A 144,179-nucleotide genomic window follows, 5' to 3' on the forward strand; every position below is an offset into this window, starting at 1 on the left:
CTGGTTCCTATCACCACCACTGTGAACAGTTCTGACTCTGTAAGTTTCTCTAGAACAGAGCTTTTCACACCAAACCACTCTGAGCGACTCTGTTTACATCTTAATCATTTAATTATGCAGAAACTTTGAAAAATCAGTGGAGTTGCCCTTTAATGTTGGTCTTCTTTCTTCAACAGCTTTCTGAACGTGAACTAGTAAAACAGGCCACACACCGTCTGCACACAAGCCACACAGATGCAGCAGTAATCTTCCCGGCTTCGCCTGTTTATGTTATTCTTGTTTTTCTTCTTTTTTCTATTTACGTGTCTCATGAATGTGCAATACCTTCTCTGGGCCAATGTCAATAAGACTGATACCAACACCAGCATCTGGCTCTGATTAAAAACAAAAACCCGCCCCCCACCCCTCGCTTAGATCCCCCCCTGTCGACACACACTCCCTCCTCTCCTTTCCTTCTCCAGCATCCCTCCCTCCGTCCCTCCTCCCCCACAGCCACTCACTCTCTCTCTTCTCCTCTGTTCTGTGGCAGCTGAGTGGAGAAAATGGAGAAGTTCAGCTGGACGTTCTGTTTGGGGCTCCTTCTGCTGCTGGCTTTCGACCGGACGCTCGGCCAGACGACCAACTACACCAGGTGGGGTAGGGGCGTGCGTGCATGCGTGTTTGATTTTGTGTATTTTCAGGACTTTGTTGTAAAACCAGAGAATGTGGAACTTATCACAGTGCTGAGAGAATCTCAGAGACTTTCATGTGTTTGATTTCCAGTTAAGCAGCCAAAAGTTATTATTTCTGAGAAGATTAGGTGTCTAAACTGGTGTTCAAAAGCTACAGAGAAAATGGGGCTCCTGGAAGACCTGGTAGACTCCAAAACTGCCCCCATCAGATAAACAGCACTTAAAGCTTTCATCTCTGAGAGAGAGGAGAAAATCAAACTGCTTCAGATCTGAAAACATCCACAGGTGTTTCTGTCCATCCTTCCACTGTGAGAAGACGACTCAGCGCTGTGGGTCTGAAAGGATGTGTAGCTGATCAAGAAGAACCTCACTGAGAAAAGGAGACGGACACATCAAACAAAGAAGCTGAACAATGGACTGACCACCCCAGAGTCCAGACCTCAGCATCACTGAATGGGTTTGATTACTGCAGAAAATGATCAACCAGCTTCTAAGACTGAACTTTGGAGGTGAGTCTGCAGAGAAACTGAAAGTGAGTCTCCTGAAAAGAATGGAAGCAGGAATAAATGGAAAGAGTGACTCACTGAACACTGAACAGCTGATATTCCTGATGCTGGAAAGTGAATAACTTGTACTTAATGGCTGTTTTGACTGGAGATTAAATAAATGAAGGGATCTCTGACTTTTGCAGATTATGTATACAGTATAATATATATGGGACACTTTCAAGCATATAAAAACTTAAAAAACATATCCAATCCAATTTCCTATGTTGTGTCCAGAATGATGAAACTTATTAAGAAATAACTTATTAAGAAATTACTACTAATAATTATTTACAGTGTATCATTGCTCATTTATTAACTTTGCTTTTGTCAGAAAAAAATATACTTCATATATACATAAAACATCTTAAAATACATATCTTACAGTATTTTATTCTACACTGTATAAGTAAAAATTAAATAAAAAAACAGCCTAATAATGTTTTAATATTTATAATAATAATAATGGAGTAATCTAGCATTAATATTGATGATTAATTGATTATTCCTATACATGCTATTCATAATAGTACATGAAAAATGTCACTACAAACATATATGTGCCTATGAGAGATCCTGCTGGTGTGGGTTTCCTCCCTTTCAGTGATTCACTTATGGCTCATTTATGCTCCCTTTACGTACGAAAAAGGACACGTCCGTTTCAAACGATGTAACCATCACTGCCCACATACTTTCATGCGTCCTTTATGTTGGCATGGATGTTAAGCAATACATTCACTAGAGGGCAGTCCAGAGTTAATATTTTCTTTGGAGGAGGTCCTAATAATGTACCAACTAAAAAAGAGACGGAAGAGGCAGTGCTGTAGACGGTGGTGTCTGTGAGGTCATTAAATACTTTGCAACATGTGGAAAGAGAATTATTTTCACTTTATATTACCGATGAGAGAAATCGGCATTGTGTTTCACATGAACTATTGGCTACACTGCCCCCCCGTGTCTTCCGGTGGTACTGCGCCATTTTGTCCGCATCCGTAAGCTTTCAGAGAACATGCACAAATACGGACGAAATAAATGCAGAGTACGGACAGAATATTTGTATCTGTGTTTAACATTGGGCATAAATGAGCCTTTAAAGCGATTTGAGCGCTAATAGCTCCCCCTTGTGGAGAATCAGCTAAAGACGGCCTACGGAAACCCCGTTTATCACTGAAATTGCAAACTAATAACTAAGCTGATTCACAGTGAACATACATTTTAATTGCTTAAATATGTAATTATGGCAGCCAGTTTTTTTGTCTGCAGTACACAAATGCTTATTCATCTACTGTATGTCATTGCACTTTGTTACAGCTGTGGAGACTGTAAATGTGATTTAAGATGTTTTTTTTGTTTTATTGGGGGTGTTTGGCTGAGTCTGTCTCCTATGCTCCCTCAGTGAGTCTATTTCTCGTTACTGAAGGGAGCAGAGGGACATTTTCTCTTTCTTCTTGGAGACTCGGCTCAAATTGAGTGATCACGCTGGCCGACGGACTGCTGGGCAAGAGCTGTGGAAAACTTCTTTGAGTGTGTTTAGAGAGCTGGAGTTCACCCACTGTTCATCCCAGTGTACACTATTTTATGAGCTTTTGAAGGAAAACTTCAGCTTATTTCAACCTAATTCTCCAGCTGCCACATCTACATTGTACCATCTGTTACCAAGTACAGTAATTTCAGTGCGTTTTGTTTACTAAGGTAAGGACAGAAAACGTTTTGCCTCAAAACTCAAGTATAATATAAGTCAGTGGGCAGTTTGCACGATTAAAGGGTTCTTTGTACCATGAAAAGGTTCTTCAGATTATTGGAAAATGTGTATGAATGTGTTATAAATGGTTCTATATAGAACCTTTTTGAAACCAAAACCCCAAAAGGGTTCTTCTGTTGTTACAAGCATGACATCATCACAATAGAAGAACTGTTTTGGGTTCCTCCAGGGTATTTTAGTGAAGAAAATTGTACTATATAGAACCATGAACACTCCAAGAACCCATGATTAAAGCTCTGTGCATGATGAAAAGGTTCTTTAGATTGATGGAAAATGTGCATGAATGTGCTATAGATTGTTGTATATTGAACCTTTTTGAAAAGGGTTCTATATAGCACCCAAAAGGGTTCTTCTATTGTTACAAGCTTGGCATTTGCATGCTTAAATGTTTCTTTGCATGGTGAAATAGTTCTTCAGATTGATGGAGAATGTGTTGTATATGGTTCTATATAGAACCTTTTTGAAAAGGGTTCTATATAGAACCAAAAAGGACTCAAGCTTGCAACAATAGAAGAACCTTTTTGGTGCTATATAAAACCAAACTGCTGTACTCTAACCTTCACCTGTGACAGTAAACAGTCACTGCACCGGTTCTTGGAGTACACACTTAAAAATGATGGTTCTTCAAGTCTTCTTAGTAAAGAAAGTGGTTCTATACAGAACCATGGACACTCAAAGAACCCTTTGCATGATTAAATGTTTCTTTGCATGGTGAAATGGTTCTTCAGATTGATGGAGAATGTGTTGTATATGGTTCTATATAGAACTTCTTCGAAAAAGGGGTCTATTTAGAACCAAAAAGGACTTATAACAACAGAAGAACCTTTTTGGTGCTAGATACACTCTAACCTTCACGTGTTACAGTAAATAGTCACTGCACCGGCTCTTGGAGTACACACTTGGTAAAAATGATGGTTCTTCAAGGGTTCTTTAGTAAAGAAAATGGTTCTATACACAACCATGGACACTCAGAGAACGCTTTGCATGATTGAAGGGTTCTTTGCATGGTGAAATGGTTTTTCAGATTGATGGAGAATGTGCTGTAGATGGCTCTACATAGAAGAACCTTTTTAAAAGGGTTCTATATGGCACTAAAAGGTTTTTCTATTATGACAAGCTTGATGTAACAATAGAAGAACTCTATTTGGTGCTGTATAGAACCATGCACAACAGGTTCTCCATCAATCTGAAGAACAATTTCACCTTCAGAGAACATTTAAGTCTGACGTGTTTCTTTGAGTGTTCATGGGTCTATATAGAACAATTGTTTTTACTAAAGAACCCTTGAAGAACCGTCTTTTTTAAGTGTGTACTGATGTGTGATATAGATGTGGCAGCTGGAGACAAATACACTAAATCCTTTAAAGATATTTTATGTTTAATATTCAGTCTACTTGACTGTAAAGTAGCCTTTATTGGTGTTTACTGAATGTGGTAATGGTGTAACATATATTAGGTCACCTCCAGCCTTTTTTCCAGGGAGCTGCAGTGTCAGTCCAGATAGAGGCCAAAGGAATTTCAGCTTCCAGTTCAGTTTCCACTTTGTTTGTCTCCCTGCAGTTCATCCAGTCTATTAGCCAGTGGCTGTATTTCACTCTATAAAGGTATGCTGGCAGAAACGAACCTGCTAAAATGAGGGAAGCAGAGTTTTTTTAATGTCATGCGGTTTAAATGCTTTAGCAGTGCTGTGGGAGGATAGAGAAACAGAAAAGAATGAACCTCTCCATGATTTTAACAGGAGAGCCTAATGAGAACAGACTCAGTTTATACCACAATACCTACATTTAGAGTCAGTTATTCATTCAGCCTAATGAGAAACTGTAGAACAGACTCAGTTTATATCACAATACCTACATTTAGAGTCGGTTATTCATTCAGCCTAATGAGAAACTGTAGAACATGATGCAGTATTTGTCCAAATACGTACATTTGGAGTGCATCAATGTGGCTTTGGTGAAAAAGGCCATGACCAAGAAGCTTTGTTGATCAATACTTTTGCTCTTTACTGGCAACACATTCTTACAGCACATTACTGAACGCTTGGTGGTTAGCCACAGAACTGGGCAAGCTAAGCCTGCTGGACTTCCACTGAAGGTAGACACAAACACCAAATAACATGCCTGTACACCACATACCAACATGGAGAACCACAGAACATGCATTTTTTTCTTTTTTTTGTTGCAACTCTAACATTAACTATAAAAAACAAGGGCATTAAGTTACCAGAATAATAGGCAGCTAACAGGAGCTCGTGGCTACACAAAGTAACAGCTAAAATAGCCAGGCACAATAACTACACGCTTAGAAAATGATGGTTCTTCACGGGTTCTTTACTAAAGAAAATGGTTTTGTATAGAACCGTGAACACTCAAAGAACCCTTTGCATGATTAAAGGATTCTTTGCATCACGAAAAGGTTTTTCAGATTGGTGGAAAATGTGCATGAATGGGCTATAGCTGGTTCTATGTAGAACCTTTTTGAAATGGGTTCTATATAGCACCAAAAGGGTTCTTCTATTGTTACAAGCTTGACATCATAACAATAGAAGAATCATTTTGGGTTCTTCAAGGGTTCTTTAGTAAAGAAAATCATTCTATATAGGTTCTATAGATTGATAGAGAATGTGTTTTATATGGTTCTATATAGAACCTTTTTGAAAAGGTTCGTCTATTGTTACAGGCTTGACATTGTAACAACAGAAGAACTATTTTTGGTGCTACATAGAACTCTTTAGAATCATCTACAGCCCATTCTCAATCAATCTGATGAACTTTTAATGATGCAAAGAACCCTTTAATCATGCAAAGGGTTCTTTGAGTCTTCACGGTTCTATCTAGAACCATTTCCTTTGCTAAAGAACCCTTAAAGAACCATCATTTTTGAGAGTGTGTAAAAGTGAATCGAATACAACGCGTCTCAAAGTTCAGCACCTCCACAGACTGTAAAAGAAGTTCTAGAAAAAGGTTCTCTGAGGGTTCTCTGTGATGTAAGTGTGGTAAAAACATTCAATGCTCTCAGTTGAGCATCTGGTATTAAAGGTTGATGTCACTCACAAACAGAAACAAAAGACCTCTGTATGTCTGAGAGAGAGACAGAGAGAGAGAGAGAGAAAGAGAGAGAGAGAGAGAGGGAGAGAGGAGAGAGAGGGGGGGGAGGGAGAGAGGAGAGAGAGAGAGAGAGAGAGAGAGAGAGAGAGGGAGAGAGAGTCTCCATCCTGTGTTCTGTGTACTCTCTCCCCTTCAGAGAAAACCGTTAGCTGTCACATCGTCTGAAGTTGATCCATCCAACACATGAGTCACACAGTGTGTTTTGAATCTGTGAGTGAAATGTTGATAAAAACATGCACTTCTTATTTTTTCCCTTTATTAATTCATGCATCCCTGTACAGCACTGTGCACACAGAGAGCTCCCTTCATTTATTTAAGTTCCAGTCAAAACAGCCATTAAGTACAAGCTCTTCACTTTCCAGCATCGGGAATATCAGCTGTGTTCAGTGCGTCACTCTTTCCCTTCATTCCAGCTCCCACTCTTTTCAGGAGCCTCACTTTCAGTTCCTCAAAGAATCTGCAGACTCACCTCCAAAGTTCAGTCTTAGAAGCTGGTTGATCATTTTCTGCAGTAATCAAACACATTCAGTGGTGCTGAGGTCTGGACTCTGGGGTGGTCAGTCCATCGTTCAGCTTCTTTGTTTGATGTGTCCGTCTCCTTTTCTCAGTGAGGTTCTTCTTGATCAGCTACACATCCTTTCAGACCCACAGCGCTGAGTCGTCTTCTCACAGTGGAAGGATGGACAGAAACACCTGTGGATGTTTTCAGATCTGAAGCAGCTTGATTTTCTCCTCTCTCTCAGAGATGAAAGTGCTGTTTATCTGATGGGGGCAGTTTTGGGGTCTGCTGGGTCTTCCAGTCTTTTCCTTCTTTATGCAAGCGGATTATCTTATATCTAATCTCCTTAGAATTATCGCCTGAGAAAAATGTATAATCTGTGTTTTATGTCCATTTTGACTGAAAAGTAAATAACTTTTGATGGTATTATACATAGTCTGCGAACTCTGTTGTCTCAGCTTCGCACTGTCTGAATGTTTTCTCCTCTCTAACTATATGTGTTGTGTCCTCAGGCCAGTGTTTCACTGTGGTGGTAATTTGGAGGGAGACTCAGGCTTCGTGGGCAGTGAGGGTTTTCCTTCCTTCTACAAACCGGACAGCAAATGCACCTGGTACATCACAGTGAGTGGAGCTGTCATGTCCAAATTTTCCAAAGACAGTGACTGTAAGAGCTGCACTGTCTAAACATTCTGCCAAAAATCAGGTTACATAATTCTAGGATGACTTGCACTCTGTGAACTTTGCTGTACAAGATGTATTGCTACTACAGAGCACTGCAAAGCTAACTTACACACTGTTAGCTGATACTGTGACTCATTTCATTGTGCTGTAGAAGTATGTATAATGAGAATAAACTGGAATTGAACTATTTTCTCCCCTCTTACCGCAAATATAGTCAATCAGCTAAGACATGTTTGGTGTCTGTAATTTGATTTTTAGTTTTAGCACTGAAGCTGTGAGGCTAATGTATCTAACAAGTAAAGGAAACTTATGGTACACCATAGATATACATGCCTGGATGCCTGGATGCCGCGTTGTCTGTTGTTCTCTATCTGAGGCAATACGTCTGGGCGTCCGCCATGTTGGAGAGGTCAAGATCCGCTTGTGAACAGATTCACTTGTATTGAGAGACGATGAGTCTCAGGATTAAATCAGCCACAACTTCCTTATTACTCAACTGATCTTCACCAAATCTGTTTTGTTATAATCCTCAGACACAGATTAATCCAGGCTGCACGGATCTGCTCTCGGTATGCTTTTATTTCTTTAATAACTGATGGTGATAATTAGCCGTCCAGACCAGCAGGAAAGTATTCAGTCTGCACCTGACGTTAAAAACAGAGTTTAGCGCAAGAAACACAAACATACACATCAGCAAATCCATCAATGTGTGAATCACTTCTAATCTTAATCCACATAACAATAAAATAAACCCCCAAAACACAGTAAGAAGGACGAAGCTTAAGTTCCTATTTGCCAGCTTCTTGTTTGAGTTTTCACGTTGCACCTTAAATGGTGCAGCAGTCACTTTCTGGTGCCTGAAGCTGCACCATTTAAGGTGGAACGGGAAAATTCGAGCAAGAAGCTGGCAAATAAGAAGCTAACTTCAGGTTCATGTAAGAAGGTGCTAATGTTAATCTGTTATGAACATCTACACGGAATAAGGAATGCTGTAACTTACCCAGCTGCAAAGCTTTAACCATCACTGTAAATAAATAACTACTACATAAAGTTAAGACCCCCTGAATAGACTATTAAATGAAATAAGCTTAATATAAAACCAGTGGAAAAACAATCACATCAACAGCTTCTCTGTTCTTCACCAACCACACGACCATATCTACACATAAACATCACACATACAATACACATCACACAAACATGAGTGTGGATCGCTGCGTTCCCTCCGTTATATAATCCTATCCCACTTTCTGAGTGTAATATTCCTGAAACAGTGTAATTTTGGACAGTATCTTTCTTAAACTGCCGCTCTGTAATGGTACTGAATGCAGTCCAGCAGTGATGTTGGCCTCCCCAAAATGGTGGCACTGTTGACGTGCCTGGCTAGACCCAACGTGGTCATCACTCGTTTGTCTAAAACCATGAGGACAAGTTAAATAATCTCTAATAGACTTCTTCATGTGTTTCCTGACACTGTATGAAATCTTTAAACATGGACTAAAGTACAGACTAAATTCAAGCTTCGTGATGGCTGCTACTGTTTTTAGCAGTAGCAACAGACTTTTATACAGTGACAGAAACCTAATGTAGCTGACAATTAATGTTAGCTTATACACCACCAACTGTATAGACTGCACTATTACATAACTCATACCCCACCAACCTTAATATTGTTTTCTGACACTGTATGACTTTTTGTTATATGTAAGTGGACAACAATTCATGCACTACTACTGTTTTAGCTATGCTAATGTGCTTTAGTCCATGTTTATAGACAACAGTGTGTCATACAGTGTCAGAAACCACATAATCAGGTCTATTAGAGAAACTGAACAACTCCACACAGTTTGTGATGATTTAGACATTCACTCAGCATCACACTAATTGGTGGGTTATAAGCCAGTGTTACTTGTTAGCTACCTTCTCTACTAAAAACAGTGCAGACGCATAGATGACCATGCTGGGGTGACCAGCTAAACCAGTATCAGCTCAGCATAAACCAGCATAGTTTAAACCAGCATGAAACACTTGGTAGTCTGCGCTGTTTTCAGGCAAATTAGTGATGGTTTAGGCACGCAGATAGCACCATGCTAACTAATTAGCTTCCATTTCTTGTTAACTACATTAGCTTCATAGCTCCAGTGCTGAAACTGAAGAAACACACCAAATGTGTCTTGACTGATTGGCTACATTTGGAGAAATTAGACTTTTCTCTACTTCTTTAATACTGTGTTATTACTTTATTCTTATATTATGACAAAGAAGCGAAAACATTGTTGAGACGGGTATATTTTGCAGTGCTGGGCTGTTTTGGAAAACATCAGGCCATATGGGGGCGATGTTGCGCTATATGACATCTGTTAAAAATCACTCAGCTTCCTTAATGCGTTAGATTTTATTTAAATTAATATTTAATTCCAACAAACAAAACCATGCAGTGTGATATAAAACCATTTCATGCTGGTCTGTGCTGGCTTATTCAGCAGGGTTAGGCTCGTAGATTCAGTATAAAACTAAAGAAGTAAACGTCATTTTTGGCTAAATTATCACTTTAATCTCTCTCTTTGTCTTTCAGGTCCCTGAAGGTAACGTGGTCATGCTCTCCTTCAGGATCTTTGACCTGGAGGCTGACCCTTTGTGCCGATATGACTACGTGGATGTGTATAACGGTCACTCTAACACGGTGCAGAAGTTGGGGCGTTTCTGCGGGACGTTTCGGCCGGGAGCACTGATCTCCACCTCCAACACCATGATGCTGGAGATGGTGTCGGACTCCGGCACCGGGGGCAGAGGCTTCCTGGCCTACTTTAACGGAGGGAAACCACATGTGGATGGTAGGGCTTCTGCTGTCACACAAGGTTTAGCAGAGCAACATGAAGATCATGAACATGAAATTTGCAATTTGAAATGCAATATGAAATTTTTTATTTAAAAAGCAGTCTGACACTGAAATATGAAGTGAAATGTAAAATTGCAATGTAAAAATTTAAATAGGAAACAAAATATGAAGTTTTCAATTTGAAAACTGCAACATGAAATGCTATAGAAAATTTTCAACAATATGCGATTTTAAATGCTATATAAAATTTGCAATATCAATTGCAATATTAAATTCACAAAATGACATCAAATATGAATTTTGCAATGAAATGCAATGTAGTATTTGCAGTATGAAAGCTGCAGGATGAAATTTGAAATATAAAGGTTGCAATAGAAAATGCAATATGAAATTTGCAAAATGAAATCTGTAGCATGAAATCTGCAATATAAAGTTTGCTATATGAAAACTTCAATATGAAATTCAGTTAGAAGTTTTCCAGGATGAAATACAATAGGAAACCTGCAAGATGACAAACAATATGAAATCTTAAATATTTTAAAACATTTTTAAAAACATTGATTTGCTGTATTATTAACATAGTCTTTTCGGGCGTCTCAGTCATTCTATTGTAGAATCTGTTACATTTTCATTATTGCCATTAGGAATCTAGAATTTCTGCCATTTATTGCTGTATCACTGGTGCAGTTGTCTGATAATCAGTGTTCATTTTCGCCTCGTTCTGTTTCAGAGCATCAGTTTTGTGGTGGAAAAATGACAAAACCGCAGGGCTCCATCAAAACCCCCAACTGGCCGGAGAAGAATTACCCACCAGGCATCAGCTGCTCGTGGCTCATCACTGTGGATCCAAGCATGGTCAGAACCAACAATAACCTCAGATACTTACAAATCAGTCTCAGGAGAGCGAACTGTAAAGTTCTAGAGGAGGAACTCATTACTCTAGTTTATCAGATTATTTCTCTCCTTCTTAAAATCAGGCTCAGTTTTCCTTCGAGCTGTTTTTTAGTGTGAAAGCCTTCATGATGGGTCTCTGCTGATATTATCAGGATAATCTTAAAAATATGCAAGGCCTTTTAAGCAAGAGGGGGTGGCTAAACTTCTTCCAAATGCGCAACCTTAAGCAACCTTCCACGAGCATTCTTACTACTGCTGGAACAATGTTTCATAACAAGTGGAGCAATACAAACGTCACAAAATTATTTAATTTAAAATCTGGTTATATAACACGTCCAGATGTTATGGTAAGAAACATTTTATCTTCTAATGTAGTTACCGTTTTGGAGATATGAGGTTTTCTTTGTAAAAAGTTGTGCATGTTGTGATCAGAAACACTCTCGTTTCAGGTTATTGAAGTGAAGTTTGATAAGTTTGATGTTGAGCCGGACACTTACTGCCGCTTCGACTACGTGGCGTTCTTTAATGGAGGGGAAAAGGACGATTCACGACGTCTCGGCAAATACTGTGGAGACGTGGCCCCTGAGTGAGTGCAGAGAGTGACCTTTAATCCCACTGACCTTTCCCAGATCAAGACTATATAACTGGCCACTTTATTGGAAACACCTATCTTGTGCGTCCACTCACTGGCCACTTTATTGGAAACACCTTCCTTGCGCTTCCGTTGACTGGCCCCTTTATTAGAAACACCGACCTTGTGCTGCCACTAACTGGCCACTTTATTGGAAACACTTACTCTGTGCTTCCACTCACTGGCCACTATATTGGAAACACCTACCTTGTGCTTCCACTTACTGGTCACTTTATTGGAAACACCTACCTTGTGCTTCCACTAACTGGCCACTTTATTAGAAACACCTGCCTTGTGCTTCCACTAACCGGCCACTTTATTGGAAACACCGACCTTGTGCTTCCACTAACTGGCCACTATATTAGAAACACCTATCTTGTGCGTCCACTCACTGGCCACTTTATTGGAAACACCTTCCTTGCGCTTCCGTTGACTGGCCCCTTTATTAGAAACACCGACCTTGTGCTGCCACTAACTGGCCACTTTATTGGAAACACTTACTCTGTGCTTCCACTCACTGGCCACTTTATTAGAAACACCTACTTTGTGCTTCCCCTCACTGGTCACTTTATTGGAAACACCCACACTGTTAAAAAAGATATGTCTTCAATGGTTCTTTAGTAAAGGGAATGATTCTGTTTAGAACCATGAGTCCTATGCAGAACCATTTGCCAGCTGAAATGGTTGTTGCATGGTGAAATGTTCAGATTGATGGAGAATGTGTTGTGTGTGGTTCTACAAAGAACCTTTTGGAAAATGGTTCCATATAGCACCTCTGTTTCTATATATGGATCTATAGATGTGACCTCTGTTGTTACGATGTCAAGCTTGTAACAGTGGAACCATATATAACACATTCTCCATCAGTCTGAAGAGCTGTTTCACCAGGAAAAGAACCATTCAAGCATGACATGGTTCTATCTAAAACTCGTGGTTCTTAATAGAACCATTCCCTTTACTAAGGAACCCTTGAAGAACCATCTTATTAAGTATTTACTTTGTTATTCCACTCTCTGTAGTGGTGTTTATTTATCAGTAGATCAGTTAATGGCCAAAGGAACCAATACTGAGCACAATGTCTGTTGATGATTTGCTGCTCTGATACAGAACTCGGTTGATGTGTGCGGTCACGTGTGTGTATACTGAGCATTTTGCAATGGCTTTGGTGCTTCGGCCAGTTAGAACTGGATCTGTCTGTTTTATAACAGCTGTTTTAGGGCACATATAAAAGCAGGCTGAGGCTCCAGTACTGATAATAAGAAACACTGGTATGAATACAGTATGTTTGACTGCTAATGCTTGAACAAGCTCTAATCATTCACCTTGGTTCCTTCTCTCTGTCTGCAGCACCATCGTGACCAACAGTAACGTCCTCCTGGTCCAGTTTGTGTCTGACCTCAGCGTGACCTTTGATGGTTTCATGGCCTCGTACTCCAGCATCCCGCGCGGCTCTCGGGCCCCCACCGCAGGCTCCAGCCAATCAGGAGGCCGCATCCATTCTGTACCCGCGAATCGCCGCCCAGCCCAGCCCCGGAAACCCGTCACCACGACAACTACACAGCCTCCAACTACAACCACGACTACCACCACCACTAAAGCTCCACTTAGACGCTTCCCAGTCAAGCCCGTCCGACCTGTCAGACCACCGGTCCACAAACCAGAACCAAGCCAGCGCAGACCGGCCCGTCCAGGTCAGAGAGGGCTCTTTACTAACTATGACATTTAGAAATACAAAAGTTTTTAAAAACACACAGTTTTTCACAATATTTTTAATGCAAATGAGCAGATTTTTATATTTTTAGATAAATAAACTGATATCCTGCATTTTTGTGGTTTTATGTAACAAAATAACTGAACATGACTATTTTCCAACCTCTCTCCATCTCTCGGAATTATACCGGCTGTTTTTGTTACTGTGCCGTTAAGACTGACATATGTGCGAATGGGCGGGGAATAGGTGGACATATGTAAATATGTTGTTTTTGTGACATCATAAAAACTGTGGATTAAAAAGGGGCTGTTTTTTTAACATTTTGGCACAACCCCAATTGTTTGTTCAAAATATGCCAAAACTACAACGGAAAAAAATAGGCACTGAATACTTGAACGATTCAAAAATAATTTTAAATAAAAACAAATAGTTTTATATAAAACAATAGACTGCATTTGCTGCTATAACTGTTTAACCTCTTTAAATGACCCCAGTGTACAGCAGGTTTTGAAAACTGCCCATTTGCTTGAACTGGATACCTGGTATCTTTTTTTTTTTTTGTGGTGCTGTCGCCTAGATTATGTTGCAGCGCATGCTGGGAACTGTAGTGCAGTTCATGGTGAAATGGGCTAATATTAGAAAATGTAGTATTTTGCGGGCTGAACAGGATTGTGCCTGACTTGGCCCGCTGGCCTTGTGTTTGATACAGGGGTTTTAAAGCGTAACAGGTTGAATTAGAGGGGAATATCACACATGTACACACTTGTGTTTGCTGAGTGTTGAAATAAATATACACAAAAGATCAGCACAGAGCTGCTTTATGACCAACAGACTTTTTTTTAGGAATATTTTCTTCCTTCACTGAAAAGTTCATTATTAATCTCACATTCTGCATTTTCACTTTTCCTTGATTTTCTTGTGATTTCCATTTTCAGTGAACCCGCTGTGCCCCAAGGCCTGTAAGAGGGACGGGCCCATAAAGGCCAGCTTCTGTGCCAGTGAATTTGGTGAGTATGTGCCTGAGTGTCAGAGTGGTCAGTCAGCGTCAGAGGTGCCATGTGCAAAAGTTTCAGCTTTAATTACACTGCATAAAATAGCACCTTGTCAAGTAAAATGATTGTAAATCTAGTCGATAAATCCAATATTTCTCCTGTTATGATTGTTGTAACTTTTTCCAGACATTTTTTACTTTTTTGAGTGATTTTATTAAGTAAAATTATCTCATTATATTAGTAGATTAGTAGATTAATTTTACTTAATAAAATTACTTAAAACAGGTAAAAAAATCTACTCTTTTTAAACAAGTACCACTTTTTTTTAGATATGGATTTAATAATCCGATAAAACAAAGCTTACTAAGTAGAGATACAACTTCTGAGGCCCCTCAGTGCCCCACTGTGGCCACGGCCGAGCTGCTGACCTACAGAACTTCATTAAAGTCAACCGATGGTTAAAATGGTTAAAGTGTCCAAATACTTTTTGCCGCCTCCGTATGTTCAGTGCTGGAGGGAATCTACTTTTGTACGAGCCCCTTTTGTCTTTTTTTCCATTGTTTATCATTGTTGTTTATCCTTTCCTCATTTTTCGTGGAAACAAATGAAAAGCTCTGCTGTTTTGTTGTGTGTGCAGTGATCACAGGCACCGTGACGGCTCTTTCGGCCGGCCCTCAGGGCAGCCTGTACGTCACAGTGTCCATCATTAAAACCTACAAGGCCGGCAGACTGACCATCACTCAGGTTGGAGAGACCATGTCTGTTAAACTGGTGCTGCCCTGCAAGACCTGTCCACTGCTGCGTAGAGGTACAAACACATTCAGTTAATGCACATACACTGACTGGCCGGTTTATTGGAAACCCCCACTTTGTGGCTACAACTCTTGCTTGTGTATATTTTTGTGCTTTACCTCTTCTTAAACTCATCAATACAAGTACAACTCACCCTTCAGAAGCTGAATCATGCAGTCATGTGGTCTCCAGTGGTCGCTTGAATAAAACATTGTAGATTGGTAGATCAAAATGATTTTGAAGCTATTATTATAAGAAAATTAAATTAAAGCCATAATTCACTTAAGATGTCTAATGCAAGTGACCACTGGACACTGGAGCACACTGGGTATCACACTCAGAGATGTGTAGAGCATCGTAAACCCATCGTTGACGCAAAGCATCGTTCCTGCAGTGATATAATGACTGTAAAAGCACCTAAAAAAACATAGAGGTACACAAGTTGCAGCTCAAGAAGTAAAAATCTACTTAAGTACTGAGTAACTTAAACTGCAGTAGAACTTCTTAGAACATCCATCATCTATCAGCCCAGGAACTGAAGTTTGCATGGCTCTATCCTTCTTTCTTTTTTTTTGGTCTAAAATAAAACACTAAAGCTCCAAAGAGGAGCTGAACCAACACAACACAGTGAAATTAAACCCAGAAAGTAAATGTAAATGATTAAAAACAGAACTGAGGAAAAAGTAGATTACTTTACTCACAAATCTACTTGAGTAGAAGCACAAACACATTTGAAAATCATCAAAATGTTACCTAATTACATGGAACTGAGTAGATACACAGCAAAAAAATGGTCTCTTGTTGAGTGCAATGATCTTAAATCCAGCTGATATAGCTAATATTTCTCATTTGGAGATTAATATAAGATTATTTGACTTACTTTTAGACATTTTGCACTTGTTGTGAGAGATTTTAGTCTAATTATCTGACTATGTTGGTTTCAAACTGATTACAATAAGCAATATATCTGCCATTGTGTAGTGAGCTAATCTGACTTACTAAAATCACTAAAACCAAGTAAAAAAATCCTAACAATAGTAAGATAATCGTATAATAAGCTTGCTAAACACTCAAAAATGAGAACTATTGGATTGTGTAATGATCTTAAATTGGAGATTTAGGATCATTACACTTGAAAAGCTGACATTTTTGCAGTGTATAATTAGATACTATGATCCACATAATATCTAAGATACTATGATTATTTCTTAATACGTATTTATGTCTGTGAGTGTAAGAGGCATGTTGATTCACATATCACCAAAACTGAGAGTATATGAGATAAACAGCCTGTAAAGTTTGTTAATAGTCAAAACCCATCAGGAATTATATGTTGATATTGTATCATTTAGAATCAAACAGCTTTAACAAGATCTGCTTGTGTGTGAGATTGTATTGATCCACACATCACCAGAACTAATATAAACAGAAATACATAAACGGCCACTTTATCAGAAACATCTGCTCCATCTTGCTGGTGGACAGTTACACTGCAAAAATGGTGTCTTGTCAAGTAAAATTATCTTAAATCTAGCCGATATATCTAATATTTCTCCTGTTGAGATTGTTGTAAGCTTATTTTAAGATTATCTAACTTATTTCTAGACATTTTTACTTGTTTTAGGTAATTTTAAAATTATCTCACTATATTGGCAGATAAATTTGCTTGTTTTAAGAAATGAGCTTGAAACCAGCAAAACTATCTGCCAGTACAGTAAGATAAATTTGACTTAAATAGATTTTACTTAATAAAATGACCTAAAACAGGTAAAAAATGTCTAGAAATAAGGTAAATAACCTTAGAATGAGTGCACAACCATCTCAAAATAAGAAATATAAGATATGCTGACTGGAATTAAGATAATTTCAATTGACAAGATACTGTTTTTGCAGTGTAGAGTGTTTGTTGACGCACAATCTTCTACCCCCGATCTCCAAATCCAGACTTTGAATCCAGTTTCTGGCCCTGTTGTTTGGTGAGACAGAAGGTGGGCCATCAGTTATATCAACAGGCCAATTGACAAAGCAATTACAAAGTCCAGGACCTCTCCTCAGTGGTCATCAGTAATCAGTTTCTGACCACTGTGCTTCTCTTGGCTGGATATTTTTGGGCAGTGGACCACTCTCAACCACCGACGTGTGCACAAATACCAGAAAGACCAGTCTAACCGACTTTTGTAACCTTTAACGGATCTTCTTTTTTCCTCCTTCAGGTCAGAACTTCATCCTGATGGGTCAGGTGGATGAAGAAGGTCGTGGCACTGTGGCTCCAGGAACCTTCATCGCTCCTTACAAAGCTCCACACCACAAAATCCTCAACAACCTCAACAACCAGCCGTGCTGATGAGCCATCTCAGGCCAAAAACACGCCACCCTGACCGCAGCAGGCCGGAGCTCGGGCCACACGTAATCCAGCATAGAGCCCATAAAAAGAAATGAACTGTATTGTTTTGTATGTTCAGGCAGCAGATCTCTCTCAGACTGTTTGTGAAACTTGACTGCAATTTCATTCGAATCTGGAGCAGCTGCTCACTCTGCAAACGGGAATGATCAACTTGGCAGCATATAAAGGGACTATATTTCACTTTATTCATTTTATACACACGAAAAAAGATGTCATATTGGTAATTTATGATGATGTCATCTAATAAAGGTTTTATATCACACCAAATGGTTTTGTTTGTTGGATTTAAATATGAATTTACATAAAACTCATTAAGGAAGCTGAGTGCCTTTCAACAGATGTCCTATAGCGCAACATCGCCCCCATATGGCCTGATGTTTTCCAAAACAGCCCAGTACTGCAAAATATACCCATCTCAACAATGTATTTGCTTCTTTGTCATAATATAAGAATAAAGTAATAACACAGTATTAAAGAAGTAGAGAAAAGTCTAATTTCCCCAAATGTAGCCAATCAGTCAAGACACATTTGGTGTGCTTCTTCAGTTTTATCACTGGAGCTACAAAGCTAATGTAGCTAACAAGAAATGGAAGCTTATGGTGTGCCAGTTAGTATGGTGCTAACTGCATACCTAAACCATCACTCATTTGCCTCATTTGCACCAAACCACTCTGAACTGCGTGGACATTTTGAAAAATCGGTGGTATTTCCCTTTAAAAAGTGAGTGAGTCCAAAAGGCCACAACACCCGCAACACATTTTTTTAGTTGAATAACATGGGTTACAAATGTAGTTCACACCTTAAATGTAGTCAATCAGCCAAGACATAATATTTGGTGCCTGAAGTCTGCTTCTTCAGTTTTAGCACTGGAGCTATGAAGCTAATGTCGCTAACATGTACTGGAAGATTATGGTCTGCCAGTTAGCATAGTGCTAACTGCTTATATAAACCATCCCTCATTTGCCTGAAAACTGTGGAGGTGTTCAGTTTCTCTAACAGACTTGTAGTTGTAGTTATGTGGTTTCTGACACTGTATGATTCACTGTTCCCTGCAGGAAAAAACGGCACAGACTAGCAAGGGTTTCATGCTGGTCTAAGCTGGTCTATGCTGGTTTATGCTGGTCTGGTTCTGGTTTATCTGGTCAGCCCAGCATGTTCATGCTGGTTGACCAGCATACCAGCATCAAAACACAACATATGCTGGTTTTGCTGGTGACCAGCCATGCTGGTCTATGCTGGTTTATCTAGCAGGGTTATCTAGGCTAATGTACTTTAGTCCACAGTTATAGGTAACCATTGGAGAATACTGAACAACTCTGCCAATTAGCATCATGCAGACTTCACCTACTGTTATATAAATGGACCAACCCTGATAGCGAGCATATATCGGTCCACTGGCTTGATAAGGTCGGCACCCCACTGATTGTTTGCCACTGCTGGTCCACCCTCGGACCACCCAGATTACTGTCATGCATACAAGTTTTAACTATTTTTTAATCTCCCCAAACAGATTTTAAATGCACACAGACTTTTATTTTGGAAAATAAACTTACAAATATTACAAAGAAATGAGAAAGAAAAAAATCATGACTAGGCCTGATATAAAAGGATTTTATAGAAAATGTTGTTTTCTGACACTGAGCTGGATTAAAATTATTTACTAAACTAATTTACAAAGAAAGGAATGAAGGAAAAATCAGTAAATTGGACTGTGAGTGGAAAATGAGTGATGATAAGTGGAATTTTGTCTAATACTCTGCTTAAACACTGGTAGACCGCCTAGAAAACACTGAGCAAAACGCCATTGGACCACCAGATTTGCCATTAGTGGGCCGACAGTGGTCCACTATCCTCTTGCTATCAGGGAAAGTGTGTTAGCATAGCAGTGGCAGCAGCAAAGTAGAGGCCTGGTGTTTTTTCTGTACTTTAATCCATGTTTATAGACAACAGTGAGTCATACAGTGTCAGAAACCACATAATCAAGACTATCAGAGATACTGAACACCTCCTCATGATTTATGGGGAGGGTGTGATGCTTTATGCATGCCGTTAGCATCATGCTAATGAGTGGCTATATGCTTACATTACTTGTTAGCAACATGTTGTCAAGAATGTTCTTCCCAAGAATGCAAGTCTGTCGAGTTCTTGGTTTAGAACAACACCCTTCGTAAACACTGTAAAGGGTTTGTATATTTGCATAACCTATAAATACTCATATTAAACTTTCAGTCATGTTGATCAGGATGAGGCCTGTTTTTCGGTATTTGGAAAGAAACCATTTGCAATCGGATAAAACACTGAGTCAAGTGTGATTTTATCTGATGCTCATTCATTGTGCAAATAACTCATAACTGGTATTTCAAAATAAAAATTTAGCGAGTAGATTTGATCAGAAATCCTAGTTACCTTCACATAGTTTTGCTTGACTAATTTTCCATATCTGTGAGTGCATTAAACAATCTGACCCACACATCACCAGAACTGAGAGCAGAGTGTAGAAGAATGAAAGGAAGAATAAACCAAATGAAGGGCAAAATGGGTTTATTTATCAATAATAAACCATTAGGACATACAGTCATATCAATTTAGTAACATCGTTAGGAAATGTTTTAACAAAAACGAGTTTGTAAATTTTTTTGTTTGTTTTGGTTTTTGTTTGTTTGGTATTTACAGCTGCTGATCTGTTACGTCTACATTATTTTGTAGATTTACTATACAGGCCATCCAGTTATCACTCTGACAGCTACAGCGCTAACTGTCCTGAGCCTGAAGAGCAAAAGAATGTTTTTATAAATTATTTATTTATTTCCTTACCCAATTATCTCCCCAATTCCAAAGCACTGACTCTATCAGTCAACTACTTCATACTCCCAATTACTTTCTAGCCTCTAGTTACTCATATATCGAGTTATTGAACTATTATAAACTATTTTATTACTGACTAAAATAACAGTCAAATACAGATTATTAATATGATTAGTGATTCCAAACTTTTGATTGGCAGGAACACTCGTGTTTTCTTGGTTTCCCAACCAAAGTTAGCTTCAGAATCTTGTCTGGATTTGAATTATGATCCCAGTGATGGGATTCTGAACGTTTACAAACCAAAATATTTCACAGTAACAAAGAAACTGCACTGGCAGTCAGGCTGTGTTCCTCATACCTGGATTATCTGTGTCAAACTCTTTAAACGGAGAACCTGAATTAGCTCTTAGCATCAAATAGACAGTTTTACACCAGTAGGGCCACACAATATGGACCGTGACTGCATTGCTACATCCTGCAGTTGTGATATGCCTTGATTGTGATATTGCTCTGCATTATTTGAACCAAAATAACTGACTTCTGTTAGCCTAGTGAAGCTGCGATTGGTCAAGTTGCTCACAGCGCACTGTAAACACTGTGATTGGACAAAGATTGTGACAAGGATTAACAAATGATATGTACTGTGCTTCCCTTATGTTCAGTCACACCAAATATGTGTTGACCTTAAAGGGGAATTCCACCAAACTTTGAAAATTTCTGTTTAATTCAGTGGTTGAGATGTAAACAAAGTCATTCAGAGTTGTCTGGAGTGAAAATGGTTCATTGTAGAGACTCATATTATTTTTTCAGTTTTCTTTGGTGGCTATTTTGCCTTAGAGCGCCCTGTATGTACCCCTCCACCACAAATGTGTTAAACAAAATAAGTTGTGCTTTAAACCAAAATATCAAAAACTATCATACAACAATGTGTCTCAGTCATCAGGCAGTGAATTCATAACCATTTCATTTAATAACTTTCTGTGAGGGAGCTTTTAGAGATGGACGCCTGGTTCCTATCACAACCACTGTGAACAATTCTGACTCGGTAAGTTTATCTAGAACAGAGCGTTTCACACCAAACCACTCTGAACGACTCTGTTTACATCTTAACCATTTAATTATGGAAAATTTTTGAAAAATCAGTGGAATTTCCCTATAACTGGATGCACAGACGTGTTAAAAAGTGACATGCTACATGTTGTTTTTAACACAAACTGCAGTATCTTGCCAAGATATGAGGAACAGGACGACAAAAACAGCAACATATACGATGCAGGTTATATATGTAAACAATTTCTGTTTTTTTTTTTATGATAGAGTCTGAAACAATCTGTCCGCCCTCTGTGGTCACCGGCCTAACCATGCATAATCAGTCCAGGTCCGGCAGAAAGGATCCAGCTGGCCTTAATTACAGTAACCGAAGAAACAAAGTTCTGGGGGGAGGAAACACACCGCTGTGTTACTGCAACTCCTTTTCACTCCCACGTTAAATTCCATCGTCCTCTCCTTCCTCCTCCTCCTCCTGACCACAGAGAGGACCGAACACACTGGAAGAAGTGCTGCATTCAACTGACTTTCAAATGTGTGCATCATTACTACATGAATAAAATATCATCGCTGTTTAAAGAAAAATAAGTAGTAACTTTACAGGAGAGATCAAAAATGCTCTTCAGTTTGAATGGAAGTTTATGTAAAGATATTTAATTCCAAACAATTTTACAGCATTTCTGTTGATTAAATCATCATGAAATTTTCACACAATGTGAAGGGAAGCTGCTGTGCTCTGATGATATAGATATATTTTTTTTTTTGGACAGCGATGATATATTACACTATTATTGCCAAAAATAAGATAAACTGAAAGGCAACAATTGTGACATGGACAAAGAAAAGATGGACACATTTGAATCGAGCCAATTCAATGCATCTATTCTCAGTGTGGGGAATTCTGGGAAATGTGCCCATAGGTCAGCAGGTGGCGTCGATGATGTTTCCGTCCATCTGGTGCCGATAGGTGACCCGGGCCTTGTGTGAAAAGTAAACAGGCCGTGTTCTGCCTCCCTCACCGTCGCACGCCCATGGGATGGAGGGAGGGAAGACAGGCTGTACCTCACCGGGGGGAACTGAGAGACAAACGAGTGAAAGAACGAGAAAAACGTGAGTGGCTTGAAGGGGAACTTCACTGATTTTTCAAAATTTCTGCATAATTAAATCATTCAGATGTGAAGTCATTCAGAGTGGTTTGATGCACAAGAGTCAAAAGTCAGAGTCCGAGTTGTTCACAGTGGTGGGGATAGGAACCAGACGTCCACCTCTAAAAGCTCCCTCATAGAAAGCTGTTACACGAAATGGTTATGAATACGATGTCTGAACTTTTGGCCTAAATAGTATTTAAAAAATCCATTAATGGTGGAGGGATACATAATTATGCAGGGCGCTGTGAGGCAAAATAGTCCCCGAAGAAAACTTATTTCAGATTTTCCACTATTTTTCCATCATCAACATTCCATATAAACTCAGAAGACTCGTGTAGGTTCACTGGTGGTTCTGGATAGTAAATAAAATGTGTATATTTGTGTTGTAGTCATGGGGACCCCTGGTTCCTATCACCACCACTGTAAAGACATCTGAACCATTTCACACCAAACCACTCTGAATCTCTCTGTTTACATAGATTATAGATTTGCTTCTTTAGTTTTAGCAGTGGAGCTAAGAGGCTAATGTAGCTAACAAGTAAAAGAAGCTTATGGTACACTAATTAGCATGGTGCTAAATGCATGTCTAAACCATCACCCATTTCTCTAAAACCAACTGGATTGGTTAAATAATTTCTAATAGACCTGTTTATATGGTTTCTGATACTGTATGAAACGCTGTTATCTATAAACATAAAGTACAGACTATATTCAAGCTTCATGATGGCTGCTACTGTTTTTAGCAATAGCAACAGTCTGTTATTATATATTATTATTATTATTATATATTAGAAATTATACAACAGTTAGTTCCGGCCACGCAAGCTGATTGGTTGAGAAGGTTCTAACTGTGCTGTTATTTCACCGTAATATCACAGGTTTTTCACAAACACTGTATCACTCTGCTGAGACGCTGTTGCTAAGCAACAACTTTGACAGCTGTAGGAGACGCTCAAGACATTTGAACGTTTTTACTTCTTACTTTGCCTCAAACAGAAAATGGACACTTTTAAGATCACATTTGACTGACAGCCGATTTGGTCAGACTCTGAAGATGAGACGACACTAAATTCCCAAACTGTCGGTTGGTCTGTGTGGAGCTGGAGAACGAACTGCCGGCTGTGCAGCGAGTGGGCGGAGCTCGTTACTCTGACGTAGCAACAAGCTGCTCATTAAGGAACTATAATTTGGTGAAGGAACTGCGAACATTAAAACATATTAAACGGCGCGTTCACGGCCCAGTTTATTAATTTATTACTGTATTTATTTAACTGTTGTATTAAAGCAATAGAACACTCGAGGAGTGTGTTATCGCCAATAACATCATGGCTGTGATGATCTACAGCGACCAAATCACAGCTGTGATGTTATTTTGTGATAACACACTCCCTCTGTAGACAACTACTATTATCTACTACATTAAAAAAAGCACATTAGCATAGCGAAGAACAGTAGCAGCCATTGAAGTTTGTCTGTACTTTAGTCCATGTTTATAGATAACAGTGTGTCACACAGTGTCGGAAAACACTATAGAGATTACCTAACATCTCCACAGGGTTTGTGATTTTGTCATCCAGTTAGCCCCATGCTAATCTGTGGGGTATAAACGTCCATTACGCGTTAGCTACATTAGCCTCACAGCTCCAGGTCTAAAACTAAAGAAGCTAACATCTAAGCTAAATACATTTGCTGTAAGGGGGGACATTGCATTAATCTGTCTTTTACGAACTACTGAAAAATCTGTGAAGACTGTGCAAATATCTGAAACGCTGTAGTATAGCTGGCAATATAATATACACTGATCAGGTATAACATTATGACCACCTCCTTGTTTCTATGCTCATTGTCCATTTTATCAGCTCCACTTACTATATAGGTGCACTTTGTAGTTCTACAGTTACAGACTGTAGTCCATCTGTTTCTCTGCATACTTTGTTAGCCCCCTTTTACCCTGTTCTTCAGTGGTCAGGACCCCCATGGACCCTCACAGAGCAGGTACTATTTGGGTGGTGGGTCATTCTCAGCACTGCAGTAACACTGACATGGTCATGGTGTGTTAGTGTGTTGCGCTGGTCTGAGTGGATCAGACACAGCAGTGCTGCTGGAGTTTTTAAACACTGTGTCCATTCACTGTCCACTCTATTAGACACTCCTACCTTGTCAGTCCACCTTGTAGATGTAAAGTCAGAGACGATAGCTCATCTGCTGCTGCACAGTTTGTGTTGGTCATCGTCCAGTCCTTTATCAGTGGTCACAGGACGCTGCCCACAGGACGCTGTTGGCTGGATATTTTTGGTTGGTGGACTATTCTCAGTCCAGCAGTGACACTGAGGTGTTTAAAAAAAAACTCCGGCAGCACTGCTGTGTCTGATCCACTCAGACCAGGACAACACACACTAACACACCACCACCATGTCAGTGTTACCGCAGTGCTGAGAATGACCCACCACCCAAATAGTACCTGCACTGTGAGGGTCCATGGGGGTCCTGACCACTGAAGAACAGGGTAAAAGGGGGCTAACAAAGTATCAGAGAAACAGATGGACTACAGTCTGTAACTGTAGAACTACAAAGTGCACCTATACAGTAAGTGGAGCTGATAAAATGGTCAATGAGCGTAGAAACAAGGAGGTGGTCATAATGTTATGCCTGATCGGTGTGTATAGTTATCGTCATACATTATGTCACAATACAATACAATATGCTTTTCTAAACATATTGTGTTTATCGTCAGCACTTGCAAAACAATGACCAACTGCATGTTTCATTATAAAGAGAGCAAAACGAGTCCTGTGTGTCCACGTCAAAAGACGGTAAAAGAAGCTCCCCTCACCGGCCTGCGGTGGGCAAAGCCTGCCGGTGCCCCGGTCTTTACAGCGTTTGTACCAGGGAAAACACTGCAGCACCTTCTTCCCCATGAGCTCGGCTGCACTGCTGGATCTGGAGGGAGAAGATCAGACATTGTGATTAAACAGTGCTTTATCTCATCAGGGAGGTTCGGGGTTACTACTGTAACAGCACTTCTGCAGAAAAGTAACCGTGGTAATTGCATTACTTGCATTGTTTGGCTCAGCCTACAGAAGGACAGCCTCATTCGAAGAAAAGGATTAAGAACGAAGGTCTGTCTTTAGGTGAAGAAGCTTTTTTTAGACCTTATAGCTCATGTTTAGTGTCGGATGTTTACTCCTTTAGTTTTAGCACTGGAGCCACAAGGCTAATGTATTTTAATTAGCCATTCTATGTATTCTATTTTCATTTTTATCTTATTTTTAGTAACATTTTTATTTTCCATCTTATTGTTTTCCCTGATTATATATTTTTTGTCATGTGAAGCACTTGGAGCATGTAATTCTTTACTGAAAAGCACTTTGAGCTGCATTTCTGGTATGAAAGGTACTTTTCAAATAAAGTTTTTATTGTTATTATTAACAAGAACTGGAAGCTTATGGTGCACTAATTAGCCGAATCAACACTTATTTATGTTGAACCATTTGGTCTGGCTAATTAATCTCTAAAAGGCTTGTTTATCTGGTTTCTGACACTGTACGAAATACTTTTGTCTGTAAACATGGAGCAAAACACAGACAAAATAGTTAAAACTGATGAACCAAAAACAGTTATAATTCATTTTACAGTCATAATTCATTTTCCAGCCTCTCTTTATCCCTTAGAATTAAACAGCTTGTTTTTACTGTGTCTTTAAGACTGATATATGTACATGAGCTCTGATCTGATTGGCTGTGCCTCAGTCCAGACTGAAACACTCCTTATAACTTCAGCACAAATGGGCGGAGCTAAATTGCTGACAACTGAATAGGCAGGTATATGTTAATGTGCTGATCCAGAGGGCAATGGGTTTCCTTTTTGAGTCTTGGTTCCTCCCAGTGGTTCTACTTCAAGTCCTGAGGGAATTTCTCCATTTGAGTCTCGGTTCTTCTCAGTTGTTCTTCCCCATGCTCTTAGAGAGTAACTCCTTTTGACTCTTGGTTCTTCTTAGTGGTTCTTCTTCATATTCTTCATGAGTTTCACCTTTTGAGTCTTGGTTCCTCTCTGTGGTTCTTCACCATGCTTTTGAAGACTGTCTCGCTTTGAGTCTTAGTTCTTCTCAGCCGTTCTGCCACATGCTCTTAGAGAATTTCTCCTTTTGAGTTTTGGTTCCTCTCAGCGGTTCTTCATCAAGCTCTTCCGGAGTTTTCACCTTTTGAGTCTCGGTTCTTCTCAGTGGTTCGGCATCATGCTTTAAAAAACTTTTTCCTTTTGAGTCTCGGTTCTTCTCAGTAGTTTTTGTCTCTTTATGTTTTTCCTTTTGAATCTTGGTTCCTCTCAGTGGTTGCTCATCATGCTCTTGAGGAGTTTCTTCTTTTCAGTCTTGGTTCCTCTCAGTGTTTCTTCTTTTCTAATGGCTCACACATGACTATCAACCCACAATTACGCATAACATTAAAGATCTTGGCTGAAAATAAAACTATCTCCGGAAATCTAACATCACTCCATCCATTCCTAATACACTATAGTTACGGGCACAGCACTTCAGGGCAGCAGAGGCCGACTATGGTCCTGCATAGATGGAGTGCAGCACAGCTTGGCTGATTTTTTCTTGCCTTATCACACCTGATTCAACTCATCAGGTCACAAGCAGGTGTGCTAGAGCAGGTAAATCACCAAACCCCACCGCTTCATTCATGCCCACTTGGTTAAAGGTCGAACTGACTCGATTAAGAAATCACAGAGAGCGTCTGGGCTTCTTTGAAAAGTGTGTTACATAAAGCACTAATCCTCATTGGAGCGAAGGAAAGTAGAGCGACTGGAGGAGCTGCCAGCACAGTAAAGGGGCTTTGGCTGGATAAACATGTTGCTTAAAGTGTCCCATCACTGTACAGCAGCACAGTGACATTACATAAACACATGGTTTTCGAATTTACACAACTCTACACAACTCTACAAACACTAAGAACTGAACACATGCAAATAATACCACAGTTACTCGCTGTGTCCCAACAACTGTATGCCAAGAAGGCAAACATCCCAATTTGAAACGTTTTAATGCATAAATTAAGAACTAAAATCGAAGTTTTAATTGTCTTTTCAGTCGAATTTGCCGTTCCACCTTAAATGATTCAGTAGTAACTGCTGCACCATTTAAGGTGGAACGGAAAATTCATATCAAGTGAAATAAACAGCTTTTTAAAGCCTAAATCATCACTCAACACTGTCACTTAAGCAGTTAACACTATAAAAATAGACCTACCTGTGGATGAATCGGTGTGATTTGACGTATCCAGTTTTTTGCTCAAACTTACTCAGCCCTGGGCTATATTTCCATCCCTATCTTCATCATCATTATCACCATCATCATCACTGCCACACTGCTCGTGTGCACACCGGAGAGTGACGCTGCTGAGGCTGAGCAGCGATTCGACTCACGAATCGTCCTGTTTGAGCGACTCTTTTAAACGACTCCGAAGAATCGATTCGTTTTTTTATCGCGAACACAAAAGTAAGCACAGTCTTTATAGGCTAAAACGGCTAAAACCTGTTTCCTAAACATTTACGTAAATGTTTCTCTTAACATCTGACTGAAATGTCCATCTTCAGAGACAACGCAGATTCCTTTGATTCACGTAGTTCTAAAGAATCGAATCAGTAAAGTGAGTCATTAGCTCGTATTAAGGGCTGGATTGCGCATGCGTGGAAGGGCAGGGGAAATTTCCACAAGCTGAGCCTTTTAAAATCACTAATCCTACAAATCTCTACCTCCCTCCAGACTCTGGTACACACACACACACACACATACATATATATATATATATATATATATATATATATATAGTTGTATTTTATTTTAAGTATGATTTTTATTTTATGTCAGTCTGCTTTTACTTTTTAAAACTTCCTTTTTCACAGCACTTTGAGCAGCTACATGTCTGAAAAGTGCTATTAATGAACTCATTACTATTATTTTTATTACTATTATTACTATTATTGTTATTATTAATGTTCCAGTGTCCCAGTAACGTCTGCGAAAATCCTCTGAGAGCAGTTTGAGAACATTGTGTACCTGATTATGGGATCAGTGACAGCACGAGAGAGTTTTCCATTAATCTCATTTAGTTTAGACTGTTTTTATTCCTGCAGTGGGACCATTGCAAAGTCCAAGTCCCCATTTTGCTGCTCTGTTTAATCTGATCTGGAATCTAGCAGTTAAAATATGATTAAAGCCACATGTGGTGATGCTTTAAAGCGTTCTGACTTTCTTCTGAAGACATAAGAGCACAGGCCGTAACCTTCTGACCCCACTATGGGCAACATATTAAACTGCTTAAGCTTTGTAGCAAATATATAGCTGCTAGTGTCCCCAGTTTCTTGTTGTAACTGTAAAGATGAGGATTAGCATTTTGTGTGTGACTGAACAGACACAGTAGATCTGCATAACAATAAAAACGTTACACATTCTCATATCAAAATGGAATATATTGCAATATATATTCCAAACAATAACTAGAAGTGTAATATTTACACCAATAAGCCATTACATTAACAGTTTATACACTCACTGTCTGTTCTATCAGCTCCACTGACCATATAGTTTCACTCTGTAGTTCTACAGTTACAGACTGTAGTCCATCTGTTTCTCTGATACTTTGTTAGCCCCCTTTTACCCTGTTCTTCAGTGGTCAGACCCCCATGGACCCTCACAGTGCAGGTACTATTTGGGTGGTGGATCATTCTCAGCACTGCAGTAACACTGAAGTGGTGGTGGTGTGTTAGTGTGTGTTGTGCTGGTCTGAGTGGATCAGACACAGCAGTGCTGCTGGAGTTTTTAAACACCTCAGTGTCGCTGCTGGACTGAGAATAGTCCACCAACCAAAAATATCCAGCCAACAGCGTCCTGTGGGCAGCGTCCTGTGACCACTGATGAAGGATTAGAGGATGACCAACACAAACTGTGCAGCAGCAGATGAGCTATCGTCTCTGACTTTACATCTACAAGGTGGACTGACGAGGTAGGAGTGTCTAATAGAGTGGACAGTGAGTGAACACAGTGTTTAAAAACTCCAGCAGCACTGCTGTGTCTGATCCACTCATACCAGCGCAACACACACTAACACACCACCACCACATCAGTGTTATTGCAGTGCTGAGAATGATCCACCTCCCAAATAGTACCTGCTCTGTGAGGGTCCATGGGGGTCCTGACCACTGAAGAACAGGGTAAAAGGGGGCTAACAAAGTATGCAGAGAAACAGATGGACTACAGTCTGTAACTGTAGAACTACAAAGTGCACCTATATAGTAAGTGGAGCTGATAAAATGGACAATGAGCGTAGAAACAAGGAGGTGGTCATAATGTTATGCTATATTATATATGTTATCGATGTAAATACATACAACAAGACTATACCAGTTACTTCCATTGCATACACCTGTCTAGACCCACATCAGAAACAAAACAGTCCTAGTGTGATACATTTTGAGCTGTAATGACAAAACAGGCACTGAGTTACTGTTAAAATGTTACGTATCAAAACACTCAGTTTATTGAACGCTGAACCAAAATGCACAAACCATAACAATAATAATAAATGAGAAAGAAAAACACAAGAGAGCCAAATGAAAGTCTGTCTGTTAGGCATAGCAGAATCAAACACACACCCAGTCCAGTAACTTACAAAAACATACAGTTAGAGGAAAAGAAAGTCAGAGCCAAACGGAACAGCCACTCAAACACAAAAGCAATCAGAAAAGTAATACCTCAGCACAAGGCTGCCGACCCTCGAGGACCGGCTTTGAGAACTCCAAACACGGTTTGAGGCCTTGTTGAATTCTACTCTGATTTCATTCTCGAGGTTTTAGTGGATTTTTTAAAACTCACTGTGTAAAAAACATTCACATTTTTTGATAAGATTACCAGCATGAACAGAAAATCAACTCAGAAAATCCCACATGTAATAGCCTATCATTGATTAGCGTATGATTGATTAGCCTCTAACTGGTTAGCCTTTGATTGTTAGCTTGTGATTGGTTAGCCTCTTACTGGCTAACCTCTGATTGGTTAGCCTCTGTTTGATTAACCTCTTTTTGGCCAACCTGTGATTTTTAGCCTCTGATTGGTTAGCCTATGATGGCTTATTTTGTGATTGGTTAGCTTCTTGTTGGCTAACATGTGATTGTTGGCCTTTAATTTTAGCCTCTGACTGGTGTGATTGGTTAGCCTCTTATTGGGTTAGTCTGTCATTGGTTAGCTTGTGATTGGTTAGTCCATTGTTTAGTGACTAGTTAGCGTCTGGTGGTTAACCTTTGGTTTGTTAGTCTGTGATTGCTGGCCCTCAATTTTTAGCCTCTGATTGGTTAACCCAGCTGTTTAGCTTGTGATTGGTCAGCCTTTTATTGGCTAACCTGTGATTATTGGCCTTTGATTTCTAGCCTCTGATTGAATAGCCTATGATTATTTAGCTTGTGATTAGTTAGCCTCTGTTAGGTTAGTCTGTGATTGGTTAGCTTCTGATTGGTTAGTCCATTGTGTGGTGACTGGTTAGCGTCTGTTTGGTTAGCCTTTGATTCGTTAGCCTGTGTTTGGTTAGCTTTTGACCAGTAGTTGCCATCACTGCTACTCCCACATGCTCACGGGTCAGAATGCATTATGAGGCAGAGCAAATGAGCTAAGCTAGTGAGATAATTTGATAAGCCTCAGAAGAGATTGTGACAGAGGCGCTGAGGAGGAGCTCCCAGAAAAGAGATATTTACATTTAAAAAAAGCCACGACGGCTATTTACATAGTGTAGTGACAGTAAAAAAGTCAAGGCAGCTCTGTTTGATTCACTCTAATAAATGTCAATTTGCATTTAAATTTGGGTACATCTGTAGTAGCCCAGCAGTTTTTACTGATGAATCTTCCTCACACCCACACGCTGCCCTTCCCCTCCCTCTCCGCTGCCCCCTGCTGGCCGCAGCAGCCCCCCAGCCCCCTGTGGTGGGATGCAGGCAGGTTTTTATAGACAGCGCGGCTGTACGGGATGAAGCAGAGGCCCAGCTGGAGGTGGCGGGCCAGTCTGCAGTAAGCAGCCAAAGCCAGAACCAGCAGAGGAACCAGCAGAAGGAACCCAACCACCAGCAGAGCTACACAGGCACCATCGTTCAGCAGGTCTGAGCAGTAAACGGAGGTTCCGTGCGGCTGCACCTGGGAGACAAGAGGAATGATATGTTTACACTGTGGTCTACACCTCTAGACTGTAGCTTGGTTTAAAATGTTTCTCTGTCTTCTTTGCCACATATAAGGTGTCATTAGGAAAAAACTGAAAGCAGAGTAAGTCGTCTTAAGCTACATCAACAAAGTCAAGCAAAAACCTAGAGGCTTCGCTAGCTAGCAATATAAAATAGATAATTGTGGTCAACTTTCCATTTAAACTCGGAAACCAGTGGTTTATTTCATGAAGCAAGTGTTTTTTCCTAGCCTGCTAACTAAACTTTTTCAATGCTTAGCCAGCTAACTTTAACCTTACTTTGATGCTTAGCCAGCTAACTTTAACCTTATTTTGATGCTTAGCCAGCTAACTTTAACCTTACTTTGATGCTTAGCCAGCTAACTTTAACCTTACTTTGATACTTAGCCAGCTAACTTTAACCTTACTTTGATACTTAGCCAGCTAACTTTAACCTTACTTTGATACTTAGCCAGCTAACTTTAACCTTACTTTGATGCTTAGCCAGCTAACTTTAACCTTACTTTGATGCTTAGCTAGCTAACTTTAACCTTACTTTGATACTTAGCCAGCTAACTTTAACCTTACTTTGATACTTAGCCAGCTAACTTTAACCTTACTTTAATGCTTAGCCAGCTAACTTTAACCTTATTTTGATACTTAGCCAGCTAACTTTAAGCTTACTTTGATGCTAACTTGAAACTTATTTTGACCTAATTCTGGATTTTTAGTTTTATGACAGTAGATCACTTTTTACTGGGCTTTGTTGCTATGGCAACTTATGCTGTATGGTTTGGGGTTACGAATCATAAACAGCTATTGGACCAATCAGGGCTGAGCTTCTGCTGCAAGTCGTCAGCTATTTGTTTAATAGTACACTTAAAATCAAGCCATTAAAACAATGGCGAGGCGACCACTTAGCTACACGCTCTGCATCGATCACAGAGGAAAAAGTACATAATAACATAACATAAATATGGATAATGTAAAGCAATTATTCTGCCAATGAACTCTACTACAGTGGCAGCAGGGACAGTGTTGCTTTCTGCTGTTACAAATGCTTGACCTTGTATATATTTACACAGTATTATTTCTTTGTCCTGCTTTGTTATAAACGTCATGCTCACGCTCGAGGATTAATCACAGCCTGAGAATCTGAACCTGAGCTAACAAAGAAAGATGTTTTATTAGATTTTGTGAAGCTGAAACTTGGTCCGGCCCCAGATGACCAAACTTCACCCAGTCTCTCCAAACAACGTGAACTTCAGGTTTGCTGTTCTTTCTCCATTGATTGTATTCACAAATACAGACGTTCCACTGACATAATTAACACATAACAGACAAAATGACTGAAAAATGTGTATAAAACGTGTCAATTTGAGCTGAAGAGATCAGTTTTCGATAGGACTGAAAACAAACATCAGATTAGAGCTAAGTCTTACTGTAACATCTGAGCTTTGGGAGAGGGGTGTGTGTGTGTGCGTGTAAGATGATAGTGGACAGTGATAAGGAGGGGAGATTATATCTGAAGCTGTGTACTTTAATGTAAGGTCATCCAGGTGGTCTGTGTCAGGAATGTAGCGGAGATCTCTCACCTGTCAGTCCTAATCAGCGAGATGTGGAGATGTGCTGGATTTGAGAAGGGCTGAAGCTGAGAGCGTGAACGTGTTTTTCACACAAACAGCGCATGTTATTCTGTAGATACGCCCATTTTTCCAAATCTGATTTGTGTGTTTTCTCTGATGGCTGAGGTGGAAGAGTTCATGGGTGATGTTTGTGAGCGTCTAACAGATCAGCAGAGCTAAAACACTGAGCTCAGAGCACGTCTGAGGAATCTATGGTGGTCCTGTGTTTTAACCCCTCAAACTCCCTTTAAAATCTACTATGAATTATTCAGTAACTACCGTAAATTATTGAGGATTTACAATGAATTATTCAGTATTTATTATGAATTATTCAGTATCTACTATGAACGATTTAGTACATAATATGAATTATTCATTATCTACTGTTAATTATTTAGTATTTCATTTGGATTATTCAATATTAACTATTATTTAGTATGTAGCATTAAGTATTCAGTATGTATTATGAATTATTCAGTATCTACTTTGAACGATTTAGTAATTATTCAGTATGTAATATCAACTATTCAGTATTTATTATGAATTCAGTATCTACTGCAAATTATTTAATATTTAATATGAATTATTCAATTTGAACAATTATTTAGTATGTAATATGAACTATTAGTATAATATGAACTGCATTTAGTATGTAGTATTAAGTATTCAGTATTTATTATGGATTATTTGGTATCAATTATTCAGTATCTACTACTAATTATTTAGTATTTAATATGAATTATTCAATATTTACTATTATTTAGTATGCAATATGAATTCAGTCTACAAATAATTATTTAGTAATAACTATGAAGTATTTAGTATGTAGTATTAAGTATTCAGTATCTACTACTAATAATTCAGTGTAATAATAATTTGGCGCTATGTTCAGTCAGTTAGCTAACACACCTGCCTGTTTTTTCTAAATTCTGATGAAACAAACATTGAAGTCCATCAGGATTATAACCTACATACAATCCTGTTATCCGTGCTGTGTGTAAACATTAAAGCTCTGCTCTTACTGATGAATGGCAGAGGAAGCCGAACACCACCATGACGAGCGCCGGGGTGAGGATGAGGCCGAAGATGACTCCGGCCAGGCCTGCGTTAATGGTGGCGATGATGAGGTTCTGGGCGGTGACGAGGACGGAGCAGGCCCAACAGTCCAGAGACCCCCTGAGCTCCAGCGGCTGGTCAGCCACGGTGCTGCCCGCCACAGAGTACGGAGGGGGCACCACCACCCCCGGGGCCGGCACTGGGGACACGGCCGCTGAGGAGATGGAGTTAGCGTGATGGAGGCGGGTTAACTCTGAGTCCACCACATCAGCCGAAAGCTGCTGAGATAACGCCTTCTCCAGGGTTCCGTTCCGAGATAAAGTCATTCTGTCACTCCTTCAGACCTTTCAGGCAGAGAAATCAGGAACAGTGATGAGAAAAGGGGCAGCATTCCCAGAAAAAATCTAGAGGGTACATTAAAGGGGTCCGTATTATGGAAAACTGAATTTTCCTCACTTTAATGCTGAATAAGCTTAATAAGTTTCAAAATGTACCATTCACTCCCATATATGGAAACTGCTCTGCAAAAACAGCCTGTTTTGAATTCACTGGTTTTGTGATGTCACACAAACCATCACATTTGCATACACATTCAGCCTATAGCAGCTTGGCCCCACCCACTCACACTGGAGTCAAAAAGAGTGTTTTGACTGATTTATAGATGTGGCACAATACAGAGCAGCCAGTCAGAACACAGCTATTTGCATATATCAGTCTTAAAGGCACAGTAACAAAACATCAGTTAATAGACAGAAGTGGGAATACAGTCATGAAAAAATGAATTAGGATTGTTTTTGGAATATAAAACTAATAAATGTGATGAAAGTGGAAATAAAATGCAAGAAGAATGTAACACACAGGCCCTTTAAGGCTCCACTGGTAATTAAAGCTCAACAGCCATAAACTACAACTCAACTATCTCAAATAACGGTAATATAGAGACCACATATAGAGTCGTTAAAGCAATAAGCCACGAGAGGCTGTGCATTACTGCGATTTTATCACAGGAAGGATGTTCTTAGGCACGACGAGAAGTGGATTAGAACTCCCTTCCCTGTGATAAAATCACAGGAACACACGGCTTATTGCTTTTATAAAACGGTGGTCAACATAAAATACGGTAAAACACAATTTTTCAGAAAATTATTCAAGTTATTATTAATAAAAATGGATATGAACAAGTATTCCGCCAAGAAATGTAGTTCCTTTAGAGTACGGTATCATTGCCAAGCAACCACAGACCACTGAATGAGGAGTTCGGCAGCCCATCGCTGTACACTGCGGTCATTTCGTGAATTTTTAAACTTTTTGTCGTATAAAAGTGAACATATGATAACACGGCACTGTTTAATGCACAAACTTTCACTTTAAGTACTTTTGGTCACTAAATCACCACCGAGAGTCTTATTTAACACCAATCCAGCGGCGCCCTCTTCTCATGCTGGGGCTGAATCTCAAACAGCTCCCTGCTCCCTACATAGTGCACTACATAGGAGTTTAAATACTGGATCCTGGAGCCCAACAGAGCAAAATACAGCTAAGAAACAGTCATCTGGGACTCAGACTCATCCACACTCGATACATGATGCACTGTTTGGCTGTAGAGGCTAGAATTTCTACTCTTCCATAGCTAGAACACTATTTAGGGAGTATGGAGCCGTTTGGGATTCAGTCTGGGTTTGACGCGACTTCTGACTGAAACACGGAAATTTGAAATGTGTAAAACATTCAGGTGACATTTTTAGTCTTTTATACTGCAGTTTTACAGTTAATCACACTGTAAGTGCTTTAATTCAAGCCTGTGATATTAATGATGGAGTTGTTTACAGTCTTGTTTATCTTTTAGCCTGTTAGCTGGCTGACCAGCCTGGTTCTATATAAGAACACAAGCTGAAATCTGAACCATTTCATGCCAAACCACTCTGATTACTCTGTTTACATCTCACACACTGAACTATACAGAGATATTGGAATTAGTCCATGTAGTTGCTGAAAGAAGCCTTAGGATGCAACAGTCGGGTATTAAAGACATTCATTTACTTACTGTTAAATCACTGCTAGAAATAATTTCATAACTACACACTTAAAACGATGGTTCTTCAAGGGTTCTTTAGTAAAACAATGGTTTAGTAAAAAACATTCAGACTGATGGAGAATGTGTTATATATGGTTCTACTAAAGAACCCTTGAAGGACCATCATATTTAAGTGTGTACCATTAAAAAGATGTTAAATGTGTATACGAGGACCAGGAGGCTGGCCTGGCTGACAGCTCCTTGCGTGGTAAATGGTCAATGACCCTTTCACTGAAGCAATCTCTTAAAAAAGCAAAGCTCGCTTTTCTCAGAATCCAGTGGCACGAAGTCTGGAAGGTAAACAGAGATAACTAAGTAACTGTGAACAGCAGGAAACAGACCCCACTCCGAACCCCCCCCCCCCCCCCCCCCCGCACTGACCGGAACTCCAGGATGACTAAAAACACAAAACAATGAGCCAGGAACAGGCCTCTCAGGAAAGGCAGTGTGCTGAGCCGACTGCATATATCTCTCCAGGCAGGACATCTCCTCAAACACACGGCTTCCTGCAGCCGCACGCACAAATAAACCCAACTGACCGCCCGGCGCACACGGGCCGTGACCTCCCAGTCGAGCGATCTTGATGATGTTTGTTTTTGAAAACACTTTTCTTAGTTAAACGTAGGTGAATGTACGATGTATGTCATTGGGCCCAATTACCACTGGGGCTAATTAAGGGGGGTGGGGGGTGGTTTGTGTCTCCTCCACTATTTGAATTCATGTGAGATAATTTTGGGATGGTTGTTGAAAAAAGTGCATAGCTGAGTTACAAAAGATCTCAGGAGTCAATTATTATCCATCCATCCATCATCTAAACCGCTAATCCTTCTGGGTCGCGGTGGGGTGCTGGAGCCTATCCCAGCTGTCATTGGGCGGAAGGCAGGATATGAGTCAATTATTATATTGCTGTTAATTAGTTTTAAAGTCGAACTGAACCCAAAATGGTGGTTGTTTTGTTCAGTTATAGTCAGTAATGATGAAAATATCTGAGTGCCAGCCTGCCCTGGGATCATTCTCAGCACTTCTTGACTGTACTGTGATTGTTTGTTGAATTATGCCATTACAGTTATTAATATTCATAATTTTCTATTCTCAATTATTATCATATTGTCGCTGTCCCAAGAAAAATATCTCAATTTTTTGTGATTTTTACTTTTCTACATCATTTGAACACAACAGCTGTTCTTTATATTCATCAAATTTCATGATGAATGGACCAATAGAAATGCTCCAAAACTGCTTAGAAAAAAGTCTCTTTCCATTGACTTACATTAAAAGATAAGAACATTTTGCTCTCTCCTGTAAAGTTACTATGTTGGAGATACTTGTTTTTCTTTGCTAAAATATACACAGTTACATCCTGCTTTGCACAACTGTCCATACTCTCAGTACCGTGTACTGCCTGTGTTCTGTTTTGTATTTACTGTCTTTTGTATTTATTTACTGTACTGTATTGTCTGCACTGTGTTTATTGTATTGTCTCGCACTTGTGCTCCTGTGTTGGTCCTGGAGGAATGTTGTTTCGTTTCACTGTGTACTTATATATAGAGCTGAAATGACAATAAAGCCTCTTGAACTTGAATTGAACTTAATCAGACTGAGGAGTTTAGTGACACAATGGAAAGGAAAAATGCCTAATATATATATATATATATATATATATATATATATATATATATATATATATATATATATATCAATATGAGTGTAATTTTTGTTTACCCATATATATATATACCTTGTGTGGTTCTTTAGAGAACCATTACATTGCATGTCATAGAACCTTTTTTTCAGTACATATAAAACTCTTTTGCTAGGAGTCATATTGCAATATAACTGTTGGGGGAACATAATATTTAGATGACTACGTTTCCCTTATAAATGAAATAATATTTAATTTCTGCTTTCTTGATTTTATGTCAGCAATGTTATCAATGTGTTCATATCATTCATATTCTATCGTTCTATCGATTAGCATAAAAGACCTGTAAAACCCCTCCACAAAGATATAAATCAGGGGCTATAAGTGACTGCATATCCAAAAATGGCCATCTTTGTATATATTCATATACATATTCAGCTATATAAGTGGGTATATCTGACACACCATTGCTGTCTTATCATTATCATAATCTCAAAACTCAAATATAATTTCTCATATTTCGCATTTTTATACGATTTTAAGCCATAAGCTTTATGTTTCATGGTGAATGGAACAATAAGTCCAAAATGACAATGATAACAAATGATAACATAAAATCTTGTTACATTAACGCACATTAAGCTTGTTCTCTTATTAAGCTGCTGATATGATTCATCAGAATGACTCATTAACGTCTATATCTACTTTACTTTAGTCACATTTGGCACGTATTTATCTTGTGATCCTGAGAACGGCCACAGAGGGAGTGTCCTCCTTTCTAATAACAGGCCGTTTTTTAATCATCAGTTTGGCTCTTGGCCCGTCTTTTTATTCATGTGAGGGACGGTGCATGACATTAGCCTGCCAATTATAGAGCTGATATTATCAACATTTTGATTTAAGAATCTTTCCCACGCTGTCTGCTGCTTTAGCTAATAAACGCTTATATTAAGGATTTTATTATTTATTACTGTGGTAGTAAAAGTCTAAGAAAGTCCTATAGAAGATTCCACCTCCTATAGTCTCAGAACAAGAACAGAGGGCATTTGGTAAAGAAGAGAAGGAATTAAAGCAGAGCAGAAATCTGATAATCACCAACAGACGTGACTGACCGTCCCAATTTTATAGCACAATCCAGGAAAAGCAAACTTCCTGCCCACTGCATTAAGAGGTAACACTGAACTTGGTAAGTGCATAAATAAGTACATACAGTTTCAGGAGCTGATTAGGTTCTAATATTATCACCAACCTCCCGATACTGATTTATCATAATTATTTTGACTTTTTTAGCATAATTTGAAAGCTCCTTTAATGTTTACTGTGTTTAACCTGTTAAAATCAATCGTGTTGTATATAAAAGAGTCTATCTGAAGCATTAAAGATGCGATATAGGCAACCAAGGTATCATATTAAAGCTCAAAATCTCTACTTTTCATCCATTTTGCCATTTTATCTTTAATTACATAAGAAAAATAAATATTTTGGTCACAAAATACCTTGCCATGAAAGTTTTTATGCCAAAATATTAGTTACAGTATGAACGTTCATAGTTTTCGCAAAGGCATTCTTTGGCCAGTGTGGACATATTATACATCAAATGAACAGGCTAAATGTCAGGATTATGATGATGAAATCATCGTATTTTGATCATTACAAATTCATTTCAATATCTTTAAATGTTTTCAATTACACATTTGAAGGATTTTCAGTAACATTACAGCAGGAAGTTCCCTCTATTTTACCTACCGCTTGAGTAAAAAGCCTAAGATTTGGATGGAATTTCAGGTGGAAAGTGGAAAAAAGGGCTGGAGTGTTAAGTGGTTAAAGTTCATGAGCCAAAATTACTTGGAATTGTTAGATTAGCCTCCATTATGAGTTAATAATATTTGGAAATGTAATATTGTTCTTCTATAAAATTAGTGTTTTGGAGATATTGGGTTTTGGTCCAACAACGACAACAAAGTTCCAGCTGTTTACTGATGAAATTCATCTTGATATATGGATTTATGCTATGTATGTGCTGTCACCGTCACAGCAAAACCTTGTAATGTACATGAAATATGGCAGTTGTCATTTATATTATATGAATATTTGGTCCAAAATTACACAGAATAAAATCTTAGTCACTTTAACGCACATTTTTCATTCTACTATAAACCATTTTGGAAACACAACATTTTGTTATGATATGTTCATATAATTGCTAGAAATAATTCTCCATACAGTTCTTGTAGTTGCTCACTGCAGTTCTCACCTGTATGGATCTTCTTCAGTGAAGATGAACCCTAATAATTATTGCATTATGCAAATTTATGCCAGTTCTACCAAGTTCTTCTCACTGTACTTACTTTAGTTCCTACTTACTTACTGATGTTCCAGAACTGCGGACCTCTTAATCCTCTTCGAGACCACCTCTCTGCCGGCCGAGTATTTTCTTATGTTTCAGGTTTTAATCCTTAACTTGGCGCGCGGATCCCTTCACTTTGTCAAAACTCGACTAAATCCATGGAATTCATGCAGACAGTCCTGCTCTTTTCACCTGTTTGACTGTGTTATTTCAGATATTCTCAGGTGCGACTGGTACGTCAGCAGCCTCTGGTGAGTGATTGAGTGGTGCCACTGCTGGTCGGCCTCCTCTCTCTCCCTCTAACGGAAAACTCTGCTTTCCTCCTCTTACTCTCTCCCTCCTTTCCTGCCTTGCTCCTTCCTTCCTTTGACGATGTCCTGCTCTGGCAGGGCGTATATATCTCCCCTCCCACCTCTCTCCTGGGCTTGGGTCCACTCCTGGTTGGGTTAGATAGGGTATTTGGACATAGAGGTCCAGATGATTCCATGATAACTACAGCTCTTAGAGCCCAGAGCTCACCACTCTGCACTCTGGAATGTTCTGTCCATTCGCAGTTGCTTGATTTGGATTGTCAGTTTTTTCTCTAAACACTCTGATGTCAAATGGCAAGACCATAATGTTGGTGTTTGGTGGAATGTTTGGTGTTTGATGAAGGATGTTGGTGTTCACTGGTGGATGTTGGTGCTGGAGAATGTTGGTGTTTTTTGGAGAATGATGAGGTTTGGTGGAAAATCACAGTGGAGTAGACTCATGGTGTTTGTTGGCAAATGATGAGCCCAGAGGACGCTGACCTAATGATGTTCTCTCAAACATCAAAATTAGTATTTTTTTGGGTCTAGGATGTTCCCTTGCAGTTGTGCTGGTTCATTTGTTTTAACTGTTCTTGAATTAAAGCATAAAGCAGACTGCCAACATTAGAATGTTGGTGTTTATTGGGGCAGATTGGGTCAGTAGGCACTGGTGAAATGAATATTGTCCAGAATAATAGAGCTTATGTCTACACTACAATTCTTCAACACCATTCTCCAACACACACCATCATTATCCACCAAACGTCACCATTCTCCAACACCATCATATATAACAAACACCACCCTTTTCCAACAAATATCACCATTCTCCAACAAACACCAGCATTCCTCCAAAAGACACCATTTTCCACCAAACCTCATTTTCCCAAAAAACACCATAATTTTCTACCAAACATCGCCATTCTCCAACAAATACCACCATTCTCCAACAAACACCAGCATTCCTCCAAAAGACACCATTTTCCACCAAACCTCATTTTCCCAAAAAACACCATAATTTTCTATCAAACATCACCATTCTCCAACAAATACCACCATTCTCCAACAAACATCAGCATTCCCCCAAAAAACATATTATTTTCCACCAAACATCACCATTCTCCAACAAATACCACCATTCACCACCACACATCACCATTCCCCAACACCATCATTCTTCAACAAACATTACGATTCTCCAACAAATACCATCATTCTCCAGCAAACACCATCACTTTCAAAGAAAAACCACCATTCCCCCAAAAAACACCATTATTTTCCATCAAACATCCTACAAACACCATCATTCTCCAACGAACACCATCATTCTAATGTTTTTATTAGATGTTAGGTTGTTACAAAGAGGGAGAGTATTATTTATTATATGTTTTAAAGATGCACCAACTATCATCTAAAATTGTTTGGCCTTATTTGGGGAGGAACAGTCATGCTTCCGCCTACTGTGACATTACCTTGTCTTCTTTTTCTCCAAGGCTACTCATGGACTAGAAGTTCTCATCTTAGAAGAAGTCTAAAATAAACATGCCTAGAGGTTTAATGGTGTCAGTTGTGTTAAATTTATGTCCAATTTTTTTTTGTCTACAATGTTCCTTCCTATTTGCACTGGTTCATTTGGCTGCCTGAAGAGTATAAAGCTGACTGCTAAATAAAAACACTGGTGTTTGTTGGGGCAGGTTGGGTGAGTGAGCACTGGGGAAATGGATGTTGTCCAGTCCAGAATCTCTGAGGTGATGTCTGTATCACTCGTTTTCAACACTTCAAGCACGTGTAACAGTAGTTAGTGACAACGACATTTGCATGATAAAACAGGAAACACACATCATTTCTTTTCATTGTGTTTAATAATTGAGGTTGAAGATCAGGAAAAGTAAGCGCTCATGACTTATGAACAAAAACAACGAGAGGAAAATGAGTAATAAAGAATATCTGCAGGGTTTTCACACCTGTTCTGAGCTGGAAAGCACAGACCTCAGTACAGAAATCGCTGAGTCAGATTAGGCATTACTCAACAGGCTGCAGGAGGAGAAGTGAATCACAGGGTTAGGAGTAAAATAAAATGTTTTAACCTTTAATTTATTCAATTGCTGTACCTTATTAAATCTTTTTCCAGTTCCTCTATCTCACTAAAATATGTGAGACTCAGCCAAGTCTGCTAATTGTGTAAGACCAATCCTTACATCACTGCCAGCACATTCCCGCTCCTAACTCAGCACTGAAGAGAAGTGGAGAAGATAAGGAATCTCTATCAAAGGTGGAATCTGCAGAGAGCGGGAAGAAACAGATGAATCAAAAAGTGAAATCCAACAAAAAAATGCTGCTGACATTAAAAACACTCCCACAGGAACGAGTTTGACTCTGAGTGTTACCAAAAGCTGCTCTGATGAAAAGAACCTTAAAAGACACTTGAAGAAACCATGGGCACTTAAGCTAACTCAGCTAAAGGATTCTGCTAAGGCCCTTCCACGCCTAATGCACCATCATTCTCCAACAATCATTCTCCAACAATCATTTTCCAACAATCACTTTCCAACAAACACCATCATTCTCCAACACCATTATTCTCCAACAATCACTTTCCAACAGTCACTTTCCAACAAACACCATCATTCTCCAACACCATTATTCTCCAACAATCACTTTCCAACAATCACTTTCCAACAAACACCATCATTCTCCAACAATCACTTTCCAACAAACACCATCATTCTCCAACAATCATTTTCCAACAATCACTTTCCAACAAACACCATCATTCTCCAACACCATCATTCTCCAACAATCATTTTCCAACAAACACCATCATTCTCCACCAAACACTATAATTCAACAAATACTTTTGTTCTGCACCAAACACCACCATTCTCCAACAAACACCCATTAATCTCCAACACCATCATTCTCCAACAATCATTTTCCAACAAATGCCTATTATTCTTCACCAAAAACAATCATTCTCCAACAATCATTTTTCAACAAACACCTGCCATTATCCACTAAATGCCACCATTCTACAGCAATCATTTTCCAACAAACCCATCATTCTTCACCAAACACTGACATTCTTAACCAAACACCATCATTCGCCACCAAACACCATCATTCTCTACCAAATACCATCATTCTCCAACAATAATTTACCACAAACACCATCATTCTCCAACAATAATTAACACAAACACCATCATTCTCCAACAATAATTTACTACAAACACCATCATTCTCCAACAATAATTTACTACAAACACCATCATTCTCCAACAATAATTTACTACAAACACCATCATTCTCCAACAATAATTAAAACAAACACCATCATTCTCCAACAATAATTTACCACAAACACCATCATTCTCCAACAATAATTAAAACAAACACCATCATTCTCCAACAATAATTTACCACAAACACCATCATTCTCCAACAATAATTTACTACAAACACCATCATTCTCCAACAATAATTAACACAAACACTATCATTCTCCAACAATAATTTACTACAAACACCATCATTCTCCAACAATAATTAAAACAAACACCATCATTCTCCAACAATAATTTACTACAAACACCATCATTCTCCAACAATAATTAACACAAACACCATCATTCTCCAACAATAATTTCTCAACTACTACAAACACCATCATTCTCCAACAATAATTAACACAAACACCATCATTCTCCAACAATAATTAACACAAACACCATCATTCTCCAACAATAACTTACTACAAACACCATCATTCTCCAACAATAACTTACTACAAACACCATCATTCTCCAACAATAACTTACTACAAACACCATCATTCTCCAACAATAATTAACACAAACACCATCATTCTCCAACAATAACTTACTACAAACACCATCATTCTCCACAAAACATCATCATTCTAGTGTTGACATTTACCTTTAGGGGAATCTAAAGTCTAGACTCCCCTAAAGTCTAATGTCAACATTAGAGAACATTTTAGAAACTCACCACCAACATCTAAATTTGTTTGTTTTCTCTTTGGTGTGGGCGGGCCGAGCGTTTGTGTGCTGTGACCTTAACAACTTTGTCTTCTTCATTCTCCTAAAACCCTGAAGGAGGTTCTCTTCTGCCTGAGATCACATAGAACAAGTCTTAAATAAAAATGAATAGAAGTTTAATGAGGTTCACAAGCCACGTACAGCAGTGCAGCGGGTCAACGTGAGTTCTGACTGAGATGCTGGACCACCAGCTTGCTGAGGAACCAGGTGGTCTCCATCTGCATTCCTCGCTTTGACTTCATCCCCTTAATAACACAGAAACTTAGAGTACACTTGTAAAAGTAAAGGTGACATGAGGACTTTTTTGGAGAGATTCCATAGAAGAACCACTTTTGGTTCCCTAAAGAATCATTGAATAAATGGTTCTTTAAGGAGCCGTTAATGTAGTGTTTGCGGTTTGTAGTATCATCATAATGTTAAGGTTCCAGGTCAGGGCTGTCTGTGCGGATGTTTAATTTGGCACCGCCAGAGAGCTACCCTAACCCCACCCCCTCACCCCCACCCAACAAGAGAACAATGTATTCAACAGTTTAGGCACCCCAGCCAAATTACATTTTGTAGATTTTCTAAGTGACACAAATAACACTTCTGCACAATTCAATGCACAATCAATGTTTATTTGCTGATTTTAAAGGTTTAGGAGGATCTATTAGCAGAAATGGAATATAGTTACAAAACCATGTTCTCATTGGAGTATAATCACCTGTTACAAATGGAGGGTCAGACTTATTACTTAGTACAAGAAAAAGCAATATAGGGTGAATCCTCACCGTCAAAGAAGAGAAAACATGAAGAAGCAAAACGAAATCGAGACAGACGACGGCAGAAATGCTGACGGCCACCGTACGTTCTACTACATGCTTGGAAAGGGAGGGGTGAGGGAGGCTGCAGTCTGTAACCGCTCCACTAGATACCACTAAATTTTGCACACTGCACTTTTAATTTATTGGGAGCTCTGTTAAAGTTGTGCTCTTTTGTTATTTGTTATTATTTTTATTTTTTAGCAACCAGCTACTGTAATGAACTGTCCCAGCAGGTCAGCGTAGCTGGTCAGTCTAAAGGCCGTGTGAGGTTTAGTTTTAATGTGACTCTAATGAGCTGAAATGTCTTATATTGGGACAAAGAAGAAAAAGAAAAGATGGATGAATGAAATGAATGTTTATGTTGTAATTAAGAGCCCATTAATTCAAATGTTATGTATTTACTTACCTTTAAAGCTTAATATGTATGAAATGTAAGACAGTAAGATTTTTTAAAGAGCTGTAAGACGACAGGCAGAGTTTCACCAACATGTTTTCATGTTTCATAAAGTTTTATAAACTTTTCCTGAAGTCACTGAGCAGAGCAGCGACACGACAGAGAAGCAGAATCTGATTGGTCCTGGTGTGTGTATTCGAAGTGCTGATTGGCTCACAGATAGAACCTTACAGAACTAAGTTAGAGTTTGACTTTGGAGATAGAACCTGTTTGTTTTCTAGATAAAGAGTCCAAAAATCCAGACAACTTAAAAAAAACCTAAGATAATTTCAAAAAGTCACAGAATAAGAATGTGAATAACTCAATTTTGACCAAAATGTCAGATAGAACCTCGTAATTCCAAGGGAACAGTTTAATTCATTTTTGTAGACACATATCGTTACTGAAAAAAGTTGGCTGCACTATATATAAACTAAAAGTTTCTCCTTGAACTGTACTTCAAAGCCAAGAAGCACTTAGGAGCTTTTATTTTTAGCAGTGTAAGATTTCACCCAGAAGAACCATAAAATGGATTGCTTTTTAAAAAAGTGGGAGTCGGCCTTCATTCGGAGCTCGGGAACGGTGAAGGCAGGAACAAGAGAACGTTAAGGGGGAAATCCTGAGAGTCATGAAGGAGGAAGACCTGATTTCCTGTCCTTGGAACCAGGATATCCGCCGGCCCGTCTGCAGAGGGCGCCAAGGTGTCACCCCAGAGTTATTCTCTCTCTGTCTCATGACCCCTGCGGTGACCCCTACAGGAGCCACAGCTGGCAGAGGAAACCTCTTGTTTTCTGCGTAAAAATAACTTGCGGAAAAGAAGTATGGGGAACAACCGAGCTGTGAATTTATCAAAATGTTTTTTATTTCTTTTTTTTTTTTTGTCATAGTTATTATTATATCAATTATGACACACAAAATCACACGAGTGTTTAAGACAGGTCTGGCTCAGTTCATCATTTTCAATTTTCTTTCTTTTTTTTTCTTTCTTTCTTCCTTTATACAGTAAAGAAGTCATAAAACTCAAAAATGGAATAAACCTGACAAACACACTCAGAGAGGAGTGGACAGAAAAAACCAACCACAGCTCGTCGAAATCTGCAGGTTATAATCATAAAAGGATCGTACGGAACAGCAAGTATGATAGTCGTCATCCACACGTATCACAACATCTCGTATTTTCATGTAATGTAACGTAAAAACAAAACTCTTTTTTTCAATCTGTAGGATACAGTACAAAGACATTCAGGGCATAAAGGTGTACAGACTCTGTTCTAAGCACCAAGCTGTGAGATTAATGTTATATTCATGTACGTAACTTCTCTAGATCATATACACTGAGCGGCAGGCCGGGCGAGGGGGATCGAGCACCATTTAGAATCAGACGTCCCCCTCCTGGACCTCGGCGCTGCCCAAACGATAGCACGATTTTTATTTTTTTTTTAAAAAAAAAAAGGAACAGAAACAAAAACATTTACAAAATCTGGACTTCCCTCGTTTAGGAGGAGCACCATGTATCTTCAATAAATACGCCAGAAGCAGTCGAATAAATAAAACCACAAGATTTCAGGAATTCAGTTCTGAGAACAAACAAAAAAAAGGAGAATCAAGAAGAATAAAATCATTCGAAAGATGAAAGAATGGAAACGATAGGAATGATTTTTTTTGTTTTCAGATAATGATAATAATAATAATATTAATGATCATAATACAAAAAATAAAAAACTCCACTGAAACACTCACGGTTTTCTAGACAAATGCGAATACGTCTCTGGATTCAACCCGTATTTTTGGAGAGATTTGTGACGTGTACTTTATTGTTTAGCTAATATGCTTAATGCTCTGAGAAATATGCAAATTTTCTGCCTTTATTTATTTATTTGTATTTTTTTTGTCGTCTAAATACAAGTCACAAGGCCAAAACGGTGTAGCTGTAGGCTGTTAAAAAAATTTTTAATATTTTTTTTTTTTTTAGTTGAATACCTTTGTAAATTTTTGAAAAGAGAACAAAATAGCACCCGGATAAATATGCAAAACAGCATTTACAAAGATTAGAGTCGTAGTAAATATGACAGCACAACGAAAACAACAATGACGACAACAAAACAACGATAAAAATGAATTAAAAAAAACACCCGAAATAATGCCACTGTCGTAATTAGCATTAGCTCCTTCAGCGGAGAGCTGCTGTTTCGTGTCGTATCAAAGCACCACTTGTTCAGCAAAATCCGAGACACCGAATAACCAGACGGGGAAAAAAAAACCTCCGCAGATTTGCATAAATGTAAACTACAATAGTACCTGAATTAATTCACGTGTTGACTCCGCCTACTTTCTATTCTTTTTTTTTTTTCCTTTAAATATTGACAAAACAAAAATCACAGCAGTTTCCTCTGTGGAACGTTTTTCTTAAACACAGTTCACATTACGAGTCCAGTGTGCACCGGGTTCGAGTCTGTGGCACCTCGCGAGTCATTCTGAAGACTCTGTGACGCTGAGCGTCCCGTCAGTAGAGCTGGTGGAGGAAGACAACCGAGCCGGAGACCTTCTGCTGATGCGCTGTCTGTAAACAGTACTGAGTAAACAGCTTTGCTGATTGGTAACGCAGAGAGAGTTTGCAGTAGTGGTTGTGGAAAAATAAATACAACAACAAACAAAAACAAACCAAAAAAAAAAAAACCAGAGAACTGAAAGTTGGCACTGCTGCGGACGAGCAGGGATTTGGTTATGGCTGTGACATCACACGTCGGCTTCACTTAGGACACGGCGAGGGAGCCTGAAAGAGAGAGAGACAGTAATAGTGGGCGGCGTGGCCGGGAAGGATTACAGTCGTGTGCAAAAGTTTGGGCGCCCCGGTCAAATTCCATGTTTTTTTGTTGACGTTAAATAATACATAAATATTAAAATAGTTAACACGACCTCTACAGAAAACACACTTTAATGCCCAATTGCTGCATATTTGCCGAACACAGCACACGTAAAATGTGGCCTGTGCAAAAGTCATGGCACTGCTACATTTTAGGTTTTGATAAACGCAGCAAATGAATTTTAATTGAGCCCTAATATTTTTTGTCATGTTTAAGTTCCTGTAGAGGATGTGTTAACATATTTTCATGGTTAAAAAAAATATTTTGACCAGGGTGGGGGGTGTTGGGGGTTGTTTTGGTATTCAAAGTTTTGCATACGACTGTAAAAAACAGTTTAATTCCGTTTTTTTTCGGCGGTTTCGGTGCATCAAGGGATTGTGTATTTATGTTTTTTTGGATGCTTCATTAAACCTGTTTTTGTATATTAACAGCAGCGTATTACTCTATGACTTCCCTTCACTTTTAATAAGAACCACGATTAACTGAAGAACATCTACAACATTTTTATTGTGAAAAACAAAGTGAACAATGCATAGACTGATGTCAATATTGCTCTTAATGCCTAAGGAGATAAAGGCCATTAGTGGCTTCTCTAGGTCAGCAAAACTGGTGCTAAATATTGTTGCCTGAATTATCTATGAGCATCAGATGCTTCTGTAATTTGGTAAATATTACAAGCCATTCAGGCTATCTATATTTCCTCCCTCTGATTTAAGACGTTTGATAAGTATTAAGCTATTTAAAAAATGTGCTAAAAATCTGCCAACATAGCGTTTAACTCTATTACCTGTTTTGCATCCTTGTTTTGTGTTTGTGTTTTATTGATTTTGTTTAACATGTTTTATAACTAAGCACTTTTTAATGTTGCCCTGTTGGTGTTTTTGCCTTTGTGAGATCGACTTCCTGCCCAGGGACAGCAGATTTGGCCAAATCTGGCACATTTACTGTATGCTATAATGATGTTGGGTCATGCGTACCGTCCCTGCTAAACAAAGGAAAAGTGTTAGCCGAGAAGCTGCGGAGCCTCTCAGCTCATTTCCAACTGGAATAACTTACCTCTGCAACTCACTACACAGATGGTGAGAGTGTGTGTTTTGCACTAGGTAAACAAAACTCATACCTTAAGAAGAAATTCAATCTGTATACTGGACGAACTACCGGATGAGCCGGTATATCGTCCACTACTAAGAGAAAAAGCATGTTTTAGCATGTCAGAGATTTATGGGTTTGTTTTTTTTATGAGTTTAGCTAAGACCCTGTTCACACCTGGTATTAACATCCAGCTTGAACTATATATATATATATATATATATATATATATATATATATATATATATATATATATATATATAGGGGGTTTTGTTCTGACAGCAGCGATATATATATATATACATATATATCGCTGCTGTCAGAAGAAAACCTCGTATCTCCAAAATGGTAACTTTACAGGAGAAGGAAAAAACATTTTATTTTTAATGTAAGTCAATGGAACCAGTGGAACCAATGGAACTTATTTCCAAGTAATTTTGGGCCGTTTCTTTTGGTCCAACAGGCATTTTCAAATGTCAAAAACTGAAAAATGATAAAAATGGTGATGGTTTTCTTCCGACAGCAGCGACATGTATATATATATATATACAGGGTGATTCAAAAAGATTCATCTGATTTCAAAACGATGTATTTTATTTATTTTAAGTCATTACAGAACAACGCAGTAAATTGTAAACGGTTTAACACTTTCTGCTCAGGGGTCTCATCTCCTCTCAGACTGAAGGGAGCCATCTTCTGGTGTCAGTCAGAAACTCTATGACCCCCTCTTTCAGTTGGTATGTGATTGGTTCCTATGCGCCTCTCGGTTGTAAAAATATGGTGCTTTGAAATTTGATTTTTGAATCACCCTACATATATATATACTATATATATATATATAGTGATGACATCACTTCTTTATACACCACAATATGAAGCCATTTTGTTGCCATATTGGTGCCCCTTCACTGCTCAGTTTTCACACTGTGTGCTGTGGCAAGACATTTAATTTCCTTTAATTTTATGACAAACCTACACACTTACAAAAAGATGGTTCATCAAGGGTTTCTTTAGAAGAGAAAATGGTTCTGTATAGAACAAAGAACTCTTTGTGTGATTAAAGCGTTCTTTGCATCATGGAAGAGTTTTTCAGATTGATGGAGAATGTGCTGTAGATGGTTCTATACAGCACCTTCCATTGTTACAAGCTTGACATCAAACAAACAGATGCCTTTTGGTGCTATATAGAATCCTTTCCAAAACAGTTCTATCTAGAACCATCTACAGCACATTCTCCATCAATCATGATGCAAGGAATTCTTTTAATCACACAAACGGTTCTTTGAGTGTTCATGATTCTATATAGAGCCATTTTCTTTACTAAAGAAGCTTTGATGAACCGTCTTCTTTAAGAGTGTAGGCTATCCGAGCCATTATTTATAGAGATGGATGTAGCAATTTGAATATATGGATATCCGAACTCATCAGTGTTCATACAGACTAGTTGGGGTATCTAAAAAAAGCATGTGTTGTTTAGAATCAAAATGAATAAATAAACTGTGCATAAACTTTGCACAGTAATTATGAAATGTTTACATTAAGACAGCAACTTAGAACTGCAGTAAGCGCATAAATGCCCATAACTTGTTTGCAGTCACAAGCTGCATATATATGAAGGAAAATGTCTGCAAACATACTAAATATAACCTTTGTAAGAGTGTAGTTCAGATTTTAAGTTGAAATATTTTCTGACAAACTCACAAAACTAAGAATTAGTAACATGTATGTCTTGCCAGCTCCTTATTTACGTAGTGGATTTGACGTAAATAGTGCTAAATCCAGTGCAGAGAAGTGAAAGCACACTCCTGCTGCTAACGTTACGCACTGACTCCAATAGAGGCGCTAGCGAAAATGAGCTTTATTGTAATGGTAGATGACTTCAAAGTGCATTAGATTGTGAAAGAAAACCAAGACGTTATAAATCAATGCAGGTCTATAGGGAGCACTTTCTTTCAGAGTATGTGCTGCATAAGCGGCGGCTTCAGTAGCGGCCCTCTGTAAGCAGTCTAGATATACACCGACCGTCCACTTCATTAAGTCCACCTCCTTGTTTCTACACTCACTGTCCATTTTATCAGCTCCACTGACCATAGAGGAGCACTTGGTAATTCTACAGCTACAGACTTTAGTCCATCTGTTTCTCTGCATACTTTGTTGGGGCATGGTAGAAGTGTCTAATAGAGTGGACAGTGAGTGGACACAGTGTTTAAAAACTCCAGCAGCACTGCTGTGTCTGATCCACTTGCACCAGTGCAACACACCACCATCACGTCAGTGTTACTGTGGTGCTGAGAATGATCCACCACCCAAATAGTACCTGCTCTGTGGGAGTCCATAGGGGTCCTGACCACTGAAGAACAGGGTAACAAAGTATGCAGAGAAACAGATGGACTACAGTCTGTAACTGTAGAACTACAGAGTGAAACTATATGGTCAGTGGAGCTGATAGAATAGACAGTGAGTGTAGACACAACGAGGTGGACTTAATGAAGTGAATCGTCGGTGTATATATCTTTGTTCTCAAGTGATCTGATCATAAGTGGACAACACTTATGTTTACACCTGGCATTTCCATGTGTCTCAAATGCGCCTAAATTAGATTTAATCTCCTGCTGTGCTTGTTGTTAGAAAAAAAGTCCTGTAAGTCCTTTTTCAAGTAAAAGTGTATAGACCGCACGGACTGCTAGCATATAAAGCGTTCACTCAGTGTGCATTTAGAATTCACACGAATGAAAGTTTTGTGGCCTTGATGGCCTCTGAAGACACACCGGACTCTGTTTACACCTGTATTTAGCGCTGTTTACCCAGGCTGGCTATCATTATAAAATTTTGGATATGAATACTAATACTCTGATTTCAGTATCATTTCTTGAGCAATACTTATTCTATATGTTCTTGTAACCTTTTTTCAAAGCAGCCATAATATGCAAATTTTGAACCTCACTTATTTTTTTCTTAAATAATGTTGGAAATGCATATGATTTACAAAACCGGAAGTGAACTGGATTTTCGTTTTCGTATGTCAGTCAACATTTTATAAAAGTGTTCTTATTTTATTTAAATGCCATTTTTTATTTTGCCCTCTGTTAAGGACTGTTTGATATGAACAAAGCTGCACTTTTATTTTGGCATGGCTGTCTTAGTGGAGAGGTGTGAATTGTTTTTCACAGCAGGGGGTTCTCACCCCTCCCTTTCGCCCCTCATTGCTCACTAGCAGCTCAACAACATTTCATACACTGAGAAACAACAGCATCATCCATCTGATCGGAGAATTATGAGGAAAAAATATTTTATTTGATTATATTAATTACACATATTTGTGTTTATTTACATCCTGTTAGTTAACAGACTGGATGTGGGTGTGGCTTGAACTAGAAACGAGTGAGAAGTGCTGGAAGTGGGTTTATCTACTTACTGAAACAGGTTGCTGAGCGGTCAAGAATCACTGATGTTAATAACGTGTTTACAGAACGTAATTTAGACAGCCAATCAGCAGTCAGGATTTTGGAACAAGCATGCTGATTGACGCTGGCAAGACTGACTACTTAGGCACTGAAATTTGGTATTGAGTGACAGAATTTCTCTATATTTTTGGTGCTATTTAAGTAATTCGATCGGAACAATCGGACACCTACCCCCCACTGTCCACTTATGAACAGATCACCCAAGACACATGTTAATGCCAGGTATGAATTGGGCCCAATTATGAAATACATTTTTAGGTTAAACAGACAAAATATTATTTCCATTGTCGACTGTCTGACCAAACTGATGTTAGTGGAAGCGCTCAGAAGTTCATTATTGGCCACTTTATCAGAAACCCCTCTCTTGTAGCTTCACCTTGCTGCTGTACAGACTTAATATGATGATTCTTCAAGGGTTCTTTAGTAAAGAAACCAGTTCCATATAGAACCATGAACACTCAAAGAACCCTTTGCATGATTAAAGGTTCTTTGCATCGTGAAAGGATTCATCAGATTGGTGTAGAATGTGCTGTAAATGGTTCTATATGGAACCTATATAGCACCAAAAAAGGTTCTATTGTGACAAGCTTGACATCGTACCAGTAGAAGAACCCTTTTTGGTACTATATAGAACAATTTTCAAAAAGAACCATCTATAGCACATTCTCCATTTGTCTAAGGAACACTTTCATGATGTGAAGAACCATGCCAAGGTTCTTTGAGTGATCAAAGTTCTATATAGAACCATTGGTACCACTTTAAAATAAGACTACCTTCATAAGTTCATGGATGGTTTAAAATGGGTTTATTAATGGTTATAAATCCTTAAAATCATTAATAAGCATTTATAACACTTAAATAAAAAGGGCAACAGTGACCTGTTTGTTTGCCTAGTAGTGAAACCTTCATTTATACAGTTAAACCTCCGATTTAATGTTTACCGCTCTTCATCTTCTTCATCAGTCAGCATTAAATGTCAGCTTCACCTCATTTTCATATTAATCAGTTATAACAGCTCACTTTTGCCCTTTTTATTAATGTTATAACTGCTTATTAATGATTAATAAAGTGTTATGACGTAACTAATAACCATTACCAAACTATTATTAAAACATTCATAAACCCTTTCTAAGCATGGTCTTATTTTCCTTTGTTACCAAGGAAACCCTGAAGAACCATCATTTTTAAGTGTGTACAGTTAGAGATTGTAGCTCATCTGTTGATGCACAATTTGCATCTTCTAGCCCTTCCTTAACGGTCATTTTCTGACCTGCTGGATATTTTTAGGGCTGACACACTGTCCAGCAGCAGATGGGCTCCAGTCTGTAACCGTACACCTACAACATGCACCTATATGGTACGTGTTTCCGATAAAATGGCCAAAAAGTGAAGCAACTCTGTAGGGGCTTCTGATAAACCGGCGAATCAGTGTAAGTGTTCGTGTCTATCTCACCAGGCTGAAGTTATCGTATGTGCTCATTAGCTCCTCCACTCTGTACTGCTCCAGCACCACCACTCCGCCCAGGCTGGGGCTGCGCTGCCGAGCGCAATCCTCACAGTGCACCACGTACGTCTTCCTACTGCTGCTCTCGCTGGTCACGAAGAGCAGGTTGAACACCTCCACCTGCACAAACACACACGGCTGCTGTTATGCAACGTCAATCATGGAGGTCATGCATACAGTGCTGTGCAAAAAAAGGGTGAAACAGCGAAAAGCAACAAGAAATTCTTGTTTTCAGAAAAGTTCTTCATATCTTATGAGCTAGTTTGAAGTTCCCAGGTTTCTCGCTGCACTCCAGTCATTGCATAAACTGGTTAGATTCCAGTCACCTGATTTAAATTAATGAAGTATTCATTAGATTAGACCAGGTATTAGACGATAACTCAAATAATGCTAGGATGCCACAAGAGGTTTGGAAATGAACACATGGACAGACATAAAATCATTACTTATTATATGAATATAATTTGTGTTTATTTTAATATTAGTGTTTTTCTGAGCAAATAAATGCTTATTATCCAGTTAAATAGCCTTTTAAATATAGATTCCTATGTAAAACGTGCACAATCTTGTATATCTCATATGTAATATATATCTGCAAATGTTTATATCAATAATGTATCCAACATGTGTTATAGGTATGCAAATATTTATATGTAGTAATAATGTGTCCAACATGTATTATATATCTAAATACCTATATGTAACAATAACATATCCAATGTGTATTATAAAAATGTAGCTTCTTATATGTAATAATCATATGCCCCATGTATTTTTATATATATATATTGCATATAGGTACTTATTATTATTATTACAAATCTATATATAATAACATGGCCCATTTATAATATATATGTGTAATAAGAATTTATGAATCTGTTTACTTGGTCAGTAAGTGTTTATTTTCTCAAAAACACTAACACTTGAATAAATAAAAACAACAATAATACAATAAGCAGTGATTTTTAATGCAATTAAATTTCCAAACCTCTTACTAACCCAGTATTATTTGTAGTTATCATCCAGTGTGTGGTTTATCTAATAAATCCTTCATTAAATTAAATCAGACACCGCTGATGGGATTTAAATAATCCATGTGGTGTCTGTGTAAGACTGTATATACTGTAAAAGTGTGAAGAACAGAAGAACACATTTCCCCCTCACGTTTACTGTTGTTGTGAAGGTAACTGAAGTTAATCATTAACTCTGGGCTTGTTCTGTTATGGTATTATTGGCAGAGATAGGTATAATAAAGCACATGTGTTTGTTACTATGAGTGCTTGTAAAACCTCAGACACGTGCACTGCAGATCAGAGCTGGGCGTGTAACTCACGTCGCACTCGTTGCAGTAGTAGGCCGGTTCATCCTTCACTCGGCTTTGGTAGAAGATCTTTTTCCCTGCTGCTATCAGCTGGTCCCGCAGGATCTGGATATGCTTCATGGATTGCAGGAGGCAGTGCCTGCAGGAGGAACAGGACAGGGTCATTCAAACCAGCCCAAACACACGCACGCACATACATACATGCATACATACGTATGATATGAATAGACATTTGTCAGTTTGCAATAACTTCCCATGTCAAAGCCTAAATCAGTTTATTTAGAGGACTAAGAGGAATAAAGCCAAATGCCACACCTATTTTTACTGATCTTTTTTCTAATCTCTCTCATACTTTATTCTAACTTATGTCTAATTCTTATATCTGCCTAATTTATGTCTGTTTTTGTTTCAATTTTTATTTCTACCTAATATATGTACGTTTATGTGCAATTATATGCTACGGTAACACTGCAAGTTGCCTTTGTGATCAATAAAGTTCTATTTGTTTGTCTATCTATCTATCTATCTATCTATCTACCTAAACCTTTCAAGTGAAAATATTCAAATCATAATTTTTATGCAAAACCTCCTCAAGGAAGACAGTTGAAGATAAAAATATACTCAAAGGAGTATCACATATCTGCTTTAGGCTAACCCAACATTTGCAAATATTTGTTCTTGTTTAATTAACAAAACAGTAAGAGACAAAGTCAAACATTACTCATTACCCATTTCCAAAGAAAGCAGTGTCCCCAAACTTTTGAATGCTTTTCAGAATGTGGAGGTGTCAGATTTAGCATCTGATTTTGCTCTCTGGGAATTCTTCATGAATCACGTCTTACTACAACGCGGACCCTAAAATTACTGTTTTCCATCCGGCAGCACAGAAACAAGCCTCTACACAAATACGCTGAACTCACCTGATCATTTTGTAAGTGTTCGGGTCTGTTATCTTGATTGTACGGGCGACATTCCAGGAGACATGAATCATGGGAACAATAGACTTGACCTTTTTGACCTCGTTCCACTCGAAGCGCTCCAGAGCAAGCTGATACTGGTACGCTGGGAGGACAAACACGCACATGCAATTTACTCAGAAACAGAACACACACGGATCCCACGAGCCAAACGTAAACCAAGCATATCGTAAAAGCAATCTCATTTTTTACGGAAACCTCTCTCACCTAGAGCTCAACTGCAACTAAGCAAAGCTGGAACCTCAATAAGCATCACATATGTCCCTTTCAGCTAAATTCATCTTCTGCACCAACACAAAACATCTCGTTTACTGACATGTAGTTTTATCCAGAATATTTCACTCGTCTTTATTTTATTACATTTGATAAAACTCAGCATTTTGTGATGAATGAACCAACAGAAATGGTCAAAGTTTTATTTCAATGGCAGCAACTATATGTAAAGTTACATAAAAGGACGCTTGAGACTTATCAACTCTAGCACCCCCTGGTGTACACAGTCAGTACTCACAGTTGAGAGGGCCCACGTTCCAGGCAATGTTGTTGCACCAGCCCACGGCCTGCACCCAGTGCACAGTGCCGGCATTGATCCACACCAGGTCTCCTGGGCGCTGGATGAAACGGTACACGGGGATGTTGGCCTGGTACAGATCTTCTAGAACAGGCCACCATGAGCCAGTCAGGTAGTCTACTCCATGCCTGAGAACGACAAGTCAAATTATCTGCTAATGGAATAAGATTATTTTATTAGATAAAATCACTAAAAAGAAGTAGAATGTCTTTAACTATCACCACGAGAAATATTAGAAGCATTGACTACACCTAAGATGATTTCACTAGCTGAGATCATTTCTTGTAGTGCAGTCTAGGTTTGGACTCATCGACCCATTTTTATGAACATCAAAATTATAAAACAGCTATAAAATAACCAAGAAATTTGTTCAACAAATCAAAACACTCTGCTAACCTAGATTTAGCCCTCTTTGCCTTGTTGCAGATTTGCACACTCCCCTCAAAGAGTTTCATGAGAAGCCACCTGGGATGCTTTTCCAACAGGCTTAAAGAAGTTCCCAATTTTATTTATTCAGGTGTGTTCAAATGTTTTTCAGCCCAAATATGCATATTTCTCTAACGTAGCTGATCCTGAGAGCTGAGCAGTGACGTAAAACTAATGATCATATAACTGCTGCACCATTTAAGGTGGAATGTGAAAATCAGAACAAGAAGCTAGCGATTAGGAAACCAAATTCAAATGCATATTTCCGCTCTTTTTTAAAAAATCCATCTCTGAAGCAGGAGGACTGTTTTGGCCTGTTAGCTGTGCTGGTTGTGTAGGCACCGGTTATTTCAATAGTTCTGCTAGCCTAAGGCACCAGAATGCTACACCATTTAAGGTCGAACGGGATAATTCGCACAAGAAACTGGCGAAAAGAAGCTGACTTCAGCTTCACTGAGAGTTGAAAGGCATGAAAAGGGACGAGGAGGCTGCCCTGTTTCTGCTTGGCAGGTGAGGAACAACTTATCTTTGCTGTTTCACAGAACCAATAGGTCAGTACTGTTGTGTCCCATTTGCTAATGCATAGCTAATCCCAACTGGGTAGTGACAGTTTGCTGACTGTTTTTTCTGTACAACGTTTGCAAAGGGTATGCTGGCCACGAAGATCTAAAAACAATTGTTATTTGCCTTGGCGATACACGTCGATAAATTTGGGGGGTGGAGGTTCTGATGGAGCACTGAAGGGAGGGTGTATTTATTTTGCTGTTGAGCTCAAATATCAACAACTATTCCCCAGAATTGCTTACTGTGCCTTTAAATGTGGGATCCTATTCCAATCTCGATCAATATCGGCTGATCGTGCTGAAAGGCGAATGGCAATCGATATTGGCCCCAAAAACACTGATCGATCCATCTCTACTTCAAACTATTGAATATAATTATTGGCGCATAATTTGTAAGGGGCCCAAAGCCATTGAACACAGAAAGATACATATAGATCATGTTCTGTAAAACACAATTCTGAGATGAAGAAGAAAAGCTGGAATAATTGTAAAGAGGCGAACTAGAAACAACTCACTTCTCACAGAAATCACTGATGGCCTCCCAGTAATGCTCATGCACAGCAAACCACTCGCAGTCTCCAGGGCCGATGTTGATGTTCACAGAGCAGAAGTTGTTGTTCTCCTGGTGGCCTAAAGAAAATGACACATTGCATCATGTCAAAGAGACTATCTCCATATTCAAGAGGTTTTGGGAACATATTTTACATGAAGAAGTGTGTGGAGACCTGGAGTTCTGCTGCCTGGAACCTTCATATACAGTTGGACGGTGTTCATGCCCAGAATGGTGTGACCCACATGGCTCAGCATGTTATCACTTGAAGAAACACGCATGAACACTGGCAACTTCAGCAACTCCTGCAGCTGGGGCTTCCACCTGCAGTCAAAAACACAGCACTCTCTGAAAACACAGTCATACACAACCCTCCCACCATGCACAAATCTGCAAATGGAACTCGAATGCAGTAGTTGCTACCATCTACAGTGCCCTAGCAGAGGATCTTAAGGATAAGTCGACAATCTAACAGCAACTGATCTGGAGGCAATTATCAACATCTCCCTTAGCACCAGAAAGAAAACAGAGTGGGTTTCTCAAGAATCTCAGGGTTACAAACTCCCACAAACCCACCTTCATAAGACGTAAGCTCTCACTTCAGAGGATCATATGAAACTGGGGAGAAAACAACAGTTTCCAAAGGAGAAGAGCCACAGGGATGAGGGAAAACTGCTATCTCTCCTCTACAAAACCTGGCTATTGTATTTTTGCCTGCCCAAACTGTCAGAAACTTTCAGGTTTCCTCCAGAATCAGAAGGCCTTTGATGATATTCTCCTGTGTACCCAGCCTCCAGGGTCCAACTGCCAGTTACCCTCTCTGGGGATAACCAACAGTACCATTTCTAGGCCCCAGGCTATTCCTTCTCTTATCACCTGAAAGAGAGCATCTATGGATGGGTAATTCTTTGCCTCTGGGTTTATCCACCTGTCCACCTCTCCTGTTGGGTGAAATGCACTGGCCTCAGGCCATGTATTCATTCCAAGGACTTCAATAAGATACCATAAAAACAGTGGTATCTGCTCCCCCCCTGTGAGTACACCATCAATACCAAGCTGGACCTGAAAGGTACAGTCAATCTAGGCCGCATCCGGCAAGGAGGTGAGGAAAAATCATGTTCAACACCCTCAGTGGCCACTATGAGTACACAGACATGCCCTCTGGAATGGTTAACGCTCCGTATGCCTTTCAAGCATTCACAAATCTCCCCTGCTTTGTATCTGTCCAAGACCCACCAGGGATATTTCTGGCTACTTCTGAAGGACCACTTGTATGTCAAATTAGAGAAGACTACATTTCATGTACCCAATTTCTACTTATGGGCTTTGGAGGTTTCCATGAGCAGCATTCAAATGAACCTTGGTAAGGTCAAAGCAGTTAGGGAATGGCTATGGCCCACGTCTTCTAGGCAGGTACAACACTTCTTGGGTTTTCCACCTAAATAAAAAAACAAAAACCAAAGACCCTCTTCAAAGTCTTTGACACACCATAAGTCCATTCTTCCAAGCTCCATAACAGTTGCTCCTGTTCAATGGGACTCTGAAGCCAGAAGGTTCAGCAAAAGAACTCTCAGAGGGGCTCATCTATGGAAACTTAACCTAGGTAACCTTTATTGTTGCTTGTCCTGATGTGTTGTGATGGGAATGCTCCACAAAGCTCAGCATACATGGGTGACCAGGACTCTCCAATTCCTCCAAAGCTGCTTCTGGTAGCCCAGCATTCAGGGAGATGTATAGGAATTGCCACTGCAAGCTTCTCTGCTTGATTTGCTATTCACTCGCATTTCTATAGGTTCTGTCACTAGCCTGCTCACCTTTCCAATATACTTATAGTTGCGGTGGACAGATTTTTTTACTAGCCAAGTTCCCTTCAGCGTATAAAACCACTGCTCAGCTGTGTTGACAGTCACAAATGTAAAAAAAAGATTTTCTTTATTAGATCACCATTGGTTGTGCATATCTGTCTTACCTCTTTGGGTCAGAGAGGTCAATGTTGGTTCCAAATTTGATGATTTTCCCGATCGCTTTCTGATCAGCGCTAAAAGAAAAAGAGATACACATAATTTCCCACAGTGAGCAACACATCACTGGAGAGCCAGATGATGATGAGTAAACATTCAGAGATAATAAATTAAGTAAGGCATCTTCTGACTTGGATGTGCCGGAGACAGAAGGAGAGATGGACAAAGCCTCTGATTTCAACTCGACTGGTTCAGATTTTTTCTCTCCCTCATCTTCATCCTCGCTGTCCTTCTCTTCCTGAAAGAGATGCATAAAAGTAGAAAAGATTATGAACTCTGCTCTTACTACACAGTGTGTGCTTCTTGTGAGGCCTGCACCTAATGCTGATGATTGTAGAAAGACATGGACATACTGGAGTTGCTGGGACAGTGCGCTGGAGAAAAAAAAATTCTTGGGATGAAATGCAGCTTTATTTATAAAACAACAAGAGCCACAAGATTTCCTTTTGGTTACTGATGTTAATGGGTGGGTTATACTTAGCTGTAGACAAAGAAGTTTTTACAGTATGAATAGTTCAATGTAAAACCATAAAGAACGTCTTTGTGCATTTGCATATGTACCTGTAAGCTCTCCTGGAAGCTGGAGGCCTGATACTGAGCATACTTGGCAATGGTGGTGTGGGATCGGCTGCTTTCACATGGCCAAGTCTGAGCTGAGCCGGCATGGTTCCAATTTTCATCAGCTCGCTGCTGCACCTGAGTCCTCACTTCCACAGCATGTTCACCATTCGCCTCCACCAAGGACTTAGTAGAGAACAAACCCAGGTCTAAAAAAAACCAGAGAAATCAGGAGAAAGGTTAGGAAATATTTTACTAAAGTAGGTGAACCCTGTATTCCTTCAGCAGGCAACAGAGCAAAAGGCGTCTAGTCATTTCCTATGGAAGTAGGTGATTTGTAGCTGCGATTTAGCAACAAGCGACAAAGTGACAGGGCAACAAAGGTCCATATCAAATTGAGATATGGTGAGGCAATGATCTGACTGACTGGTTCCAACAAATTCCTCAGACCAAACCAAACAAAGGATCTGACGTCCCTAGGCTTTGCTCTCTAAACTTTTGGCTCCTACCAACTTTTTGTTCCTATTTCCAATAGTATCACAGAAAAGGAAGAGAAACTATCTGTGTCCGTTTCCAATCGCACAACAGGACTGTGAATGTTGGTGGGGTTAATATTTTAAACAAAACAGTGGTACATATATAGCAAATATTTTTTTACATCTTCTTATCAGAAGCTGGACAGTGTACAGAGCCAAAAACGACAACAAGAGCACCCTTGAACACATCCACAAGAATCAATATTGTGGCGACATTAGCGATTGGCCACCTCCTAATGTGAACGGATGGTTATGTTAGTGTGGGATAACAACATTGCAAAAAACGACACTAATGTGAAGTGCAGATTAAAGGGAAGGTTCTCTGTGTGATGGATAGTCTTTAAAGATGCACTTCAAGGATTGACTGACAACGATACAATGATGTTAAGCCTCTTTATGGAAACGATCCAACTGTGTCAACCCTCTATTTCTGGCAGCCTCTATGTGTGAGTGAGAGAGAGATACAGACAGAGCGAAGAGGGTACTCACTAAGCCGGAGGGATCCTGCCAGGCCTCTGATAACAGTAACAGGGTTTTTGGGATCTGTGCAGAACTGCAGCAACACTGGAGAAAATGCATCTCTCTTACTCTCGAGCTAAACACACACACAAACACACAGAGTCAGCAGGGAGTAACATACTATGACAATGAACACAAGTTTTCTAAAGGTGATTTCCCTTGGACAGTGCAGTACAGCAAGGTACGGTTACTAGTCTGGACCTATAACTGTTTGCACCCTGAATGAGTATCCGCGTCTGCTTCCCATTGCACAACAGGACAGCGAACGTTGGTGAGGTTCTCTGTAGGTTGTGTGGTGGTAACATGACTTTTCTTGCAAGGCTGGCTAGCAACGATGGAGTTTTTGACTGACGTTTTGACTGACATTTTGATTGACATTTTACTCTGTTTCTGGTTTTCTGTGAAGAGTCATAGATAGCGATTCTGGCTAGCTAGTACTATATAAATAACTGTTATCTAACTTAAGTGACGATGCACGACAATGCATGTGATGCAGGTTCACTCAGCAGTGGAAATGATGACTAAATGCATGTCCACAGGTTTGTACCTGTACTGTACCGTTTTGCACTGCCCAGTGAAAATCAATGTCAAAGCACATAGATGTCTGTTCAAAAGATACAAGAATCTTATGCTCACGTAGATGCTGGGTGTTGGAGGATTGAGCTTCTCACGGGGTATGAGAGACTCCACATTTAATACAGGCTTTACTGACAGTGCAGGCAACAGATAGGACTCGTGGAATTTGCCCTTCACTGTTGCCCCTCTGTCAGAGAGAAAGAGAGAGAAGGTTGATAAACTGAGTTGCACCAATACGCAAACACTATAAGTGAATACTGAGTCTGCATACTTGCTGCACATGTCAGTAGAAACAACCTTGTAATTCCACCTTGCTGTTGTAGAGACTGGGATGCCCAGGGGTGCCCAATCCTGGCCCTAGGGATCCACCACTCTGCACAGCTTAGCTCCAACTCTAAGCTAACCCACCTAAATTAGGTGGCGAAACTTTCAGGGGGATTTGAATATTACCACCCTGGAGAGTTCAGATCCAGGTGTGTTGGATCTGAACTCTCCAGGGTGGTAGATCTTCAGGATTGGGCACCTCTGCTTGTTGATGAACAATTTGAGTTAGCCATCTTTTAGCCTTTTATCCACAGTTGGTTTCTGACCACAGAGACACTTTCGGCGGCATGTACTTATCACTGCTGTGCTAAGAATGGACACTGTCAGAAACTGATGAATAGATAACCAGGTAGCTGACAAATTGTACACTATGACAGATGGGCAACTGTCTGTAATTGTACACGTATATAGTGGACGTACAATGTAGGTGGACCTCATAAAGTAGCCAGTGAGTGGAAGTACAAGGTAGGGAGTTCTAATACAGTGGATGGCTCATGTAAATTGGAGAAATTACTGTAACAGGTGCAAATGTGCAGGGATTCTATTCTCATGCCAAGCAAAAGCATTGAGGCTTACTTGCAGGCCCCGATGATCTCTGCTGCTGTGTTCTTAATACTGATATCATTTAGCGGAATCCTCTTCTGCTCAATCTCAGAGGCAATGAATGTTTGCCTCCCATTGCTCTTTACTTTAACCAGGTGGATCTTCAGCTCTTTCAGAGGTATGGCAGACAGGCCCTGTAGCCTCAGCAACTCAGCTTTGCTCAATGGAGGCTTGCTGGAGCCACTTGCACTGGGGGAGGTGTTTGTGTTGGTTGTTGCTTTTGTTGTGGCTTGTGTCAGACATGCGCTTCCATTGTCTTTGTTCTCATTCTCCTCCGCAGGTTTGACTCTCTCTTCTTCCCCCCTCTCTCGCTCCTTTTCCCTCTCTTTCTCTGCCTCTTTAGTCCGTTGTTTGATGTTCTCTACAGTCACTGCCTGCTTGTTCCTGAGCTGCTTGGAACGACCACCGGAGGTAGAGGAAAGGGGCAGAGATTTTGGAGAGCAGCACTGTGCCTCATTCTCAGTCTTTCCTTTCTGCTTTTTATGTGTTCTTCCTGTGCCCTCTCTTACATGTGAACCTTGGTGGTTGCTGCCAAGCTTTTGTTTCTGACTCCTCTCACGCTCTCCCTTCTTCTCTCTGACTCGTTCTGATGCCTTCTCAGTCGCTTTGATGGTTTTGGACTCTTTTTTTCCACTCGTTTCTTCTGGGATGGGGACAGAGACAGGATTAGAGCTCTGCGTCAACAGCACCTCGCAACTGTGGGCCAGTCTGGCCTGCAGGGTTGCGGGTGACATTATCTTTGCTTCTTTCTCTTCCTCCAGTGAGGTACAGGTAGGCTCCCTGTGTGATTCTACAGGTTTGATTAGGTTGTCACTGACTTCCTTGTGGGCCCTACTGTCCTCCTTTTTCTCTTCCTTCATTTTTTTGTCATCCTCAGGCTCTGAAATCAGATCCGAGGGACTCTGGGAAGGGGCTACTCCAGTAGGGGTCAGGTTAGTTTCAGACAGACCAGTGTGGGATCGGCCAGTTGGGGTCAAGCCAGTTGGGCTCAGGACAGGTTGGGACAAGCCAGCTGGAGACAGGTCAGTTTGGGACAGACCAGTTGAAGACAGATCAGCAATGGGCAGGACAGTTTGGGACAGGCCACTTGGGTTCAGGTCAGCTGGGGTCAGATCAGTAGGGAAAGGGTCAGTTGGTGACCCAGCCATTGGAGATACAGCCACTGGGGATGCTGAGGTTGGGCTTTGTTGGTCTGGAGGCCGTATCTCTGGGCCCAGCGAAAGCGAGGAAGAGTATTTGACCCCACCCAGGGCGTTTGGAGGTGGCCGGCCAAAAGGTCCACCTCTGTAGGTGTACCTATGGCTGCCTGAGCCAGAGATGCTATCAGTCTGGTGCAGGTGGGGTCTCTGGGTGACCTGAGAGCTTGTTGTGCTGCTGTCCTGCTGTTCTGCCTCATGTTCTTCATCCTCCTCTTCCTCTACAAACTTAGAAGGCTCATCAAGGCCGTAGAGTTTGGCCAGGTCACTATGGCGGTAGTCTGGCCAAGACTCTCCTGTAAATGAGATTTTTTGTTATGAGAGTGAGGTATTCAAATGTCTAGTATTCATATATCCCAACCAGAACCTACTTACATTGTTAGGAATAGACAATGAAAACATTTGACATATTTAACATATGTTTACTGTGAATAGCTAATTTAAGGAGTGATCTGAACCTGACTGCTCTGGTTGATTAGTGATTCATTTTTGTGTTTTAGGCATATGTAATTATCAGCTACAGAATGCTACCTCATAAGCCTCTCTGGGACTCACCAGGTTCTTTCCAGGGCTCTTCTGGGTCTTGAAGTGGAGAGGTGTGTGTGGGGCTAGGCTGGAGCACAGGCCTCCTCATCATTATATCCTCCTCTTCCTCACTAAGATCTGAGACAGGGGAACCTTGCCAGCTCAGGACAGGGGGGCTGGCTGAGGGGTCCAGCCGCAGGTGGTCATCTGTACAGGTGCCATGGGCAGGCAGCAGGTCTGGAGCATGCTGGGGCCTTGTCTCAGGCTGCTGGGGAACATTCTTCTCAAAACCAGTGGATGCATCCGAAATGGGAATTTCCTGCTCACTGCTAGCAGGCAGATTGGAGGTAAAAACTTTGAGGTCAGACTGCTCCTCTTGAGGCCTCTTGAAGCTGCTGGTGTTAGGACTCATAGGCTCAGAGGAGGGCAGGCTGTCATCACTATCTGAGGTCATATTATTGGCAGTATCTTTTGAATGGCTCTGATTGGCTGGAGGGGTGGAGGAGGGTGGGACGGACCCTGAGGTGTGTGAAGAGTCAGAATGGCAGCTGCTCTCCTCCTCTCCTCCACTCTCTACATATTCACGGGCTGGGGATGATGATGTATGCAAGACGGCTGGAGATGGAGTAGACTGAAAAATGGCTGAATGAGGGCTTTTACTTGGAGAGCGAGACGATGGAGTCTGGTGAGATATTTCTCTTTTCTCTTTCTCCCCTTTCTTAATGCCATCTCTCTCCGCTCTCCTCTGTCTTTTCTTCGCATCTTTAGCTTTCTTCTCATTCTGTCCCAACCCCATCTCCACTTTTCTATGCATGCCCTTCCTCTCCCGATGCCCTCTTCCCTCTTCCCTTTCTTTCTTCTTTTTCTTTGCCTCCAGTTTTCTCTCCATCCTCTCCCTCCCATCCTCACCTTTCTTTTCTTTCCTTCTCTCACGCTCCCTGTGCCTCTTCTTGGCTTGGCCATGTTTCTGCAGGTTCGTATCCAGCCGGCTTATTGAGCTCTCCTGACTGTCGTGGTTAGAGGAGCTGGAGTGGATGTAGTTAGATGGACTCCGGTGTTTGGAAAGTTTGCTCTTCTTCCCCTCTGACCTGTGAGAACTAGATCCAGGTTCAGGACTTGGAGAGGCAGTAGAGGCCTCTGTAGCTGGACTTCGTTGCTTGCCGTGGTCTTTCTCGCAGGGAGCACCATAGGGCTGGGGGTGTTTGGCGGTGCCGTGGCGCCTCCCTTCCTCTTTCGGCTCCTGTGACTGCTGCCGTCCATCCAGCCCTGTACCAGAGCGCCTAGTCTCCTGTATAGAAACAAACACACCACAACATAGATCACAGGCAATAAAACAATAGCAAAAATCTGATTTCTTATTGTTCAACAATGTGTGTTTGAGGAATTTTCAATTATTATTTTTATTCTGTTCTGTTCCTCCATATGGTATTAGCAGCAAAAGTTTGAGCAAAAACTGCTTTGGTACACTATATTTTTCTGTGTCTTTCACTCTCTAGACACAGAGAAAGAAGTCTAGCCATTCACTTAGAACAGCATAGACCAGTAGGACAGTTAATTGGCTAGCTATTTTCAGTTTTGAAATCAAAGATTAAAAAAGGCAGTGAGTTTGAGGAAAATGTCTTGGAACAAAAGTTACCTTTTTTGGACAAAGTTTTCTCATGACAGTGACAACAACAAAAAAAATCTCAAGAGAAAAAAAAGACAAGTCATTAGGGATTCTAAGAAAGACACTCACACTGCTCTGCTTTGCAGGGCGATCCTGGCTTTTCCAGGCCATTGTGGGTGACCCATGGCTGGGATGCAACACCGTAGTCCCATTGCCAGATGCATCTGGATGCCTGTGTGTTGGCGCTGGGGGCTGGTGCTGGGGGCTGTAAGGCACTCTGGTGAAGTTTGCTGGTGAGAGGGGAACGGTACGCCCCCAGTCCCCTTTGGTTCCACGGAGGCCCGGGTGATCTCGAGGGTTGTTGTGGCCTGGTTTCTGAAAGGCCTGGCTGGGGCCACAGAGAGCAGGGGAGGTCGGATGGGTCCTGTGGGAGTGATCTCTGCTGCTGGACTGATTAGACTCCTGCTGAGACAAGGTTAGAGCGGAAGGAGGTATTTAATTAGATGAAAGGATCATTAAAATCTTAACAACTTTGCATGCAGTATGTGCGTTGTTCCTATTCTAAAACACCTGTTTCAGCTTAAAAATAAGTTTCTAATTAGTGAATGATATTATGTGACTTATGTGTGTTACATAAAATAATGGTTATGAATGAATATTTGTTATGTTTTAAATCTTGCAATATAAGTCCAAAACAAAATGGGGCAATAAAATGGGATTTGGTGTCTAACCTGGAAGCGTGAAGGAGAATGCCTCTTATTTGACTGACTCCAGGGGGCAGAATTTCTATATGGGGGACTCCAGGTGCGAGGGGGGTGGGACAGTAGAGGACGGTTCATAGGATGCTTCATTCTAGGGGTGAAAGCCTGAAAAATGAAAAAACACAATATGGCAATTCAGCACTGCATCTGGCAGTAGTTGTCCTGACCAGCAGATGGTGCTAAACTGCACTTGTTCAGTGACTGAAAGTCAATAAAACAGTGGTTCCCAACCTTTGTCCTACAGTTCCCCTTCCCTGCACATGCAGTACCAGATATGATCCAACTATTCTTAAAAGTGGTTGTGTTAGAGCAGGGAAAGCACAAGGATACTCCAGGTCTTGGATAGGGAACCACTGATCAACAACAACCTTATTTGATTTGATAAAAGTTGATGTACATGTCAAAAAAAATAGCAAAATGTTCCTGTTTCCCAAAGTGACATTGATCAGGGAAAAGACATCTTGTGTCTGGTGTTTGCTTCTTTAGTTCTGCACTGGAGCTACAAGGTTAATGTGACTATCTAGTGATGGAAGCTTATACCTGCCATGTTAGCATCATGTTCACTACATGCCTAAATCACACATTCGCCTCAAATCGTACTGAGTTGTTAAGTAATCTCTAACAAACTCTCTTATGTGGTTTCTGATACTGTTTGACTGACTGTTGTTTATAAACATGGACAAAAGTAGAGGCAAAATTTCAGGCTCCAGGATGGCTGCTACTATTTTAGCAACAAACTTTTGCCCATGTTTATAGAAAACAGTGTGTCATGCAGTGTCAGAAACCACATAATCAGGTCTATTAGAGATTACTGAACATCTTGACATGGTTTGTAGCCTGCATGTGATCATTTAGGCATGCAGGTGATGCTAATTGGTGGGCTTTCATTTCTAGTTAGCTACATTAGCCTTGTAGCTCCGGTGCAAAACTAAAGAAGCAAACTACAGACACCAAACACAACTTGCTACATCGACTAAATTTGGGTGATTTGTTGCTGAGTGAATGATCAAAGGTGCTGACCTGGTGTGAGCTGTTGCTTTTACTCCTCTTGCTGGGGCAGTCGTCTCTGGATGGGGAAGGGTGTCGGTGAGGGGCTGAGTCGCTGTGTGGGGGGGCTGGCCGTTTGAGAGAAGGACTCTGGAAAGGCCTGGATGGGGACACTGGACTCCATCTCTCTCCCTGTGCCTGTGGGGGGCGCTGCTGCTGGTGAGGGCCTCCATACTGAGGAAAACAGAAGGCAGAGATGTTGTGATAGAAACCAGGGGTCACCATGATTACAAAGTTTTCATCTGAGCCTTCCAAGCATTCGACAGGTGATCTACTCAGATCTGAGTGACGTGGGCTGAGTGTCCGCTCACTCTGTCTCTCACCCTCTGAGGCTGGCTGGCGTGATTGTTGCTGTTGGAGACAGTTCCTCCGCATCCTGAGCTGTAGCTGTTAGTAGTGGCCCGGGCCGTATCCTGGTGGTTTGGACCCCAAGGCCGTGGGGCTGGCCGGACCCTCCCGGGGCCTCTCTCTCTGGGCTGACCGTGAGCTCTGTCCCTGCTTGACTCTGGAGGTCTAAACAAAAGAGTACACATATGATGTTCATCACGCTGCAAGTAACCTTAGGAGCTGCATTTCACCAGTGATGATAAAGTCCTGCTGTCATTTTATACAAATTATAAGACAAAACTGTGTGCAAAGCACAGATTCCAAACTTTCCGTCCACACCACATTTACGTCTGTAAGTTAAAGAGCAGATATTTTATTCTGATTTGAATTTGATGAAAAGTTATGGCCGTGCATTAACATTTTTGCCAAGCTTTTGACTAAAAAAAATCACAAATGCAGATTCAAGATGGTCAAATTAAAAAGGAAGGTGATAAATGATTGTGTATTTATGTTATTGCATTAGTATGTTATTGCAAAATGACAATTATGACATATATAGAAGAACAGAAGTGTTGTGTTGGGGAGTATGCTTCAGGGCAGGAGCTGAAAGCCATAAGTTGGTGCAGTTTTTTTTTTGGCTCAGACGGACCTGTTGTTATAAGCTTTATGATGGTTTCTTCCTGATGTGTGGCTCAGACCGGGGTGCTGGGGTGGGTACACTCCTCCGCTGGCCCTGTGGATGTAGGGAGTGATGGATAGATGAGCATAGCAATATTTAGTGTTCGATTAGGGTAAAAGATATGAAATTGCAGACAATCCTCTAGAGGCGCAGCTTCATGTACAATGTACATTATCACCACAACTCGAAACATACAAGTTCAGTAGTGACAGGTAAATAATTTTAATTGTTTATTAATTACTTGGTAAACACTTTATATTCTGCACAGCAAAAGCAAAGGCAATGCAGTTGGAGCTTCTCTGTGAACGACTGAAATCGTGTGTCATTTTGTAGTTGGCAACACGCCCAAATATCCAGGGCTAAGCTGTTTTTCTCTATGGGAAAAATGCCCTGCCGCCATCACACCCTGTGGTAAACAAGTGTCCCAAAGCAGTTCTGTCCTATGCATATTTTGTCCCCGAATGGCACTGGATCAAAAAAAGGAGTCAAAATACTGGTATGAATATAGCTACATCTATGCCACGTGCAAACTAATACTGCTGTGCCCTGAATTGACACCGCATGAAATGTTTAATACTGTACTTCAACTCTGTAACAGCAGACTGTAGCTGACTACTGATAAGGCAATTTAACTACCACACCTGACTAAGCTCGCTGGTTTGTGTGGGGTATTTTGGTGAGGTTGCTTGTCTAATTATGTCCATTTAAAGCACAGCAGTGTTTACGCATATCTGTATGTCGAGTCCATAACAAACTCGTAACTCAAAAAAGGACAAAATGTACAGTGGGGTCCAAAGGTCTGAGAACGCCGGTGAAAATGCTTCTATTTGCATTCCTTTCCAATTCTGTACAAAGTTTCTCATTACAAATTATATTGTCGGCGTAAGTCTTTGAAATTTGAACAAGAATTTCAGAACTTTTTAGAATTCAACATGTCCTTCTTTGCTTTAATGACAGTGTGAACTTGAGCTGGCAGTGGACTCCACAAGTCAGTTCAAAATCCTCTGACGACAAGTCATAAGTTTGAATGGCGTCCTAGACTAAACTTTTTTTTCTTACGTTTTTCAAAATTCTAAACTTTTCGGTTCAGATTTCAATGCAAAATATCCAAGATTTACAGTGTGGTCTCAGGCTTTTGGACCACACTCTACTGACTTTGGAAGACTTTTGCTCACCAAAGGGTGATTCTCAAGAACAGCAGTTACTTTTCCCAAAGAGAAAAACAGCTCACACTCTGAGATCTTAATTGGGGCGATGCTGACTACAGAATTCTGACAGGTCTGTATGGAAGCGACCAAGATTATTCAGATAGAACCAAGCTTCCCAAAAAGGGGTGGGACTGTTATATGAAGGGAGATGGGTGGTGTTTTTCCATGAATTAACACAGGAATCTAAATGAGGTGTAATAGCTCTCTAAAAACAACACATTTAAAAAAGATGAGCACCATGCCTCCTCAGCAGTGTACTGACTGTACTGTGCATGATTAGGGCAGAGACTGTGTAATGCTGGCCTTACATGTTGAAACTTTTGTGCAACTGCAGGTCCTCCAGATGCTGCCATGATAACAACTGTGAGCTTCATGAAGCTTAACATACAAAATGTGCTTATTTGTTGGTAACCAGTTAGCTTAACTAGTCAGCTGTGTAACCTCAAAGTTGAAAAATAAGTTAACTTATGTTTCAACCTGCAACTAGTTGCAAGGAAGTTTCACCAAGTAAAGCCAGCCTAAATGTGGACTGAGAGCGGACCTGGACGGAGCAGCCCAGTTGCGTCCGGAGCTAGGAGCCCATGCTGCTCTGCTGGAGCCACCGGAGGGGAAGGAGTCCCATGAGTACCGCCCAGAATACTGCTCTGCTGCGTGATACATCCAGCCTGGGGCAACACCCACACACACACAAACACAAATAAAGTGTTATTGTGGGCGACAATACAATCTGGATATTTTGTAGCAAACTGACGCCACTGCGTCCAATCAGTGAATCAATGCTCACCACACTAACGCACACGGGAATCCCTCCAGTGCGGAACAGAGACAGCACAACTTCAGCCTGAGAGAGAGACAGAGAGACAGAGAGACAGAGAGAGAGGTATTTAACAGTAGGCCATTGTTTCAGTCTGAGTGGCTTAACATACAGCAGGAGGTCATTTTGGACCATTTCTGTTGGCGCATTCATCATGAAATGAACACATTGTAAAAACCACCTCTCATTTTCAAATTCTAAAAAAATGATAAAAAGAAGACAATCCATTTTTGTTCTGATGATAATACTACTATTATTTTTTCCTATACAAGAGTTGTGAGAGGATATGCACTGTGAATTGAACACTGTTCACTTTTTGACACTATTAATACAACATGGCACAACATTAGAGGTGTTGGTAAAATGTAATATCACGATACTTCAAGACGTTTCTTACGATACACAATGTGTCACAATATTTATTTTTTATGGCATCTGATAAGTTAGAACAGACAAAGTAGGGCCACATTTTAAAATATATTTACATTTATGACATTTGGCAGACGCTCTTATCCAGAGAGACTTACAATTTGATCATTTTATACAGGTAGGCAATGGTAGTTTTAGGAGTCTTGCCCAAGGACTCTTTTTGGTATAGTGTAGGGTGCTCACCCAGGCGGGGATTGAACCATCAAAAACTATGAATCCAATTACTTGTATTCGACATTTCACACACGGTGCTGCACTAAATCCAGTTAACCCCTTAAAATCTCAGGCTTATTACATACTGAGGCTTATTAGTCAGTAACTACAGGGACTTCAATGCAAACTGGCTGAGATATTCTTAGGTTATAGACATGTGTAATAAAACAGGACTAATTATGCTTTCTTTTTAATCAAACATGCAGTTGGAAAGTGATTTTTTAAGTACTGACGATATCCATGATATGATGCCATTTCTCATGATGTATATGAAATGTTGTCATATTGCCCAGCACTACATGTACCACTATATTATTTCCAGCACTGTCTTAGACTCAGGCACCTAAGCAAACTGTCTTAAACTATAAACTGTCATAAAATCACTCATTACTGCAATTCAAGTAATAAGAAGCTAATCATTCCTCCAGTAATCAAAGCTCAGCTTGTTTTGGGTAAACTGGAGCTCATTTCAGTTAAATGGGCCACTGTTAACACACAGCCGCCGCTATGACACACCCACCCCTCCTTATCACGAAGAAAAACAAACTATTCAGATTTAAATCTCACTCAGAATCACATGCCGTTATCAGGCAGAAGGAGAGGTGCACTATAAAAATCCTTTAGAATCAAATTAACCCTTATTATTGCATATATTAATCAAGCAAATATTACTGCAGTACAACAGTTAATACGATTTCATCATTATTATCATGTGCTGTCAAGTTGTTTCCGACTCCTGGAGACCCCATGGACAGTGCTTCTCCAGAATATCCTGTCTTCTCTTTGGGCCTTCAGGCTTCGGAATGGCTGGTTCATGATTCCTCTGATTATATGCTGCCATCTTGTAGCTGGTCATCCTCTTCTTCTTTTACCTTCATCTCTTCCAAGCATAATGGACTTTTCCAATAAATCAGTTCTTCTCAGAAGAGCTTCAGTTTGGTTATCTGGGCTTTGAGTGAGAGGTGAGGCCTGATTTGGTTTGAGGATCCATTTGTTGGGTTTCTTTGCCGTCCAAGGTTCTCTCAAAAGTCTTCACCATCACCAAAGTTCAAAGGCATCAGTACTTTTCCTGTTCCGCCTGTTTATTGTCCAGCAGGGAAGATCACAGCCTGGACAATCCTGATCTTTTTTTGTAGAGACAAATCGTTGCATTTGAAGAAGTTCCTTCATCTTTGTTCTGCTGAGTGCTGATCTGTGTCATATTTCTTGAGTACTGGATCCTTTGTTGTTAATAACTGATGTGAGTAAAGAGAAGCTGTCCACCATTTCCACATCTTCTCCATCAGTGGAAGTTGGCAGTCTTTCCTGTCGGAAGACCCTCTTCATATTGAACCAAAGACCCATCTTTTCACTCTGTTCTACAACCTTCCTTATTAGGGCCTTCAGGTCTTCCAGATTTCCTGCTGTGAGTGTTGTATCATCTGCCTGTTGAAGGTTATTGATGTTTCTTCCACCAATCTGGAATCCATTTTCCTACAGTCTGCTTCTCTTATATGCTCAGTGTGTAGGACAAACAGAAGTGGTGACAGGGGGCAGCCTTGTCTGACTCCTCCGCCAATGTGGAACCAGTCTGCTTGTCCATTTTCTGTCCTGACTATGGTTTGTTGATCTCTGCTAAGACTTTTCTGCCATGGGAGACCCTGAAAGGAGTTAAAATTCCAGGCAACATAGCTCTCTGCTTCTACGGTGCATGCAAGTCTCCTCGCCTCAACAGGACACCATTCCAAGAGAAGGTATAATGTTAGATAATTCTTTAGGAAAGGATTAATTGCATACTGTAATCTCAAACTTCACCTCCCAGTTTTATTTGATTATTTTGGAAACAGAATGATTAAAGTTTTGCACTAAGTAGCAACCACAACAATATGGTACGAACAACATGAAAATAACTATAATTACAATAATTTCTTAGGGTTTCCTCCATTTTCCACTGTTTAGCAGTTTTCCTAATGCTGTTCTTCGTTTTCTCAGGTCAGATGTTCAGCCTCCTCTTTGAGGATGTAATAATCTTGATGGAATATTAATCTTTTTCTATTTTCCATTTCTCAGTTTTCAAGATATGCCAGTGTTCCAACTCTGGATTGTTCAGTCTGATCAGGAACAATGTACTTGTATAGAGCTTTTTGATCATATGTATGATCATAATTTTGCATAATCATTGTTTAAATGGGTTTTTTTCTATAGGAATGAATGGGGGCAAAAGTTTGCGCACCCAGCTTATGTCATGATGAAACAAGTCCATTTACAACATCTTATTAACCATGTGGAGTACATTAGCAACACCCTAGCAACCACCTGGGATACCACAGCAACCACGTAGCAACACTCTAGCAACCACTTCAGGTACCATAGGAACCACATAGCAACACCTTAGCAACCATGTGAGATTTTTTCTTTTTTAAGTGTTTAAAAAGTAAGCGGGAATAATTGTTGGAGCGAAGCATGACAATATTTTATATATACATATTTTACACATATTTAAAATATCATAAAAAAGGAATTCTCTCTGGAATACAGGACACTGTCTTGTTGTGCTGATCATGGGACCAAACTTTCGATTTTCAGGACTGTCTAGACAATTCCTAGCTGGCTGATTCTTGGTGTAAATTTTCATGGTGTACATTCAATTAATAGCTTACAAATTCAAATATTAAATTTGATTAAAACGCCCTTCCCTAACTCGATGGAAACACAGTCACATTCCTCTAATCTTAACCCAAGACAGGCCCTCTCACAGCTCCACCACACCCCCCTCGACCGCTTTATCAGGACAACAAACACACACAGTGTGTGTAGCGTGTTGATACGTGTGTGTCTGTCCCTGCAGTGTGTTGGAGAGTGATACCAGCTGGTCCAGCGTGGGGAGGAAAAAGAGAGGCTGACAGTGCAGGAATGGCAGGAATGTGTAGAGGTTCCTCTTTATTCCTGTGACTAAATCTGCCCACCATGTGGGTCAGCGCCTGAGCTTTTGCCCTCAGACTGTATAAGTGCTCTCTCGGTCAGCATGTATAACTGTAGATTAACATTAGGAGGCGAGAAGTCGCTGTTTGCCTCTTGTGAGAGTATTCGAGGCTGCTCTTGTTGGATGTGGGTGTGTATGCGGACAAGAAAATGTGATATATCTACTATATATGTATCATCATTTTGTTTGGAACATGAACTTTAGTATAAATTTACAAATTTCTCTTACATTTCAGTACAATATTATTGGAAATGCTGCTAAGAAACAAAAAGTTCAGAGTCAAGGTTGGTGACCTTGGACCCCCGCTTCTACAATAGGAATTTGTTTGGGAAAGTGAGCGCCCCCTCTGGTGCAGTCCCGAACACCTGTGGAGATCTTGCCTCTGTAACTCGGACCTATCACAGATGCATGTACCACCACAGCGTTGGAAACGCAATCAATAAAGCACTGATCATCTCTCTAAGCGCCACATTCCATAATCAACATCTGAACAAATCGTTAACAATAATGGGGAGCTAATGACTCACTAAACCAAGTGTTATTGCAAAAAACAGTGAAAAATTGGGACGAGAATGTGAAAAATATGTCTGATATGTATCGTCATGTTGTTAACAAGTTTGTAAGTGTCCCTTCCATTTTTTGTGCGATACTGTTGAAAATAAAACAAAATGCAGGTAGGAACAAAAAGTTGAGAGTATCAAGGCAGGGAACCCCCGAGCCTCCAGTGTCTACAAAAGGTTTGAGGAATTTGTTTGAGTCAATCATTGACAATATCAGCATTCCACATCAATCAATTTGCAAGAAGTTGCAAAATGGTCAATTTTCAAGATCCTTTTTAGTGACTCTCAGCTCAGCCTCGTCCAAGAATGGAGCTTATGGGTCAGTCTGGGTTCTATGAGCGCCCCCTTCTGGTGCAGTACAGACTACCTGTGGAAGTTCGCCCCAGTAACTCTGGCTGGAAATTCCACAAATAAAGCACTCCAAATCTCTTTAATAAAACATCAAACATCAAAGTCCCCGTTTTGGCAGTAAGGCTAATGTTTTAGCTGCCTTGGAAAATACTCTTAACATGCTATGTATGGTCTCCTCTAAAAGTCCCTGTAGTAACTGACTAATAAGCCTTAGTGTGTCATGAGCCTGGGATTTAATGAAGATTCACGTTGCTCCCCCTGCAAGGGTCGTGTAGCAGATACAGTCCAAATCTCAACCACAATGAAGAATGTGTCGCAGTGAGAGCGCCGCTAAACTAGCTTAAGTTTATTTTATACTCTACTTATAGAAATACAGTGAAATAAAACTTAAATTACTATTATTATTATTAACTTTCAGCCAGAGGACACGCACAGTACTTCAGTTTCAGTTTGCGTGAGATGTAAAGTTGACATTTGCATTTAAAGTTACTGATGCTAACCTAAATACTGTCGTCTCATAATTCATAACTTATTATAATTCATATTTTTTGAGTTTTATTTTTTTGTAAGCGATTTGAAAAAACGACAGCTGCGCTTTACATTACGTGAACATTTCACAATAAAAGGAGCAACAGACATGGTCAAAAACTGCTTCATTGCAAAAATCTGTTATGAACATTGTTTACTTTCCCTGTAAATACTTCGCCAAATAATCGCCTACATTATTCAGATCCTCCTCAAAGAGTCTTTACCGGCACAGTTTTCAATTTTACTATATGAATTGTACATTCCTGTCATTAGCATACGATTTCAGAGTTATTTACATATTTGGACTATTTGGCAACATGCCAGGCTGCCCTCTAATAAGGAAATTAAAGCAGCAAACAGGAGCTCAACTGAAGCAAAAGAAAGCAAACCAGGGGTTTATAAGCGAAGGGCTGAACGTAAGAGCATATGTACATATGTCAGTTAAGCCGTTAAGGAGGAAGTGGCAATAACTTCCTGTGGAAACGTGACTATTTCTGCTGCACGCACACCAACTAAATGCTGCAGTATGTAACCAAACCAACCTCATGAGAGTCATGAGGGTGCCACTCTCTCAGGCCCTTTAAACTAGGGGTGCCAAAAATTTTGTCTTGGGAGGCCAGCTTGCACTGTTTAAGGTCAGACAGACAAAATAAAATACAAATAAAGAAGGTAGGCAGATTTAAAATGCTTTTGAAAGGGTATTTTATGACATAACATTTATTTTGTTGCTGAAATGCTTTGAAAAATGCTTTAAAATTTAATGTAAAAGAAAAAAATGCAGCATTTATTAGCTATATATAGTATAAAAATACATTTGTTCACTCATTGAGTAAGGTAGGGGGCTAGAGCAACTCTCTGCTGGGCAAATGAAACGTCGTCATGGGCCCAGTTTGGCCCGCGGGACGCACTTTGGACATTCCTGCTTTGTACGGGTATTTTTTCTGGAACAGTAACTATAAACTGTAGACCTTCATATCTAGTCTCTTTTATTAGCTCCTCCCTGTTTTCTCTGTCTGTCTGCCAGCCTCCTCCATTCACTTTCTCAGCTTTCATCTCTCACTACACACTGCACACACACACACACACCAAGACTGAGGAAAGAGAGAGAGAGAAAGAGAGATACACACACACAGACAGTGCTATGTGCTTTTACTACAGACACATCAGCCCTTTTCACACATACACTTTTACCGGGATTTCTCCACGAGCCAGAATGGAAACCCCAGCAAAGTTGACCCAGATATTTATCTACACGGATCCAGTATGATGCCCGGGTAACTAAAGATGCTGCACAATGCGTTTATTTAGTATTTTAAATTGTTTTCTGATGTCTACATAGAAGGTATGTAACGTTAGTCAGGGCGAAAATGGCCAGATGTGGTTTTACATAAATACTCAGGTCCTCGACTGTATAGATAGCAAACAGGTTTGAGTCCCCACTGCACACACATTTACATACTTCACACACACACACACACACACACACACACACAAGCAAATTGCCTTACACACAGTAATAACAGCCATATGTACTCTACTAGCTTTCACTAATGCACTGTAAAGTGAAAGTGGACAATCTTATACAATCACTGAAACATACCGAAAACATGCTTAAGCATATTCTGTGTATAATATACACTATATTAACAACATATAACAAAACAATGCAGTGTACAAGTCAGAGACGACCAGTTAAAATATACATTAAGCAGGTTATTCATTTTTCTTCAGATATTTCTGAGGAGATGAGATATAAGATAATCCGCTTGAATAAGGAAGGAAAGTAAGTTGAGACTCCTAACAACCACCTGGAACACCTGCTAGACCACCGTACGATAAGGAGTGCTTTCATCAGAGAGAGAGAGTTGAAAATCGAGCTGCTTCAGATCTGAAAACATCCACAGGTGTTTCTGTCCATCCTTCCACTGTGAGAAGACGACTCAGCGCTGTGGGTCTGAAAGGATGTGTAAGAAGAGTCAAGAAGAACCTCACTGAGAAAAGGAGACGGACACATCAAACAAAGAAGCTGAACGACGGACTGACCACCCCAGAGTCCAGACCTCAACACCACTGAATGTGTTTGATTACTGCAGAAAATGATCAACCAGCTTCTAAGACTGAACTTTGGAGGTGAGTCTGCAGATTCTTTGTTGATGTTTTGTGTAACTGTCTGTAAATGTTTTTTTTTCTGACACTGAAAAAAATAATTAGTATTTAATGATCTTTCTGACTGGAAATTAAATATATGAACGGGGGTCTCTGACTTTTACACTGTACTGCGTTTACAGTTTGCTATATATTGCCAACATTTGATAAAATATTTCATTTCTATGGTCAGGAGTGGGCTCTGTCAGAGTGGAACGAGACAAAGGCTGAAAGTCCGCAGCTCTGAGTGAAACTGATGATGAGGAGAGAGAGCGAGCGGAGCATGAGGGAGAGCAACTGAGGAGTCAAAGAGCCAGAAAAGGAGAGAGAGAGAGAGGGAGAGAGAGAAAGGTTGGGTGGTCCAGGTGCTGAGAGATTGAGTTACACACACACACTCACAGATAAAAAACACAAGCTGCAGACGTTAAACACCAACATCACACAACACAATCCTGACTTCTGCTGATTCAAATATTAATTTCGCTGCTGTCGTACCAAAACCTCATATCTCCATAATTATAACTTTACAGGAGAAAGAAAACATTTTACTTTACTTTTAATGTAAGTCAAAGCATCCAGACTTTTTTCCTAAGTAATTCTGGATCATTTCTTTTGGTCGATGAATCAATTTGGAAATAATGTAATCTAAGTATCTATTTGTAATGATAATATGCTCTATATGTATTATAGATGTGAGTATCTGTGTTGTATTGTGTCCAATATGTATTATACATGTATGTACATGTTATAAATTGCCCCATTTGTAATATATATGTAAGCATCTGTATACGTTATGCCCCATATGTGTTATATATATGTAGGTATGTGAATGTGTTATAACATGTCCCATATATATTATATGTTATAATACATCCAATGTGTATTACATATATGTAAGTATCTATATATGTTACAATATGTTCCATATGTGTTATATAGGTCTCTGGCTGCTCCTAATAAAGTCAGTAATAAAGCTGTTGGCCTGTATTTCAGTCCAGAGCTGTGCAGTGTTTCAGTTTTGGGACTGAGTTTGTGGGTTTGGTCAGAAGGTCAGACTGGGACACATTCAGCTTTGGGTCAGTGTGTGTGTGTGTGTGTGTGTGTATGTGTATGTGTGTGTGTGTATGTGTTAGTGTGTGAGTGTGTGTGTATGTGTGTGTGTGTGTGTAGTGTGTGTTTGTGTGTGTGTGTGTGTGTGTCTGTGTGTGTGAGTGTGTGTATGTGTGTGTGTATGTGTGTGTGTGAGTGTGTGTGTGTGTGTGTGTTGTAATTTAATTAATAATGATTCAAACATTACAGCGACTCAAACATGAACACATTGAATCTAGACAAAGTATTTACCTCAGTTCACACCCACCCTCTCTCTCTCTCTCTCTCTCTCTCTCTCTCTCTCTCTCTCTCTCTCTCCTGTTTTTCTCCACTCGCCATTCTTTCTAACTTCACCATTCTCACACAAACACTTGTTATAACCTATAAAACTGCTAAACTCATTTGATAGCTTATCTCTCTCTCTCTCTCTCTCTCTCTCTCTCTCTCTCTCTCTCTCTCTCTCTCTCTCTCTCTCTCTCGCTCTCCTCATCCCTCCACCTCTCTGAGTTCATTTCCAGGTGTGTGTAATGAAGTGGGTCAGCAGGGACAGCAGGTGACACACACACACACACACACACGCACACACACTCATGAGGGCCGGAGGACAGAAATATAATATCCTCACTGTGTGCGAGACCACAGAGGGATTATGGGATAAGAGAATACAAAGACACCTCTCTAATGTGAGAGGGAGTAGGTGATATAGCTCTCTCTCTCTCTCTCTCTCTCTCTCTCATTAGATAAGATGAATTAGAAACACACATCAGATAATGACATACAGTTCTAGTGTTAATGATCACTTGGAGGACAATCTCAAAACAACACACCCACACAAGCACATGCATGTATTAAGCCGGCGATGCACACAAACGAAAATTCTTGGCCGAAACCGAAATTTAGAACACACTCTGAAAACCGAAACTGAAAAACGGAAAAAATCTGACAATGAATAAAACAATTTTTTTCCCTTGATAAATTTTTTCGTCATTTCAGAAACTTTCTGTTCTGTTGTTTCGCTGTTCTGTTGATTTGCTGTCAGGCCTGTAGTGGAGAAGTTATTGGGTGTTATATCTCTTCTTGATACTCAGTATAAAAGTCCAGATACGTCTTGTATATAATATTCTTCGTAGGAACCATCTAGGAGTTACACGTGGCTGCTATTTTCACTGTTGATCTGCTGCCCCTGAAGCTGTTTGAACACATCTGTGCTGACCGGCTCAGGAAAGGAAACACATAATTTTTGATCACTATTTCTTGCTTTCATCACCATTAAAATGAACTGTAAAGCCTTAGATTTAGACACTTTGTTGTAGGCCTATTTGAATTTTCAGTCAAATTTTTTTTGGCAGAAAACCAAAATACTATTTTTGATCATTTTTGGCCTAAATTTAGCGACATACTGAAATTTTAGTGCATCTCCAATCAAAAAAATTAAATGTACACAATTTTCCACTCCATATTTAGTCAATCTGTCAAGTTTGGTGTCCAAATTTTGCGTCTTTAGTTTAGCGCTGGAGCTACAAGGCTAACTTTGCCAACAAACACTAGAGGTCAGTAGTCACCCGACTCTTTTTAAGAGTGTCGGACACAGTATGACCTACTGTGAGCTATAAAAATATATAAAACAAAAACAACAGAAATTGCAAATATAATCTAGCGTCCATACGCTGTGTGATGGAAGTCAGGTTCTGCTGGGAAGTCGGAATTTGGCACATCTGTTATCTAAAGTAGCAGCTCGCTTTGTTCAGCTACATTACAGCTGGTCATTTTTATAGCTTACAGCAAGTCAAAGTGTGTCCTAAATACGGGTGCGACAATTATTTGACTTAGTCAACTAAAATCGACGATACCAAATTATTTGGCAACTAATTTAATAGTCGATTAGTTGGTGATGTCATCACGCATTTCTTGTGCTAATTAGGAATGTTCTGACGTTACTGCATACTGGAAATTTATTACATTTTATTGCTGTTACTTTGCACATCCTTGGTTTTAAATTTCGACAGGAAAAAATGATTGGAGTTCTATCTTTTGTATATTTTGTATTTGCATGAAAGTTCATTAAAACAGTGAACTTCTGAATAAGTTATTCATCCATTCATCTTTATTGTCCTTCATTGTTAGCGAAGGCATAAAACAACCCCAGGCTAAATTCAAAAGCTGAAAGCTACGTAAGAGTTATTCGGTAATTTAGCGATTCATAAACCGAATAATCGCCTATTCATTTCAATATTTGACAGATTATTCGACTATCAAATTAGTCGTTTGTTGCAGTCCTAGTCCTAAACCAGATCAACAAGTCTGCACCACCTTAATGAAGACCTCAATGCAGTTTGAGTGGGTAGAGAGACGTTTTGGGGATGTAGTTATAGAGAAGATTTGGGTGACTATTGAAATTAAGTGTTTGTTCGCTACATTAGCCTCATGCATTACACTACAGAAGCAAAATTTAGACACCGAATGTCTTGGCTGATCAACTACTACTGGTGTAAGTGGAAACTATATAAATTAGAGGACGCGGCGTCCAAAAACTCTAAACTATTGTTTTTAATGGTAGTACGCACACTGTCATCGACACAGCACATCGGCGAGCACCGAAGCTTACATGACTCTGAGCGCTGTTCTATTGTTTAGCACTTAACGGTACATTTTGCCATTACTACATTAAATGAAAGCCATATTGAGACCACAGAAAGCCACAGCAGATCACATGTGGCTTCAATTGTACACAGTGGAAGGCAGCCAGTCTTTTAGATAAGCAGACAGATGCTAATGGTACCTCAGCTAATGTTGCTAGCCTAGCCCTTTTCAGCTCATATAGCTCAAAAACAGCCTGTGAAGAGGTACTAAACAGATACCAAGCATGATAAGTAATGCTGAACACTTTATTTCATTCAAATTACATCAGTAGAATTTAAAACGAACTTGAACCTGGCGTTTTTGGGCTCTGCTTGTCGGCGATCTACAGCAGAATTGCGTGAGCAATGGCCTTTAGGGTCTCAAACTGGCAGATGGTTACTGGTTTACTTTGATCGTTACAGTCTTCATTGGCCAAACACCCTTGTGAGAGGAAACTCAGGCCATACAGTGGCAGGAAGTGATGTCATAGGCCTGTATACTAGCAGTACTGAAAGCAGCCAAAATGAATGGACGCCTTAACATACACTTAAAGTACAGATGTATTAGCGTGATGCAAATACATCATAAGAAAAAATCCCAAAACAATAATGTTCAATGTAATATTCAGTTATAAACGGCATGAAGTTAAACTGGATAATGAACTGGGCACCAAAGTGGGGCACCTGGGTGGAAGGCAGACAGCCTAAATGGCAACCCAGTGGTCAAAGTGACCTAAATAGGCTCCACACACACTAGCTCGATAACCCGATCTAGGCTAAGAGTGTGACCTTAAACACGTGTGTGTGTGTACAAAATAACCCTTAGAGAAACAATGAAAAACATCACTTTAGGTCTTCTGGAAGTTCACCGACGGTAAACGCAGTTTAAACTGGTTCCAGTTAGTTGTTAGGAATGGAAAACAGCAGCACAGCTATACGCTAGGACACAAATATATGGTAATGTCTTTTACAAGTTTCAAATAAAACATATAGAATGTCTTTTACTATTAAGCTTCGTTTAATTTAGAAGAGGAAAAATGTTAATGTGCACCACCGTTTGCTTAGTGCTAACATACTATTAGAGTAGTGGAATTTAGCATAATCACAAAGGTGCGAATTTTTTATCGTTTCATTTTTTCCAGTTTTATGGCCCAAAATGAAGGCCTAGCTATAACAGCCACAGTTAACAACTGCAGACTAAACCTAATTTAAAATTAATAACACTTTAAATGGAGGTATTTTGGGAAAACCTGGTTTATCAAACATCACAAAAGCACATTACGTTACGTTACTAATGTCAGTCGCTGGAATATCACATATCAGTTTCTGTTAATTAGAAGTGTTTAGCAGCTACTTTAAAAAACTACTGAACATTTGGCAGCTCGTACTATCACAGCGTTACATTAGCGGCCAGATGCTAGCAGCTAGCTATGTATGTTAACTAGCTAACTACACACAACTGCTTAATTCACTTAAAATACTCAACTCATTTTGTCAACCTAGTTTAACGTAGTTTTGAAAACATGTTCAGACAGAGCTCGTCTAGTGAACCAGCTCGGTAAAATGTTAAACCTGCAGCCCAAAGAGCTACAAAGCTATTCTACACATTTATTATCATAATGTTTCATAATTATTGGCTATTATTCACTGTAGCTCCAAATTATGAGCAGCCTTAAACAAAGCGCCACACGTTTTGTTAATTTAACATAGGGCTGGGCAATATAACATTATATATCATTATCATGATAAACTATGTCACTATACAATACAATATGCTTTTCTGAACATATTGTGCATGTCACTGCTGTCGGAAGAAAACTTCGTATCTCCATTTTTGTCATTTTTCAGTTCTTGCAGATAATTTCAAAATACCTGTTGCCCTTTACATTGTGTGTACGGCCCAAAATGACATGGAAAAAAGTCTGGTTCCATTGACTTACATTAAAAGTGGAGTAGGTTTTTTCCTTCTCCTGCAAAGTTACCATTTTGAAGATACAAGGTTTTCTTCCGACAACAGTGATATGCATGTTTTATTATGAAGAGAGCAAAATTAGTCTCATTTAACTGGATTTAGTGCCAAATACTGAATTAAAATCACTGTGTTCACAGTTTTGTGATAGTATTTTTTTAAAATGTAGCACTGCTGGCTCTTTTTTCTCTGTTCCAGCTGATCAGTTGGCTAAAAAATAAATATTGTGTACGTATCGAGTATCGTGAGAATTTCTAAGTATCACAAGTTTTAAAATATTATATCTTTGCCATATTGTTCACCTCTAATTTAGCCTCATGTCATAATTACAGCTCTGCACATTTCACATTTAAGTCGAATGATCGATTATTATTAGTCGATTAACTCAGATGAATAATCAGATATCAAAATATTCTCTTTTTTTTTGCAGCCCTAATCACATCTGTTATAATTTGTACTGCATCACACACTGCTGCACAGCATATGCTTTATTTGACGGCCTCCACAGCGCTGTTGTGAGATCATGATACACAGCCATAATAAGCCCACTTCCTGCCCGAGAGCATTCACTACAACACTGCTATCATATTACTAACACACACACACACACACACACACAGCTCTGAGTGCAGCAGCGCTCGTTTGCAGCTTTCTTTACATTTCCATACTGCTGTACGTGCTACACCGACACAGTCTGACTGTACCGCACAAAGACGAGTGCAAGAGAGGAGGAAAAACACTGAGAGAGGAAAACAGAGCGAGAAGAGAGAGAGAAAGAGAGACAGAGGGAAGAAGGTAGTCACATGCCGGTCTGCTGCAGAGCACAAAGGGAGTCTGACCAGCAGTGTGGCCTTAAAAAGGTTGTCTGTTGACAACACACTCTTTGTGTCATCACTACATTATATTGTAGTGCATTCTGTAGTATTATATAGTTAATGCTACAGGGATTCCTATAGGACAACTGGGACAATTGCTATAGTTTACTATGGGGAAATATATGCACTGCAGCAATAAACTACAGTAGTACTGTACACTATAGAAAGCATATGAGACAAACTGACCAATCAGAACATGCCTTTGTGCTAAAAAGCTGCCCCTGCAGCACGAGCAATCTATATGCCCATATATGGGTATACATGTCCCTTTAAGCATACAGTTTTAAAGGGCAAGTGCACCAATTTTTCAGAATTTTGGCACAATTAAACAGTTAAGTCAGAATTTTTCACTGTGGTGGTGACAGGAACCAAACGTCCACCTCTAAAAGCTCCCCTCACATGAAATACGCCGCCTGATGACATTGTTTTATGAAAGTTTTACAAGCTTCTGGCCTAAAATGCATTATGCATTATGTAATGTATGCATTTTTAGACCTCTTCATAGTGGAGGGATACACGCAGGGCGCTGTGAGGCAAAATAGTCCCCAAAGAAAACTTATTTTAAACACTACTTTACCATCATGAACACTACAAACAAAAGCTCGACACACAATGGTTTTGAATAGTAAATTAAATGCCTATGTTTATGTCATAGACGTCGGGTTCCTATCACCACCACTGTAAAGACACCTAAATTAGTATGTTTCACACAATTTCGCACGAAACCACTCTGAATGACTTTGTTCACAACAGTTATGCAGAAATGAAGCAGACAAAAAGCCAGCTTTTAAAGAAAAAGCCCAAAAAGCTGATGCTGCGAAAGATTAATTAAAAGCACCAATTAGCAATATGCAAATAGTCATGCTAATGAGTGGAGATTAGCTTCCGCTGACATGTTTGCTCGAGCTACTCCGAGACAATAACACGCCGACTGTGTTAAAAGTAGAGCAAAATGTTCAAAAATGTCAAAACAATGCGCTTCATTTGTTGTGAGCGTGAGCGGCTCTTACCTTTCAGGGGGGAGAGTCTCTGAGCTTCCGCGTATATACACAAACACATGCCTATCAGCAGCCTAGTGTCCCTTTAAACTGCCTACTATCCCTTTAAACTGCCTAGTGTCCCTTTAAACCCCAGTGTCCCTTTAAACAGCCCCCCTCACAGCCCACCCACACGCACACAACACAGATAGAGAGGTGGTCTTACTCAGAGACGGCTCTGACAGATAGGTGCGCCTGTATTGTCACGGAGACGAGCGCGGCCGGTCCATTCTTTCCTTTTTTTGTCCTCCTTTCTCGCTTCTCTTTCCCCTTTCACTCTCTATCTCTCCCCCCCTCCGCTCTCTCTCTCTCTCTCTCTCGCTCTCTCTTTCCCTCCTTCCCTCTCTCCCCCTCTTTCGCACTCCTGTTCGCTTTTACCCTCCAAGGAGACAGACAAAGAAAGGAAGGGAACGGCTTGGAAAGAGAAAGCAAAAAAAAAGAGAGAGAGAGTGAGTGAGAGAGAGAGAGAGAGAGAAATGCTGAGAGAAGAAAGCCCAGCCCCCTTTCACCAGCCAGTCTGCTTGCAGTTTTTTTTTCTATTTCTTTTTTTTCACCGTCCCCTGCAAGGCCCCTCCCCCCCCAGCCTTCCGTCACCTCTCCCCAGCAGCCTCGAATTCACCAACCCCTCTCTCTCTCTCTCTCTTTCTCTCTCCCTCTCTCTCTCTGTCTCTGTCTGCTTCACACCTTCCGAGTACAGTATGTGTTTCCTAGGCAACCGATGATACACTCCACTCCTGCAGCGTACAGACCAATCTGCCAGAAAGGCAGCAAACAAGGAGCTCACCTGGCAGACGGCGGGCACACAAACATAATTCACAGCTCCACGTCTATCATTTCCTCTGCAAACTTCCTCCTCTCCTCCTCGAGCTTGTTCACTCAGCTCTGCTAACCCCGCGTCGGCCGTGGCACTGCAGCGGGAGGGGAAGCTGCAGCGCTGCAGATGTGCATTAGTGATGGATTAACTCCTCAGTTCGCTCAGTCAGCACAGACATGTCAGTGCACATGCTGCTCTCCGGCGCGCTGCTCCTTCTGCAATCGCGCTTCCTAAACGACAGGGATCTACAAAATGGTCCCTGGAATCTCCAGGGTGGCACGCTTTCAGACGACATTTTTCCAGATCCCAGTTTTCCCGTTTTCTAGATCACTGTTTTCCTCTCTGCAGAGTTTTCTTTTTAGGTCGCATCTTTCCAGATCCCAGCTTTTCCAGATCCCAGTTTTCTTCTGGAAGCACACCTTTCTGAATCACAGCTTTACGTATAGCATCTTTCCACATCGCAGCTTTCTGGAATCACATCTTTCTGGATCATAGCTTTGCAAATCACAGCTTTACAGATCACATCTTCTCACACCACAGCGTTCTGGAATCACACCTTTCCGGTTCACAGTTCTCTTCTGGAATCAGGTCTTTTCCAGAATCACATCTTTCTGGATCATAGCTTTGCAAACCATATATCTTTCCAGGTCATGCCTTTTTGTATCACGTTTCTTAGTTATGATCTTTCCAGCTCTCATATTTCGGTATGATAGTTTTCATCTGGATCACATCTTTCTGGGTCACATCTTTCCACACCTCGGCTTTTCTGGAATCACACCTTTCCAGTTCGTATTTCTCTACTGGAATCAGTATCTTTCAGACTCATATCTTTCTGAATCATAGCTTTCCAAGTCACATTTTTACAGACCATATCTTTCTGGATCACATCTTTCCACACCACAGCTTTCTGGAATCACACCTTTCTGGATAAGAGATTTCCAATTCAAAGTTCTTTTCTGGAATCACATCATTCGTAATTTTAATCTTTCCAGATGATGTTTTCGTATCATTGTTTTCTTCTGGATCACAGCCTTCCAGAATCACATCTTTCCATATCAAAGTTTCCTTCTGGAATCACATCTTTCTGAATCAAAGTTTTCCGGATCACATCTTTCTAATCTACAGTCCAGATCACAGTTTTGTTCTGGAATCATATCTTTATGGATCACAGCTTTCTGGATCACATCTCTACCATTCACATCTTTCTCACTAATGTCTTTGCAGATCACATCTTTCTGGATCACAGCTTTCCAGATCACAGTCTTCTTCTGGATCTTGGCTTTCAGGATCACATCTTCACCCTAATGCCGTACCGTTCGTCTGTATATGCTGAATAAAAGGCTGAACCTTGAATGAATGGTGTTTGTGTTCTCTGCTTCCTATTATCCAGCCCAGTGGATCCATTCACGCCAACAGCAACAAACACTTCAGTCACTTCAGCTGAACACTGTTCACACAGAATGAAGAGCGAGTTCCAGCTCTTTTCTGTCTCTTGAATCAGCTCGTCCTGTCTGGTCCTCTTAGAGAAGCCAGTCAGGGAGAGTTTTCTGAAGCCATAGTTCAAAAAAGTAAAGTTTCCCTCACCCCACATGTAGTCGATCAGCCAGTTTGCGTCTTATAATTAATATAATTATAACTACACTAAAATCATCACTCGCCTCAAAGTGTGTGGAGATGTTACGTGATCTCGAATAGACTTAATTATGTGGTCTCTGACACTGTATTGTCAAAGAAAGACAAAAGTACTTCACATATCTAAAAACATTAGCCTTAAACCTGAATTTTGTCTGTACTTTTGTACATTTGGATCAATTTTTAAGCAAATTTTGGAAACCAAGCACATGTTGGCTGATCAGCTACATTAGAAATAAGGGGGAAAACTTATTATAAATGAGATTTTTCATCAAGCTATTTCATTAACCCCTTAAAATCCCAGGCATATTACACACTAAGGCTCATTATTCAATAACTACATGGACTTCAATGCAAACTAGCTGAGCTATTCTTAAGTTATAGAAGCGTGTAATAAAACTTGGGGCCAGCCGTCGGTCGCTGGCCATTTAAGGGGTTAATAAACGGTCTAATGAGTTTACTTGGCATAGTAAGACGCAGCAGATTGAAGCACTAGCTGTTCTCCAGCGAACCCCTGAGCCTTTAGTCACTCCAGGCTGAATACGCTGAGGCACAAAGCCACAGTCGCGGTGCGCTAATGACAGCTTCCTTCCAGCCACACTCTGCCACATGAGGTTGGGAAGTGTTTGGCTTGGCTGGTCAAGAGGATACTGCTGAACCTCCAATCCACCACCAAAACATAGAAAAACTCCCACCACTGCCGCCCACCCAGCGTGGCCCAACCATAATTAGGAGTAATGTCTCAATTTAAGGCAATGCTTCCTAATAATGAAGACGTTGAGTGAGCGTGTGTGGGTGAGCAGCAGACAGGCACTGTGGACTTACAGGGGGCGGAACTACACTGACTCAGACTAAACAGACTGGAGTGAGTGCTAATTTAACTTTAGCGCTGAGGCTAACCTTATGGAAACAGACTGAGGAAGCTATTCTGGCCGGTTCATTCATTAATCTCAGACAGGAATGCTGTTGTTTAGCCTAGTTTGGCTAATTTTGCTAACGTTGCATTGTGTTGTGTGATTCATTGTTGACAGACGGTCTGTAGCTTTTACTGTTTTCTTGTACTGAATGTCAATTTGCTTGTAGGTTTCTGTTGCTTTTTTCAACCTTTGACTTTAAAAATAAAACCTATTATTATTATTACTAGAATAATAACTTAAGGGGTGCAACAATTCACTAAATTCATTATTCTATTCATTACATTACAGTCACGTCTCAATTCCATACATTTTTCAACATAGCAACATTAAAGACTGGCTGAAAATGTGCTTTATGTTAATGTTACTGTTTCCATTTTTCAGTTTTTAGAGAATTCAACGTTATGAAAGTGCAATATTTGAAACACAAACTGAAAAAAGTGCTCTAGCCACAAGCTAATATGTTAGCCCCAAGCTAACACGGTATTGACAAGCTAACTATGCTAGTCATGATATAATAATACGTTATGATACGATGCAATGCATTTCACTACAATGCAATTCGATAGGTTGACTGTTATGTACCTACAAAACTGGTCTCACATCTACAAAGGCTAGCATGAGCCCAGAAATCTAATGCTCCAATCGTTAATTATGCTGACTCTGTATTAGGATAGCCCCCTATAGACACTCCACAGACATGCACATTATGAATAAATTAGCTGGTGAAATTATCGGTGTTACTATATGTCCACATTAGCTAGTCGCTAATGTTGCATCAAGTTTGTCTAATCGCCGCTCTTGTTGTGTGTGGGCATGTACACCAATCAGCTTCTTCTAACAAGGAAATATGAACAATGTAAGACATACGTATCAATATTTAGTTTAAAATATGAATAAAAATGTATACGTTTACAAGTTTGTATCAAATTTTGTGCGATCCTTTTAGGAATAGGAACAAAATGCAGGTAGGAACAAAAGGATTAGAGTGTTCAGCCTGGGGACCTCGGACCCCTGCGTCCATGATTGGTCCAAGGACCGAGGAATCTGAGCCAGTGATTTAGATTGTCGCGTCACCTCATTGCGAAAAGTTTAGAAAATACCTCAACTCGATTTGCCGCTTAAATCACAGCTATAAATCGCCTTCTACAGAAAACAACAGGCGCGCTGTTGCTCGCTGATAAGAACATATGGTTAGGTTAGTGATAAGTTTAGGATTATCATCAAGGCTAGTTTAGGACCAGGATTAGAGTTAAGACTGGGTTTGAGGTCAGGGAGTATCAGCTTTAAGGTTATGAATAATTAAAGCCACACTATGAAAGTTTTAGGGATTTGGAGACCTCTCTGGTGGAAACGTGTAACTGCACACAACGTGCTTATAGCATGGGTTGTGCTTCAGTCCCCTTCCCCGAGCGGATGAATCTGATGATTGAAAGAGAATCCAGTCTAAACTTGGTGAAGGAGCGTTTTCCGAGGATTTGAGTGAATTATCTACGATTGTCGTCACATCTTCATCAGTATAACGTTGATTCTGAGATAATATGAGACCTAAACATCGAGCCGGACCTTCTTTTTGAGCCTGTGCGTGTGATGTTATTGCGTAAAGCGTATGACGTGGTCCAAAAACTCCCGCCAAATCCAGCCCGACGCCTCTGACTTTTAAACGATTATTCCAGGCTTTACAGGGTGACTCGCGGCGGCGCACGCCCACCATTTTCATTCAAATTTAACAAAGATTTTTTAGTTAAATGCAAGATAAGCATCTACAAAGCATTTCCAGGGGAGTGGTAGCTTTTAAAGTACCAAAGGCTTACAGCTGGATTAGGACCCAAATAGACCAGCCCTGAATGCCTTTTCCCTTACGCGGCTCTGAGTGACGGATCCGGATGGAAATGAGCAGATATCATCGTCAACAATTGTGCAGGACTTTATTTTGGGCGCGCATATTTGGAGTGACATCCGAGTGGCTCGTAATAGAGTGGTAATTCACTGATAAATGTAGGTCAGTGCGAGGAGAGAAGCTTTGGCTTAAGCAGAATACAGATAGGCAGCATGAAGCCTCTCCTGGATGAGGACCGGCAAGTGCATCTCACACATACATGCATGCAAAACATACAAAAGGCAAGAATTAGGCAAGAATTATTCAAATGCATTGGCAAAGGCGATGAATTTGCTATGCAAACATTATTGCAGGTACAATTTTCACATTTATTAGCATTTAAAGGCTGAACCTTCAGTGACATTGCCAGCCTAAAGCATTCCTCCACAGTGGATTCCATGCATGCTCATAAATAACTGTTAGCAGTGTCAATAAATGGAGATGCCGGTCGCGTCGTATTGCAACCACAGACACACAAAGACATGCTAACAGACGCAGCACTGACACAATGCCGAGTGATGTATCATCCCATAAGTACCTATGCACAAACATGCAGTGTCCATTCAGATTATGCACAAAGAGATCAGCATGCATTCCTCTCGGCGAATCCTCCCTGCCCTCACCTTCTTCTTTCTCTCCTCCTCCCACGCTCTCTTCACTTTATCCCTTTTGTCCTCTCCTTTCCTCCTCTCCTCCGACGCTCTTTTTCCACACCTCTTGCTCCTTCGCTCCCTGCACCTATCCGCTCCCCTTCTCCTCTCTCCTCCTCTCCACTCCACTCCTCTCTTCTCCTCCCCCCCCTCTCTCTCTTCTCCTCTTTCCAGTGCAACAGACTCATCCACGTGCAGAGGCTGTGTGTGGGGGGGGGCGGAGCCTAATTAAACAGCCTCTGCATTCAGCTCGCACGTCTATCGTTGTTTTTGGGCCAATCGCTGAACAGAGGTCACTGCCGGTCAACGTAGGCCGGCCAATCGGGGCCAGAGGGAGGGAGGGAATTGTGTAAAGAAGGGAGTATGTATGTGTTTTGGAATAAGGCCAGCACACTGTGAGCTATTTTTAAACCTCCACAGTAGGGTGGCAAAAAAGACTCCATTTTCCACCCAGCAGAAAGTGGTACTTTGCAACGAGCAAAGCTTATTCGACTGCTAAAAAGTGCGAAAACGGAAGAGTTTATTCATAAATTTCAAATTCGTCCCGCAGCCATTCATGCCTTCGACCTCGGCGTCGCTCCACGCCTCCTACAAAAAGCAAATGGGACTGTTTTTGGTTTCTGAAACAAAGTAGGCGGTTTGGCAGGCGCTGCTTCGGCGAGGGCAACTTTGCTACTGCTACAGAGCTCTGGCCAAGGCTCTGCTAACAAAGACACATGAAATCTCTGCAGCCGGCCAGAACACAACACAATAGTGACACCTTCGATGCAGCGGCATGCAAAGCAGTCACTAAACCTCAGAGAGTTAAACACACAGCAGCAGAATTTATGCCACAGTTGCAGCAGCTCATAAATAAATCCCCACACTCTGAAGCTAATGCCCAACATTTGTCAATGTAGCTTGTCTTGCAGCTTCTAAAGAGGCTTTAAATCCCAGCCAAACTCTTATAAGACATTCATAAACATTTATTTCTTGGGCGCTTGTTGACATGCGTTGAATAGGTTAAGAAATAGACAGATGAATGCAACAATGACTGCATGCATTCAGGATGCATTTTTGATGCATTTCTTTGCACAACATTACACATGTTCATATATATGCATGCATGTGTTATGTATTGTTATATTTTGTAGGTGTTGCACTCTGTCGCACCAAAAACAGTCACAATAATACATTTACTCCACTAATTTCTTTGCCACCATCAAGGCACTTTCTTAGTTTGACCCTTCAAATTGAATATAGCTGATCAGGCTAACCCGGCCGGGCGACCAGGGTCCTTTCTGTGTGGAGTTTGCCTGTTCTCCCTGTGTCTGTGTGGGTTTCCTCCGGGTACTCCGGTTTCCTCCCACAGTCCAAAAACATGCAGTTTAGCTAATTGGACATGCTGAATTGCCCCTAGGTGTGAGTGTGTGAATGTGTATGTCTGTCTGTCTGCCCTGCGATGGACTGCCGACCTGTCCAGGGTGTATCCTGCGGTGGGATAGGCTCCAGCACCCCACTGCGACCCAGAAGCATAAGCGGTGTAGATGATGTATGTATGTACGTATGATCAGGCTAAAACCCAGCTGTACGTTGCTGCCCTCTGATTGAGGTTTTAAATGGCTTTTAAAGTGATACTTTCAGCACCGTTAGCAGACTACACTGGACAGTGCTTGCAGGGAAAATCTAATGGATATATCAATGAGCAGCAGACTAACAAAAGCAACAGCAACAAAGCTCCAGTTCCCCTCAAGAGCCACCACTAAAACAAGAATGCTCAACATTTGACAATGTAGCTCATCTTGCAGCTTCTAAAGCAGCTTTAAATCCCAGCCAGACTCTTATATGACATTTATAAACATTTACTTTTTTGGGCATTTGTTTCAACGTATTGAAAATGTTAAATGCAATAATGACTGCATGCTTTCAGTATTGCATTTTTGATGATTTTGCAGAACGTTACACATGTTTATGTTATCATATAAAATGTATTGCATTAAATATATTGCATGCATATGTTATGTATTGTTATATATGGTAGAGTTGTATTGCATTCTGTCGCACCAAAAAACATTAACTACATGTTCTATCTATCTATCTATCTATCTCTATCTATCTATCTATCTATCTATCTATCTATCTATCTACTAGGGCTTGTCAGAGTTATAGTGCGTAAATTCTATAAACTTGCATAAACTTCTTTAACATCATCGACACATTTTCTAAGTTTGACCTTTCAACACCTTCGTAGCAGAGCAGGCTAAAGTCCAGTTGTGGCTTGCAACTCTCTCATTCAGGTTTTAAATGACTTTTAAAGTGATACTTTCAGGACCTTCAGCAGACTACACTGGACAGTGATCGCAGGGGAAATATAATGGAAAAATCAATGAGCAGCAAACTAACAAAAGCGACAGCAATCTATCTACTAGAGCCGTCAAAGTTATAACGTGTTTACTGCACAATGGTAACACGTTACTCTCCTTTGCCCCATCCAGAGTCTTTATCCTTTGGTTCATGTGCAGTAGTTCAGGCTGAAGCCCAGTAGCAGTGCACTTTAGGTTGCTCTGATCGAATCTGTGATTGTAGCGCTCTCAATCACATACAACTTTTAAACGTCTTTTAAAGCAGGAGCTTTAAAGTCCTTTAGCAGGAGCAGCAAGAGAACTGCAGATAAATCAACCAGCAGCAAACTAACAAAAGTAGCAGCAGGTTGATGGAGCTCCAGTTCCCCTCGAGATCCTCCACTGTAACAAGAACCCACAAGCTATAGGAACTACAGTGAAAATACACTCATTGACTGTATATATATATATATATATATTTCAACAGACTACACTGGACAGTGCTCACAGGGGAAATATAGTGGATAAATCAATGAGCAGCAAACTAACAACAGCAACAGCAAGGTGGAGCTTCAGTTCCCCTCGAAGAATAAAAGAGAATTGAGTTCTGCATAATTGAGAGCCTCCACACAGGAAGCACTGCGGAGCTCCAGCAGTACTATTACTGCTTCTTTTTTGACCACAACCACCACGACAAGTGATTTAATAGCTTAAAGACTTCCTCTTCGAGCAAAGACACAGGCGTCCACACCATTATAGAAACTGGATAACGGGCTGAGGTGCTGGACGAGGTTGCATGACCTTCAGAGCTGGTCAGACAACCTCACCTTGATCACATCTGCATGGGTTCAGATTTTCCTTCCTCAAGACCAATAACTTAATAACTCAGCGTGGACAATCATGAAGTTAAAGAGGTTAATATTACACTTATTATTCTGTATCTACTACGAATTATTCATTCATTAGAACTTAAGGAGTTAAATGTAGAAAAGAGAAACGAGTAATACAGAGGAGAAAAAAGAGCAGGAGAGAAGATAAAAAGGAAAGAAAGGAGGAAAAGACAATTATTTTTGCATCAAACAAGGAGAGAGGATAAGAGAGGAAGTGAGAAGAGAAGAGAGAGGAGTTAAAGAAGAGAAAAGGACAGAAGAGAAAAGACCTAATATGCCATCATTTTGTATCAAACAAAAAGAGAAGAGCATAGATGAAAAGAAGAGAAGAGGACAGATGAAATAAGAGAAGAGGACAGAAGAGAAGAGACAAAAAGAGGAAAGAAGGGGAGAGACAAGAAGACAAGAGAAGAGAAGAGGACAGAAGAGAAGAGACGAGAAGAGAAAACAAAAGAAGAGACGAGAAGAGGACAGACGAGAAGAGACAAAAAGAGAAGAGGACAGAAGAGAAGAGGACAAAAGAGAAAAGAAGAGGACAGAAGAGAAGAGAAAAGAAGAGAGCAGAAGAGATGAAAAGAGAGTAGAAAAGAGAAGAGATGAAGAAAAGCATAGAAAAGAGAACAGAAGAGGAGAGAAGGTAAGAGAAGAAAAAAGAAGTATTATGTCACCATTATACGACTAATACACCCTTACTGCATTCAAAGAGAAGAGAAGAAAAACAGGAAGAAGAGGAGAGGAGAAGAGAGAAGGAAGAGCAGCAGAGAGAATAAACAGGGGAATAAAAGAGAATTGAGTTTTGCATAATTGAGTTTGTGTTTGGTCTGTGTTGACGGGTGTGGGGGGGTGGTTGAGTAGACTGTTCCGGCACAGCTGAGTAGCCCCAGCAGCTGAGAGACTGAGCATCAGACTGAGACCGGAGAAAGCAGTGCGGGTGGGGTGGGAGGGGGGTCCTTGTCTACGTGACGTTTTGCGCATAGCACCTACTGCAAGAGGAGAGAGAGAAAAGGACTCAAGCTCTCTCGCCCATCCACTCATCACTGACTGGAACGACTGGACTGCATAGAGACAGACAGCTCGGAAAAGAAGAGGAGAGGAGAGACAGACACGGATCAGCAGAGAGAGGGAGAGGGAGGGAGAGAGAGAGAGAGAGAGGGGAGAGAGAGAGAGAGAGAGAGAGAGAGAGAGAAAGATCTGACTGCCCATAGCAACAGCAGCCATACTGCTCTCTCTCCATTGGACGAGTGAGCAGCTCGCATGCTATCCCTATGTTGGCATTCCAGCCAATCAGATCAGCCGGCCTGCTGAGCTGCTCACCATGGTAACAGATCTACACACTCCAGTCAGTCAAACATGGATGGATCACATGAACACTGTTCTGCTGAAATCTGCACCCAGAAACATGCTGTTATCAGTAGTGCTGAGAGATATGGATCAAATGATTATTGCTATATTTCACAAATATATCACAGTATTATTGCTATTAATGCTATTAAAGTCAATGAGCCCATGTTTCCTGAGTGCTGCTTTTCTATACCAAAAGCATGTCTTGACAGAGCTCATGTTGTTTGGACTGTTCTTAAAGTTCTGCATAATTAAAGGGAACCTATTATGCTCATTTTCAACGTTCATAATTTTATTTACTAGAACAGATTTACACTTCAGTGTTTCAAAAACACACTATTTTCCTCATACTGTTCATCTCTATTCACCCTCCGTCTGAAACGCTTTGTTAGAGCTCCTGTGTCTTTAAGCCCCGCCTCCCGATGAGCCCAGTGTGCCCTGATTGGTCAGCTCGCCCACTCTGTTCTGATCAGTCAACTTCCAGAGCGGTTCCACCCCTCCACGTTCCACCCCTGTCCTGCAGTCTGCAGACAGACCCTTCTCTCCTGAGCAGCTGTAACTCCACTGTGGCTGTTTCTCCAGCGGCGTCAGTTCTGCTGTATCAGTTTGATCCAGAGTGGAATCTGAAAGTCCGGTCAGCGTCTTCTCCACATGCTACAGCACTGAACACACTCTTCCTCCTCCAGTAGCTGCTGTGCGCTGTGTGAGGGGGCCGAGCTCACCGGTAGGCGGGCAGTAAGGACTGTGTTATGAGATGATGTCATCTTGTAACAAAGGAAAAGGGCTGGAATTCCAACGAGGCGTTTCAGGCAGCTGAGAAAAGTGGGTTCTGTGGGAGAGAGTTTCTCCCTCTGGAGGGAACGCTGAGCTTTGTAGAACGTTTACATGAACAAAAAGATACATAACACACTAAAGGAAAGAGGAAAACTGGAGAAAAAGCATAAGAGATCCCTTTCAAATGTTTAAGATGTAAACAGTGTCATTCAGAGTGGTTTGGTGTGAAACGCTCTGTTCTAGAGAAACTTACCGAGTCAGAATTGTTCACAGTGGTGGTGATAGGAACCAGACGTCCACCTCTAAAAGCTCCCTCACAGAAAGTTACCACATGAAATGGTTATGAATTCACTGCCTGATGACCGAGACACTGTTTTATGATAGTTTTGCGAAGATTTTGGTCAAAAATCCATTCATGGTGGAGGGATACAAACTCAGAAGACTCGTGTAGGTACACTGGTGGTTTTGGACAGTAAATAAAATGTCTATATTTGTGTTGTAGTCATGGCGACCCCTGGTTCCTATCATCACCACTGTAAAGACATCTGAACCATTTCACACCAAACCACTCTGAATCCCTCTGTTTACATCTCACACTGAATTATGGAGGAATTTTGAAACATCTGTGGAATTACCTTTTACATTTTCAATACTGTGTGAGATTCATTGTTTTAGTATAGGGCAGTAGCACTCAGGAAGCAAAGACTCATTTCTTTAATGTTAACTCAAAGGAATAGTTTAACCGTTCATGCTAATGTGGCTAACAAAGAACAGACGCTAGTAACCACCAATTAGCGTGACCTGATTTGAATAATGTTGATTAGTGAGTATTTGCTTTCATTCATTGTAATGAACACTAGCACTATTTCCTTAATTGTAATAATATTTGGAAAATATTATGTTTTTCACTTTGATCACTATCATCAAGCACTAGCCTCGAATAAAAGCATCTGTCACACTGCAAAAATGATAATTGCATGTGAAAGCATCTTAAATGTAGGGAGTAAAAGGACCATTTTACTGAATTAGTCCAAACTGCAGTCCTACAGTAAAAACTATTTACAAAACAATTAAGTATTCAGACCTCAGACAGTTACAAGGTTTAAGTTATGATTTATTTAAACTCAAGGCATTAACAGAGATAGTGATAAGTTAAATATATCTATATATATCTATCTATATATATATATATATATATATATACATATATATATATATATATAAATAATCATCATTTATTGGATACTTTCTATTGGGAGGTGTCTGTCCCAAATCCTAACCCCTAAATTTACACTTGGGAAAATAATACTTAGATTTTTAAATTTTTTTTTTTCTTTTTGAAAAATGAAGCTGAGTAAGATTTATCCTCAGTTTACTTTTTAATAATAAAAAAAAATGTTCAGAAAATCCTGTTCCATGTTTTTATGTCACAGCCGAAACACAGAGTGTTAGTCTGTGGAAGTGAGGCTGCATCCCTGTCCCTCATGGCCACATGGTGAGCAGTTAGATCCCATTGTTTTGAAGTAAATGTGTCCCGAAGTCTGAAGATCAGTGTGGAACATTAAGAATTGTCACTAACGAAACAAAGATTTTCCAAAATTAAGCAAACTTTTTTGTGTTTTAATGAAAAATATGATGATTTAATGTGTGAACAGCTGTTCAAAGCTGTGTTTGCTAGTCCTTTACTAGGTAGCACTTTTGACTTCTGCTCAAAATGAGCTAAAATCGTCACCACCGAAATAGTCACTACTGAAACATTTGGTACAGTTTGGCTAGAGCTATGACTGTTCTGGAATGTTCAATCATTTGTTTTAATAAAATATACATAATGAAAGTATGGGGTCAGTCAAAGCAAAAGGATTTTAGTCCAAAATCATTTAAAAGTCACCAGAATCATCCATATCTAATATTACTCAGTATGAAACTGTTCTGTTAATAAGACTATTCTATTAATTTCTAGACATTTTTCTAGAATCTTTCTGCATTAAGTGATCTTACAAGTGAAAACCGGCACATAACTGAACTTCTGTCAAGCACTATTTCTTGGAAGAAGTAGAATTATTTACCAGTGCATTAAGATAATCAGTCCCACAATGAGAAATATTAGATATACTGCCATCACTTGCCGAGATTTCAAGTCTTGCAGTGCAAATGAATACCTGTAAATGTAAACGTAAACGCACTGCAGGAGTGCATATATATCTGGGTCAGTCGAGCGCCTCTAACTCGCACAAAAGCCTCTCTGTAGTGGGTGAAATTGGTCTCCTGGGATCGCACATCTGGAACACGGCTGGATGGGCTGTTCTGGTGGAGAGCACAACACATCTGTAGCTCCACATGCAGGCCGCTTTAAAAGCCTGGGCCTCTGAGAGTGCAGTTTAAATCAGTTTACGCTCTGATCAGCAGGAGGTGAGCAACGCTGAGTAAGAGAAATGCAACTCCCCCAATTAAAATTTCAGAAATTCATAATAATTTCAATGTAATTTAAGAGCTGTTTTGAATTTACTTGATTCAACTGTTTTGATCATTTCCTCACAAATGTAATGCTACATTTACCCACTATGTTAAATTCAGCAAATCTAACTATCTATCTATCTATCTATATATATATATGTCTGTCTATTAGTCTGACTCCCATTCTAAATCCCGCTTTGCAGCTCTAACAGCTTCCACTCTTCTGGGAAGCTTCTACAAGATGTTGGAAGAGTGTCTGTGGGAATTTCTGCCCATTCATCCAGAAGAGCATTTGTGAGGTCAGACACTGATGTTGGACGAGAGGGCCTGGCTCACAATCTCTGTTCTAGTTCATCCCAAAGGTGTGTGATGGGGTTGAGGTCAGGGCTCTGTGAGGGCCAGTCAAGTTCTTCCACACCAAACTCACCCAGCCAGTCATGCTGGAACAGGAAAGGTTCTTCCCCAAACTGTCCCACAAAGCTGGAAGTGTAAAATTGTCCAAAATGTCCTGGTGCTGAAGCATTAAGATTTCCCTTCACTGGAACTAAGGGTTCTAGACCAACCCCTGAAAAACAGCCCCATATCATCATCCCTCCTCCACCAAACTTTACAGCTGGCACAGTGCAGTCAGGCAGGTAACGTTCTCCTGGCATTCGCCAAACCCAGACTCGTCCATCAGACTGACAGATAGAGAAGCGTGATTGGTCACTCTACATAATGTGTTTCCACTGCTCCAGAGTCCAGTGGCGGCGCTTTACACCACTCCATCTGACGCTTGGCATTGTGCATTTTGATGTTAGCCTTGTGTGCAGCTGATCAGCCATAAAAACCCATTTTGTGAAGCTCCTAATGTGCAGTTCTTTTGCTGATGTTGCTTCCAGAGGCAGTTTGGAACTCTGCAGTGAGTGATTTAACAGGGGATGTGCATTGTGAGCTTCAGCACTCAGCGGCCCCACTGTGAGTTTACGTGGTCTATCGCTTCAAGACTGAGCTGTTGTTGCTCCTAAATACTTCCATTTCACAATAATAGCACTTACAGTAGTCAGGGGCAGATCTAGCAGGGCAGAAATTTCACAAACTGACTTGTGGCAGAGGTGGCGTCCTATGACAGAGCCATGTTTAAAGTCAATGAACTCTTCAGTACGACTCATTCTACTGCCAGTGTTTGTCTATTATAGCCGCAAGACTATGTGCTTAATTTTATCCTCCTGTTAGCAACGGGTGTGACTGAAACACCTGAACTCAATAATTAGGAGGAGTGTCCCAATACTTTTGTCCATATAGTGTATCTATACACCTGTCTGTCTGTCTATTCTCAGAAAAGAGAATGCATTGGACTGGCTTTTAAGATTTAAGATTTAAGATTCTTTAAGATTTTCCCATTGAGGCCCACTAATAACGATTTTTGTGGCTTTATGTACTTAAAAAAAGTAATAAATTTTCCAGCTTCTTTTCAATAACACAGGCTGTTATTGTGCCTTTAAGACTGCTACATGTAAATGATCTCTGTTCTGATTGGTTGCCCTGTATCGTGTCTCCTTCCAAAAAAAAGCAGTTCAGACTGAAACACACCTTATAACTTTGATTTGATATGTAAAAGCACTGGTTTCCATGACATGACAAAAACAAAAGTTCTTGTACTCGCTTTAAAAAATAAGCGATTTTTAAATGCATCGTTATTCTCTTTTCAAGATTCTCAATCAGCTCACAAAACATCATAACCATTTCGTATAAAGGCTCAGCGTCTGCTCTACTGTAAAATAAACTCGAGCTTCATAACGTGGGATACTCTTGGAGGAGGAAAGAAAGCGTAGCCTCTCACTAATGTTTGCATGTTTGCAGTAAGAAATTAGTCACAGTTTTTGTGAATATGAAGTAAAAGGTTTGAAACCATAGTTAAGATGTTACTGACTGAACAGGAGTAACTGTAAAACTGCAACACGCAAAGAAAAAAACACATTACTTGAATATCTATTAGGCTACGTTTACGCAGCAGGTAAAAGTGGCCCAAATCTGATTTTCTCACCAAATCTGATTTTTTGGTTTGGCTGTTCACATTATCTTTTAAATGTGATCTGAATGCAACAGACAAATGTGATCAGTCTGAACAGATCAGCTCCTAAACTGAGCCGCATGCGCAAAAGAACAGCGCTTCACGCGGCTCATCCGGAGGTAAACAATCATGATGGCCAGCGAATGCCAGTCGCTCCTGGAGGATCAGCTTCATCTTCACCAGCATCACATTATGACGTTCCAGTGGTTGACAGCTGGACTCATCACCGAGAATGTGTTCAGCTTGCCGTAAAAAGGGGCGCGGTCACTTCTTTGGTTCGTGTCTTCGGATTTTTTAAACTGTTATTTGGCGCTGCAGCCTCGGTCTCCTCCGGCCACATTCAGCCGTTTCGTTCGAAACCTCTTCGAATGCGGAGCGGCTGCGATAAGTCTCTTCTAATTTTTTGTACAGAAACATCAGCCTAAATGTTTCTGAGCAGCGCGAAATGCTGACGAATGTCGAGTTGGATTGACGTAAAATTCGGATCAGATACGTATCAGATTTCAGTGCCACATATGAAAGCGTCTCAAATCGGAATTGAAAATGTCAGATTCAGTGTGTTCATCTGTTTACACAAACACACATCTGTGTCACACCTGCTGTGTAAACGTAGCCATAAGAAGCTGCAAATGTCCACAGTGAAGCTAGAACTGCTAGAACTGCCCTTCGTACAGCCTTCACGCTAAAAACGTGTTAAAAACCAACACGTTCTGTCTCTGACCAGACACATCAGTGTGTTCAGTAGGAGACAAATAATTTTGAATGACTTTTAACACAAAATGTGTTGAAATTAGGGAAGCAACAGTATGCGGTATGTTTCTGAACCGTTCGGTACGCCCCCTACACACTGTTAAACTTGAGAGGTCAGTTCAACTCAAAATGATATACTAACTGATTACATGGCTTTTCCTGAGTTGACTCAACTTGAGGACACAAAAGTTCACCCAACTCAAACTTCTTAATTGAGTTATTTATACTCAATGTCCCCACCAGCCAGGACTCTTTCCATCACACAGTCCTGCTAGACATTTTCCTCTTGGGTACTCAATTACGGATGGCTGTGGCATCGCTAGGGCTCAAACTCACACCCTCCTGTTGGGGTGACGGCTTAATCCACTGCACCACTCAGGAACACATGAAGCAGCTCAGATATTGTGTCTACAAATGTTTAAAACAAGAAAATATTTGTTGTATTAACTTTAAAGCATGGCATCGTCTCATGTGGTGTAGCTGTTTACTAATTCGTCCCAACATCAGGAGGTTGTGAGTTTAAATCCCAGCAACACCACAGCTGTCCATAATCCGTAAGCCCAAGAGATAAATATGCCAGATGGGACTGTGTGATAGAAAGGTTTGTTTATCTAACTGAGATGCAGAGCTAGAAACAGTAGTTGGGAGAAATTTTGACTCAGCTAAGAAGTTTGAGCTCCTCAAGTTGAGTCCACTCAAGAAAACCCATGTAATCAGTTACTATATCATTTTAAGTTGAGCTGACTTCTCATTTTATACAGTGCAGTTCAATACGCATGTGAACCGAGGTATTATAATACGCCTGCTATTTTCCTGTAACTTCCCAAACCTGCTTATTGCACTGCAGACTACATGCATGTTGTACATTCAGATCCCCAGAACACCTCTGCCAGTCAGACCTTTCATGTGAAAATGAAGTATACATTTGAATGAAGTAAAATCAACGTACTAATTTTTAGTGTATTGAATGTAAGAGAATGTTGTGTATTGATCATAGTGTTTGCATTTTACTGACATTTTGATTTATAAACATAGTCTTATAAACGTTTTATAGATGTTTAGTACTTCACAGTCAATCACTTCTGCTCAATAAACATCAAGTTCTATGGCAGCGCTGCAAAATCATCAATACTGATCAACAGCACGGCTGCTTTCAGCCCATACATGTACAACTCAGCAACAATGAACACGAAACACCACCATCACCTCCTGTCTGTGACCAAAGGGCTACTGTTGGTCAGGCTGCCTATAAAACCCACCTCCCCTTTGAGCTGATTGGCTCCTCCGGCCATCCGTCTTCCTCATGTCTGTCAGACAGACTGAACCTTCTGACCAAAACCACACATGACATCATGATCCACACAGTCCACCATCTGCAGCAGAGAGAGAGAGAGAGAGAGAGAGAGAGAGAGAGAGAGACAGAGAGAGACAGAGAGAAATAGAGAAATAGAGAAAGGAAAGAGATACAAAGGAAGAAACAGAGAAAGAATAAGATGAAGAGAGAGGGAGAGATATAGAGATAGAGAGAGGAAGAAAGAGAGAAAGAATAAGAGATAAAGAGAGAGGGAGAGAAAGAGAGGGAGAAATATAGAGATAGAGAGAGAAAGAGAGAGGGTAAGAGAGAGAGAGAGAGAAAAATTAAGAGAGAAATACAAAGAAAAATAGAGAGATATATAAATAGGCAAAGAGAGAGAGAAAAATAGGGAAATAAAGGAGAGAGAAAAAATATATATGGAGAGAAATAGAGAAATGAAAAATGAAAGAGAGAGAAATTTATAGAGAGAAATAAAGAGAGAGAGGATTGGAGAGGGGGTAGAGAGGGAGAGAGAGAGCAATAGAGAGAAAAATAGAGAGGAGAAATAGGGAGATAAAGGAGAGAGAGAAATAGGAGGGATAGAAAGGGACAAATAGAAAAAGAAAAGAGAAAGAGAGACAGAGAGAAATAGAGAAGTAGAAGAAGGAGAGATAAAGGTAGAGAGGGAGAGAGGCAGATAAAGAGAAAGAGAGAAATGTAGAGAAGTAGAAAAAGAAGAGAGAGACAGAGAAGGATAGAAAAGGAAGAAAAAGAGAAAATAAGAGATAAAGAGAGAGTGAGAGATATAGAGATAGAGAAAGGAAGAGGGAGAGAAAGAGAGAAAATAGAGAGAGAAATACATATATAGAGACAGAGAAATAAAAAAGGAGACAGAGAGAGAAATAGAGAGGGGGGAAGAAATAGAGAGAGGAAAAGGAGAGAGAGAGAGAAATAGAGGAGGCAGAGAAGGACAGAAAGAGAGAGAGTATCATATATTATCCATCATATACCTCAATGGTTTGCTAAATATCATTTTGTTCTTATTTAGTTATTAAATTTCCCTTTTTTACTCTCTATTTCTCTCCCTCTCTCTCTCCTTTTTTATTTCTCTGTTTCTCTGTCTCTATATATGTATTTCTCTCTCTATTTTCTCTCTTTCTCTCCCTCTTCCACTTTATTGTTATCAAGCAATATTATATTTAATATTGTTGAGCCAGTGAAGCTGTTCTGAGCTGGTCTGAACTGGGCCGGGTTTCCTGAAAGCATCTCAGCGCAAAGGTGGCTCTTCATCACTTTGAACACTCTCTCTACTAGGCTTAACACTTCTTTAAGAAATTAACACCGAGGTGCTTTTGGGAAACTGGCTCCTGAATAGTAACGAGAGAGAGAGAGAGAGAGAGAGGTGTGATGGGAGGTGTCATCTCCGCTGTTCTCAGTAGTGCTGAATGGAGTCTCCTTACAGAGCTGCCAAGACAATATAATCACAGCAAACAGCTGTAGCGTTACTGACGTTTAAACGGGTGAAGCAGAGGTGTAAATCTCTGACTGTCTCACTGTCGCTCATGATTTCACTTCTGACACGCATCGTTAAATCTCAGATTTCGTCATCACTTCAGAATTATATTTAAAAATACACTGATTACACAGACGTGACATTCCAGTGCTCTGATATTCACACAGCAGCGGAATTCAACAAAACAATACACCAAGCTTTATTTTTGTTTTTGGGCCTTTACTTTTGAAAATAACCCAAGAATTTTAATTTTGTTTTTAGGTAGTGTCCTGAGGCAGGATGCCACTAATCCAGGGGTTGACAACCCAAATGTTAAGAAGAGCCATTTTGTCTTTCAATAAAAAATCAAACCACCTTGGAAGCCACACTTTATGTCCATTTTACCATCTTGGCTGTAAATATGTCTCAGTATGTGCTGATGTACTGAATAAGAATAAGATAAAAAATATAATCTAAATGAAAACACAGACTTACTTTGCTCTGCTTTAAGCTTTAGTTCAGCTATAGCTGCTTTTCTCTCATCTCCGGCAGGAAACTTTTCTGCAAAAGTAGAACAGTTTCTCGTAAAATGTCTCTTAATGTTCGACTTTTACAAAGCTGAAGTCGTTTCTCATTCACCAGCTTCTTGTTCGAGTTTTCCCGTTCCACCTTAAATGGCGCCAGAATTTAACTGCTGCACTATTTACGGTGGAAAACTCAAACGAGACTCTGACTTCAGATTTGTGACTTTTTAGTGTTTGTCAGTTTCTCTTGCAGATTAAACGTATCAGGAAACCAGCTGGAGTGATTATAAACACAAATAAGTCCATTCATCTCCAAATTATCGATGTTTGTTTTAAATCTCTCTCTTTGACTTTTCATTGGCTACTAGCTAGGCGAGATTCTTGTCCAGTTGCTATGGTGACCAGCAGTCTGCGCTGATCTTCAGGGTTAAAGGGTGAATTAGCAGTTCTACATTAACTCCAGAGTTTAAGACCATTTACTGTTAAACTGTGTTGAACGATCAGCAGAGCTTTATTTTACTGTAAAGGAGGATTATTTTATTTTTACCTACAAATCTGATTCTGCTGTGGAGCCACAACAGGGCAGTAAAAGAGCCGCATGTTGCTGACCCCTGACCTAAGTAGAGTCTGAAGTGAATGTTTGTAAAAAAATGCCTCTGAGGTTCCTCGGATCCTCCGTTTCTTGAAAGAAGAGTAGATCAGTGGTCACCAGCCCTGGTCCTGGAGATCTACCTTCCTGGAGGGTCTACGTTCAACCACATCCTGACACACTTGCTTCAGCTAATCAACGACTTCACTAGTCCCTGATTGGCTGGATCAGAAGCTTTAGTGTTAGAAACCATAAAAAGTTTCTGCTGGTAACCACTAGATGGCGCTAGATCGTGAGCTGCCTCAGTCCCTACAATCTCAGAACATTGTGTGCTATTTTGCTACGGCTTCCAGGTTGAACGATATGTTTTGCCCAAACATTGTTTTGTAAAGGGCTTTGAGGTACATTTGATAGGTGTGTCAGGATGTTACCCAATCAGCATCGCTGTGTTTATAAACCCTGCCGTATTAAAAAGCCAGTGAACACAATGGTTTCTAATAAAGTCCTCTGCAAATGCGGCCGCTGCAGCTTGGTGTTGTCAACAGTTGAAGACTTTAGAAGATGTATTTTGAAGCATTAAACACGTATTTAAGCTCGTTTCATCAGCCCAAAAAATATTCAAAAAGGGCACCACTAATGGCTTTTTCAGCTGCCATAGTTGTAACACTTGAGTAACACAACAGAGTGTTTAACACACCACCGTTTCCATTTATATAAACGTTTTGTTATATTTTATTGGGGTTGAACACAGTCCAGGTTACATATCATGAAAGCATGCGTGTGCTAGCCATCCCAGATTCCATGCAGACTGCACTGCAGTGCCTACAGTTAAAAGAATGCCTTGATATGAGAGTCTATCAGAGCAATCTGGACTGAAATCACCCAAAAGGGACGGTACTGTATGGAACACAACGGCAGGACAAACTGTCCAGAAGAGGGGTATTTAATTAAAATTAAGTAAAATCCAGTTAGAGAAAATTTTCTCTAGCAAAGGTCCAGAACATCATAATGTCTTGCATCATGATTCAGTGCCATATACTGTTTACTGAAGTAGCCTAGCAGGTATATCAACATCTTATGTGGTCAACGACCGAATGTCAAATCAAATAAAGTACAGTTCAGTAACATTTCAACAGCATTTATTGTCAGTTTTCTCTTTTTGGAGAACACCATGTGAAACAACTTCCCTCTGACTCACTTTCTTCTCTGACTGCTGTTTCTCTCCTCGTCCCCCTGTGTGTGGCGTCACTCACTCGAGTCTTAGTGCTCATCGTAAATCACAGATCTGATTGGCTGAGTAGCGTCTTGTGTGATATTTACAACACATGCGATTGGTTTGTGAGTTTCCCGGGCCGCTACACCGGTACCGTAAGGGTAGAAAAATTACACAGATTAAAATAGCACCACCCCGTCGAAATTAAATAATTCTCCATAGTTTATCAGTTATAGGTCCGGGTCCATATAGGACAGCGTCTGGGTCCGGACTCGGACAAAAAGTTAAAATAGTTTCTAATCACTGAACCAGAACTTTCCTTTAATTTTAGACAGTAGAAGGATGTATTTAACTAAAAAAGCCAAGAAAACTCGCCTGTATGTTTCCTTTTTTCTACAGCAAACAAGTTTTGGGCAGCAGGACGCTAACATTACTGATACGAGTGCTGATTGGTTGGCGAGCAGAGCAGCTCATTGGCTCCTCAAGTTCAAAACTGTTTAAAAATATAACAGCAGTGTTAAAATATTTTATGGTGCTCTGTGTTCAGGAAATGAATGAATTCTTTTACATTAAAAATATAAAAGCATTTATAAACTATGATTTTGTTCAAATGCTCCATCTTAACCCTTTCATTTTGGACTCACTCTAGCGTTTGAGAAACCCAGAAGACATTAGAGAAACTCTAACTAGAGAAGTTCTCTGGTGTTGTCCTAAAAACAAACCGTCACTCCCAATTCATTGGATTCAATATGAAGTCAAATAATACAGCAATCTCTGTAAGCTCTCTGCAATCTCGATCCCATAATGCAGCGCGACCTGGCGTCCATTCCCAAGCGCTACTGTGTGAAAAACTATTGACTTTTCAGAATTAGCTAAATTAGCTAAACTAAATTTACTGATCTTAGCTAAACAGCTGCTGTGTTCTCTTCTTTTTCTGAGGCAAATGATTCATTTTTGTAAGATACCACATTTTTCTTATGCAAGCCTCCTTAAAGACATTTATTGTGGGTAAAGGATGCTCACGGCCAGGGTTCAAGCTGTGGCAAAGGTCCTGGGGGGGGTCATCTGGCTGAAAGTGAAATGTAGGCCTATTGATGCATATTTATGTGTAGTTTCAGAGATTAGCGTCTCCCTTCATCTAACGCTCTGAATTCAGTTCATGAAAACCGTGCTTATTAGCTGATGAGCTGACTTGTGTTTAATGAGGCAACACGCTAAGGTCTACAGTGTTTTGGCCTGCGAGGACTGGAGCCTGACACATGTGAACTAAGGCAAACAGGTCTAACAGCCCACCTTTTACTCTGTTTCTCAGCCATCTGAGATGCGTTTTTTAGCTTCTTCAGCAAAGCAGTGTGAAGTGGTGGCTCTACACTCTCAGAAATGAAGATATGAAACTGTCACTGAGGTGGAACCCTCAAGGGTCCATCTCAGTACCTTTAGTCAGGGAACATAACTGAACCATAATCCACTGAAATGATATGTTCTAAGCTGTACTGACTCCACACACCCCGTCTCGTCTCCAGGCTTTTATTTTACTGTTCTGTTTAAAACATTCGGTTATGAAAAGGTACAAAAACGAACTTTTCACCTGGAAACACTTATTTAAGGTTCACAATCAGACCTAAATATCACTGTTGTACCTTTGAGGGAACATTTACACTCTTTATGAATTAAAAATGTACCTGCACAGAACCTTTATTTCTAACAGTGTACATTGTACGGTTCTGTAAAAAATTCAAGCTGGGCGAGTTTACAGTTTACTCAGGGGGAGGAGTCTAATGTTGAACATGAAGAAAAGAAGATGGTCACCTCGTGAGGGCGCTCATTCGGCAAGAACATTAACATTTTATTCAAGGAAATAACATGGGATCCTACAAAGTTCAATACTGTCTCTCTCCTTTGCTCTTATGGGAGGTCCAGGAACCCACCAGCAACCCCTCAGCTCAAACACTGCTAACAGCTAATGCTAACACCCCTGCTGAAAAGGGACTATTAGAACCATTAGGATTAAAACCTGCTGGTTTTGTTTTCTAATGGGAATTCTGTTGATGGTTACTATTAGAGACCACTGGGTTCCTGTAGGGCACTTTTAGATCCAATTAGGAAGCCATCGCATGCATCTGGAATGCAGAGCGCCTCTCAAACCATTAGAGTCCTTTACACTGTGATATCAACCCATCAGGAAAACACAGAATACCATCACTGACTATTGAACCAGCAGAAACTTTGAATGGTTTCTATGATTTTTTTTTCAGCAGGGACAACTAGCTTAGCAGGGACCCTGATAGCGAGCATTTATCGGTCCGCTGGCTTAATATGGTCGGCACCCCGCTGACTGTTTGCCACTGCTGGTCCACTCTCGGACCACCCAGATTACTGTCCTGCATACAAGCTCTAACTAATTTTCTCAAACAGATTTTAAACACACAGAGACTTTTATTTTGGGAAATAAACCAAGACAAATATTACAAACAACCGGGAGAAAAAAAAATGATGAGGCCTGATTTGAAATGGTTTTATAAAAAATGTTGTTGTTGACTCCGTGGTAGATGAAATTTATTTACTAAACTAATTTACAAAGCATAACTAAAGAAAGGAAGGAAGGGAAATCAGTAAATTGGACTGTGAGTGGAAAATGAGTGATGATAAGTGGAATTTTGTCTAATACTCTGCCTAAACACTGGTGGGCCGCCCAGAAAACGCTGAGCAAAACACCAGTGGACCGCCAGCTTTGCCATCAGTTGGCCAAGAGTGGCCCACTATCCTCTTGCTATCAGGGGACAGTTAGCTTAGCAGGGACAGTTAGCTTAGCAGGGACAATTAGCTTAGCAGGGACAGTTAGCTTAGCAGGGACAATTAGCTTAGCAGGGACAGTTGGCTTTAGACAGTTAGACAGTTAGACAGTTAGCTAGAACAAATGAAACAAACTATTAGGAAGTCTGGCTCTGTTGGTGGAGTCAAGCTGGACTCTTTGGAGGTTGTGGCAGAACAAAGGACGCTCAACAAGCTGTTAGCCATCCTGGACAACACCTCACACCTCCTGCATGCTCCACTGGATAAACAGAGAATGCAGTATATCATAACTGTTACTGTAATGACTCTCACTGCACACTTTACACTGTAAACACTGCTGATACTCCTAGTTATGTCTATACTCATTGAGTTGTACCTCAACTACCTCATATCACAGTGCAACACCTGCTCTCATATGAATACAACAAATCTGTCTTATATGCTATGTAAATATGCAAATAGATATACTTCTATTCCTACTGTCTCATATTTTAACTTATGTCCAATGTTTTGTTTCTGCCTGATTTATGTCTATTGTTATTTCTATCTTTATTGATGCCTGATAGATGTACGTTTATTCTTAATTACATGTCTTGCTACTGTAATTTCCCTTCGGGATCAATAATCTACCTATCTAGCTTGGCAACGCAGTGACGTATCGCTGCCTTTGAACTACGTTTCAAATGCAATTCAGTTGCAGGGACCCTCATCACAACGCTGCCCTCTAGGGGACAAACTTGTGAGACAGCATGGGCAGCAAGGCATCAAGGCAGCTGCCTTCAGTTTTGGACACAGCCACCATTTTTTAAAGGACAAGCCGAAAGTGGGTGTGGTTATTATTTTTTAGAAAAATTGGGTAAGGGGCGTTATTACTCTGTTTATTGTTTTTTTTCCTTAGCTACCTCTCTCTTTCCTTTCACTTAGAGAGGTGGGATGGCAGGGCGGGGAGGTTCTGTGGTTGAGGGGGGAGGGACTGTGTTTTGGGGGGCTTGGGTGGTTGTGGTACCACATCAGCTTATAAGTGACATTAATAATGAAGCGAAAAAGAAAAGTTAATGTACCTGTAAAGGGGCTTTGTGGTGTGGCCAAGGAATACTGGCCCGGGCTAAAAAAATAAATAAATAAATAAATAAAGTGGGTGTGGCTTAACTAGGAACCAGAACTGAGTGGATATATTTTCTGACCACAACAGATTAATCAAGAAACACTGACCCACTAAGGCTGTGTGAAACTTTAAGCAACTTTAGTTGCTTGAAACTAACATGAAACTAAATTGCACTTGAGTTGCATAAATGTAAAGCATCTGCAACAGTTGCAACCATCTCAACTTTGTGGAACGCCAGTCAAAATGCTAATAACGCATCACATCACCAACTTTCAAGCCATTGATTTCACTGGATCAATGGACAAGAAAATAAAACAGAAGATGTTTTATTAGGTCGCTGAAAAGGAGATATATTATATTATATTTACATGATAAATATAAACAAAGCACATACTCGAAAGCCCCTAAATGACTGCACATACGGCTCATAGAAACATCTCTAGCCCCATTATTCCTCTGCTCTGGCCTCCATAACAGCAAACGCTCCTGCGTTCCCCACACTGCCATCTGATGGTTCAACACAAGCAGGGTTACTATTTCAATTCAGCTGAAACCTCAGCAACGTCCTCCCGAGCTCTCTGTCTGCTTTTATGTGTTGGGATAGACGTGTGCCATGTTCAGCAGAGCCCACGACCAAGAACACTCTTTATATAGTTACTTATCTGCTCACTTAAGTCAAATAATGAGGGAATAACTCACACATACAACTTACAAGTTACTTTAGAGCCCCTAAAAAATGGAGGGATCTGTATGAAAGTGGTTGTAGTTCCTACACCGTCCAACCGATTTGGAGGAAAACACCCTCAAATTAAAGCTGCACTTTGAGCTCATATTCCTTATCCCTCCTTATTTCTAAGTGTGAATCCAAATATTTTATAATGTCATTTATAAATTACATCGCTTATATGATTGTCCAGCAGTTTCTGTCTTTTCTTTTCAAAATATTCCTTACTGTCGTCTTCACTGATTAACCAGTGACGGCAGCAAAAGAATGAATCCTGTAACATCTCGTCCAAGAAAACGCCACCAAACTCGCTGAGTTGGAAGCCCCGAAACAGATCAGCCATAACATTAAAACCACCTCCTTGTTTCTACACTCACTGTCCATTTTATCAGCTCCACTGACCAAATAGTTTCACTCTGTAGTTCTACAGTTACAGACTGTAGTCCATCTGTTTCTCTGCATACTTTGTTACCCTGTTCTTCAGTGGTCAGGACCCCCATGGACCCTCACAGAGCAGGTACTATTTGGGTGGTGGGTCATTCTCGGCACTGCAGTGACACTGACGTGGTGGTGGTGTGTTAGTGTGTGTTGTGCTGGTTCGAGTGGATCAGACACAGCAGTGCTGCTGGAGTTTTTAAACAGTGTCCACTCACTGTCCACTCTATTAGACACTCCTACCTTGTCAGTCCACCTTGTAGATGTAAAGTCAGAGACGATAGCTCATCTGCTGCTGCACAGTTTGTGTTGGTCATCCTCTAGTCCTTCATCAGTGGTCACAGGACGCTGCCCACAGGACGCTGTTGGCTGGATATTTTTGGTTGGTGGACTATTCTCAGTCCAGCAGTGAGGTGTTTAAAACTCCAGTAGCACTGCTGTGTCTGATCCACTCAGACCAGCACAACACACACTAACACACCTCTACCCAAAGTGCATTGCACGCTCAACAAGCAAGAAAAAGCGGAACATTAAATACGCTGTAAAAATTAAAAAAATTAAGTAAATTGTTAAATTACAACACACCTACCTGTGATACCTGCTCAAAATGCGCTTTCCTTAACTGAACACACTGATGTGTCTACACTCTTAAAAATTGTGGTTCTTCAAAGGTTCTTTAGTAAAGAAATAAAGCTCAATATAGAACCTTGAATACTCAAAGAACCATTTGAATGATTAAAGGATTCTTTGCATCGTGAAATGGTTCTTCAGACTGATGGAGAATGCACTGTAGATGGTTCTATATAGAGACTTTTTGAAAAGAGTTCTGTGTAGCACCAAAAAGGGTTCTAGTATTATAACAATGTCAAGCTTGTACCTGTAGAAAAACCCTTTTAGGTGCTATATAGAGCAAAAAGATCTACAGCACATTCTCCAGCAATCTGAAGAACCCTTTCACCATGCAAAGAACCCTTTTATCATCTATACAGAACCATTTTGTTTACTAAAGAACCCTTGAAGAACCATAATTTTAAAGTGTCTAATTTTAGAGCCTGTTTACACTTGCACTAAGCCCTTAAATGGCCAGGGCCCAACGCCAGGCCCAAACACTTCCATAGCCTAACAATAGCTCAACCAGTTTGCACTGAAGTCCCTGTAGTTACTGAATAATAAGTATTAGTGTGAAACAATCCTGGGATTTTAGGTGGTCAACATGTGTTTCGTGTCCAGACTGTATCTGGATAAACTTTGACTGGATTCCATTTGCACTGTTCACTAAAATGCATCCCCAGTGTGACCAGATTAGATCCGATTCTACTTTTTTCCTACGTTAATGTAAGGGCTGGCTCCAGGGCTGCGGCGCTCCCGGCCACCAGAGGGAGACGACGCGCTCCTCCCAGGTCCAATCAAGCCCAACGTCCTACACCTGGGCAGAGGGCTTTATAAGCACAGAGAAGGAGACACACATTGCTGTGTCTTTGTCTCATTATGAGTTGGCAGAAGCAGCCGTTAATTTGGGTGAGAGGGCTGAGAGTTTTGCACTCCCCCTCACTTTTCGAGTTTCTGTAGCCTCCTCTCGAGGTTTCCTTCTCTCTCTTTCAAAAGAAAAAAAAAACACAAAGGAATCTTACTCCCTCCTGTTCAGTTTTGGTTCCGTTTCTGTTGGGAAACAGATTTCTCTCTCGACTTCTGAGAAAAGTTTTCCCCTGGCGTCCTTTGTTCTTTTTGTTCTCTGGGCTCGCGCAGCATCTCTAGGGTCCGGGTTCGATCCCTGGACTCACCACGTGTTCAAGCGCTTTAGTTTAACTCATCTTCTGATGTACATAAGCTTAGCACTTGGGTCCTGTGTCCCTAAAAGCTGTGGTGGCTCACCTGGTAGGCCCTGGGATATAACTCAGACAGCCTGGGTTCACATTGCTCTGTCTGGGGAGCCGCCCCACCTTACAGTTAACACACACACCGGTCAGGCATAACATTATGACCATCTCCTTGTTTCTACGCTCATTGTCCATTTTATCAGCTCCACTTACTATATAGGTGCACTTTGTAGTTCTACAGTTACAGACTGTAGTCCATCTGTTTCTCTGCATACTTTGTTAGCCCCCTTTTACCCTGTTCTTCAGTGGTCAGGACCCCCATGGACCCTCACAGAGCAGATACTATTTGGGTGGTGGATCATTCTCAGCACTGCAGTAACACTGACGTGGTGGTGGTGTGTTAGTGTGCGTTGTGCTGGTCTGAGTGGATCAGACACAGCAGTGCTGCTGGAGCTTTTAAACACTGTGTCCACACACTGTCCACTCTATTAGACACTCCAACCTCGTCGGTCCACCTTGTAGATGTAAAGTCAGAGACGATAGCTCATCTGCTGCTGCACAGTTTGTGTTGGTCATCATCTAGTCCTTCATTAGTGGTCACAGGACGCTGCTCACAGGACGCTGTTGGCTGGTTCTCAGTCCCGCAGCGACACTGAGGTGTTAAGTCTCCAGCAGCACTGCTGTGTCTGATCCACTCAGACCAGCGCAACACACACTAACACACCACCACCACCACGTCAGTGTTACTGCAGTGCTGAGAATGACCCACCACCCAAATAATACCTGCTCTGTGGGGGTCCTGTGGGGGTCCTGACCACTGAAGAACAGGGTGACAAAGTATGTAGAGAAACAGATGGACTACAGTCTGTAACTGTAGAACTACAGAGTGAAGCTATACGGTCAGTGGAGCTGATAAAATGGTCAGTGAGTGTAGAAACAAGAAACTAAAACATCATAATCTGGTCAGTAAAGTCTGATCTGCATGATTTGGTCACTGCGCAGCGAGGGCTTCATCTCTGAGTTACATAATGTGGTCAGTTTTGCAGCGTTTGCTCTGAAGCTGATCTAAAACGACAGGCGTTAAACCTGCGCAGTCTTAAAAAAGCGCTTACCTCACTGATGCGCAGAGCGCGGAGCTCCTTCTGCCGCCCCTCAGCAGATTCATGCCTTCACTAAGTGCCCCACTTTCTCCCAGCCATCCTGCCCCCATCTTAACCCCACCGCGCGCCCCTAAACACCACGTCACTTTTTCACTGTTGGGGGGCGGACTGGCTGGGATATGGGATGTTGACTTGACTGCGTGACTCACTTCTGAAGTGCACGCGCGCGGTGACGTCAGCGCAGTCCGTGCCCACGCGGAATGGAAAAGGGAGGGGAGGTGCGGGGGCGGGGGCGTAATTTGGGTTTCGAGAGACTTTATTGATGAGACACAAGGGGGCACCAGCGGTACTGGAACGAGGGTACAGATGGGGCGCGTCTCAAACCAAGCCCTGGTCCCCTATGTAGTGAACTACCTGGATATTTAGAAGAAACCTTGACATGTGGGTCTATTTGTGGGCTCACGTACACACTAGGTGGCAGGAGATAACAGGAGACATGTAGAGACGTACTGATGGCAGAAACTGAGGTTGAGTCTACTGGGAAGCCCCAGGAGGCTCTGTTGGGGTGGGGTTTACAGGGTTGACTCTTGGAGCATCCTCAGTTCTCCCTACTGATCAAAGCAAAGCAAGCTGCACAGCTTTTTGTGGAACACTTGAAGTTTTGACTCTTATCAAGGATCTACAGCAGAGACTAGGGGGCGCGAGCTGCAGTACAAGATAACAGGAGAGGTGGGCTGCATCTCAAACCACCCCCCCTCCTTGTACCCTATGTTGTGAACTAACTGGAGATCGTTATCTTTGAGCATCTTTTTTCTTTCACTCTACTGATCAAAGCAAAGCAAATCGCACAGCACGCGGCGTTTTAGGGCCACTGTTAATAAAAAAAATAGTAGACTTCGAGAATAAAATCGTAATATTTGGAGGATAAAGTGGGCTAACTGTAGGGGGGCTAACTGTAGAGGGGCTAACTGTAGGGGGGCTGCCATAACGCGTTGGGGTCTCGGTTGCTGTCCTGGCGCCGGAGCTCCACTCACTCCTGTCTCTCTGTGGATCATTTTGATCATCATTCTCACTGTCTGTGAAACTTCATGCCCTCTTTGAATGGGGGTAGATGGAGCCCCCGATAGCCATGTAGACGACCCTGCCTGAGGTTCTCCTTCAACAACACAGACAGACAGTTTCCTCCGAGTCCGTCTGGCTCTTTAACGCACAGCATCTTGAGGACCCCTTGAAGTGTGACTGTACTGAGGATATTGAGTAGATAATAGGGAGGACATGGACAGGTGGGCTGCATCCCAAACCGACTTCCCTGTTTCTTATGTAGTACACAGTATAGGGATTCAGCCCCCAAGTATTTAGCATGAAACTCTAAAGTGTGACTGGCTCCAGCAGACACTAGAGGGCGCCAGGTACAATTACACAAGGCGTCATGAACGAGGCTGTAGAGAAATAGGCTGCGTTTCAAATCGACTCATTGTTCCCTTTGTAGTGGACTGATGATGATGTCTATAGTGAAGATGATTTTGATGAAGATATTGACAATACTGCTGTTGCTTCTGATGATGATGATGACGTAGATGATAATGAAAATAAAAATGATGTTTAATAATAATAATAATAATAATAATAATATGGTGATGATGGTGATGATGAAGATGATGATGAAAATAAATATGATGTATAATAATAATAATAATAATAATAATAATAATAATAATAATAATGATATTGATGAATGCTACTGCTACTACTAATAACAACAAAACAACAACAAATAATAATAGTAATAATGATGATGATGATGATGCTTAATATTATAATCCCGTAGATGGTCATAATGCCACTGATGATGTTTATGATGTTAGCAATGATGAAGATGACGGTGATGATGAAAATGCTGCTAATGCTGAGATATGATGGTGGTGACGATGATGAAGATGGTGATGCTTAAAATGATGATGACGATGATAATATTGCTCTTAATGTTAATGATGTTGATGAAGATATCAATACTGCAGCTGCAACTGATGATGATGATGATGATGATATTGATGATTCTTATGATGGTGGTGATGATGAAGAAGATGATGCTGTCAATGTTGATGATGATGATGACGATGCTGCCGATGATGGTGGTGATATTGATAATTCTTATTATATGATTCTTATGATGATGATGATGATGATGATTCTGATGATGACGCTCTCAGTGTTGATGATGATTCTCATGATGATGGTGAAGATGATGTTGTTGAGGGTGAGGATAATGATGATGATGATGATGATGAAGATAACAATGCTGCTGCTTCTACTAATGATGGTGATGTTGACCCACTTTGACCTTTTACTCATCAAAGCTAAATGGAACAATCAGAACCTGCTGGTCTAAATGTTTTTCTCCCACTGATACAGAACATTTGGGCCTCATTTCCATTATAAAGTAATCAACTGTTGCTGAGTGATATGAACTGTCTGTGCCACACACACACACACACACACACACACACACACACCAGCTCCCATCAGCGTGAGTGTGTGTTTTATATGAATGATAGTTTCAGATGCTGGTGGAGAGGTGCTGTTGTCATGGCAGCGTGCGGTGGGGAGGAGAGTGAGTGCCTGAGGAAATGGGAGAGAAAACCTCTTCAGCATCAGTGTGCTCCTGACCTTCACAACAAACCAGAAAACACAGCACAGGTTGCATCCACACACACACACACACACACACACACACACACTCACACACACGAACCGACAGTATGTGTGTCACCACTGGGCACATTTTCATTTCATATCGAGGTAAACAGTCTGTATATTGGATTGAATGGAAATATGCAGCGTATTTAAGTTTGTGGAACCTCTTGATAAACACCTGAAACTAATACTCATATTAAACATGCATATGTGTATAATAAAGTGTAGTTGTTATATGAAAATGACAACTAACAAGGGGACAGCAGGGCACATTATGGGACATAGTATAAATATAGTTACTGCACTTCACTGAAACACTTCACTTTAATATGACTGCAGATCTGAATACTTGCACTTTTGCACATTTCACTTCACTTTAACAAAGTTAGCTGCTAGAATTACTGTATCAACCAAATACTGTATACTGTATAATGCTGACACAGCAGTGCTTTTGGAGTCTTTAAACACCTCAGTGTCACTGCTGGACTGAGAATAGTCCACCAACCAAAAATATCCAGCCAACAGCGTCCTGTGGGCAGCGTCCTGTGACCGCTGATGAAGGACTAGAGGATGACCAACACAAACTGTGCAGCAGCAGATGAGCTATCGTCTCTGACTTTACATCTACAAGGTGGACTGACAAGGTAGGAGTGTCTAATAGAGTGGACAGTGAGTGGACACAGTGTTTTAAAAACTCCAGCAGCACTGCTGTGTCTGATCCACTCAGACCAGCACAACACACACTAACACACCACCACGTCAGTGTTACTGCAGTGCTGAGAATGATCCACCACCCAAACAGTACCTGCTCTGTGAGGGTCCATGGGGGTCCTGACCACTGAAGAACAGGGTAAAAGGGGGCTAACAAAGTATGCAGAGAAACAGACGGAGCTAATAAAATGGACAATGAGTGTAGAAACAAGGAGGTGGTCATAATGTTATGCCTGATTGGTGAATGCCATAGTATGTTCCATCCTTCTTTACACAGCTCCACATACTCTCAGTACTGTGTACTGCCTGTGTTCTGTTTGTATTTATTGTAAGTCTTTTGTATTTATTTACTGTACTGTATTGTCTGCACTGTGTTTATTGTATTGTCTCGCACTTGTGTTCCTGTGTTGGTCCTGGAGGAATGTTGTTTTGTTTCACTGTGTACTTGTATAGAGCTGAAATGACAAAACCTGACTTGACAAACTAAAATATATAGTGTTTTTTGCTTAAAAGTATTTGAGCAAGATTAATACTTATCTTTATACACAAGCTGCCTGAACATCTCTGCTACAAATGAAAACAAACTTTGTTTCCAGCACCTATAATTTATGAACATTTCGACCAAAAGTGGCACAAGTGCAAATGTGTCAACTTACGGCATAGGTGGGGTTAACTGTAACACAGTTGAGTCACTAGAGTCTAGTGAACTGATGCAAAACACAATGAATTAATTCAGTACAATTCTATGTTAGAATAATGCGAACACAGAGAGTGCTGCTGGAAGGGAAATAAAGATATAATATTGAAGGTGCTCTGTGGCCAGGGGTTCAAAAACATCAGAAAAACGTGGAAATTCATAGCAGCCTTCACTGAGTTAAAAAACTTTTTTTAAAACATGGCTATGGACAAAAACTCTCTCAATGCATCAGCTTGAGCCTCCATAGTGACTCTTCACAATTCTGTGTTATTTGAACCAGACAAGCTAAACCTAAATGCACAAACATATTTATATTAAAATAAACTAGAAAAGTGTTTTTTCTGAAGAAAATGCAAAGTGATTGCATAGCTTAAGCTTGGTAAGATGTTGCTAGGCAGTTGCTGTGGTTTTCCAGGTGGTTATTAGGGTGTTAGCTAGCAACCACCGTAGCAACTGCCTAGCAACATGCTAGCAACCACCTGGGATGCCGTAGCAACTGTCTAGCAACATGCTAGCCACCACCTGGGATACCATAGCAACTGCCTAGCAACATGCTAGCCACCACCTGGGATGCCATAGCAACTGCCTAACAGCATGCTAGCCACCACCTGGGATGCCATAGCAACTGCCTAGCAACATGCTAGCCACCACCTGGAATACCATACCAACTGCCTAGCAACATGCTAGCCACCACCTGGGATACCATAGCAACTGTCTAGCAACATGCTAGCAACCACCTGGGATGCCATACCAACTGCCTAGCAACATGCTAGCCACCACCTGGGATACCATAGCAACTGTCTAGCAACATGCTAATCACCACCTGGGATGCCATATCAACTGCCTAGCAACATGCTAGCCACCACCTGGGATACCACAGCAACTGTCTAGCAACATGCTAGCAACCACCTGGGATGCCATACCAACTGCCTAGCAACATGCTAGCCACCACCTGGGATGCCATAGCAACCACCTAGCATTTTAGCAAGCTAAAGCTACACAATCACTCTGCCTCTCCTTCAGGGAATGCACTTTTCTAGTCTATGCTTAAAAACATCAAAAAGAAGTGACCTGTTTTAAATGTATATGGGGGATATGGGGTTCTCTGACTGTTTACTTTGAGGGTCTTAGATGTAACAGCATGTTAAACTAACCCCCTCGTGCAGAGGCTGGACTTCAGCCTGGCCAGCTCTCGCTGTGATATAAGAGTGAATTCTGTGAACTGAGTAATCACAAACGCTTATGATGAAAAAGTTACTTTTATGGAACAAAGACAGTCTCCAGGATGGAAACATCTGTCTGATTGCTGTCTAAATTCACACGTGACGTTGCTATGGAGATGCAAGAACAGGACCAATAGCATGGAACCACTGGAACCCTATAACTACATGAAATCCATGTGTTCATTTGAGCAGCACTCTATCTTACCTAACACTAATACTACTGCCAATAGAGATAATAATAATAATAATAATAATAATAATAATAATAATTGCTTTATTTTAATATTTTAATAAAGCTCAAGGTCACTTTACAAAGCATTAGATCAGATTTGTAATATTAATGAAGTTATGCATGAAGGTGAAAAACATTTTAGACCAGTTCTGGTTATAATACTGGGCTTCAGTGTAGCTGACAAGAAGCAAAGGTCAAATCAGGTCATCCCCATCCTCAAAGCAAACCTCCCGCCTGCACAGTCGACACATTTAATCTGCGAAACAGATCTGATGTTGAAGCTGTGAAATGTTGGAGGCAGCACAGCTCTGAGTCACTGCTGCTGATTAGTCGTGACTGGTTCAAGTGACTTGTTTTTCTGCACTTTCTCCTGATTTCGGGCCTGCTGGGTGCGATAAATGCTCCCGACACTAGGAGGCACCGTCACTCTTCAGAATAATCCAGCTCCCACTGGAGAGCATGTGGTTCAGACAGATGAGTGCTCCTGCCTGTGAAGGAGTGCTGTCTGATTCCATGTTATACATTTAAAGGGCCCATATCCTACATTTTGTTGTTTTATTTTTTTCTGCTTATAACATTTGTGTGTATTTATGTACCAAAAACAGTCATAATCAATTTCATGACCACTTTCCACCCTTACTTTTCCCTTAGAATGGCTACTGTGCCCTTAAGACTGATGTATGTAAATGACTTATGCATGTTCTTTGTTCTGATTGGCTGCCTTGTATTGAAAAACAATGGATCAGACTGAAACATTCCTTATAACTTCAGCATGAGTGGGCGGGGCTAAACTGCTGCAGACTGAACAGGTGGATAAACTGTCTCCTTAGAATTATAAGGTTCTGTCTGCGTTCTGAACAGTTCTGAGATATTGAGCTTCAAGGATTTTGGGTTCCAAATAGCAGAACTGATATGTGGAACACGTCTCTTTAATACATGAGAATAACAAACACCCTAAATTTATTCTAAATGTACAAAATCAAAATCCTATCAAATTTGTAAATGAGTGTTTTTGGAACAGGTCAAATGCAGAACCTTCTAATCCTAAGAACTCACTTTCTGCGTGGAGTTATAAGGTTCTATCTGGCAAAACATGAAAAGGAGCAACGATTTTCAAAGAAACACTAACAGTTTAGATTTGTAATTTGTTTTTAAACAAAGTTAGTGTAACAGTGTTTACATTATCAGAAAGTAAATTTTAATGCTTTCTATGACATTTTTATGGCATTTATTTTTATTATTTGTTTAATTTTATAACATTTATTTCTAATTTTAGGACAAATCATCTTTTTCTTATTCAAAAAAATCATTGCAGATTAAGTATGAAGGTCAGTGCTAAATGTTTTGTCCAGTGCAGAGGTCAGTTTTAGGTAGAAACCATTAGTTTAAGTTCTTTAGGTTAGACAGCAACCAGCTACTGTAATAAACTGTCCCAGCGGGTCAGTGTAGCAGGTCAGTTTAAAGGCCGTGTGAGGTTTAGTTTTAATGTGACTCGAGCTGAAGGGTCTTATTTTGGGAGAAAGAAGAAAAAGAAAAGATGAATGAATGAAATGAATCAATTCATCAATTCAAATGTTTACTATTTAATGACCTTTAAAGCTTAATATTCATAAAATTTAAGACAGTAAGGGTTTTTAAAGAGCTGTAAGATGACAGGCAGAGTTTCAGCAACATGTTTTCATGTTTCATAAAGTTTTATAAACTTTTCCCGCTGAGCAGAGCGGCGACATGACAAAGAAGCAGAACCTGATTGGTCCTCTTCTGTGTATTTAAACCGCTGATTGGCTCACAGAGAGAACCTTACAGAACTAAGTTAGAGTTTGACTTTGGAGACAGAAGCTTTTTTGTTTTCTAGATAAAGAGTGTGAAAATGCACACACCTTAAAAAACACCTCACATAATATAAAGAAGTATCACAGAATAAGAGAATGAGAATGACCCACCACCCAAATAATACCTGCTCTGTGGAGGGTCCTGTGGGGGTCCTGACCACTGAAGAACAGGGTGACAAAGTATGCAGAGAAACAGATGGACTACAGTCTGTAACTGTAGAACTACAGAGTGAAACTATACGGTCAGTGGAGCTGATAAGATGGACAGTGAGTGTAGAAACAAGGAGGTGATTTTACTGTTATGGCTAACTGGTGTATGTTATAGTAATGTAATTATATGTAATACATTTTTAATAAATCTTACCAAAACATTTATATGTATCCACCTATACAGCCTAAAGCAGCTGAATAGCACTACCTATTCACACTGAAATTCTAAGGAGTGTTTCAGTCCGAACTGCTTTGTGAAGAAGGCACAATAAAGGGCCAATCATAACGCAGCTCATTTGCGTATTATAGTCTTAAAGGCACAGTAACAAAAACAGCCAGTTTAATTCTAAAGGATATAGAGAGGTTGGAAAAAGGAGAATCGTCATGCAAAAATGTTGTTTGACTGTTTTTGGCACATTAACCAATGCAAACATCATAAATAGACTAATAACATATAAATAAAAATAAAATAAAATAAAATAAAATAGAGCCAGCCTTTTCAAACAGCTCAATAAGGCTGCACTGGTGAGAGGAATCAACGCTGAACTGATGTGTTCACAAGTTCAAGCTCATAATATATTTAAAATGCGCCGGCCTGCAGCTCTCGCAGGAGTTTCAGCTCCGAGGATGTGAAACTGCTGGCCTGGCATCCGTCCACTCCATGTTTATAGCTCGCATTAAATCTCCAATTACTGCAGGGAACAGGGAACACATGATAGTTATGCTTCACTTAAGTGGGCCTTAATGTAATCCATCAATTAGGGGCAAAGTCAATTACAGCTGCCGGCAGGCCAGTGAGGGTGTGGTCAGTTACACAGACTGGCCTTTTCCTAATGTGGTGGACAACACAGCATATTCAAGGGCTTTAATTAGTGTGTTGAGAGCGAACGCCAATGTTTAGCTCAAAATGAATAATTTAAGCAGTGAGCAGCTGAAAAACCACTGACTGCTTTTCAGTAAAAATCCGCAGCAATTTTAAATTTACAATTAAAAAAATTTATACTCATTTTATTTTTTATTTTTATATTTTTTTATTATTTTTATATGTATTATTCACATTTTATTTAATAGGATTACTATTTTTCAATTCATGCTTATATTTTGTTTTTTAATTGATTTTTAAACACTGTTTTAATTTGTGTCTTTCACTGGAATTACATCATCCAGAATCACATCATTCTGGAATCAAACCTTTATGGAGTCGCATCATTCCAGAATCACATAACTCTGGAATCAAATCTTTCTGGATTCACATCATTCCAGAATCACATAAATCTGGAATTAAACCATTCTGGAATGACATTGTTCTGGAATCACACTGTTCTGGTATCAAACCTTTATGGAGTCGCATCATTCCAGAATCACATTGTTCAGTAATCTCTGTTGATCTCATCTTTCTGGCTCAAGTCTTTTCTGTAATTACAGTTTTCCAGATTTTTTTCATTATAACCTGCATTGTTAGTGTGTGAAAAATGAGGAATCACATTATTCCGGAATCAAACCTTTCTGGAATGACATTGTTCTGGTATCAAACCTTTATCGAGTCAGATCATTCCAGAATCACATTTTTCTGGAACCTATTGATCTCGTCTTTGTGGCTCATTATTTCTGTAATCACAATTTTCTTTTACTTTTTTTCATTGTAACCTGCATAATGTGTGAAAAAATGAGGAATCACATCATTCTGGTATCAAGCCTTTCTGGATTCACATTATTCTAGAATGGCATAATTCTGGAATTAAACCTTTCTGGATTCAGATCCCTCAGGAATTACATCATTCTGGATTCAGATCATTCTTGAATCACACAATTCTGCAATCAAACCTTTTCTGGATTCACATCATTCTGGAATCAAACCTTTATGGAATCACATCATGCTGGAAACAAATCTTTTCTGGATTCACATCATTCTGGAATCAAACCTTTCATGGAATCACATCGTTCTGCAATCAAACCTTTTTGGAATGATGTTGTTCTGGATTCACACCATTCTGGTGTCAAACCTTTCTGGGTTCACGTCATTTCTGAATCACATTGTTCTGGAATCTTTCCTGATCTCATCTTTCTGGCTCAATTTATTTCTGTAATCACAGTTTTCCAGACTTTTTCATTGTAACCTGCATTGTTAGAGTGTGAAAAGCATGCAGTGCTGCTCAGCTGTTTTGAGCCGTCTGTCTGGAGCAGCGTTCCGCTGGGTTCATTAGCTGAATTGTGGTCAGGCAGAACTGTGGTGTGCTTTTCCTCTGCTGTGTCACTGGACTCACTGGCCTGTTCACATTGCTGACACAGCGCTTTTTAACCTGACAGAAAACCTCACAGTGACTTTTTTGGGGGATGATTTGGGAAACGATGTAATGAGATTTTGACACTGGTGTCCAGCCTCTCTGTCAGTTCAGGAGAGCGAAGTGTCTCAGAGCATTTCACACAGCTGCTATTCCAGCTGTGGACGTACGAGTTGATACTTAAATGATTTGGACTTTCTGAGAGATCAGTTTTAGCATCTCTGTCACTTTCTGTCCTCGAGGCATCGGAGGACTCAGAGCTATGAGGCAAGCACACGTGTGTGTTTCATAATACATTAGCGTCTACATGCTGTTGACAGTTTGACAGGTCGGCACTGACCTTGTGTGTGGTCAATGATGTTGCGTGAGTGTTTAAATCGCTCTCCTACATCGAAATTTACTAGCTGTGGAACTCAGCAGGCAAAACATACAATTCTGTCATTTGGAAAATGTACAGATCACTGATGTGACAATTTGTATCTCTGAAATCTAATTTTACAGAGGAAAGAAAAAACATTCTTAACTACATTTACAGTAGTGAATAATTCATACTTGATAGTAAATAATTCTGAGCAGATACTGGATAATTAATGATAGTTACAGTTACAGATAGTTATCAGGTTAATAATTTAGATACTCTGATACTGAATAATTCATAGTAGATACTAAATAATTCATAGTAGATACTAAATAATTCATAGTGGATACTGAATAATTCATAGTAGATATTGAATAATTCATAGTGGATACTGAATAATTCATAGTAGATACTAATAATTCATAGTGGATACTGAATAATTCATAGTAGATATTGAATAATTCATAGTAGATACTAAATAATTCATAGTGGATACTGAATAATTCATAATAGATACTAAATAATTCATAGTGGATACTGAATAATTCATAGTAGATATTGAATAATTCATAGTGGATACTGAATAATTCATAGTAGATACTAAATAATTCATAGTGGATACTGAATAATTCATAGTAGATATTGAATAATTCATAGTAGATACTAAATAATTCATAGTGGATACTGAATAATTCATAGTAGATACTGAATAATTCATAGTAGATATTGAATAATTCATAGTAGATACTAAATAATTCATACTGGATACTGAATAATTCATAGTAGATACTGAATAATTCATAGTAGATATTGAATAATTCATAGTACATACTAAATAATTCATAGTGGATACTGAATAATTCATAGTAGATACTAAATAATTCATAGTGGATACTGAATAATTCATAGTAGATATTGAATAATTCATAGTAGATATTGAATAATTCATAGTGGATACTGAATAATTCATAGTGGATACTGAATACTTCATAGTAGATACTGAATAATTAATAGCAAATACTGAATAATTCAAAGTGGATACTGAATAATTCATAGTGGAGACCGAATAATTCATAGTGGATATCGAATAATTCATAGTAGATACTGAATAATTCATAGTGAACACCGAATAATTAATAGTAGATACTGAGCAACTAATAGCAGACACTAAATAATTCAAAGTGGATACTGAATAATTCATAGTAAATACAAAATATTGGATAATACACAGTATGTCCAGAATTATTTATATTAGTTAATATAAGTTAAATAGGTAATATAAGACACTGAATAATTCATAGTAGATATTCAGATTAATAACTGAATAATAACTGTAGAGTTTAAGAAGATGGAAAATCAAATAAAATTCAGAGCACTCATTTTTTTAATTGTAGTATGGATGAATGGATCAAAAAGCAGGAACAGAACTTACTCAGAGCCGGGCCCTGATGAGTCCAGCTGTCATCTTTCCTAAGATTTGAAACACCACCAGCAGCCACAATGCACTACAGTCTGCAAGTGTACGAGCTTGGACTATTCAAAGAATAACAGCCTATTAGTGCTGCTGGTCGGAGTCCAGCTCAGCAGTTTGTGAGGTTAGTGCTGTCCTGTGCTCCTGAGGGTCAGTCTTTCTACCACAGCATGGCCAGAGTTTTCATTAGAGTGGCCGTTCACATGCGAGAAAACCGCTGGGGTCTGAGTGAGTGACTAAATCCCTCTTAAACACGGCCTGAATATTGCAGAGATCTGTTACTCAAGGGGGCAAACGACTCGCCGAGCTGTGTATGCGTGAGTGTGTGGCCCACTGGCTTTGAAATTCCGTCTTTGAGCAGGCTGACAAATCCGCATTATTGAAAGCTCAGCGATTTTAAACCGCCTTAAAGACAGCAGGGAGAGGAAGGAGAGAGACCGTGTGTGTGTGTGTGTGTGGTGTGTGTGTGTGTGGTGTGTGTGTGAGGCAAGGAAAGCGGCGCTGACAGACATGCTGAGACAATACAGGAGCAGACACAGGAAGCAGACAGGTGAACAGAGGAAGGTGAGGGAGAGAAGCTGACAGAACCGTGTCTGGAGACTCTGCTATCGATTTTCTGCACCGCGCTGGAAACCCAGGCGAGTTTCGAAGGAAGTTGTGACTCAGAGCTTTAGTGGAATTCGCACGAATCAAACACCTCATCTTCTCTCCAGCAGCGGAGCGACAGCACAAGCCAACACACACACGGCTGAGCTCGGTGGCACGTTATCACACCTTCCTGATTTATGCGCTGTAAAAATAATTCAGTGTTTTAACTGTAAAAAGTAACCTGGTCGCCTTAAAATTACACCTCTTTATTAGAAACACCCACCTTGTGCTTCCACTAACTGGCCACTTTATTGGAAACCCCTACCTTGTGCTTCCACTCACTGGTCACTTTATTAGAAACCCCTACCTTGTGCTTCCATTCACTGGTCACTTTATTAGAAACACCTACCTTGTGCTTCCACTCACAGGCCACTTTATTAGAAACACCTACCTTGTGCTTCCACTCACTGGCCACTTTATTAGAAACACCTACCTTGTGCTTCCACTCACTGGCCACTTTTTTAGAAACACCTACCTTGTGCTACCACTTACTGGCCACTTTATTGGAAATACCTACCTTTGTGCTTCTATTCACTGGCCACTTTATTAGAAACACCCACCTTGTGCTTCCACTAACTGGCCACTTTATTGGAAACCCCTACCTTGTGCTTCCACTCACTGGTCACTTTATTAGAAACCCCTACCTTGTGCTTCCATTCACTGGTCACTTTATTAGAAACACCTACCTTGTGCTTCCACTCACAGGCCACTTTATTAGAAACACCTACCTTGTGCTTACACTCACTGGCCACTTTATTGGAAACACCTACCTTGTGCTTCCACTAACTGGCCACTTTATTAGAAACACCTACCTTGTGCTACCACTAACTGGCCACTTTATTGGAAATACCTACCTTTGTGCTTCTATTCACTGGCCACTTTATTAGAAACACCTACCTTGTGCTTCCACTAACTGGCCACTTTATTAGAAACACCTACCTTGTGCTTACACTCACTGGCCACTTTATTGGAAATACCTACTTTGTACTTGCACTAACAGGCCATATCATTAGAGACCCCCACCTTGTACTTCACTCACTGGCCACTTTACTGGAAACACCCACCTCGTGCTTCTATTCATTGGCCATTTTAATGGAAACCCCTACCTTGGTTTTGACTCACTGGCCACTTTATCAGATACCCCTACTTTGTACTTCCACTAAGTGGCCACTTTATTAGAAACACCTACGTTGTGCTTCCACTCACAGACCAATTTATTAGAAACACGTACCTTGTGCCTCCACTGCTTGGGCTCTAGCCTCCTTCTAGATCCACTACTCCCCATAACAACCCATTTTGCTCATTACGTCACCCACAAGGTGATAACATGATTTGACATGCTCCAAAACACTCTTCAAAGAAAGACCCTGTTGGTGTATTTTCCTTTGAAAGAGAAGATGTAGAAATGGTGAACAGCTTTTGCCTTACTCTGATCAATTATTAACAACAGAGGATCCAGCAGTCAAGAAATAAGACACAGATCGGCGCTCGGTAGAACAAGGATAAAACATCTTTAAATGCAACGATTTGTCTCCACAAAGATCTGAATTGTCCAGGCTGTGGTCTTCTCTGTGGTTCGCTATGGATGTGAAAGCTGGAAAATAAACAAGCCAAGAAAAAAGACAGGAAAAAAACAGATGCCTTTGAACTTTGATGTTAGCACAGTCTTTTGAGAAAACCTTGGATGGAGAAGAAATCAAACAAATGCATCCTCGACCAAATCAAGCCTCACCTCTCACTCAGAGCCCAGATAACCAACTGAAGCTCTTATTTTCGATGTATTCTGACAAGAACCAGTCATAGGATTACACTTGGAAGAGCTGAAGGTAAAAGAAGAGGACGACCCGCTACAAGATGGATGGATACAGTCAGGGGAATCATGAACCAGCCATTCAGAAGCCTGGAGAGCCGAACAGAAGACGGGCCATTCTGGATAAACACTGTCCATATGGTTGCTAGGAGTTGGAAATGACTTGACGGCACTTAATAATTATTGTGAAATACAAGTTTATCCACAAGTGCTTAGTAACAAGCGCAAAACTGTGGGTTCAAGCTGGGTTAGGGTCTCAGATTTAGCGGAGCAGCCAGGCCTGGTCAGATCAGGTCTCAAAGTTGCAGGTATGGGTCACGCTCAGACGTAGGGGTTGCCCATACTGTCGACTAGTCACTGATCACATGATTGTGACGCTAAAAACATGGATACCTCAGAAAAGACAACAGGTGAGGAGCCTGATGATTTCAGGGTTTGTATCTCTGGGTTTCGTGAAGGCTAGCAATTGGAAAGGGCACGTCATGCTCTACTGACCTGTGGAGTTTGGCTTCATTCTAACATTTCTGCGCTGATCTACACACTTCAAAGATCAGATATTGAACGTCACTTTTCCAGTTTCCCCGTAGCTGCAATAAAAAGTCATGTGGGGTTGGAGAGGGAGCGTAAAGCCCTAAAATCCTGTGAAGTTTGAAGTCGGTTACTCTTATTGTTGCTGAGTTACAGTGCTTTAACCTCTTATTCTCCAGGGTATATTTTGTTTTTTTCCATCTGAATTTACATGAACAAATCATGAGGCAAATTATTCAGTAACTGCATGAAATAAATGTAAATTGTTATTTTATTTATTTATTTTTTGTAAAAGTTCCCCTTAGATTTACAGAAAATGTGCTTTATGATCACACATATTGCTATATGCTTAAAATTTACTGCTGAAAGCCAAAAATTATTTTAGAAAAATGATTCTTACGGAGCAGATCACTGAAGAGACGCCATCTGTTTATAGTTTATAGCCCAGATTTGTGGAAAAATCGGTCAACTTTCAGTAGAAAAAGTTCAGCTTCTTTTATTATAAGGGTTTAAAATTACATCACCCATCTATTTGACTGGAAAGAAGACAGTTACAGCCTCATATGACCCCCACCTTTAGAGTGTAGCTTATAAAAAATATGAAAGTTATGAAGAATATGACGAAGTGCGTTTTGGAACCACCGGTGGTCTCAAGGAGTTGAAAAGGTTAAAGTAGATTAGGTGAGCATCTTGGCAAGGCTGCCTAGGCTGCACCTAAGTCGGATACAGATTTGCAAGCTTCCAGGGTCCGTGACTCAGGTGCCCTGAAGGCTAGCAATGCGATCCAGGGCTTGTTGGAAACGGCAGTTCACGCTCCACTGAACTGTGTTTGGCTTCATCATGGATTCTTTAAAGTCAGTTGTTTGTTGCAAAGCGTTCCCTTATCCTGTGGTTTTATTCATGATGTCATCAGTGATTAGTCACCATCGACTCGACTTTCGTCACATACCTGTCGACTTTCAAAAAAGTCGTGCAGCCTCTAGTTCAGGCTTCAATTTCATGTCTGTCTGCAGACGTGAGCTACACTATGTAAGCTTTGGGGATTTGGAGACCTCTCTGGTGGAAATGTGCAACTGCACTCTACATGCAGGGAACATCCAAAGGGATGAATCTGATAATTGAAAAAGAATTCGAAGAGAACTCAGCCTAAACTTGGTGTAGGATGGGTCTTCCGAGGATGTGAGTGAATCATCTACTATTGTCATCGTATCTTCATACTTTGATTTTGAGATCATTTGAGACCCAAAACATCGAGCCGGACCTTCTTTTTGAGTCTGTGTGTGACGTTAATACGTAAAGACGTACGTAAAGACGTAAATGATTATTTCAGGCTTCACAGGGTGACTCACAGCAACCCACACTCACCTTATTTCCACCATAGTTCCTCGTGCAGCCCTGTGCTGAAGACTCTCAGTTCCACTTCTGCACGTCTCTGAGACTTTCTCCAGTGAAACTCTCCTCAGATCCAGCCGAGACGCAACTGTTATCATGCCTTTGATGTGCAGACAACATGATCTCTATTTGTTTGCAGCAAAGCGCTTGAAAATTGGCTAACGTTTCTTGGCAAAAACAAGCGAGCCATCTGTAACGAGTGAAGAGGAATTTGGAGACGGAATTGGAGGGAATTGGAAGGAATTGGCTGAAGTGGATGAACAGGGTCATGAGTTTCTTCTGGTGTGTTGGCCAGGCTGATGGCTTCCCCCAGTGTGTGTCTCAGTGTCCACAACAAAGGACACATGCACACACATGGGGGCCAAAGCAAAGCCCATTTCTGAAGATCCCAGCCAGCTTGAATGTGTTCAAAAGACGTTGAGTACAGGATGTCGCCGTCTTCGTTTTTCAGCCAAGCTGCTGTAATTGAGACAATAAAGACATTTGGGCTTCTCGAAGTAACTCCTCATTATCTCACTTTAACATCAGAACACAAATAGAGGCCAGAGCCTAGATGTACAGTACTGTGCAAAAGCTTTACTTGAATGGTGTCTATATAACACATTCATAACATCTCACATAAACACTTCATAACATGATAATGAACGTTCAAATCAACACTCAAAAAGCATACATGTTATTAACAGGGACTACTATGTCATTTTACTCACACACGCATTTTCTAAGCCGCTTATACTGCTGGGTCACGGTGGGAGCTGGAGCCTATTGCAGCGGTCATCAGATGGAAGGCAGGATACACCATGGACAGGTCACCAGTCCATCGCAGTGTCCAATCGGCCTGACTGCATGTCTTTGGACTGTGGGAGAACATGCAAACTCCCCATAGAGAGGACCCTGGTCGCCTGGCCGGGAATCAAACCCAGGCCCTTCTTACTGTGAGGCGACAGCGCTACCCACTGCGCCACTGTGCCAGCCATGTCATTTTACTGAGAGACGTTTTTCAAAATAAAAGTTCTCATTTTTTATTTTGAAAAACTATACTATTTTCAGTGAAGCACCAAATAAAAATGACCTCGCTTTACCCCTTTTCAATTGTATGTTTCTTTCTGGCACATTAAATGCAGTGTCTTATTCACACTGTCAGTTGGGCTTGTTTGGTGTGTCAGGTGGAGATTCACAAACATTCTGCCAATCGTGCTTTGAAAGTAGCTAAAAGGTACTGCACTACTTTTCAAAAAGTAGCTAAAAAAGTAGCCACTACTTTTTTTCCAGAAAAGTAGCTAAATTGTAGCTAGCTACAAATTTTGGGAAAGTAGCTAACTACTAATTTTTCAGTAGCTATCCCAACCCTGTAAACATGGACTAGTAGAAACTGTTCTACGTGATAGACTTTTAGTGTAAATAAGCTTCCATTACTTGTTAGCTATACTAGCTTAATAGCTCCAGTGCTAAAAGAAGCAAACTTCAGACACCAAGGCCCAATCCCATTTCACCCCTCACTCCTACCACTTAGCCCTTAGCCCTCTGTTTTGTGCAGTTACGTCTAGGGATAGGGTGTCCTGAATGTTGAGATAGAGGGCGAAGTGTTTGGGCTGCATGACTCTCCAAATGGAGGTTTTTCTCCAAACAGAGAGTTAGAAAAAACAGAAAAACTGGAAAAGATGGCTGAACAAGAGACCAAAAAAACCCACAAAAGGGAGAATTTTCTCTGTTAAAATTGTGATAACCATTGTTTTATCTTAGTTTAATGTCGTTTCAGTGTATTATGGTCCTTTTCCTCATAACAAGCATAAAAATTCCCTAGTATTATGCTGATGTCTCAGTAGCTAAATGTCTAAATTAAAGTAATCTAGATTAAAGTAGTGCAGTAGTTACTTTCTGGCATCTCAGATGACAGAACTGCTTCTACATTTAAGGTGGAATGGGAAAATTCAAAACAAGAATCTGGAGAATATCTGACTTCAGCTTCATATCACTGAAGAATTAGGGGTGGGTGATAATAAATAATTGCCCCCCTCTTTGAAGGCATATGATTCCCTAAATGTAACTAAAGCCCAGCAGTGAGGAGCTGAACTTTACCTTCCTCTGCTGTCACTGCAGACTGGCAGGGTCGCCTACAGAGCAGCGCCAGTAGCTGTTAATGAAGTGATGCTCTTTTTATCTGGGGGCTGTCCTATTTCTTAGGGAAGATTTCAACCACTACCCTTTGTAACTCAGTTTCAAGGGTCAAGGTGACACTCGAAAACAAGGGGTAGGGGCAAAAATAAGAAATGGGATTGGGCCCAAACATGCCATGGCTGATCGACTACATTTGGGGTGGGCAGGTGGGAATGTGTACAGTCTATTTTTACCTGAACGATCACTTTAAAGCTGTAAAGTTGCATATTTCCTTTCTCTGAGGCCTTCCACTCTAAATTTAGCCAATGGTCTCTCAGGCCCACCGCTCTCACGTGCCCTCACTCTCTTTCTTCATCCGTTCGCCATCCTCCTGTCACCCCTCCATTCACTCAGCTAGAAAAGGCAGCCGATAGATCGGTTGACCTTTTGGCTGTGTGTGTGCACTGAGCTGGGTTTTTTTCTTTTGGAGAGACCTTTGAATTCTCCCTTTTTGTCGCAGTCTCTCCTTTTTCTCATTCCTTTACTCCACCTTTTACTTTCTAATTCTCTCATAGGCACATTCCTTCAGCCTTTGCTCTCGTTTACGCGCACAGAAAAACCAGACGAGACGTATCTGTCCTCCAATCCTGCACCCTCAGGTGGTTAATTGTCACTGGCGGCCTGACTGTCATAACTATGGAAGCTTGAAGAAGGGAGATTATCTCCTCCAGAGACAATTCCAAGAGGATATTGGACATGCTAGAGCAAAAGAGTCCATTAGCATGAGTTAAAGACCCCATCAGTGAATCCAGCACAAGTACGAAAAGACTGAAATAGAAACCTTTCAAAAAACTCATTATCACCTGAATGTACTTCATCATACATGAAATCTACACTAAGTGGCCACTTTATCAGAAACCCCTCCATTGTAGCTTCACCTTGCTGCTGTACAGTTAGAGACTGTGGCTGATCTGCTGATGCACATTAGCCATCCTTTAGTCCTTCATCAATGATCAGTTTCTGACCACAGAGACGCTCTAAGCTGGATATTTGTCTGTATGGTACGCCTGTGTAGTGGACCTGTAAGTTTCTAATAAAGTGGCCAGTTAGTGGAAGCATTAGGTGAGTGTTTCTAATAAAGTGGCCAGTTAGTGGCAGTACCAGGTGGGTGTTTCTAATAAAGTGGCCAGTTAGTGGAAGTACCAGGTGGGTGTTTCTAATAAAGTGGCCAGTTAGTGGGAGTACCAGGTGGGTGTTTCTAATAAAGTGGCCAGTTAGCAGGGAGTACCAGGTGGGTGTTTCTAATAAAGTGGCCAGTGAGAGGAGTACCAGGTGGGTGTTTCTAATAAAGTGGCCAGTTAGTGGGAGTACCAGGTGGGTGTTTCTAATAATGTGGCCAGTTAGCAGGAGTACCAGGTGGGTGTTTCTAATAAAGTGGCCAGTGAGAGGAGTCACAGGGTAGATGTTTCTAATAAAGTGACCAGTTAGCAGGAGTACCAGGTGGGTGTTTCTAATAAAGTGGCCAGTGAGAGGAGTCACAGGGTAGATGTTTCTAATAAAGTGGCCAGTTAAAGGAAATACAAAGTAGGGTGTTTCTAATAAAGTGACCAGTGATTGGACGCACAAGCTTGGTGTTTCTAATAAAGTGGCCAGTGAGTGCAAATTTCAGTACAGCTGATGGTGATAGTTTGCTTATGAAGTCCTACCTCACATTCTCAAACATTGCATTGCCGATTTGATCCTCTTATCAGTGCCATTTTGCAAAAAAAAAACATGATAAATCAACTTTCTGATACATGAAAAGCTGAGAAAACTGCTCTCATAAAAGTGCAAAGATTTCTGCCACAGCCGGCGAGACAATCTGAGGAACCGCAGGTGTTCGCGCGCGTTCAAGTGTGCGCTGTCATTAGCTATTGAAACACGCAATCTCAGCCAGCTGCCACTGGAATTATTCTTTGTCATGAGAGCACACGGCCTCAGATTGCAGCAACCAGTGCCCCGTTTCCTACAGCGAGTCTGTCTCTGTGTTAAAATGAATCCACTACAGCAAACCTAGTACATTTTCAAGTTGATGAACATGTGTAAAGGCATGAATTGCAGAAGACAGATGTGTTTTGTTCAAACGTTCTGCATAATTGAACGGTTAAGATGTAAACAGAGTCGTTCAGAGTGGTTTGGTGTGAAACACTCTGTTCTAGAGAAACTCACAGAGTCAGAATTGTTCACAGTGGTGCTGATAGGAACCAGACGTCCACCTCTAAAAGCTCCCTCACAGAAAGTTATTACATGAAATGGTTATGAATTCACTGCCTGATGACTGAGACACTGTTTTATGATAGTTTTGAGAAGATTTTGGTCTTAAAATCCATTCATAGTGGAGGAATACATAATATACAGGATGTTATGAGGCAAAATAGTCCCCAAAGAAAACTTATTATTTCAGATTTTCCACTATTTTCCATCATCAACATTCCATATAAACTCAGAAGACTCGTGTAGGTTCACTGGTGGTTCTGGATAGTAAATAAAATGTCTATATTTGTGTTGTAGTCATGGCGACCCCTGGTTCCTATCACCACCACTGTAAAGACATCTGAACCGTTTCACACCAAACCACTCTGAATCTCCGTTCACATCTCACACACTGAACTATGCTTTGTTCCTTCAGGAAAGAAAATGGTTCTATATAGAACCATGAACATTCAAAGATCCCTTACCATGATTACAGAGTTCTTTCTGAAATGCTTCTTCAGATTAATGCAGAATGTGCTGTGTATGGTTTTATATAGATTTTTTGATAAGGTTCTATAGAGCACCAAAAAGGGTTCTTCTATTGTAACAAGCCTGACATCATAATGATAGAAGAACCCTATTTGGTGCTATGTAGAACCCCCTTCTGTATAGAATCATCTACAGCACATTCTCCGTCAATCTGAAGAATAATTTCACGATGCAAAGAACCCTTTAATCATGCAAATGGTTCTTTGAGTGTTCATGGTTCTATAAAGAACCATTTTTTCTTTACTAAAGAACCCTTCAAGAACCACCCTGTGTGTAGTTAATTATGTATTTACATTTAAATCGTTGATTAATGTAATTCAAATAAAAAGGTAAACAGCAGTAATAACTATCATTTGGTCTTCATGGTGGTCAGACACATAAAGTAAAGGTTCTGAGGGGTCAGTGTGAGTTTGTAGGTTTTTAATCTGTGCTAAACTGATTGAAAGCACCTGATCTTCACCAGCAGCAGCTTCAGAACGCGTAACTTCATCAGCACATCAGCCTCGTTTATCCTGCTGAGGTTATTTACAGTAGGAGGTCAGACTGAAGACCGTTTCTGTGTCATGTTTTGCTCTCAGTGAGGAGGAACAACTGGACATCTCTAACGGCTCTCATGATAAGGTCTTTATAAAACACATCTGCAGCTGGAGCTTTCCGCTAAACAGCCGAAATATTTTCAGAAATATCACATTCTTTTTTTATCTTGACCCCCTCATCATATAGCCTGATATGAAACCTTCATTGAAACCTTGAAATCGTACATTTTTACAAACATAAACTCAAGAAATACACTGTAAAAAATGGCTCGTCAGATCAACCTCAAATAATTACTTCATGTGGGAAAAAAGTAGATTGACTAGTTTTAATAAACCTAAATAAATTGTTAAAATGAGTTGAATAAAATTCATTCAATTATTTGTTTCTACAAGTTTTTTAAGTTGATCTGAAGAGCCATTTTTTACAGTGTACATTTTGCGAAAAGGACGCATACTTAAGTACATCATTAGTCTGTTTAGGGTGTTTTCACACTAGAGCTTTTTTTGGGCCCAGGTCTGCTTGGTCTGTGAGTTTGGTACGTTTGGTCAAGTGTTAAAGCTGTTTTAAAGCACGGTACTGGTCCAGAACCGATCTCTAGGCCTGCAATCGGTGGTCTGGTGTGGGCCACTGAGCGTGTGGAAGCTGTCCCCTCCCGGCGCTGCGTCTTTGGCTCATTTTGTAACTGACTGCTTATGGCGTCACTTCTCAAGTCTCATGATGGTGAAGAAAGAATTCCTGTGGCTCAAATGCGCTGTTCTCTGCTGAGTGTTTGTATCCAAGGAAAATAATAAGAAGCAGCAAACAGATGATGCTGTGCTGACCATTGTGCACGCCTGCAATTGGTCCTGGCTGTGGACTCAAATATTTGTGACAAGTACATAAAGAATCCTAAGGGCGTTTTCACACTAGAGCTTTTTTCTGGACTCAGGACCTTTTGCTCTGAGAGTTTGGTATGTTTGGTCGAGTGTGAAAGCTGGTTTGGAGCCCGGTAGTGGTCCAGAGAACCGATCTCTGGTCCTGCAATCAGTCGTCTGGTTTGGTCCACTGCGCGTATGGATGCCATCCGCTCCCCTTGCCGTGTATGGGGCTGCGTGTTTGGTTCATTGTGTAACATGACTGCTTCTACTTATGGCGTCATAATAAGTTCCCTTTTCAAGTCTCGTGATGGCGAGAAAGAATTGCTATGGATAAAAAGAGCTGTTCTTCGCCGCTTCAGTGTTTGTATCCTAAGAAAATAATAAAAAGCAGCAAATGGACGAAGTTAGTGCCGACCACTGTGCACACCTGCAATGGGTCCTTGGGTGTGGACTCAAGTATTCATGACAAGCGTGAAAAGCACATAAAGAATCCTAAGGGCGTTTTCACACTAGAGCTTTTTTCAGGACTCAGGACCTTGTGGTCTGAGAGTTCAGTATGTTTGGCTGAGTGTGAAAGCTGGGTTTGGAGCCTGGGAGCGGAACAGAGAACCGATCTCTGGTCCTGAAATCAGTGGTCTGGGGTTCGCTTCCAGGTGCAGTCCCCTCCCGGCGCTGCATGTGGGGCTGTGTGATTGGCTCGTTTTGTAACTGACTGCTTATGGCGTCACTTCCCTTTTCAAGTCTCGTGATGGTGAGGAAAGAATTGCTGTGGATCAAATGCGCTGTTCTCTGCTGAGTGTTTGCACCCAAGGAAAATAATAAGAAGCAGCAAACAGATGAAGCTGTGCTGACCACTGTGCACACCTGCACACAGAAAAGTGGCGTATGGAATTGTGAAACCAATCCACGGTTCGGATGGAATTCTTGTGTGTGAAAGTAAACCAGTGCTAATGAGCCCCCCCCCCCCAAAACGAGCCCAGAATCGGTCCTGGGTGCAGACTATTATTCGGGATGAGTGTGAAAGGTACAAAAGGAATCCTAAGGGCGTTTTCACACTAGAGCTTTTTTCTGGACTCAGGACCTTTTGCTCTGAGAGTTCGGTATGTTTGGTCGAGTGTGAAAGTTGGTTTGGAGCCTGGTACTGGTCCAGAGGACCGATCTCTGGTCCTGTAGTCGGTGGTCTGGTGTGGTTCACTGAGCGTGTGGAAGCTTTCAGCTCCCGGCGCTGCGTGTGGGGCTGCGTGATTGGCTCATTTTATAACGTGACTACTTTGACTTCTTGTTTCTTCTCTCTCTCTCTCTCTTTTCTCTTCTCTCTTTATATTTATGCTCTCTCTATTTCTTCTCTCTTCTCTTTCTTTCTTCTCTCTCTTGTCTTTATCCTTTTCTCTGTCTTTCTTACTCTCTCTATTTGTATGTCTTCTAATTCTTCATCTGTCTCTCTCTCTTCTTACTCTTTCTAGTTCTCTCTCTCTCACTTTTCTCTCTTTCTATTTCTTCTGTTTCTGATCTCTCTCTTTCTTCTCTCTCTTGTCTTTCTCTTTTTCTCTTCCTCTCTCTCTCTTTACTCTTTCTACTTCTTCTCTCTCTCTCTCTCTCTCTCCCTTTACTCTTTCTATTTGTTCTCTTTCTCTCTCTCTCTCTCTCTGTCTTTACTCTTTCTATTTCTTCTCTCTCTCTCTCTGGTGATGAGGGTGATTAGGGGGAATGTAGGACAGCTAGAAAAAAAAGGACAAAATGAGAGAACTGCTCAAACATCTCACATCTGCTAGTCTCCATGGAGATCTCTCTCTCTCTCTCTCTCTCTCTCTCTCTCTCTCTCTCTCTCTCTCTCTTTCTCTCTCTCTCTCTCTCTCTCTCTCTCTCTCTCTCTTTATCTCTCTTTCTCTCTCTTCAGCTCCTCTAACACTTTCTCTTGTGCTTTGTGCCTCTTTACTCTTCTCATTTTCTCTCTCGCTTTTTTTTCTCTCTCTTTGTCTCTTTTCTCTCTCCCCCTTTTTCCTCTTTTAACACTTTTTTCTAACACTTGTGCCTTTCTCTATTCATTCTCTCTCTCTATCACTTTCTCTTCAGATCTCTTCCTTTAACACTTTCTCTACCACTTTCATGCGTCTCTCTCTCTCTCTCTCTCTCTCTCTCTCTCTCTCTCTCTCTCTCTCTCTCTCTCTCTCTCTCAACTGACTTTTTAATTTTCACTTTTCTTGGCAGTGAAAGTTGGAATAATTAATTCTTGCGTGTTCATTTTGTTTCAGCGTTTTTGTCATTCGCTGGGTGAAGGTCATGCTCTCTCGTCTCTCTGGGGCCGTCGGGATTTTGGGTGGCACGTTCTTGCCCCCCTGCTGTGGCACTTTGTGAGCAAGCTGGTGCCATCTTTGTGTGCCAACTGCAGACTCGACACGACAACCTTACAGAGATACGATGAAGAAGTAATGTACTCCATTGAGTTTGTAAAAATCCAATAATGAATTGCATTTATTTCAGATTTTTCCATATAAACAAAATATCTCTGCTGTCGGAAGAAAACCTCATATCTCCATTTTTGACGTTTTTCAGTTTTTGACATAATTTGAAAATGCCTGTTGCTCTTTACATTCTGTGTAAATGTCATAAAGAATGGACCAAAAGAAACGGCCAAAAATGACATGGAAAAAAGTCTGGTTCCATTGACTTACATTAAAAGTCGAGTATGTTTTTCCTTCTCCTGTAAAGTTACCGTTTTGGAGAACAAGGTTTTCTTCCGACAGCAGAGATATATTACATCAACACAGTTATGGCCAAAACTGAAAGACAAATTACTGTTAATTACTGTCAAATTACTGTCAATTCCAAAAAAGTCAGGACAGCATGTGAAATGCAAATAAAAACAGTATTAGCAGTGAGTTGTGCTTCCACTTTGACCCATATTTAAACAAAAGCAGCACAAAGACAAGATATTTAATGTTGTATCTTATGAATTTCATTGTTTTTTGTAAAGATGTCTGCAACACATTTCAATAAATGTTCAGACAGGATCAGTTTAAGACTAGGAACATCATTAAGTGTTCAGAAAACATTAAAAAAAGAGGATGCAATCCTGCACAGGTACTAAAGGTACTTTGTGAGCGAGGGAGGGTGGACACTCACTGCTTTACCAAAAAAACAAGAAATCCAACAGTTTAAAAATAATGTTCCTCAGCCAGGTTTGAGGTATTTCACCCTCTACAGTTGAGCTGCTTGATTATGGCAAAAATCATAATCATGATTATTTTGGTCACAATTATTTAACTCAATGACTCGTTGACTTTGGAAACACCATCATGCATTTAAAAACTTTTTTTTTAAAAACTTATCATTTGAACAGTGGAGTTCCTTGAATGTTAAATATAATTCAACTGAAAAATGGATTTTAAAAATGCACAAGTAAAATAAATAAATAAATAAATAAATAAATAGAATAGGATCTACTATACAGACATATCCATTTAAGTTAATAATATAAAAATAAAAAATAAAGAATAAAAATAAATAAGGTCAAAATAAATAAGATCAACTATGTTGTAGTGCCCTTCCACAACCTACTGAGCACTTCTAAACCTACATGAAAAATAAATAAATTAAATGAGTTTGGGCTTTTAGAGAGGGGCGAAAGTGCACTGCTGTAAAGAAAAAGGGGTGCTCTGGATTTAAAACACTTATTAAGACAAAACAAGAGCATCATTGTGAAACGGAATGCTGCACAATAATGATTTTATCTTAAATATTTTGTTTTAGTAATCACTGGAAGCCAAAATCCTCATTGAAAATAAAATTTGATTAATTGACCAGCCCTTCTTTACTGTGCATAATATCATCAAAAGATTAAGAGAATCTGAATGCCTGTGACCTTTGACCTCTCAGACAGCACTGCGTTAAAAAAATGACATAGTCCTGTGATGAGTATCACCACATTCGGTTTGGAATACTTTGGCTGCTGTTAATAAACAATGTTTGTTATTGCATCAACTAATGCAAGTCAAAGTTATACTATTCACAGTGGAAGTCATATATCAGCAACATCCAGAAACACCGCCGACTTCTCTGGGCTCGAGTTGATCTGAAATGGACTGATGCTCAGTGGAAACATGTACTGTTTGGTGAAGGACGTGTTTTCTAAGGATGTGAGTGAATTATCTACTATTGCCATTATATCTTCATCAGTACCACGTTCATTTCACATTTGAGACCTAAAAATAGAGCCGGACCTTCTTTTGAGCCTGTGTGAGACATTAAACAGTAGGATGTACAACAAGGTCTAAAAATTTCCCCTCTGACTTTTAAATTATTATTTCAATGTTTTGCCGCAGTACAAGGACCTATTTTAGCCATTTTTAGTGTGGGTCACAGCTCCGTGACTTTTAATGTGGCACTGTTAAAGGATGCCACCTGGAATTTCTGCCCTGCTAGATCTGCCCCAGCCAACTGTATGTTCTATTATTGAAATGAAACAACAGCAGCTCAGCCATGAAGCAGTAGACCATGTAAACTCACAGAGAGCAGCTGCCGAGTGTTGAAGTGCATAAAAATCGCCTATACTATAGTTCATCACCCACTACAGACTTCCAACATGCCTCTGGAAGCAACATCAGCACAAGAACTGAGTGCTGGGAGCTTCATGAAATGGGTTTCCATGGCTGAGCAGCTGCACACAAGCCTAAGATCACTATGTGCAGTGCCAAGTGTCGGCTGGAGTGGCGTAAAGCGCCGCCACTGGACTCTGGAGCAGTGGAAACATGTTTAGAGTGATGAATCAGCTTCTCTATCTGTCAGTCTGATGATGAA

The 144,179-nt window shown here is 40.4% G+C and overlaps 3 protein-coding genes across 18 annotated transcripts; 1 reads left to right on the forward strand and 2 right to left on the reverse strand.

The window, feature by feature from the left end:
- Positions 1-480: 480 nt before the first annotated feature.
- Positions 481-17,795, forward strand: pcolcea (procollagen C-endopeptidase enhancer a). The gene is made up of 9 exons (XM_036595605.1): positions 481-631; positions 7,097-7,205; positions 9,841-10,099; positions 10,835-10,959; positions 11,448-11,584; positions 12,977-13,320; positions 14,276-14,347; positions 14,970-15,140; positions 17,338-17,795. Exons 1-9 carry the CDS (start codon positions 543-545, stop codon positions 17,466-17,468), a joined length of 1,437 nt encoding a protein of 478 aa, XP_036451498.1. The 5' UTR covers positions 481-542; the 3' UTR covers positions 17,469-17,795.
- A 12,240-nt stretch (positions 17,796-30,035) lies between these two features.
- Positions 30,036-40,843, reverse strand: tmem88a (transmembrane protein 88 a). Of its 2 annotated transcripts, none has more exons than XM_036595363.1 (3): positions 40,494-40,843; positions 34,376-34,753; positions 30,036-31,706 (listed from the first exon to the last, which is right to left on the reverse strand). In XM_036595363.1, exons 2-3 carry the CDS (start codon positions 34,733-34,735, stop codon positions 31,425-31,427), a joined length of 642 nt encoding a protein of 213 aa, XP_036451256.1. In that variant the 5' UTR covers positions 34,736-34,753; positions 40,494-40,843; the 3' UTR covers positions 30,036-31,424. The 2 variants fall into 2 exon arrangements, with proteins under 2 accessions (XP_036451256.1, XP_036451255.1); XM_036595362.1 differs by having other exon boundaries at positions 40,490-40,843.
- Positions 40,844-46,958: 6,115 nt separating this feature from the next.
- On the reverse strand, positions 46,959-117,160 carry kdm6bb (lysine (K)-specific demethylase 6B, b). 15 transcript variants are annotated; one of them, XM_036594552.1, is made up of 22 exons: positions 117,035-117,160; positions 105,196-105,309; positions 72,659-72,715; positions 72,416-72,539; positions 70,637-70,720; positions 69,984-70,173; positions 69,634-69,834; positions 68,584-68,718; positions 67,982-68,317; positions 66,277-67,534; positions 64,499-66,017; positions 63,659-63,785; positions 62,993-63,098; positions 61,971-62,176; positions 61,358-61,647; positions 59,564-59,712; positions 59,354-59,468; positions 57,790-57,977; positions 57,222-57,363; positions 56,314-56,440; positions 54,927-55,097; positions 46,959-48,829 (listed from the first exon to the last, which is right to left on the reverse strand). In XM_036594552.1, exons 4-22 carry the CDS (start codon positions 72,532-72,534, stop codon positions 48,806-48,808), a joined length of 5,487 nt encoding a protein of 1,828 aa, XP_036450445.1. In that variant the 5' UTR covers positions 72,535-72,539; positions 72,659-72,715; positions 105,196-105,309; positions 117,035-117,160; the 3' UTR covers positions 46,959-48,805. The 15 variants fall into 15 exon arrangements, with proteins under 15 accessions (XP_036450445.1, XP_036450448.1, XP_036450453.1 ...); XM_036594555.1 differs by having other exon boundaries at positions 72,416-72,551; XM_036594560.1 differs by lacking the exons at positions 105,196-105,309; positions 117,035-117,160 and adding an exon at positions 93,327-93,481 and having other exon boundaries at positions 61,358-61,426; positions 61,541-61,647.
- Positions 117,161-144,179: the final 27,019 nt, after the last annotated feature.

Source organism: Colossoma macropomum, unplaced genomic scaffold (genome assembly GCF_904425465.1).
Source record: "Colossoma macropomum unplaced genomic scaffold, Colossoma_macropomum, whole genome shotgun sequence".
Taxonomy (NCBI): domain Eukaryota; kingdom Metazoa; phylum Chordata; class Actinopteri; order Characiformes; family Serrasalmidae; genus Colossoma; species Colossoma macropomum.

Bases quoted from the DNA above. Each gene is read 5' to 3' on its own strand.
- tmem88a (XM_036595363.1), bottom strand. From the start codon at position 34,735: ATGACTTTATCTCGGAACGGAACCCTGGAGAAGGCGTTATCTCAGCAG. The intron at 31,707-34,375 runs GTAAGAGCAGAG...CTTGTCTCCCAG, and splicing joins GCTTCCTCTGCCATTCATCA to GTGCAGCCGCACGGAACCTC.
- pcolcea (XM_036595605.1), top strand. From the start codon at position 543: ATGGAGAAGTTCAGCTGGACGTTCTGTTTGGGGCTCCTTCTGCTGCTG. The intron at 10,960-11,447 runs GTCAGAACCAAC...CTCTCGTTTCAG, and splicing joins TCACTGTGGATCCAAGCATG to GTTATTGAAGTGAAGTTTGA. The intron at 15,141-17,337 runs GTACAAACACAT...TTCCTCCTTCAG, and splicing joins CTGTCCACTGCTGCGTAGAG to GTCAGAACTTCATCCTGATG.
- kdm6bb (XM_036594552.1), bottom strand. From the start codon at position 72,534: ATGTATCACGCAGCAGAGCAGTATTCTGGGCGGTACTCATGGGACTCC. The intron at 62,177-62,992 runs GTGAGTACCCTC...GGTTTTTTTTAG, and splicing joins GGCAGGATCCCTCCGGCTTA to ACCTGGGTTTGTTCTCTACT. The intron at 57,978-59,353 runs GTGAGTTGTTTC...TGTCGTTCTCAG, and splicing joins ATCAGTGATTTCTGTGAGAA to GCATGGAGTAGACTACCTGA.